Below are 144,179 nucleotides of genomic sequence, written 5' to 3' on the forward strand. Positions count from 1 at the left end.
TTGCATAGTAATATAACGTATTATACGTGTTCATTGTGACAATGGCGGCTTCGTAAGACATTGTTAATTTTTGGATTTTACTGCGTCAGGATTAGTTACACAAAGTTTTATGAATAAATTTTTTTATGTTACACTTAGCTTTCCGTTGACCTTTTATGTATTTAATGTATTCATGCAATGGTCCTTCAATATTTGATTACCATATCAAACGGTACGTCCGCTGCGGCACGCGGCATATAGATCTCCACAACGCTGTTCTACCGTTATAAGACACCCGATAATGAACAAAGTTTACAAAGTTTTATAATGTTTCTGAGCATGGTGTGATCGATTAAGTACCTAACTGAACATAGACCAGTAAAACAAATTGAAGATATATTTTACGTGAAATAACTTAATGTAGTTTTCCGGCTCGATTCGGAAAATGAATTAGATTCTACTAGACTTCAAGAAGTTACGATATGGATAATTTAAAGATATTTGTAAGATAAATATGTCAAATTTGACGTTTCCGCGATTCTGGAGGTCCTCTTGAACGATTTCGACAAGTTATGACTTAGATATCCAAGTCACAGCTTGGGACGGATGTTGGTGTGGGATGCTACCTGCGTAGACACACTGGCACCGTCCCACCTCCAACGGACTACTGTAAAAGCGGGCGGAGCGGCGGAAAGCGCCGAAATTCTAAAACGTAACAAATATAAGAGCCTCGGTAGAGAGTACCATTTTGTACCATTTGGAGTTGAAACTCTAGGTCCATGGGGTACCAGCGCGCATAAGTTGTTCGCAGAAATCGCGAAGCGTCTGGTTGACGTAACTGGTGACCGAAAAGCTGGGGGCTACCTCGCACAACGTATCAGCATTGCGATACAGCGAGGAAATGCCGCCAGCATCCTTGGTACAATGCCTCAAGGGCCTATTTTAGATTTAAGCTAGTTATTAATTTAGTTTAGTAGTACCACTGTATATATATTGTATGTAAATAAATGATTTAAAAAGTCACATCTAGTCGATATCTAATGTAGATCTAGTTGATCTCTAAATCGTCTCTAGATCTTGTGATTATCTCAAAATCCGAATAGGCCTGTTCGTCTATCCGATTAGAAGCAAAAAATATACTTAAGTATGTTGTTTCACGATAACATGAATCATCAGCATCATCAACCTTAGCCTTGAACCTGTCAGTTGTGAATGATAGTGAAGCAGTAACCTGTTAGTATGCAATAATGTTGATACATATTATTATTGTGATTATACTGACGAATATAGGTTTAAGGAGATCCGTATCCATTGAAAACTAAGATATTTTTTCTCAAACATGCGCGTAAAATTATCATTTAGTTGGAGATGAATTGATGATTGGTGATTAAGAAATGATACCACCTGTAGATGTCATACAATCATCCTACTTGTTAGATCGGCAATGTTTCACCGTGATGATCACGCCTACATTGGGGGCCTCTATCTCTGACTACAGTGGGCCACGCTTTTTAAGCTCTTTTTTCTCTTGTCTGGTTTATAGTTGCACACGCCACTTGCAATCAGGTATTTCCTGACCTTTGTAGTAATAAAATGTAGTTATAGTTATCATTAGGTACCTACAATATTTAATTACACATATAATAATTTTAGTTAACGAACAGAACCCTCGTGATTTTCATTAGTTTTTTCATCATAATTAATTATTTCTCATTATGCCTGTTATGATTAGCAACAAGGTACCATGTAATTTAATAATTTACACGTCATAACTACATACTAATCATCGATTGTCTATTACACCGTCTCGAAACCAATGTTTAATATGCAAAATCAACTCTATTTCTTACACGTTTGGTTTCAATTTCAAATAAACATTTTTATGTACGTTTCGAACTCGCACGATTATAACAATGATTATATATGTTGCTAAATGCCAGTATGTATATAATCATTGATTTGCTACAACCTGGCTACAACCCGTTCGAGCGAGCTGTCGTGCTAAACGTAAATTATTCGGTATAATGACTACCCCGGAGCGTCTACGAAGTTTTTATCGGTTTTCATACGTGAGAATAGAACATTATGATTGAAGTTATCAAGTTATGGTTCAGTTTAATAACGATGTTCAGGGGCCCATTAAGGAAGTCACTCCTGCGGCTAAAGCGCGGTTTGATGACGTGGTATTAGGAAATTTTCGTTTAATTTAAGTATGTTGTTTAGTTTTTAATGCATAGTTTCACCTCATTTCATTCCCACCTTTTTATATATATATTGTCATTTGGGGAAAGAAGAAAAAACAGAAGAAGAAATCTGTCATTAAAAGGCAAACGATCGGTGCGGACAATTTGTCGCGTAAAATTATTAATTTCGGAAGAATTGCGGAATACATTGATTGCGGAGGACCTGCACCACGACACAGGGGGGTGAGTGTAGGTTTCTTATTTATTTATCTTATATTTTGTGTTTTTTCCACCCTTCATATGAAACGGGTGTCGATTTGGCGAGGCCATTGAACCAGCGCAAGGCATAAGTTAAAATCCACGCCGAATCGGCTGGAAGGCTTAACTTACATTTTGGTCCTTCGAGCCGGATTTGTAAAAATTCGGGCTCACTTTGTCGGCGCCTCGGCAAATCTCACCCGTTTCTTTCATTTTATCATTGTGGTTTCATTTCATACCAATTTTGGGGGAAATATTTATTTTTAGGTCACATTTTTTAATATTTTATATATATTGACTGGGGATTTTGTTTTATTTCATTTCATTTTCCATACATTCCATCTTTATTCGTCGCGGGTTTTTGAAATTCAATTTGTCATAAATTTATTTTATTGGTTTGACATCTTAAATTAAAACAGTTTTGGTTGCTAAGTTACCATATCGCTAGGTTCAGATACTATAGGGTTATAGCCTAGTAGTGGTTGTAGTAGTTGCTTACTATTACTGAGGGTCGAGGGTTCGATCCTCAGCGAAGGTGGGATATTTGTATTTTTCTAAACATTTATATTTCCAGTGAAAGCGGTATAGAGCATTATTTGTCGGTATTTAATGCTATTTCGGTACACGAACAAATTTTTCAGGGGTTCTAAACATTTTCTTTCAAAGTTTGCGGAATAAATATTTCATAATATATATTGAAGTTAGCGGTAAAAACTCAATATATTACAAAGGTGCGGTTTATATTTAATGATTTATTGCGGTGCGCAATTATACATGCAATTATACATTATTTTTAATTAACGTACGTTAATTAAAAATAATGTATAATTGTTATTTGTAGTTTTCATGGTGTGGTTCTTGTTCGGATTCGGGATCCTATTGATTATATTTATTTGGATTTCGTTATCGAATACCAACGTAAACATGGCGGCAGCTAGGCGGATACAGTTGCTGCAGATGAAATATCATACAGCATGTCGTAGTATGGATGTGTTGGATGGATTTGCTCGTCATCCCGAATTGTCTTCGGAACAAGAAAGTGATTTTCTCGTGCGGTTTCAAGATTTAGAGAAAGTTTATGAGGCATTTACGGAAATGTTTTATGAACTTCAGCTCTCTGCTGCGGATATAGAGAGCTTTGATTTAGAAGGTCATCTTCAGGAGTACGAGGCGTACAACAAGAAATATTATTTTATAAAACAACGCCATTTAGGGTTGACTAATTTGAACGCTTCAGCTAACGCGGACAATAGCTGTAGCAGCGGTAACGGTAATGACAATCCTAAGAGCGCGCGGAATAGGACAGTTCTCCCTAAAGTCAAACTTCCTACCTTTGCGGGACAGGTGGAAGAGTTTGTTCCCTTTATGGAATTGTTCCAATCTTTGGTGGGCAATGATACCACTTTGTCGGATACTGAAAAAATGTATTTTTTGGCGGGGTCGCTTTTAGGTGAACCAAAGTCCTTGACCCAGCATTTGTCGGTCACAGGGGACAATTTTTCGGTTGCGATAGATTTGTTAAATGCACGGTATAACAACAAAAGATTGTTGGCGGATCGTTTGTTGCACAATTTGTTAAGTGCACCTCATGTGACCACTAAGGGGGCAAGTGGTTTAAAAATGTTTTTAAATACTTTGATTGAAAACACAAAAGCCTTGGAAAAGATGCAGTTTCCTGTTGATTCGTGGTGCTATTTGCTGTTTTATATTAATTTTCAAAAGTTAGACGGCAACTTGAAGAAACATTTTGAAGACAAGCACGCCGATAAAGAGTTACCCACATTCTCAGACCTTATAAAGTTTTTGGAAACCGAAATACGGATTTTGGAATCCAGTGCGGAGCCACAGGCCGGTACGTCAGCGGGAAGGCGTAGTGAAAGTGGACAGAGCCATGCGGTAAAGGCTCATGCGGCATTTGAGGGTGCGGGTTCGACGCCGTCGTGTCGACTGTGCGGAAAAAGCGGACACTTCATTGCTAGGTGTGATAAATTCTTGGAGATGAAACCTGCGGCTAGGAAGCGTCAGGTGGTATCTCTTAGATTGTGCTTCAAGTGTTTGAATGGTCACAACATTAACCAGTGCACTTATAACAAGAACTGTTACAAGTGTAATTTGGCTAAACACCATTATTTATTACATTTCGATCTTCCGGCAACTGGTTCAGATTGTGAACAACGTTTGACTTCAAACAATGTTGCTACAAGTGGGAAGGCTCACAGTGCTACCTTGTCCTCTCCAGGTGCTCCTATTGTGAGTGCACCTTTGGCCAGCGGCAACCCAGGAAGTGCGGTCCCTGGAGTCACTGGGCTAATGGCATCACAGGCCAACAAACCTGATAGGTATCAGCGGAAGGTGCTACTTGCAACGGCAATAATAAGAGTACTGGACAGCAGCGGAAGCTTCCACGAGGCGCGGGCCTTACTGGATGGAGGCAGCGAGAGCACATTTATATCGGAGGCTTGCGTGCAGAAGTTGGGCTTAAAACGGTTTAAGTCTGACATCCCAATCACAGGACTGAACTGTACTCCTATAAGCGGTTGTAGGGGGACAGTTAACCTAACCATGGCACCTAGGCTGACGGATCAGCCTGTGCTAGTGACCACGGCTACAGTCTTAAATGAAGTTACCTATGACTTGCCTGGATATTCGTTGCCGGCCCAATTAGCGGATAATTATCGAGGACTGTATCTTGCGGATGAACAGTTCTTTGTCAGTCGACAGATTGATATTTTAATAGGCGAAGATCTACTTGGTGATATTGTACTCAGCGGACGCATTAAAATCAAGGATCACATTCCACGGGTGACGAAAACGGTGTTCGGCTACGTGCTGTCAGGTCCAGCCACTATAACGACTTCTTTATCTGATGCCCCGGAGAATGTAAATTACCATTAGCCACGAAGCGGTTCTTGGCTATGGAAAAGCGGTTCCTCGCGAAGGGGAATCGAGTTCACCAATTGTGAATTGCGGTTTAGATAGTCTGGAGACATTTACCTTCAGAAATGAACCCTGCTGATGTCGCGAATTGCGGTTGTCGCGCATCAGTGCTCCTTGAGCACCCTTTATGTTGGGGTCTTCATTAGTTGTCAGGTGATGCGGAGACCTGGCCCAGGAATAAAATGGATAATGCGGAAGATCCATTACCTGGATTGCGGAAGATGAAGGTAAATGTTCGGGTCTTAGTCGGGATTGTTGACAAAGATAATATTTTAACGTTCACTGTTTTAACGCGGTTTAGTAGGTTGAATATGTTATAGGCGGTCGTAGCATATTGTTTCCGGTTTGTCAGCAATGCCATGAATTTGTCTGAAAGTCTGATAGGGGTATTGACAGTCTCAGAGCGACGGTTCGCTTTGCAGCGGTTAATTAAATTGGTTCAGCAGGAGGAGTTTGCGGATGACGTCCACTGCTTGACCAAGAATAAGGTTTTCTCGCGGCTTTGACGCGATTCACATCTCGACGCGGTATGCTGAGTGTGATAAGTTCAAATTGCGGAAGTAATTATTTGGGTGCAAATAAGTATTTGGATTATGTGCGGAGATATTTGGCTTCTCAGGAAGTACAGCAAGGGCTTCGCGACGGCGCGGCCAAGCTATCTCATTTCGGTGGTCTATTTGAGGCGACCGTAAAATCGGCTACCTATACCATTATTGCGGCGTGTCATAGGTCACAGGTTTTGACGTTCGACGAATTGGTAACGGTATTTACCAGGTTTAGAAGCGGTTCTTAATTTTTTTGTCGTCCCTTATGCCCGTTGTCCCAAGATCCTCATGAACTTGAGGTCTTGACGCTTGCTCATCTATTTATAGTTAGGCCTTTGCTTTCGGTTCCGGAGTACAATTTTGAGGATAATCCAAACTCGCGGTTGAGTCGTTTTAACTTAATTCAAGCTATGTCTCAACGCCTGTGGAGAAAATGGAGTGAACAATATCTACATTCTCTTCAAATGCGTAGAAAATGGACATCTCCAACTGATCCGCCTAAGCTGGGCGATCTAGTTCTTATAAAGGAGGAAAACTTACCTCCTCTTAAATGGAAGTTAGGGAGAATAGAGGAGTTGCTACCCGGCAAAGACGGCGTTGTTAGGGTAGTACGTCTAAGAACTCCAACAGGTAGCCTCACGCGGCCGGTTGTTAAAATTTGTAGGCTTCCTTTGGAAGAATAAGCGGAGGTAGCGATACCAAACTGTTTTAGTTTAGTTGTAGTTTATTAATAGAGTTGAATTTTGTTTGTTGATAAAGGCTTTAGCCTTTCTCGGGCGGGGGAATGTTTAGTTTTTAATGCATAGTTTCACCTCATTTCATTCCCACCTTTTTATATATATATTGTCATTTGGGGAAAGAAGAAAAAACAGAAGAAGAAATCTGTCATTAAAAGGCAAACGATCGGTGCGGACAATTTGTCGCGTAAAATTATTAATTTCGGAAGAACTGCGGAATACATTGATTGCGGAGGACCTGCACCACGACACAGGGGGGTGAGTGTAGGTTTCTTATTTATTTATCTTATATTTTGTGTTTTTTCCACCCTTCATATGAAACGGGTGTCGATTTGGCGAGGCCATTGAACCAGCGCAAGGCATAAGTTAAAATCCACGCCGAATCGGCTGGAAGGCTTAACTTACATATGTTCTATCAATAATTATCTGTATTTCCCTAGACTATCTAGACCTAACTGCCTTAATTGTGGCTTGATATGCCATGTAGTTTATTTTTTTTATTTTTTTTATTTTATTTATTCAAACATATTACACAGTATTACAGTGAGACACTAAGGCACTGTGGAATGCATACAATATTATTATTATCCTAAAACGTTAACATAAAGTTGTGTTATACAATAACAATAATCTTAAATACTAACTGAAGACGGGTGATCAACCATCGCCTCACATAACCTCTTACATTCGTCACATAACGTCTTCCAACCACTGGCAAAAACATCGCATTCAGGTGCTGACTTGAGAAGTGCGTTTAGGTATTGTAAGGCGCGAACTAATGGAGAGTTCCTGTACGCCACAGTGCGCGCTTTGGGAACTGCCAGTAAGTGGCGATTACGTGGCCTAAAATTAATCTTTGATTGAAACAGAGGGGGCACAAGAAGGCGTACCAGTTGCGAGACCAGCTGTGGACAGTCGGAATCCCCACGTATTATTCGGCACGCCCCGGTCACGAGAGCATAATTACGCCTCACTTCCAGGGAGTTAAAGCCCAGGGTGCCAAGCAGAAATTTCGTCGGGTAAAGGAAGGGATAGTACCCATAGGTTTTTTTGTATAAAAATCGCAAAAACGCCTTTTGGATTTTTTCTACAAGCAGGGTATAAGTGACCTCGTGGGGGTTCCACACTACAGACGCTGCCTCGAGTTTGCTCCTAACTAGGGCGGTGTAAACAAGTTTAATCACAAAGGGGTTGTCAAATTCACGAGCATTGCGGATGAATTATCTAGCTGCAGAGAAAAGTTACCCCCTCATACTACTAACACAATAAATGTATTGACTTTAATTGAATACCTATATAAACTTCTATATGTGGAAGCGCACAACGCGTATTACCATGCTGTCTATCCGTATATACATACCTATACATATGATAATTATTTCGGGATATAGTGTCATATACAATATATGATAGGTACCTACTAGTAAGACAGTACCTATAGAGAACCATTATTAACAATTATACTAGTAGCTATTATAGTCATTTAAAAGCTACAGCGCCATAAATATAATTTAATAGAAAAAGAAACAAGTCTATCGAGATGAGATTAACCAATAACCATCTAGAACTATTAGTTGCACATCAAACAGCGAGCCCGACTGCATTCAATTGGATAAAGCAGCTTGTTTGTAAAGAACTAATTCAGTCTGGACACAGTCTACACACAGAAGTAAGGTAAAGGTAACCTATATTTTTTAAGCTGGTTCATAATAATGTTTATTAAGAGATCAAGTTTTATTGAAAATTTGATTGTGCCTAAGATATAGTAACCAAATTTGCAATTCAAATGTGTAGGTATGTACGACCATTTATTAAGTTTCTTTTTTTATTAAATTGCTGAAAATGTTCAACCTTTAGGGTAGGTACATATACTAAGAGATAATATATCGAAGGTAAGAGTCGAGTAATTACATAATGTAAGTATAGTCCGTCTAGGCTAACTTTACACTGAATGAAACAGAACAAAGTGATGTCAAAAGGTATGGTTATAAACGTCATATTCTCATAGAAATTTGGCATTCATGATGACATTGCAAATGCAATGCAGAGTTAGCTTGGTCCAACTCTATGATCCCGAATTTCGTACAAATCTTAAAACGATTGCTTTGTTTTTAATGTCTTACTTGTACATTTAATAGACTGTGATCTCGGCGGCCATTAGAATGATTGCCGTCACTGGTTGATGCCGGCCCGAGTTAGCAGACCTCTTAACGGATTGAATTTTTGTAGGTACGGCTCACCGGCAACTATACGGAGCTCCATGTCTGAGTTTTTATTCGCTTTGAAAACTTTACACACGTTCCAAAATGAGCTTCAAGATTTTTGCTGTAAAATTTTCCATTCAAAATTGAGAGATGCGAGCAGTCATCCTAGCTTAACTCAATTGGTGCTACACTTTGAATTTAAGAGGATAGCGGACGACCAAAAGGCCAACATCTTCAGAACGTTTACTTAAGAGGATAAGTGACCGATGGCTTCTGCATCTGCATCAGGGAGGAGAGAATAACGAATTTCATACAATTTTAATAATATACATCAAATGGCGTTAAAATATTTTCTATAATGTTAATATCCAGAGGAAAATAGGGACTACATTTGTACGCAGAAATGGTCACGTGACTTCGTCCCCATATGTACAACGGTATAAATTAATATACCCTCTAAAAATATTTTTCATCTATTTTATATGTGCATAACATAAATAAAGAATTAAGTCATTAAATATTTATTGTCTTGTTGTAAAGTCATGTTGAAGTTTGTTTGCTATGCTACCTATTATTTCTTTTTTATCATCCATATTTTTGCCATAGACTCCATATTATGTGTGTATATTTTACTTATCAATAATTTTGGATGTCAATGTTTGTCAGTAAGCAAATACATAAAAGAGCGTTTAACGGCTCGATTCGAACTTTAAGATACGCCAATTAATAAATCTAGAAACGACACGGATTCCACATCGTTCCACCTCACCACATCTATTCATCTATTCCATATCGTTTATTCTAGATCTATTAATTCTTAAAGTTCGAATCGGGCAGTAAGACATTTCTCAGAGTATAAAAATGCATTTACACACTACACACCACTGTCGAAATAATCGGGACTTTTACAAAAAAAAAAAATTGTATAGGTATAGACAATATCAGTAATTTCAACTTGATATTCACGAATTTCATTTCAGCGATGATACCGTATAGCAACGTCTAAATTTGCGAAAGGAGCAGTCGACAACATTTGGTCCCCGAGCGCAAAAGAGGTGTTTACATGCATTTTACACCGGCGCACCCTTATCAAGTCGCTACATTTGCTCGCGGGCGTCGTCAACCTTTCCAAAATATTTACTTCGCGGACTCTTTATACTCGAGTTTAACTGCAGGTGAAAATTGAAAAAGTTTACGTTACGACCTTTTCTAACGTCACGAAACGGAATTTGGACATTTAATTTGTTCGGCGAACGGCTGTTTGAATAAAGTAGTGCCTAAAGTGAGACGTTAACATCCACATAAAATATAAGTACTTACCGAAGGGATACGGGTATTGCATTCCGTTTGTATTGTATAGACAGCTTAAATGTATAAATATAGGTAGGTACCTAACTAGCAACAAATGTAATTATTTGAGTTGTGTATTAACTTGGACACCAAATAATTTGACTTGTTATCAAGGGTATCATATGATACCCTTGATAACAATCTTTTTCAAATAGAGTACCTAACTAGAGCATACCTATCACTAAGACCAATGTAGTTGTCGAGCTATATTTATAACCAAAAAGCATTACTATTATTTTCCAAAGTAATTTGTCTCAGAAATACAATTGTTATCATATAGAAATATCATTAAATCGGCACTTAGGAGTCGAGTGCATGTGCCCGATTACGAGCGAGATGGCGAGAGATAATGTGCCATTATGGTCGGGTAGCCAAGTCTCGGCTCAAACTGAGATATTTAATTGAAAATGTTTTCATGCATTTTAATAGTTATTTACGATACAAGTGCGGAAAAGAGGAAATTCGAAACGAGTGGCAAATTACCTATTCGCACGTGTATCGTACAACGTTTTACAGTATATATGGCCCTTTAAACTTTTGATACGCACGAAAAGTGCTATTTTACGCACTAGTGCGGGAAAATAGGACCATGTGTACTGTAAAATAATTTTATTATAATAACCTTACGACAATAATAATACTTGGTGGGTCACTTTGATGGTATGGGTCGTGCAAAAATCGTCAAGCAAGCCATGGGCAACGTACCTCGTGTAAATAAACAATAGACCTTCAACTCAGCAAAGCTAGCAATTGTTCAGACTGCATTTTTGTAGGATTATTGGCAAATAAAAATTTTCACACTTATGCGTAGTGCTGCATAAGTATAATAGTACATTACTACCGGGACGAAAGGGGTTGCCGGCCGAAGACATATAGACGGCCGAGCAAAGCGAGGCCGGATAGGTCTGAGCGCGGGCAACCCCATTTCCCGCCGAGGTATGTATAGTGCTTTTCTCAAACATGCAATGAAATAAATAAAATAAAAAATCCACGAAACCCAAGTTTTATTTATAGAAAAAACTAAAAGTAAACTACACCCAAAATATAACCAACACGTACCTATATCATTATCACGCGTATGTTTTACACGAGTCGTGTATTTTTACTACCCGTATATTTCCATGTATCTTTGATTTTTTCGCCTTGTATCCGTCTGACTGTCGTTTTCGTCACATAAGTTTACATAGTCTTTCATGTTGATATCATGTTTCACATACATCGTTGCTTTATGCATGGAGTAAATAAGTATAATTTCCAGTGTTGACGAGTTTGTAGTTACATTCATTTAAAATATGCCACAAAACTGTTTCTAATAAACTGTAAGCCATTTTTCTTAGTTTCTCAAATAATAAAATTGCCATAAGCAACCATATACATACTTCGTCTTTGACTTGGCGGCAGAGGCAGCAAGTTATTAAAGTCAATTCTGCTTACGCTGCCAATTCCAACACCTACGATTACAATTAATATTAATCAAGTCAAAAAATCAACAACGCACCATAAATCCAATAAAACAGAACGAATATTTTTCAACTTTACCTCCATAACAATTTAAAAAATATAACTACGCGTGTTTGAGTAGACCTTTTTACCGCTAACGTTTAGATGAAATATTTTAAATGTTTTTATTTGTGTAGTTAAATTTATAAGTATAAAATTATTGAATGTATTATTTATTAAGTTCATGTTGATTTTATACAAATAAAACTGCAAATTACTTATAGCAAACATTGTTTTTTGTTTTTTTTTTATAGGCGTAGTAGCAGAGTGTCATTACGAACCATAAAGCAAATACTGCCTCTAGTTTTTTTTAATGGATGAATGCCACGATGCTGTGTCACAAATATCTGTGAAATGAAAATTAAAAAAGAGGACTTTGCCGGCCTAGGCCTGCAAGATGTGTATGAAATTCCATTAACGACCTTTTGTCCTAGCCGCACCTGAAACGTCATACTTCGCAGCCTATTATAAGGAACATAACATCAATATTTCATTGCATGTTTGAGAAAAGAGTTTTATATGCCACTTCATGCGGTATAATAATGATATATTTCATATACTCGTACTTATAAATTTTACCCCATATCTGATTTACTCGTATAAGTTATGATTTACTTGAATATGCACCAGTTCTTAAAAAATAAACGCTCACCTGAGGTACCAAATTGTGTCTCTCCTTTTTTCGCTTTGTCTCTCTGTCGAACTCTTTGCAGCGTTTGTGGTCATCGGGAGACTGAGGAAAAGTACATATACAGGGTGGAAAGGCACGACGATCCTTTCCGGAAATGGGAGATAGTTTAGCCTAAGCTCTATATTTTCTCCATAGAAACTATGTTAATATGGGCAACCGTTTCTAAATTATGACCTTTTAAACATCCACGCAAAAAACTACTTTGTTCTAACCCTAACAGGTGACAGGGTCAATGAACTTACTTGTAAACAATCAGTATTCGACAGGAAATTATGCTAATTTGTTGCCATCTAACCATTTTTAGGTCTGCTTACAGCACGGTAAGAATCATTGCAGGATTTTCGCTTTCTTAGTGGTTCCACTTGTTCAATACTTGAATGAAATAGTTATGTTATTCCTTAATATTAATAATACTAACCACAACATTGTTTACAACGACAGTTCAAATGGTGACATTGACAACCACTCAAAAGTACGCAATCGTCTTATAAATATCTCTGGTTTCCTTGACTGATAAAAAGGTTTTAGTTTCTTAACACGTTTCACAAAATTATTTTCGAATAATTGGAAACTATCTAAAATAATTAAAAATAACAAGTAGGTTGTGTTAGTTGCACCAAATGAACTTGCAAAAATGAAATACTAAGAATAAATCAAGAATAAATACTTCTTCAATACCAAACTAACAAACCTTCTTGCGTGGTAGGAAATAGACAAGACGTCTGATGTTTGAAATTAAATTTTCATTGAACTATACTTATTGAATGTCATATTCTTCAAATAAAAATGTTAGATGCTCGTGGCTATTTAAATTTGTGGGGCTGTGTAAAAGATATGGTGTACCAAACCAAACGGAATGTGAAACTGCGGACGAAATGAGACAAAGGCTAATTGGTGCTTTCTGCGGAGGATAAATGACGAAGAGCATACACTATATCGCATGTGCATCGACACACTCGGGTACGGGCTGCGGCGGCGTTGTAATACACGGAGGTACATTTGAACACCGTATGTGAAAAGAAGATAGTATTAAATATTGGAAAAAAGTAATTATCTAAGAAAGTAATAAAATTGTTTGTAATATTTTTGCATGCATTTGATTTATTTGACATTTATGCGTCATTCATACATCATTGCGATACTGTCAACGATCGGAAAAAAGTGTAAAGTCCCGAGCTTTCCCGACGGAGATCCTTAATCTAGCCGTCATGTGCACATGCTATAGGGTTATCACCACAGTTAAAAAGTAGTATTTTTGCAATTTTTATTTTTTACTCAATTAACGATTCTTACCATTACCAATAGTCTCTGTATCACTTAAACGACCTAATACTTCCGGGAAGGATCGTCGTGCCTTTCCACCCTGTATTTATCTCTGTCAAAATTACCATGGCAGGATTATTTTAAATTCATTGTATGCGATATACTCCGTTTAAATAGTGTTATTTCATATATATAAGGTGCTAACAAATTAGTCACGGATATTTTTACAGCTGATAGTATTCGGTTCTCGGAGTACATTTAAGTATGAAACATCATTGGTTTTGTCATGTTTTTTTTGGAGAAAACTAGGAAACAAATTTGCTACGTTAAAACACCCTGTTAATAAGATAATTAAATGAGACCTCTTTAGACATTCTAGAACCTCTTTAAACTTGACGTGACGTGACATGACAGACAGTGTTAAACATCTTGACAGGTACATAATAGGGTTGATTATTTTAAAAATAAATTATAATATTTTTTTTTGTTCGGTAAATGAAAACAAAAAAATTATATACAAAGGTTCCTTAATTACAGTTAAAAGTTAATTGTTTTAATGTAATGTATTATCTCTTAAAATATCCGTGACTAATTTGTTAGCACCTTATATAGGTATATTAGTAATTTTCATTGACCTAAACCGCAGACGGACAGACAGACGGATATGACGAAACTATAAGGGTTCCTATTGAACTACGGAACCCTAAAAACGAACTATAGTACCACCTGGACTATAGTTAGTCGGGACAGTTCTTAGTATAGTGAGTAAAGTGGTAACCCTATGCTGGTGATTCCCGGGGCGGAGTCGCAGACGCACGGGCAGACGCGCCTCGTAAAAGTGAAATATTATTACCGCGTCCGCTGAATCCCAACAATCGGCTTTGCTTCAAACCTAACGTATGCACTTTATCGGGACCTGCTGGAGATATGGTAATTTACAAACGGTCTGCAGTTTTAGAGAACGTGAACTATAGTTGTCCCCGTCTTATAAATTCGTATGATACTCATACGAGTACCTACTAGTAAGTTAATGACTAATATATACCGAACTCCACCAATTTAGGAAGGTGACTGAGCCCAGCGGATCCTGGGTTCCGCTGAGCTCAGTCACCTTCTTCTGGGACCAAAGCCAAAATGAGAGAATCTTCTCTTCTTCCTCGCGTTATCCGGGCATTACGCCACGGCTCATGGGAGCATGGGGTCCGCTTGACAACTAATCCCAAGAATTGACGTAGGCACTAGTTTTTACGAAAGCGACTGCCATCTGACCTTCCAACACAGAGGGAAAACTAGGCCTTATTGGGATTAGCCCGGTTTCCTCACGATGTTTTCCTTCACCGAAAAGCGACTGGTAATTATATCAAATGATATTTCGTACATAAGTTCCGAAAAACTCATTGGTACGAGCCGGGGTTTGAACCCGCGACCTCCGGATTGCAAGTCGCACGCTCTTACCGCTAGGCCACCAGCGCAGCCAAAATGAGAGAATAAGATATAAAAAAATCATATATGTATATGTAAGACCATTTTTATGTCTTACATATCTCTCGGATAATCTGCTGTAATGCTTATTTAAACTATTAGCTATTGATATCTCGTTCTCTATCGGTAAAAAAAATCTTCCGTATGCCAACCTCTGACTGAAATTTTGGTTGATGCGACAAAGAGCCCTTCATTGAGGCGGCGAAGAGCGCTTACACCTGTAAGAGCCGAGTTTTTTCATGAAAACACAGAGCCTCCGCGGGACAGTTTTAGAGCCTTTTAGTGAGAACAACGAAATGACGCTCACGATAGATATGTAGTTACCAACTTGTAGCTAGCTGTAGGTGTTGTGTATCTGTGGTTCAGTACACCATGCTACCTGTGATCCTATGTCAGGACTTACACGTTATTAATAAAGAGTTAGTCTTACAATAATTATAAAGTGTATTATTTAAATAAAACATGGCGCAGTCGGTAGGATTTTTGGCTTCCTAACAATACTTTTATTGAGGTTTCAGACCTCATTTCGGATCTAAGCAGAATATTATTTTCTGGGTCCTTCGTAATAAAGTTTAAGGCTAACTTTGATGATTTTAAATAGATATTTGGACTAAAAGTTTTTGATTCTCATTAACGAAGTGATGATAACTCCGTTCACTTTGTTTTGCCTAAAAATATAGTGTATATTGATACCTTTCTCCCTGTTAAATTAATTGCTTTCTTCCGCATCTAAGACGCCTATTGTGATGCGCATTTCTTTCAAGCAAATTAATTAGGAATTGCCTAACGACAAAATAAACGTAATTAAAACTTCGGGAATTAACTTTCGCCTGATTTCTTTTTTAATTTAAGCTGACTGGGCTAATTCTGTGCGCCATGGGGGTCAGACACACCCCTCCCCTTTGTCATAGCAAAGAAAAAGGATTTTAAAAGATTTACGAAAGGTTAGAGGCTAATGTAGCTTTTATTGGTATACATATTTTATTTTGAGTATTAAGTTTTTTATTCCATTTTATACTTTAAGATCTTTGTTCTGTCCTGACTGATTACGATGTTATACATATATTGTTATATATTGATGTTAAGACTGCTTCTTAAGTATTTGTAGTTTATACTTAGGTACTTGCTTAGGTATTTAGTACTTAGCATGTTTACGATAATTTTAAAAATTATACCTACTTTTTACGCAGTCGTTTTTACGTGAAGCATGTTTAACAGCAATTCATTTAGTTTCAATCACTTCTACCGTCCTCTACGATAAAGATTCTATAATTTATTAAGTAACTACCCCATCGAAAATAAGATACATTGTAAAAGTTTACAGGCAACAAAGGTCTTTCACCTGAGTCTATTTTACACTGTCCAGTGACTTTACGACTCATTACTTTCGCTGACCAGGCGACGTGACGATCAAAGTTACCGTCCGCTACAAAATACAGACGTGTCGCACATAAAAAGTATACGACGCATTTAAAGTATGGGTTCCGTGCATAAGCCTGTCGAGGCGCTAATGGGGATGGATGAGGGTTCCGCGAGACGTTTCTTATACTAATAAGACCGTAAGTTCCGAGCTTCGGTCGATCGTAAGTTTTGGGTTTCGGATACGCTGATTTATAAGTTTTATAATCCATGTACGACTAAAGAACAAATTAATAAGCATTGTTGGTTGATCAGAAAAACTTTGTTGTAATACTTCAATTAGGTACATGATATACAACAGACTGGCAAGAGTCATAAAGGATAAACTTTTTTGAACTTACATCTAAAGGATGACTCACGTTAGACCGGGCCGTGTCCGGGCCGGAGCTTCCGGAGCTTCGTTTTGTATAGAAAGCATCACGTGATCACCTGTCATAGAAAAGTAAGCGCCGGAAGCTCCGGCCCGTAGACGGCCCGGTCTAACGTGAGTCATCCTTAAGTGTTTAAGTACGGAGGACTTACCACCCCAGCTTGTAAAGGCTTTATTGTAAAAAACTGACGAGAAAGTTGTATTTTATCCGCAATAGGGACAAAGTAATTTTTGGAATAACTATTCTGCCTGCTTCTCGGGTATCAATATTAAGCACGAGGGGTTAAAAGACAACTTTGCCCCCTTGTAAAAGAAATAACTAATATTAAAGAGCAGTATCTTGTTACTAATAATAGGTTATTTTACGGAACCTTGAAATATTACAGACAAATGTAAGTATATGAGGGTTGATCAGTAGCATGCGTCAGGAGATTGCCAAACGATGGACCCCAGTTTTATTGGTTGTTACGCGTCGTAAACATAGAGGTGGTGCGGCTAGCCGATAATGTTTCTTGGGAGTTTTGATTACTTATGTAAGTACCGAAAAATTGATTTATTAAATAATCCAAAACACGTTAATTTGATAATGATGCGAGTAATATTTACCTAAATATAAATAAAGAAGAGAATTATAACATTTATAACATTCGAATTGTATCATCCTAGTCTAGAAACAAAACCATGTCCTAGACCTGGTAAGGGTTTACTTTTAATCTACTTTAGGTAGGTGTATACTGTATGTAAGCTGCAAATTTGATACCCTCCTACATTTGCAGCTGGGTGTAAATGCCAAATAGGTACCATCCTTGGATATGTCCTAAAGTAGTGATGGTTTCTAAATATGTGATGGAAGCAAAACAAGCATTTTTTGCACCTATCATACTATATATCATATAATGTCTTAGATATAATACCTAGGTACCTATTTTCATGGCACCAGGAATGCATAAACCTATTGGTATTACGCACACACATCGAACGCAATAAAATGTTTTATGTACCCTGTAAGTCCAGATAAAAACACCCCACTGATGCCCGGTGGCTAGTATATCGCCCTCATTTTACGATTGTCAAATTTTCTATAAACTATGGCGATGGATGTAATATTTCTAAGCCTGGTATAAAAGAGTATGTCACGTGGAAATGTATCCATAAAATAAGATGGGTTTTTGAGGTGTATCAATTTTTACGCAACGTCGAGCATAAGTATTGTATATGTACTTACACATAATCCTTCTTATAAAATATAACACCCTTTAGTTAGGTACCTACTTTAAGTAGGTAATCCATAATTTAAGAACTTGTTTATTTCACAAGTTACTCTTTTCGAATTAATATTTTATACAATAGTAAGCTCTATTATATTAGGTATACCACCACCTAATATAATAGAGCTCACTGTTTACTGAGTAGCCCAAGTACAGTAAGAAATTTTTGTTAAATTTATGTAAGTTTACACACACTGCATGGACGTTCATTTTAAGGAAGATATTTCTCTAATTCAAAATAGGGAATCGAGTTTTATTGATGCCCCGTCACTGCTACTTACTGCTAGTTACTGCTAATACTTATAGTTTACCTTTCCAAAGTACGTCCCCGGTTTAATTTAATCCTTCCTCATCGTTACACGCGTGTCAACCCGTGCTGTTATCTAAATTAGCAACGGAGGGATTAGTGACGGCAGGATTCTGTTAAAGTACCTTACCTACTTGTTGAGATTCGGCCGCTAATCCCGAAGAGATACGATGCGACTATATTGTGTACTCGTTACCATTTTGCTGCTATGTTCCTCGTTGTACCGGCTCTAAAAGGTTGCACGTTCAGTTTGCTGGCTGTTTGTCGGAATAATTATTACTGACGAAATATTTTCTATAATAGCTACATATTTTATTTTTTTATTTTAGTAGTTTCAGACCCCCGTTAGGTACATGAAAATCGGTTGCCGTTATTTGCAGATAAAGCAGTCTTATTGTAGGTGCAAGACTGCGAGTAGGTAGATTAGGTACAAAAAGGACCTAGGTATATATACTTATACAGGTGCTTTTTGGTACTGAGCTTACATAATACGTACTAAGGTGTTAAAATACATAACACCAACTAAATATGTAAGTATAGTTATGGTAAAAAGTAAGGTCATGAAATCATGATCAACAAAGTGTAGGAAAGTCAGGAATATTAATAATGAATTTAATGATAGCTGTTAGTATTATGCTGTATCTGAATAAGTACCTAAATATTTTAGTGTTTTTTCACGGCGATTTTAACGCAGATTTAGTTTGTATTGTTTATTAAATAAAAATTATCTGTATATAAACGTAAGATGGTAGGTACTTACAGATGCTGAGTGTAGGTATCTATTTTGATCGTTGTTGTGATTTGTCCTTCCATTGCGGTAACAATCATAATAATATAATGATTAAACAACGGGCCTTTGAACCGAGCGGTTAAAGCGCTCATGATACTTGCCCCTCTATCATTGCAGTGTAGAACATTGAACAAGTCACACTAAGGTATTTGCCACTCCGAAGGTTCAATATTTATTGACCCTTAATGCCGCTCGGCTTAGTTAATGCGTATCTACTTGCATTAAGAAGATGAACAGCTTCCGATAACCCCGCCCAGCAGAGCCATAACTATGCATCACGGTATATGAGTATCTACGAGTTTGTACGTTAGTGCGCCATGTATATGTCTACTTAGTAATCAATGTAGTACAATGTAGTGTGATCATTTACTATTATGTCATCATCATAAATTAAGAGCTTTCATGGGCTAGTCTTTTGATTTCCTCATACGACGCATTCTTTATTACTTGGCTGAGATATGTAATTCTAATGTGACCACGAAGTCCATAAAAACTTACTTACGAGTACTCACTCGTATATTGGTTAATAATCGCTTGAGGTTGTGCTCGATAAGTAACGAAATAACCGTTATAAAAAAAGCTCTGCCGGCAGCTACGTGATAGCTGCTAGCAGATCTCCTCTTTGCGCCTTAGAAGAGTCCTTTACGGCCATGCAACGAGTGTTGCTCGTACTTCGTTACTAGGAGCTTGAATTCAGTTATAGGTACTTCATGGAAAGGCGTGATGTCACTTAAATGTCCGGAGTTTTTGAACTTTTTGTCCTGCGTCCGGACAACATAGGTAATGTCAGCCCTAATTTAGCCGCTTCGCTTCCAAAAAGCCATTCTTTTAATAGGTAGGTTACCTACAGCGATATTCGGTCTGGTATAATATTTCATGACTTTGCAGACAAAATTGGCAGTAGGTATATATTCTCAAGCTCTAAAGTTTTGATTAACGTAGCTGCCATACAAGGCAAAAACACTTCGCAAGCCATATTCCCGTAGAGTGACCCCCCCCCCCCTCCCGCACACACAACAGGTAAGTAGGTACCTACCTACACTGATTAGGTACTTGATTAGACCAGAAATAAACACTTGTTATAAATACAAATAATACACCAAGATTAATAATTACGTGACCAGCTTAAGTATAGTTTTTCTCAATTCTAAAGTATGTACCTAACAAAGAACCTAAATAATACCTACTGTCAATATCAAACTAGAACTAATCGTGGTGTAGTTAGTAGTTACTTAAAATCAGCTAAACGGTAAGTAAGACTTGGACGCACTTTTTCAACCCGTCTGAGGAATAAGGTACCTAACCTCAGTTATTTTATTATGTTCAGTATACCTAATTAAGAATTTAGTTTGAACGTGGATACCCGACTGTAAAATTTGCGCAGCCATGTGCATCGTCTTGTAAACTATCGACGATGGTTCGATAAGTTTAATTTGGGATAATTTGATTAAACATTCTTGGCTAATTTTCTTAGGCCGCATGCTCCATAACGAAGTATTGCAGCGCGTCATTACTGACGCAAATATCGAAAATCCGGCAGCAACATCTATTTCGACATTAGCAGCAGTAATGCAGCGCTGCAATACTGCAGCAGTAATGCTGTTAGTCAATCCTAACGTAACCTTTAGTAGGTATACTTCCCACATAACTCGAAGTCTCTACTTAGGCGCTCTTACACTAGGTTGAAGGTCAAGCCCAAGATTCTAGCAATGCGTTTGCGCTGTCCCATGAATGCTACCGTCGACCCAATCCCAGCTTCAAAGCGACGTTAGCAATCTAAAAAGGTGTAAAAAGTAAGATATACTTACATTAAAACAGGTCAATATTTTTTGAGTTTTTTTATTGTATTTTTGAAAAGGTTTTATGGTTTATCGTAGGTATAGTGTCATTTGAATCATTAATTTTATTGCTAATAGCATTCCAATCCGAATAATGTGTAGTAGGCGAATACGTATAGCATAACTTAAAAAATATAAGGTAAAATAAAATGACTGCTAAGCATGATGAAGTGCTAGCGACAACACTGCTATTGATGCTAACGGTATCGTCTACTGCGCACAGAATAATTAGTTTACAAGACAAAAAGTAAAGTAAATGTGCTTTAACAAAAATAGGTAAATTATTACAATTTAATCTAAGTTTAAACTTAAGTTAAAAGCTGCTAAACATTACATGTATTATTTCACCTATTGCGGCACACAATTAGGTTGTATGGAAATATTAAAGATTTATTTGAACTATTAAGATTTACGTAAACTATAACATTTTGCGCCCTTAGCCAGCTATGAAGATCTGGCGACGATGCGCTCGGTGCCGGCGCCCGCAGCGCGGGCCTCGGCTGCCCCGAGCACAGCGTCCACTGACCGAGCCCCGCAAGCGGGTGTTCTCTAAAATAATTTCCATTGAATAACAGTCAAACAAAATTGGACTAAACAACAAGGAATTTGTACTTTGGGAAATGTGATATACAGAGAATCGACTAGGTCCTCATCAAATGAATATTAAATACTTAATAAACATTGTATCCATAATATATAATATAAGCAATATAAAACGTAACATAATCGGAAATACTAGACAATAATATAATTTTGCTAAATAACTGAAATAATTCAGGATGATTACCAGAGTTGTAATGGATTAAATCGACTTTGACGTCCTGTCCGTGTCCAGTAGACTATTTTGGAAACCAATGAAGTCGACTAGACACGGCATTCACGTAATTATCTGGATATCGTTAATAGGCAAACCGTCCACTACAAAACTGACAACACATAATTCTCTAACAATATTATTAATAATAGTACAAATTGAATTGAATAAAACTTCGCTAAAGTTTGTACCGAAAATGTACCTCGTCTTTTTAAAATGATATGCTTGCGAACAGCAACACTTTTGTTAGGATCACTGCAGGCGCAGGGCCTGCTCTCCGAACTTTATGACTGGTCGGTACATCACTTCATTTTGTTTACAAGTAAGAAGTTAGAGCAATATTGCTTTTTTGTTTAAATTCGGAGTCAATCCCTGTTGCCTTTCGCGAACTAAAAAGAATCGTGCGCATCCTGTCCCAGCGCGCAGACAGCGCCCACTACACAATACACATTCTGCTATGAATCAGTGTTGGCCGCTTGTTCGGTAATCGGTTATTGATATCATATTAATAATAAATGTCACAACATCAAGCCAGTATAAAACACTAAGCCTACTAAAATTACTACCTGCGAAAACTCTTTTAAAGAGTAAACTTACAAACTAGATTCGTAAAGTAACACAAAGCCCGTGGGCGCAATATCAGGATCCATATAAAATATAACATGTTTTTTTTCGCCTCCGTCAGTTTTATTACAATTTTCTGAAACAAACTTACAATCTACTCATGCTTCACCAACATTACAAAATAGACAATACAACGCTCACTATCGTTACAAATTAATAGCTTTCAGTATTTTTGAATTACAAAATGGAACTTTTCTTCTTACTTTCTGAAATTTCTTAATTCTACCTTTTTTGTGCCAATTCCTTAAGCATCGACTCCAAATGTACAAAAATAATACGTTGAGACGTATCAAAGTTTATATAAATATTTATTTCAATGGTATATTTTTATGAATATTTTAAAGCGACTCTTACAAGTAATTCAAGCACTTAAAGTTACTTAAAATTAATAAATTGGCGTTTTCCTTCTGAGCTTCTTTCTTTCCCTGATCCTTATCCATATTCCATCAAATTGTAAGTAAACAAGGAGATCTGCGTAAAACAACACATCTGACATTACCACACTCAATATTAACTAGTAATGATTAATGTGTGTAGATAACTAACTGTATCTACACAAGAAATTAAGGAGTGAGGTTATTCATTCGCGCAAACATACAATACTATAAACGACAAGAAACTTTTAGAATAATGAGATGCTTTGGCTCTATTAATACGACACCGTCTTAGCACACCTGCAGCCGTCGAATGGCAAACAGGCCCGTCGAAACGGGTGCCAGAATGCAGGACCTTTAAAAAGTCACAGGAATACTTAGTATTTCGCGATTGGCCTCCATTTGGGAGACTAATTAAATGCGATGACTCGCAGAACGGTGGACATTACTTTTACAAAGCATCTGATCAGTTATAAAACGCACAGACAGTAAAAAACTTACTTCCTAACTATAATAACGACATCGCGGTCGTTCCATAGATCAAGAAGAAGCCTTGGAACTGAGCGGCAGCCGCGGGCTGGCCGCCCGTCGCTCCAGGCTGCTTCTCCAACTGGTCTCCAACACGCGGTCGGTTTACACATTATACCATACCTATTATCGCCGTGATACACGTACTGCGAGCCCATGTCTCGCATAGTCTTACAAAAATACTACATCTACAGTTCCAGTAAAAAAACGTATATTATTTGACGCTTATTTTAAGCATTATACATATTAATAGAAAAATGTTACCACTAAATTATTCGTTACTGTTACCAAAGTACAAAAGTTTTTAGTTTTTACAAATTATGACACTCATACCCTGATGCACCCCGCGCATTACGTAGTAAAAATGTTAATCTAATTGCCACGCAATAACTTAATTATTATCTTTAGCCAATTCGTAAGATTATCACCAATTTAATCGTCATTACAAAATTCACATTTTTTGAAGATCAACCTGAAGCTTACGTGTATTTACCTCTAACATTTAGGAGTGTCTCAATTTTAGAAGACGGCTTTAAGAGCCAAAAATTTCGAAATATGTAGGAATCTACCGACGTTAATATCACTTCCTCACTCATATCGCATTTGTAAGTTCGATTAAAACTGTTGATGTTGATTGCTTCAGTCTATTATAAATCTAATTGTAAAGGTCGGCGATAAACAGTCTGTTCACTAGGCTAAACGGTATAATCACATTTTTAAATGGTCCATCGAAACTTCTAAATGCGATCGAATGTGACGTCTGACGAAACCTATCTACACTACGTAAATACGAAAGTTAAATATGAACGACTACATTAGTGTAGAAAACATCGAGTATCAAAATATAATTAACACGTTTGATTTGCATCTTTCACTAACCAATAACAGCCGTATACAAAAGTCAGCCAATGGGTAAGTGGAATTTGAGCGTCGATTGGTCGCCGGGTCTGAATGTCACATTGACGACAACCTGATGTGGGCCATACTGTAATGACCCAATCTTATGGCGCCTTCCATGGGTTAGTGTAAAAATATTACCACGATCTAAGTGAAGCGGATGGATTCTAACATCTACAATATTTGAATTTATAGTTTTATTTAGCTGATGTTATTGAAAATATTAGGATTCATTAAGTGCTTCAGTAAATTGTTTATAAACATTTGGCAATTGATATCCCAGCCGATACATATTTGATCATACGGTTTTTACGAAACAAAATGTCACCAGTTAGGCATGGATTCTCTACCAACATTCACTTGATAATATGGCTGGCCTATACCATTGATTCGTAAAACTACATTACTTATATCACGGAAAGATATTAAGTTAGTTCACATCTAAATGTTAATGCTGCGCGAACGCAGCACCTATGACCAGAACGTACACGATTTACTAACAACTCGCTTGGCACGAGGATGCATTAGCAATAAAAAGTACCTACTATGTAAGAATTATGACGATGACTAAAAATAATGTTAAATGTGACCACATACACTCATTCCATTCACACGATCTTCGTTAAAGAAAACCCTAAGATCTAAACAAGGACTACGACGAAACGAGGTTAGATTAAACCTAGGAAGCGAGAGAGTAAGTTCAACGAATATTATGCCGATGACGATTCCTACTTACAGTGCGCATCTACTTACTTATACATAATTATGTACTTGTATGATAATATTAGTGATAAAGTAATAAAAAATTAATACGTGATATAGCTTTTATAATAAGTAACAATTTTCGCTCCTAAATTTCAACCAACGAAAAACAAAATGTTTATATTAAAATGAATGTAACTGTTAGACGCTCTTGCGATGAAACAATTGCGGGTTACAGTAGGATTCACAGCAACTATTTCGTAAAGATTATCTAGTCCAGATTTATCTTTAATATGTATTTACTTTATAAAATTTGCAAAAGTAACAAATTGTTTCTTTGTACTTTTAAGCAATTCACTAAATTACACCACATTTAATTCAACATGAAGAAATGTCGTGTCTAAATAAAATTGTCATTAGATACAAAATTTAACAAATATGTGCAAATAAACTAGGAAAATATGCAACGTTGTGTAATTAAATATATTAAAACTGAACAAGTAACTAAGTGACTAAAATGTGAATAATCAAACACTTTCGATTATGTACCTCTGATTGTAAAGAGGGGTTTCTACTGCGTCCGGGTACACTACACAACCTTCAATAGTTATTTAAATCGTACGGAAAGTACTTGTGAAATAATTATAAGAATCGACAAATTATACTTAGATAATGACGAACATTTTTTTTTCAATTTAACGGAAAACAACCGTGTCCTGACAAACCAGAATATTACGAATCTTGTCAATAATGCTCGGATTGTTTTAAAATAGTAACGAATTTTTAACCTAGGATTGACCTCAATTTAATGATTGGTAAATAAATTATAACGAAGACTACTCAAATTATGATTCTACCTACTCTACGGGAAATTGTAACCCCAACCAATGGCAAAAAATACATCGACTTGTTTGGTACCTATGTAAGTACGTATCTTAGCTTTATCAAAAGGTATAGTGGTAGTTATTTGGCTTGTCAAGACGCATGTAACATTTGTAAACATTCAATTAAGAAAAATGATCATATCTTATATGATATAAAATGGATTTGAACATTCGATTACGGTTTTTTGGTGTTGTACTCTATAACTGAAAGTACAGACATATCTATATTTATTTATAATATGGGATTTTCAATACTTTATTAAAAAGGAATTTTAATTTGTGTTACGCTGATACAACTATAATTTTACTATTATAGTATCTAGAGAGGTAATGACATAGATTTTAAATATCTATTAAATAAACATCCTTGCTTACGGAGGACTATGATATATTAACGGATCTCATGACTCCAAAATAGCATATTCTGAATTTGTACCGGAAAGGGATCCAAGCCGACGGGGCCCGACGCAGGTCGGGCGCCCGCGCAGCCAGGTCTGATTATTCTTCTACGTAGATGGCTCTGTATTGACTATTAGAGAATATGATATTATACTTTGTGTCGCCTTCACTAGAGCGCGCTGTAATGACGGTTCACTTTTCTCATTTGTACATGGCCACCATCAGATGATCTGGTATCATTTTTAATATTTTTCTAAATATACCAACAACAGCTCGTTTTTTACCTTAATTTTTCAAATATTTTATGGATACGATATTATATTAACACGCATTAAGTAAATGCACATTAAACTTTTAAATATAATTCTATATACGAACGAGCAAACTTCGATAAAATTAAAATTGTATAACATATGAAACGTCATTACAGCGCCGCCGCGAATGCTAAAATAATTAGGGATCTTTGATATTGTTGAAATTATGTACTATCGATTTACGGCTATTCTAGAATTATGCAATAGTACAATGTACTTCATTAAACTTTCGATAAGCTTCTGCGAATAGTACACGAAACGGTGTTATTTACATTATTAATACACCGTGCTATGATAACGTACTGTTTCAGTTAGATAGATATAATATATATTCTTAGAGTAGATAACGATTAAGCGGAGGACACTAATCTTAAAATATTAGGAGGTACTACAACCACACAAGGCGACCTGGCAACTATGGCCCATGGATAGATGTGATTCAATATTAGGTAATTTAAGAAGTAATTTGTAGGTATTGCCAATAAAGATGGGTATGGTCGTTATGTTGAAGCGCCGGGCCGGGCCGGGCCAGCCAGCTCGGACGTAGCGGGCCTAGTTGCGCAGCTCGCCCCCACTCAAACCGTGCCGGATGAAGATGACGCTCATGAGGTGCAGTGATGCGGATGATGGCGTGACAACGCGCGTGATAATGATGACTGATTCTACTTTACTACGCAACAAGAACCTGAACTAATTACTTTAATGAACAGCGATTAGTTTAGTTAAAATGTAAATGGCAGTTACGATTATAGATGTTAATGCAAAATTTTTACCTATAAAAAGTGTCAAGTCTTTTTTAGAATTATTGCCTAACATGTAGCGAACGAGTTCGCAGATATCACGTTGACCCAGTGAGTGTGTTCCACTCCGTGTTCGGAACACAAGTCGAAGTGAGCCCGAGTCGTGCGGAGGTCCCGCCGGCGCCGCGCCGGAGCGCGGAGTGGAGCACACGGTGCGAGCCCCTACGCCTCAACTGATCCGCACCACTTGTTATCCTATATACACGCACTAGTACTACGTTTTATCACTTGTAATCAATCACTTTGCGAGTAATAAGTATCAAAGTATAAAAACCTTACCTAAAATATTAACTTTAAACAGTTACTGAGTAAATGTGCACATCACTTATACGCTTAGTAAATTTTAAAGCGCTATTCACTTATAAATTAAATAGACATTCATGATAATTATAAGAAAACCCTTAACCTAACCACGGAAATAAAATGAAAGTTTTCATATTCAACATAAAACAAATGAAAATCGTGTCTTCTTATTAATTAAAGTCTGTGGAAATAGAAAACTTAATGATTAGCGGATTGCTAACACGTCAATAATTTGGATTGTATAAAATGTAATTTATCTTGTGATATGGCACGACACAGACGTTTCACTTGGTACAACACAGAGGTATTCGTGTTCATATTGATGCTGGCACTCCACTAATCACCGAAAAAAAAAACAACTAAAACAACTGTTACGATACATAACCTTATAGGTACATACAATAATTATAATAGATATAGACAAGCTAATCATATTATTGGTGACACAGCAATGACTTATAGTTATAATCCTCTATCATATTGATTAAAGTAATGTGAAAAATGTTAGAAATTAAAAATGATTCAAGACCATAACCTAACATGGCATCTTGGTGAAGTTCTACAAAGAGCCATTCTGGTGGGAAGAAATAAAAAGATCGCGATAAACCTAGTTACAAAAATAATTATTGTATAACACTTAAGTTAGGTTTAAAATTTTGCTAAAATAAAACATAACTAATAAACTAAATTGAACTAAATAACACACCACTCGATCGCCCTATCAGATAGGGTCGGTATCACTGTCGTAGAAGGTAATCAATAATTTAAACACTCACTTTAAGTTCCTTTAAAAGGAAAGAAAACCGATTCGAGTTTTTAATTTCAACCAAAAGTAAAACAAAAAATGCAATTTCTGGTGCCGCTGCTAATTGTTTTTGTTAAAAATCAACATCTAATCAACAAAGTACACAATAAAATTAAAATAAAATCAATAGTACGATCTAAACCGACATATAATATAAATTATTTCCAATAATACCAACTTAATTTAACAGAAATTATTCCTAGCGTCTGTCACTAGACGCGTTATGAAGAGTCTGTGAGGATCACACCAAAACACGAAAAAGTTCTACAGACACGGAGGAGTTACGCGATCTGGTTTAAGTAGTCGATGAAGTCGCTGGAGAAGAGTTGGAGTTGCGAGGGGTCGGCGAGCGGCGTGCGGCGAGGGGCGCCGCAGCCGCCGAGCGACGGCCGCTCCACGGGCGCCGGCGCAGGCTTGGGGCGCAACGCGGCCAGGTAGCGGTCGGCTAGCGTCTCGCCGAAGCTCATCGCGAGCGTCTCGGGGCTGAGCCCGAGCAGGGACAGCGACTCGGTGATGCTGGCCAGCGTTGGCGCGGTGTACTTGGTGACAACGGGCTCCTCGGGCGTGCCAGTCTCGGGCGGGCGCGTGGCCATGCTCGTGTTGACGACGGGGCGCAGCGCAGGCGGCGAGGCGCGCCGCGGAGGCGACGGCGCCAGGCTCCAGCCTTCAGTGGGGGTGCCGGGTGAGTGGCCCGGCACCGCCGTCTGTTATGGCCACTGCTGGAACACCGGGTACGCCCGTTTTGTGAAGCAGTAGGTCAACGGCTTGACGAAATGCGTGTCGAGGACGCGGCAGTGCGGGCACGTCACCGGGTGAGAGTAGTCGGAGTAGTTCAGCCGTTGCTGTGGGTGCAGGAGCGGCTTGTAGCAACTGTTGCACTGTCGGACAAATAGACATGCGTTGGTTAGCGATATACTATTAGAGTTTATTTATAAACGTACTGTAATTGTGGCAAATCTACAGTTTTTTGGATAGTCAACTTTTATTTGGAAGACTTCATTAGAGTATTTAGATTCCGTTATACTTATAACAATAATTAAATTGGTTATGAATTTACCTTCAATCGGTCAGCGCAGCACGGCGTCGCCATGAAGATGTCGTAGGAGTACATGGTGCCGAGCACCAGCGACGCGCCGTCCCACTTCTGGCTGCAGAACCGGCAGCGGATGGTGCGCTCCGGCTCGCAGCGCTCCAGACACCCCATGCACACGCACGTCAGGTATTGCGTGCGCCCTTCCACTTTCACCTGGCCACAAGGAAAAAATATTTTATAACTTAATATCCGTCAATAATTATATTAAAAAGCACATATCAAAAAATATCATTTGAATCAGTGCCTTACGATATTTTTTTAAGTTAAAATAGAGTATGCTGATTGTGTTAACCCACATCAAAACAAAAAAAAAACTCTAAAAGATAAAGCTTAAGATACGCGTAGGTAATCATTACATATTATGGAGCAATCTTACACAAATCGACCTAGCCCCTCAGTAAGGCTTGTGGTGTATCTTAGTACCTGCCAAACGACGATTTATAGTTAGATAATAATTATATAGATACATACTAAAACATCCATAACTCAGGAACAAATATTTGTGATCAACAGATATAAAATGCCCTTACCAGAATTTGAACCCAGAGTGTGTTAAGCTAACTATGGTAATATATCATAATAATATCATAGTATTATATTTATAGTTCGTTTTTTTAGCATTAGAAAGAACTTCAAAGAAGGTAAGCGATCTTGACATGTCTTTTAATTGAAAAACACTTTTTAAAAATCAGTAACTATTACTTCTGAAAGCAGAAGAATATAAATGATCGTATTAGATTCATAATTGTTACATATTTGCCGTAACTTATTTTTAAAATGTGTTTTTCAATTAAAAGACACATCAAGATTGTTTACCTTATTTCTAATGCTAAAAAAACGAACTATACAATGTAATTATTATATGCAAGCTATATAAACTCGCCGACGCCGATGACAGATTCGAGTGGAGAAAACGGTGAGACACTAAAGTAGGCTAATAAAAAAAAACTAAATAAACTAAATGTTATGGCTGCGTTTCATAATAGTTTTATTTGCAGGTACAGTATTAAATTTTTAAGAGTTTATTTCAGAGTAATAAATGCAAAGTGCTCGTAGACGTAAACCGTAAGTGCACGTATGCTAATTCTGCTGTCAAACAAACATACGAGTATCCCTGGGCCCGTGTTCGTCTCTAATTCCATAAGCAAACAGCACAGTCGAGAAGTTACTCGGGCGTTCTCCGACATATGAGCTGCTACAGACGTTATGTTATTTCTATACTTAAATAAACTCTGCGGGATCTTATTTAAGTTTCTGAACTCCACCCAACAAACAATCCAGTTAGGAAAAGTTGGTATCTTCCGTGCCGTGTGACAAATAAGAATATCAAGACAAGAGACTGCTTAGAGATCCCCACGGTAAACAATGAAACGAACCTGCTATTTGTTTTATGCTTGTTGAAATCCGAGTCAACGATTAAAATTGAAACCCTCGGTGTTCAAAAGCATGAGCTTAGCAAATATCATTCTTAATTCGTTGTACTTCGCCGAGAAAACAAGTAATTTTAAAGGTATGCAATGTCACTATGGCTACAACGACATAACAACAGCTAAGTCGTTTTAATATTGTATTGGTATTGGTTGAACGTTGGCACTAAATCTCCGTTTTGCGAGTTTCGTTGAAATAAGTCACGTTCTGCATACTAATATTATTTACATTCCAAGTAAGTGGTGATTACAGATGCGTTTATATTAAGTGTTGAGATAAATTTAGTACTTACCTAAGAGCAGGTCCATAAATCTTATCATCACGCCAAGTAATTCTTATACGGTCTGCTAAGTGAAAAGCACGGATTGTACACCACTTTGACCATTTTTGTTTTTATAGCCACTTCTGTTGTACGTTACGCAATTGTAGTGATATGAGAACATAAAACCATTTAAATACCTCGACAGCGCCGCTGGTGTGCTGCTTGGGGCTGAGGAAGAAGGTGCCGTCGACGAGCGGGTAGCGGTCGAACACGTGCAGAGTGTCCTCGCAGAGCGCGCACGTCACGCGCGGCTTGTGCTGCCCGGCCAGCGTGGACAGGATGAACAGCCGCGTGTCGTCGTTGCCGTGGTTGCCCTCGTCTTCGATCTACAACAACACAAAATTACTGTTACAATTAACCCCGCACAATCCTAAGATTCCATCCGCCATGTCCTCTCTCCATTTAAATCTGATCGGCCGAAGGTACTGACGATTTTTTTTATACTACATCGGTGGCAAACAAGCATACGGCCCGCCTGATGGTAAGCAGTCACCGTAGCCTATGGACGCCTGCAACTCCAGAGGTGTTACATGCGAGTTGCCGACCTTTTAAAAACCTGACTCCTTTTTTGAAGAATCCCATACCACACCCCGGACACTGGCGATCAAATGTATGAAACAAAAGCGTTCCTACGCACACAGTCTAAGCTTGTGTAGGTGAACGCGTACCATGCTTGTGTGAGTGAGATAAGACGTGCTAGGGTTACCGCCATTTTGTTGACAAGTTCGATGACCTCAATGACCCAAAACTCATTGCGCGAATTAGGAAGAAATAAGAATCATATTATGCTGTAAGGTGGGTATCTAAGCTCGATTTATACAATAGTTTCCTATTTTGAATCAGTATAAACGAAGTAACAAAATTTTTGTAAGGAAATTCAGGCCACCAAAATATTACGTAAGTTGAAAACATGTTTTTTTGTTCATATAGATATTGTGTTGTTTTCAGTGTGATCTGATAGGTTTAGATCTAAAACTGATAGGGTAAAAGAAATACTAAACATAAGTACCTATTGTAAGTTGGTATTCTACTAAAACATAAAACGCTTTAAAAATAACTGGGTATGTACTTGCCTTGATTCATACAATGGGAATCTGTGGAACTTTCTTTTAGTTTTGTCGTTTATAGAGCTTAAACAACCGTACACAGCACAACACACGCCCATTACAAAAGGATTTGTAAATATTTATTTAATATTTTACGTGGCCTCCGCTCTGCGCACCGCGTCGTCGCGTCCTTGCCAGCCGGTAACTGAGAGGTAACCGAGAGCGGGTGGGCGGCACTTTCAACGGGAGGCAGGGAGTGTCCATACTGTACGTTAGTACTATTTATTATACTGTGCCCATACTGTAGACCCTCGGGAAACCCTCGGAAGGGAGCTCATTCCACAGCCGGAGCGTCCGCGGGAGAAAATTCCTCTTAAATCGCACAGTACGCGACCATTTAGGTTCTAGGGTGTGAGGATGAACACCCTGCCGACGACGAGCGGTGCGGTGATAGAAAGCGGCCGTTAGCATCATGTCAAATAGTTCCTCAGAGCACAGCCCATTGTACAAGCGGTAGAACACATACAAGGAGGCAAAATCTCTCCTTAGACTTAAAGGTTCAATACCGCTTGTGAGTTTGGGATCATCGACGATTCTTACAGCGCGCCTTTGGACTGAGTCGAAGGGTCCAAGCTGGCATCCAGGTGCTCCTGCCCAAAGGTGACAGCAGTACTCCATATGGGGTCTGACTGACGATAATTTTAATGTTTAATACATTTTAGCTACAAGATAAGAAACTTAGACGGGTTATCAATGTTGAAATTCTGATTCATAAATGCGATGAATACGAACGTAAACGTATTGCATAGCAAATCCGATTGAGCGTCTGAGATGTTTCAAAAATAAGATAAGACTGTAAAATAACACAAGAGAACGAGAGTATACGTGTTTCAGGTGTACGAACAAGAAAACAAGGGCCGACCCCATCGCGTCTAGCACAGACGTTATTGTAAAACCCCGTTCGCAATTTCAATATTTCATATCCCCACATTTACATATTACGATTAATGCATCCACCCACGACACTTACCGCAGCAACTCTCCCTTCGTAATAACGCAAGTAAATGACTGCATAAAGTTGAATAATGAAAGGCTGAAAGGCAATTACGCTGAATTCGGAGTCGAAGTCAAACAAAGGCTCGCGAGCGAGATCGATTGTGCGCGGATTCGTTCACGTACGACCAATTTGTGAGAGCGGATAATAATGAAAGTTTAACGAGTTGCTGCTTCAGACTACGCCAATGTATGACTTGATTAAACATATTATGAACTGCCGAAGCGTGCGCGGCACGCAACGCTCGATCAAACACGCGTTTTCATTTTCAGCGCAGCTTCTGTAAACCCTTTTGTTAACAGTTTGGAAGTCGACGGGAACAAGGCAAACATTTCAAAGTTGCATCGCGGCTAAAGCCGATCGGCGGCGATGAATGCAGAACCCATCATCCGCAGAACTTGCGCATTCTAGTCAGCATGTATTGATGTTAAACATTCCTATTATTCTATTATTAGAGAGCGACGTGACACCAGGAACACATAAACGTACCCGGCGGGAGCGTTGACCTACGCAAACAAACTCAGTATGATTTGCAGTGCAGTACAGTGCAGTTTGCCAAGAGACGAGGCGGGGCGGGCCATCCGGACACCGCCACGATATCTTACTTCCCAACTCCGACACGAACGTTCCGTTTACGACAAACATTTTAAATCATTCCGAAAATTTGTTGCGTGGTGTTAATGCGTCCTTCCATTTGTGTACTGTAATTCAGACACATGCCGTCAATTTCGAGTGATAAATAACAGGGTACGAGGACTGCTCGCTTATGATTGATTAATTCCAGCGAGCAGCTGGTGACTTGACATATGCTTTAGATATTTTGTGATTGATAATTAGTGTCCGACCGAAGGTTCGGTTTCGGTTTCGGTTTCGGCCAGTTTCGGCCAAAAAATCATGTTTCGGCTGTAGTTTCGGTTTCGGCCAAAAAACGGCCGAACCTTTCGGCCGGGCCGAAACTTACGAAATGGTACTTCGTACTATGAAACTAAACTATGTGACAAAGACCAAAAGTTGGGGAATAAGTAGGACAACAATATTAATATGTACCTACATATACTGATACATGTATAGAAATTAATTGGTTAATTATTATTATTAATTGTATAAAACACAATTCCACTAATGAGGGCGCCACTAGACGGTCGACGCAGTCTTAAGAGGCTGTTAATACCTATATCGCGCACACTGTCTAATTGTATCTGAGTAAATGAGATAGCACTGTCGCATGTTACTGGGCCTGGGCAAAGGAATAATAAGAAAACTCATCATCTTCCTCGCGTAATCCCGGAATTTTTGCCACGGCTCATGGGAGCCTGGGGTCAAATTGACAACTAATCCCAAGAATTGGCGTAGGCACTAGCACCCAGAGAGTAAACTAGGCCTTATCGGGACTAGTCCGGCTTCCTCACGATGTTTTTCCTTCACCGAAAAGAAAATAGTAAATATCAAATGATATTTCGTATATAACTTTCGAAAAACTTATTGGTACGAGCCGGGGTTTGTACCTGCGACCTTCGGATTAAAAGTCGCACGCTCTTACCGCTAGGCCACCAGCGCTCAAGGAAATATGTATCTCGCTTTTTTATACAATGGACATTGGTTGGAGTCTGTGCTCAACTACTTATCCTGAAGCCTGAAGCACGGCTTTGACTTCGCATGAAAGTTCGCCTCACTGGGGCACTTCGGACGTTTAGGCCCAGGTGAAGATCGGTAGCCGGCCTTGCGATATTGTCAACAAAAAATTCGCGCTCGCTGCGCTCGCGTTTTTCTTTGACCCTGTATCTACATGTTGGCTTGACTGGTGAATGAATAGAGTTAGACCAAGAAAATTCTGCAATCATTTTGATAGCATACGCAGTGAAACTAGTGCAAATGTTATTTATACGTCATAATTTCATAGAAGTTTTGACGTTTAAAATAAAATAATCGTTGCAGAATTATCTTGGTCTAACTCTAGTAATTTTCTTAAAAAACTGCTTAAGTAACATCAATTTCAAGGACATTGGGTGTTGACAGCCCCATAATATGTGTGTAAAAGCGGTTTTATGACATTTTTTCAACGATTTTAACAAGTCTACAAAAGGTTCGGTTTCGGTTTCGGTTTCGGCCGAAACTAGAGCCAAAGCCGAACATTCGGTTTCGGTTTCGGCAAAAAAACATGTTTCGGTCGGACACTATTGATAATACCAAACAGCAATAAAGCGATTTGGCTAAATGCACCTAAAAAGAGAGGAGTTAGTGCGGGCGCAGAGCTAATGAAATGTCTATGAATTACAGACTTAATTAAACCGGCGCAAAACGGCGCTAGAGACGTCGCCTAAGGACTAATGAGTGACAATTAAATTGTTAAGTGTCGCGCTCACGAAAGTTTAGTGAGGTTGCAGGGCGCGGCCGACGAACCCGGAGCGCTGCAAACTTACACAATTTACTTTTTGTACCGTAAGATTGATGAGCACTCAAACGCAGACTATTTATTTACTCAATCCGATCACGCTTTGTCTCGCAATCGTCGCCTTTACAACTCGCCATGAGTCGGCGAGGCAGTAAACCGATACATAAAACTTGTGACGACTTAAAGCATGTACAATGTACATTGCATTAGCGTGGTGCATCAAAGTAACGAAGTGGCAAATATAGGAGAGGTACAGAAAGCGAATCGGTGTGCCAGCTAGGAGTCGGTTAAGGAGTCGGACTTGGCTATTTAAGCGGAGTAGACGATCGTAGCTTCCTCTAATTACGCCGACTTTACGTAGTGTGGAGAAACTTGCCAGTCGGTAAGCTTACAATGGTGCCGAAACCTTCCCGCTTAGATAAAAGTCCTCATCGTACTTCCGTGTACAAGATTTTGGTTTCCACTTGAGTTAAAATTGAATTAAAGCGCTTGAATTCTAGTACTATAATATAGCGACAAGTTGATCGACTCCCAAATTAAATCGCGGTTCTGATGTTTGTTTCGGTGTTCACATAGATCGGTAACAAAAGATAAGAGTCAGTTAAACGAGGAGCCGAGAGCAATAAGTGCACTTCAAACACTCCACGTCTCGCAGCAAAATGATGTACACACATTAAAAGTTTCCGAATTGAAGGTGATGGGATTTCTTAATTAAAGAGCTGTATGGAACGCCGCTCTCGCAAGCGTATACTTGACGTAGCCGGATACGAAAACTGTTACTGTATTGTATATAATTGGATTTACCAATCTATCGTATTGTTTTAGGTAAATTTACCTATTTTGTAAAATATAACACACAAAATCTATATCAAGAACATATGTAATCGTCTGAGAGTTCCCAGACACTTGTGAGTTAATATTGGCCAGTGTGCAGCGTGATGACTCAAACAGCACATAATTCCTGGGTCTTTTGTTCGTGTTTTCTCTTATGTTAAGTTATAACAAAACAGTTGAAGTTATTTACATTATCGCCGTCGTCGTTTCTCATTGTTCTCGTTTTACTAAGTAAAATGTTTGCAAACGAGCTTTTAATAAAACCAGCAGACACCGGCGACCTAAAGGTTGAGTAACGACAATAAATCTGGATTGTTCTCAGGGGTGGCTTATTTTTAATTAGCCAAATGAAACTTTTCCTATTATATTCTGCCGTCGCCGGCACTCGGTGGTAAGTAGCTCGTACAGATAAAAATTAAATACAAAAAGCGAAACGGTGCAGGGGAGAGAGCTGGGAGGCCGAGCAAAAATGAGAAACCTCACCGCAATCCAATTAGTCGCTCTCAGATACCTTATACTAATACAATGTGTCTAGAAAACAAATTCAATTATTTAGATCAATTTATACATTTCTATACATTCTTTATTATGCTTATTCTGTCCCTTTGGTGTGTTCATTTGCATGTTTGGCAACCAGTCATCGACTTTGTATACAAATTTCAAGGAGGTAACTTGTTCGGTGTTTGAAAACTTTTCCAGGGCTTGTTATTTACTTCTTTATCTTTATAAAACATCGTATAAAATACGGATTTAATGTCACTGAATTTATCTACAAACTTTGTAGTTATCGTGCAGATCAAAGCATTAAAGAAAACAAGTAACGGATGTTTTAGCGCTCAAGACTTTCTTTATGGAGGTACTGCGAACATGCTTTTTAAGATACTTATATTATAAATTTGTGCACTTGAGCCTAATTTTACTTGGATTGCTTGTAAGATATTGTCTTATTAAAATCTTACCATTTTATGAATTTCACTCGTGCTCCAATCAGGTACCAAAATGACGAGTCGGTATTGTCACCCCGCCGATATTACCAATAACGTTAAGCAGACAGAGACACAAGCAATTTTTCAATGGCGCCTTCTCAAACAATAAGTCTACGGGCGTATTTGCGGAGCTCGATACATTTGCTCTGGCAGTGGCAGAAACATTGCGTTCCGCTCCGCCTATTATTTGCCATTGTCTAAAGTCTTGTTAATACGTAGGTACTTATACTCAAAACCTACATAACATAACAAGAAACCACGTTTTTTATTGGGAAATTTTAACGCGATCGCATTTTATAGATACAATTGTAGATACAAAAATAATAGCCCCATTTCCCCCATTTACACCCTGACATAAAATGTAACTGTCAATTCAAACCAAGTCTTCGTAAAGCAATGGCAGCCCCGGTAGACAATAATGACGGCTTATAATTATCATTATCATCCTTATTCTGCTGTAAACCTGTCTGCGTCTCATCAGCGTCTGTCTGTCAAAGGGTCTTGTCGGTTTTATGTAAATCTCGTCCATTTATTGCTCTCGCAACTTTGTAGCCGATACTCGAGGGAGCTCGGCGAATTCATAAAAGCCAACAATTTGTTAATCCTCACAAAAGCTTCATAAAATGAAAACACAAGCAATCAAATACCTAGCGTAGCGACGAACGCTTATGTATGTACAGAAAATGTGTGTCATTTCGAAATTACAGGTGCGAGTTGTTCCAAAAATTTTGCGTCTTCAGCTCTCCATAGATATTTTGGCGCGTGAAATTCCATAGGTACGCCAAATTGAACAAAACGCTGTAAGGGTTCGTCAGTGTGTTTATTTTTGTTACTCAGTAATAAGAGCAACGCATCGTTGGATTTTGCCTTTATGATTGTACCTATTGCATAAAATGTACAACGGTCGTTTGGGGTCAAGATTCGAGGCACTAACGCTCATTACTTTATCGCTTTCTGTCTCGTAGAATATGAAATGGAAAGGAGATCGTGTCTCGTCACGACGGGAATAAAGTAAAATTTAAATTCAAATGGGTGTTAAAAATGCTCGAGTGCAAACCAAGTGGGTGTGCGGACGCTTTGATGCGATTTTGATGAGGTCCCGCCCGATACCAACCGCCTGACGGGGACGATTTTTTATTAAAAATATTCCCTGACAATACCACGATGTTTTCACGATAAACGAAATGTCATAAATCCGTCAAAACAAATTGATTGCCGGCGACTCGATATCTACGAAATTCAGTTGTGCAAAGTTTGACGGAAAAGAACGTCGGCAATTCCGTTAAAAGTATTTGTAATGGAGCTGTGCAGACGAGACGAGACGGTACTGTTGGTACCTAATACGGTACATGGGAAACTACTTATCCTAACTTCGTTTTATCGTTAGCTGGATTGTTATGTCAGTTAGTGCCCATTCAACTGGCGTCATTAACGCCACCTAGATAATGCGCCGGCGTGTTCTACGAGCGGCTCTTTTACAAAAGAGTCATCACTCATGTACGTAATGGAATGGTTGTGAGTTAACTTAGCACTTTAATTCTGTTAGTTATACAATAGCATATAACCAGTATAAGTAACTACTTAGCGTAAATTAACTTCAACGTTACATATACCTATATAGCTCCTTTTTTGTACGCCTTTTGTACGCTTATTTTTTCTTCTTGTTCTGTTTTGTGGAATTGGTATTTAACTTATTATTCTTTTAGAACAAGCAATTCCAAATGAATCTTGTTATGGAAGATGTCGGAAATTAAGTAAAAGCCTCAAAATTGCTGTCGATAAACATCCTAGGTCCTTTACTGTCTCGTCCATGTCCAATTATCGAATTAAATTATTCTCTTCTCCTACTCGTATTTAACTTTTAACTGTATTAGTTTTGTATAAATAATAATTATGTTCTGTAAGGTATGAGTATTTTTGAAAGCTATAATATTAATCTGTCCTGTTGTTGCCGTTAATAATGCCGATTAAGATGAGATATTTATAATTCGAATAGGCTACCAGAAGGCCGATTTATGAATTTCGAGTGCTCGATTTCGTTACACGAAAATCTGTGGAAAACGGCGAAATCCTATCTACGAAATTGGTACGAGCGATAGAGATTGGGAATCTAATGGTAATGACTACAGGTTTTCAATTATATTACTTAGTAGAATTTTAATGCCTAGCAGTGGAAATAGTATTGAACGAAATACACGAAATCAGGGCCAGGGCTCTTATCGTGCAATTTGAACATCGGCTTAGCCTAAGTAGCTCCCATCTTGTGTGGACGAGTTAGATCCTGAATATTTTTGAGTCTATTTCGTCATTTCGCTATTACATAAGCATGATTGTTGAGTGTTGACAGTGGAGCGCGGTGCCGAGTTGATTCCCCGTCGTGGCCAGCCACGTGCGCCGTCGCAGCTGAGTCCACACTACTGATGGGTGATAAGATATTCAGATCGTCTAAAGACTGCTTGTTTGTTCCCGTTTTCTTCATGAAATTTAACGAAATTTAAATAGGAGGAATGGTTTCAAAGAAATGTATTAAACCTCATATCAATATGAAAAAGGTTTAGTGGTTTACTCGAGTATTGTTTTGCATGTCGAAAATGTTACGTAACTAATGTTACGGAATTGAGCTCATGATCCTGCTTCATATAAGATACCTAAACTATGGCGACGTATCTACCTACACTGCGCATATAGGTAATGATATTAATATTTTCCATAAATAGGATCACCGAGAAAGCAACAGCTTAGCCGTCCCGGAAACTGACCATTGACGTAGACGATAAAACCTACCTACGGTCGTAGGTTAATGAAGACAGTTAGTAGCAAATTTCTCCTCTGCGATTGCATTATCAGCGACAGAGAGTAAACCATTTGCCATCCGCCGATAACCTTGCCTACAGTGTCAGTTATCGGTGTTTTGCAAAGTTGCTATCAATGTAGCTAGCGACAGTAATGTGGTAAGATAAAACGGCAACACGATAAATAACTAATTAATTGCTATATACAGTCGTTAAACAATAGAAGATAATTGTTCAGTAAATAAACAATGCCTCATTGCTATTTTTACTGCGGATATCTAAATGGGTGTGTTAGGTTAGGTACGGATGGCATTTGTTATCTAAATTTCTTTTATTGTTGTAACGCGAACGGTAGGAAGGTGAAAATGTGAAAAACAACCATTGAACCTGGGAATGTCGAGAGTGCAAGAAGTGGATTTCGAGCGTCGAGGAGAGTAATGTCATATGCGACATGAAGTTGTTGGTGTTGTGTGCCGTTGTTCATTTGAAGGTGTGATTTATTTCAAGTCGCGGTGAAGCGAATGCATTAAAGACGCGAGCATCACGTCTACGTATGCAATTTCGCTTCCCATTCTACACTTAAAGGTTGCTGTCTTTTAGTACTTTTATATATTTTTAGTAGTTATTTATATTCTGTTTTAGGTAGGTAGTAGGTAGGTTATTTAGTAAGAATTTAAACCTAATACGATGTAGTTTCACTGAGAAAAAAAATCGTTTAAAGCAATTGAAATTGCATTAACGTTTAATGCTTTAAAAACTTCCATATGAGCCTATCGAACCAAGCAGTAAAATTCTACTATTTGTACGTTACGTACGAACGAACGTACATTAGTTGATATTGTAATAGCAGTTAATCGTAATGAAATCACTTTATTGTGAGCTCGATAGATCACATTTTTTTTCAGTGTTGTAGTATTTTTAAATGATTGTCCTCCGTTTCGTCTCGTAAAGAATTTCGATTAATTGGTTACCTAATAGCTTAAACGGTACCGATTGTTGTTAGGTATGGACCAACGAAAGCACCAGAATCCAATTTTAACGCTACCTAACAAAACTGATACCATTTAACTTTCTCAGGCAATAAGGCAGCAAATCAAGGGACTAGGGGATAAACAGAGTCAGTAAGTCAAGACCATAAATGGCTTTATAAAATTTTAAATAAAAAAAAACCCAATGCAATGTAACGGGTGAGCCGATTTTGACAAAACATGTCGAAGAACCACCGCTAGAAAACCACACGTTACGTGCCACAGATAGACACGCACACATAGCGGTTCAAACTTATAACACTATTTTGCGTCGGGAGTTAAAAACTATTAATATTATTGAACACACATACTACAGCGATCCCTATTTCGGGAACTTATAAAAGAAATGTAAGTTACATTTCTTACACGGTAAATGGTATTTATAATGTAAATGACTATTAAAACTATTCTATGCTGTTATATATTAGTTAAATAATTAATTGTCTAGCAGTTAATTCTAATATCTGTGATATGTGTGTAATGGTTGAGACCGTTACCATCGGCTCTTGGAAGTTACATTTATATCTGACATTTCAACAATACAAGTGGGTACATACAGTATATGTTCGCTGATAAATATGTCTCTAAAGCCTCGATCCAACAATTAAATTAGTTATTAATGATTCAAATTAGTAATTGCTCGAGCGACCATAGTGTGTTGGGCTGATATTCTCAACACTCGTATAGCGCATCGGGAACCTTAAGCGAACTAACAAGCAAACTAAGCGAGCCGCAAAATTACATGGACAGACTATGAATGGAATTTATTCATAAAGTGGCCATGTACTTTTGCAGCTACTTAGGTGTACATCGAGCCGCATAATTGCATGGCCACTATATGAACTGATTTAATATATAATATGACCGAGAGATCTTTAACAACTTTCGAGTTAGCCTGAGGTTAGGCGCCTTGCAATCGGTTAGCGATGTGAATAGTATACTTGTCGAGTTCTTCATTAAAACTAAACGACCATTTATATATATCAACAGCCTAGCGATTTGTGTAAAATGAGAAACCATGGAAACCTGTCAATCCTATGGTGCGGATTCAGAATGAAATATTATCATATGTATATATATAACTCGCTAGTTACCTGCTTCACAAATTGCGAGTCGCTACTTCGTTTGTTTGTAATGTAACAAACGAAATCTTGACGAATCGGAATTTATTGAGGTAGGTAGAGGAAGCCTCAAGTCTATTTTTAGCAAAATAACTATACAAAAGACGATTCCTGTATGGTCGTCAGACAGGAGAGCGGGACCAGTACGCGGATTGCGATTCAAATTGGCGGAGCTACAATACTTATCTAATGTACGGTCGCTGCGAGCAATCAGCTTTATGATAAAGATCACCATACACTATTCGAATTGCTTTGGCCTTAAACTGAGTCACTTGTTAGGCCACTGCATAGGTATGGGTATTTTATAAAAATAGAAAGAATATCACTATTCTTTCTGTTTTTATAAAATACCTATACCTATGCAGTTTGCAAAAAAACAAATACAATTAAAAAACACGAAAAGGAATTCCCGTACAAGAGATACCTACACCGAGAACCGCAAATAAACATAAAATTATTAATAAAAAGGCCTTATTTAAGAAATTTGCAAACTAGAGTTTTCTTTCAGAAGTCTTGTAAAAACTACATACTTTGGCGTAAAAGCTGAATTCGTAATGTAAAAAATAAAACGTTCTGCCTTAATAAGCAATAAATAAAACATTACCCATTGTGAGCCTGTATTTTGCTACATTGATATTTTATTTTACGTTAGAAAATAAAATAAAAAATTAGATAAAGCTGAGCGCATGCAGGTAAACAAAGTTAAGATACGGCAGGCCGCGATAAGCGAGGGTATATATGTTAGTGTTAGTACGTATACGCATGTAACTCGTATGTGTAGGCATATATGTATTTTATCGGGGTCGCAGAGGCTAACGGCCGAGCCAAGGCGAACTTATCGCTGCAACAAATAAAACATGTCATTCTACTCACGATAGTTACATAACGCGCCTAAGGGCTCCATTCCAAATGTTTGCCTGCCGCGGCTGCCGCATATACTCCAGTAAAGATACGCTTACGTTAAACATTAATTAGTAATAGGCAATTTTTTTTTTATTCCTGTTCTTTAGATCATTTTAAGATACTTTATTTTCGAATCCAAAAAACTTTCTGTCCGGAAGTAGGTAAAAAAAAATAGTTAAAAAAAAGAGCCGTTCTTGTTTGTTAAAAATAGTAATAGTATTTTTAGTTCGTAAACGTGACGAAAATAATATTTATAATGAGTCGACAATGGAATCAGTCAAAATATTAACACGGAAAATAACTAATTCAATAAATGGCGGGGCCTCACGGATATACGTCGTAACTTGATATAAAAAAAAAGTAATAATTAGGTCTTTGATTGAATTACCATAAAACTACCTCATTAAGCTATTTATCCGAGAATCCGACATCAATATGATTTGTAACACTTGTATATATATTTACGCCTTAAACATGCTAGAAAAAATGGTTATAGATATAATTTCTTGCAGACTTTGTTCTGATAACGTTCAAAGTCATATTCAATACATAATCACACAAAAATATGGTCAATGTAATAAATATGTGCATTTTATCAAATTCGCTAAATGAAACTACCAAATTTGAACTCTTTGCGCTAATGCTAAGGATTACATTTCCTTGCGGCGCGCGGGGACAGTTTCAATGCGGGCGGTGGCGGGAGTTCGTGCCAAGGACGCGTGGATAGTATGTAGGTAAGTATGTACTTACCTACAAGTTGCTACAAGTGACAGGCCAATTCGAATGTGCGCGGGCGTCTCGCTCGCACCAAATATTTGTGCGGCCAAGTCTGAGCAAAATGAACGCGCGCGTGAATGATAGCTGATTAAAAATAACTGATATCATATCCAATATTATTGGTTGATGTTCAAATTATATTCGTAATTATATACGTCAATTATGACCCACTACAAAAATAAAAATTGCGCATGACTATCTATCGTTCTTATTTAATTTCAGAATGGCATAGTGTGGAGTGGCATTATAAAAGGAATACTTATTATCGTAGTCATTTGACAGTTTTGGTGACACTTTCACATTCTGTCACAGCGAAGTGTGTAGGCCCACTCTTTAATTTGATATTAACGTCTATCCAACAACTTTGTCAGTAGAAAAAGGCGCGAAATTCAAATTTTCTATGAGACAATAACCCTTCGCGCCTAAGCGAATGTAGACTTTTTTTTTCAACAAACGTATTATATTGACTATTTCGTGCTCTTTCAATTCATAGTTTACGTTCCATAATAAGTATAACATAGTAAGTTCCATAATAAGTATAACATAGTATAATAAGAGTCGACGTGAAATATATGTTTACACTTTTGCACCTTACTCCTTTGCAATAAGGCGAAAAGTACGGCTTTAAAATGACAGCGTTTTACACAAAAATAAAACGCTAATTAAATAACTTACCATATTCGGAACCTAAGAATAAATAATATTGAGAGTGGCAACACTGTCGTAGGGGGCTATTCATAAATTTAAGTCATTTCAAATTTAGGGGGGGGGGGGGGTCTGGACATCGGATGATGGTAGCATGACGCAGGTGGAAACGGTGTCATTCGAAGCATGATTTTTAGATGATTTTATGGGGGGGGGGGGGCGACAAAAATCGTCAAAAATAGATGACGTCATGTATGGACAGCCCCTAGGTCGTATTGTCTTTTTCTAGCATATACCTCCCTCTCTACCCCACACTCCTACCACACAGGCAGGTTGCTTTGTCAATTATACAAGACAAATTTTCAAGTCATTGTCTCAATATTATACATATTTGCACCATGCAGGATTAAAAATTTAGGTTCCGAATAGAGATGCACCGGATATTCGGTTACTATCCGGTATCCTATCTCGCCCTTATTTTAATATCCGGACGGATACCGGATACTAAAATAAGGGTACTAAATAACTATGCTTGATATCGGAATATAATCGTACTCGATTATTATTTTAAAACAATTTAAACGTTCCATTCACTAGCTCGCGCACTAATTTCGTACCTAGTGATAGACCTATATACCGCGCGAAAGTTCATTACGAAACAGGCCAAAACTTTCACAATGCGCACCTGAAAAACCTGAATATTTCCGCCGGCCGAATATTCGGCGGCTGAATACTGAATATTCGGTCTATGGTCAGGCCGTACCTCCCGTATCCTGTATGCGGCCAAACAACTATCCGTTGCATCTGTAGTTCCGAATATGATAAGTTATTTAATTAGCGTTTTATTTTTGTGTAAATGCTGTCATTAAACAGCTGTACCGATATTCGGAACCTAAGAATAATATTGAAACATGTTTGTTATCGCCTGGTGGTGGGAAGACGCCAAACCAATGTGATTATACATATCCTATGATATACTTATTATGTGTATGTAATATAATTATATTATGAGTGTTTAATTAATAATGTAGTACGTACACCCTTTATTGTAACACCTGTGAGGAGAGAGATATTTAGTAAAGTATACAATTTGATAGGTACATTTTGTAAAATTAACATTTATTGTATTTATTTATTAATTCAAATAACAAATTGCACCTTACAGCTAATGCCAAAGCAGCACAATTTGGAACACATTAACAACATAAAGCATTTTTAACATTATTTATAATATAACAATACAATATACAGCTAAGACACATGTATTCATTATGGTATGCTACTCTTAGGCATCTCTCTTTCTAATATCCTCTTGCACTTTCACATCACTATTCCGGATCGTTTTTATTTGCTAGATAATTTAACGGACAACTATAGTACATTGTAGGAGAGGACGGAAAACCGCTAAAAGATGGACGAGTGAGTTTGAGGGCCGACACGTTGGTGGAGGCCCTCGAATAATACGACTCCATCTTTAGCGTTTCCGGCCGAGGCATTACATAGTGCTTTTCACGACTACTGCGAGGAAATAAGGAAACATTTGGATAACTATAAGTACTAGCCCGCGATTTCTCTGGTAGCAAATTACTAGCAACTGCCTGTGCTGTCTCTTGAATTTCGGTAGGCGTCAGCGTAAGAATATCATTTTCTTCACTAGAAGAACTCATTTTTACTAGTAACTAGCGAGCGTAGATACGTGTTTCTTATATTTTATAGTACTATCCAATTCAGTGAGAATTTTCCGATCCCGCCTTTTTTCTTTTTTATCACATTTAAGAGGCGTTTTTATGTTGTTTGCTTCAAACGGACTCTAAACTTAGAAGCGTTTTTGCTAAAAAAAACCACAAACAGCTACAAAAGTAAAAAACGCCTTAAGCGTGAATCGAATGAACTGACTGAATGAATGAATAGTTTGACATTTCGTTTTTTTTTAAACAAGAAATTGGTCCATAAATAACCTAAATTTATTTTTGAAGGAAAAAGTTGCGCCAAAAAAGACCTTTTATTGATTTTTATGTTTTAAATTATACTCATTGCTGTAGCGAACTGTCACCAATGACAGATGATGATAATAATCAAACATTGTACACTCGCGTGCAAAAGTATTGCATCACTTTGCATTTTTTCGTCCGCATCCAATATATTTGTAAACTGGTTAATTTCTCTAAATTATTTTAATGTAATCATGTTCCTTGAAGTTTTAGCTTTACGAAAAGTAAAAAAACATGGAAATCGGTCCAGTATTTTTCAAATTATCGGCATTTTCCCGATTTGTGAGCGGTTTCACGTTATCACGCGCACGAGTTGCGTTACCCTTGACCCTTATAAAACGGGGGTAGAGAAGGGGTTGTTATCAGTCACTTATCAGAAGTCGATCGTTACATATCTCCGCGTATTTTCCCGTGAAAAAGACCTGGATGGAAACCACTGAAGCTGAAGTCCGCCAAATCATCCAGCCCCTGCAAGCGGGGCGTAGCCAACGTTCAGTAGCTGCCGAGCTGAATTTAAGCCAATCTGCAGTTTGCAGAGTTTACCAGAGGTTCCAGGGGACTGGATCCTTTACTTCAAGACCAAGAAGCGGCCGCAGAGAGGGTACATCAGAGAGGGACGACCGCTTCTTTGTCACAACATCTCTCCGAGATCGACACCAGACCAGCATTGCCATCCAGCAGCGTCTGCGTGAGGTACGAGGAGTGGCTGCCAGTGAGTAGACAATAAGAAGAAGACTTAAGAAAGCGAACTTGACACCCAGGAGGCCCGCAGCGGTGCCCAGATTGCTGGCGCGACACCGTACAGCCTAAAGAGAGTTTACTGAAAATCACAAGGACTGGACCATTGAGCAATGAACCCCAGTTCTCTTCTTGAAAGACTGCAGAATGTGTTTGAATGGATGTGACCGAAAAGGAAGAGTCTACAGAAGGCCAGAAGAACAGTTCGCTCAATGTTTCTTCTCCGAAAGGGTCGCCTATGGCGGTGGATCCGTAATGTTCTGGGGCGGCATTTCCTACGACGGGCGGACAGAACTGGTTTTCGTGCCTGGCGGGGGCCGTGACAGTGGATTGACCGCTGCCAAGTACATCACTGATATCCTGGAGGAACATGTTGTTCCTTATGCCGGTATTTTTGATGAGGGGTTCATCCTAATGCAGGATAATGTCCCGTGTCATACCGCTAGGGCCACCGCAGCCTACCTTCTCGAAGTGGGCATCGACACAATGGACTGGCCAGCGATGAGCCCGGACCTTAACCCCATTGAACACGTGTGGGACTACCTAAAAAGGAGGGTTCGAAAGCGGAATCCTGCCCTGGTCAATGTTGAGGAGTTGAAGGGAGCCTTGCTGGAGGAGTGGGACGCTATTCCTCATGATCACATTAGAAAATTAATTACGTCTATGAAAAACCACTTGGTTTGTGAAAGGAGGCCTGTAGGTGGCAATACCAAGTATTAATTTAATAATAATAAACGATATTGTATTAAAAAAATGACTTTTATTCTCAAGTTTCCGGATTTATTTTTGGAGCATTATGCGACTACTTTCAGTTTTATGATTTTTTATAGTCTTCAGATTCGAAATTTCATTGAATTTACCATTTTTCTAATGCGTTACATTATAAGCTTTCAGTTGATACCAAAATTTTCAGAATCGGGTATAGAATTACAAAGATATTGGGTGCGGACGAAAAAATGCAAAGTGATGCAATACTTTTGCACGCGAGTGTAGTAGTGGTGGTTCAAGTGCTACAGCTATTGCCTACTTTCCAGCTTGGTTTTAGACCATCTATTGCCACATTTCCGAACAGTGGCGTGAAAAATTTAATTATTTATTTCACACCAGCTCGGAAAGGCTTACTTTGCACTTCAAAGACTGAGAGCAAAGTTTCATTTTATTCACAAGTGAGGCAAAGGAATCAAATGCAAATTTTGAGTTGTTTTCTTATGTTTGCTGGTAGAATTGACTTTTAAATCATAAATATTTAATAAAATTCATTTGTATTTGATTTTGTATGATATTTTTACATTTAATATTTGCTTCGGGTTGGTGTGGTGAAACATTTTGTGTTTCACTTGGGGCAAATTTTGTTTAACCCTCGTGCTTTGAAACCCTCGCAACGCTCAAGATTCCATGTTTCGAATGTTTTACTTGCTCAAGTATCAATATTAGCACGAGCGGTTAAACAACAACTTTGCCCCCTTGTAAAATAAATAACTATTTCAATATAGTCAGCTAAACTGAGGTACAAATTCAAAAACTCACCAGCAGTTTAGCTTCACGACCTTCCAGATGGAAAAACAGCATGCCAATGACTTGAAAATTTGCTTTGTATAACTGACAAAGCAACCTGCCTGTGTGGTGGGAGTGTAGGAGCGAGGGACGTATATGCTAGAAAAGGGCAATACGACCAACGATAGTGTTGCCACTCTCAATTAGAAATGCAATGGATAGTTGTTTGGTCGGATACCGGATATTCGGCCCGACCGTCGGCCAAATATTCGGTATCCGACCGCCGAATCTTCGGCCGGCGGAACAATAAAAAAAATAAAAAATCATTTATTTCAGACCTTGGTTCATACACTTACACCAAAAAACTAATTAACTACAAACTAAATTTAACAATACCTACATTTCGGTTTTTAGGTGCGCATTGTGCAGGTTTTAACCTGTTTCGTGGTGAACATTGGCGCGGACTCATTTCTATGTTCGAAATGAGTAGGTACCTACGCGTGCAAGTGAGTGGATGTTTAAATTGTTTTGAAATAATAAACGAGTAATGTACAATATGACCGTGACTGTTTCTTAAATCCAATTTGTTTACTCTGAAATCAAGCAAAGTTACTATCCGGTATCCGGCCGGGTATATTATTCTGAGGTTCCAAATATCGGTACAGTTGTTTAATTGTTGCTTAATTTGGAGATTGACCCCAATTTCATTTCTGATCAAATCGGTCGATTTGATCATCCCGTCTGGACTTCACTTAACAGCCGTAACACATTACCGCGCCGTTCAGGGTCACGGTGCGCCAAACCATAGCCTGATGTCATGTAGGTATGTATAATGTACTTAGTCCAAAATTATGTTATTTACTAATTATGTTATTTACTAATTATGTTATTTATATGCATTAAACGTTAAATCTGAACCAATTCGATTACTATTCTATAGTGAAACACATTCAGCTTGACTAGAAAAAGCGCGGCAAATTTAAAACATGTATAGCGTTAGGTTTCAATAGCGCTCAGAGACCTGACTTTTATCTCGATATCGTAATTTTCTAGCGACAAATCCATTATCTATACAAAACTGTCGCAAAAATGTTATCGCTTGTATATCGTGGTACAGGATAGGATGGAGCCATATACTTTACTACTTGCTTGCAAGTATCGTAATTAAACAGTGCTAAGTAGTAAAATACGCGCAATGTATTTTTATGTCATAAATAATGTATTTATTTAATGTTAATTTAGTATTAATTATAGTATGTATATTGTTTTATCCACAAATATGAATAATTGTAGTTAATTTACCAATAAAACATAATTTATACGGCCACAAATAAAATATTAAATGCTTCTAAAGTCTGTTTGGTTATTTCTACATGGAAACGAAGTCATTTCAAATTATAAAAACATTAACTGAACACCTTATTGCCGCCTGCAGTCACCGCTCGCCGCTCAGCTATCCGCTGTCGTTAATACCACGGCCTTACGTTTTATGACACTGAGTCGCGTCAGGGGAGCGACACGGTTCGGTGCGCTTGCGTTCAGTCGAGTTTTGGAATATTACTGCAAATTTTTGTTGTTTGTTAATTTGTTGGTTATTGTTGTTTGTTAATTTGTTGGTTGTGGTGTCGACTTTTATTGCCCTAGTCGCCAAATGATGTTACTAGTGCAAATTTTAACCGACACCACACGGTAAAAATAAGTTTAACAATAATTACTTAATTAAAAATCGAATAAAAACGGTATTTCTAATGCATAACTTATATTTTTTGCTATTCAATTAAAGAGTACTAACAAAATCCTAACTCAATTAATTAGTGCAAATATTTTAAGGTTTGCGATTCCTGCTCGGCCTTGCGTCGCAAGGTGCCCGGTACCACTGTATTGCAGCATTAACTAGAAATGCTTACTTTGGGGAACATTAGCAACTGTCGTTTTTGATAATTACATTTTAGTGGTGAGGGGTGGTACTTAAATGACCGCTATTGAAACCTAAAGTTTAAACTTATAGGCGCGAAGATTTGATTTCCCTAAGAAAATTTTAATTTCGCGTCTTTTTCTGCTATCAAATTGGGTGTGTGTCAGTATAATAGCCCTATATAATTGGCCTATTATTGTATTAAATTTAACGCGCACGCAAAGACGGAAAGCCTGCAATTACGTAAAATTTACTTTCTTATTTACAGCACTCTTGCCCAGATTAAAGCTGATAATTAGTTCGAATCGAGTCTCCCATATTTTTTACGTTCACTGGTACATATGTTTTGACCGAGTAAATAGTAAATATACTAAATACTTTTTTAAATATTCGCGCTCGGGGCGATGGAAGTTTCATCGTTCCGTCGCCCCGCTCCATGCAACGACCAATCGCGTTAGCTCGCTGGCTCGTGCGCGGCAACTTTAAAGCAACGATAACGTTTTTGATGGTTTTTTGTGTTACGAATCATATTTCAAGCCGATTTTTACAGTATTCGATGAAGGAGAACTCATAATAAAAATCTCATATGATATTGATCTATTACCATTTTTAACCAGGCAATTAATGCACAACCCCATAAAACCTCCCATACGGTATTATTTAGTGTACGATTAAATTGCAACGCTTGTACTTATTGTAATTTGGAAATAATGAGAGAAAAAATAGCCTATTACCATTTTTGAGGACGGAAATATACTGAATTTAATAATAACCGTAGGTTACTTACTTTAAATGTAGGATACAGAATTATTTTTTGTGTGATTCATGCTTAATGTCATAAAGCAAATATTTCTCTATGAGTATAAATTTAAAAAATGTTATTAATATTTTTTACAAACTTTCTGTGATTTTTTATATTTTAACATTTTTTTTTAAATACCTAAATGTAATATATTTATTTGGATTATGTGTCGACGTAATCACTAGATTTATTATCTGTCCCATACACCGAAAATTTCAGCTATTACTAATTATTTCCATTCCGCCATACTAGCCGAGCGTACCTTTCTTGGCCTAATATTAAACTTTAGAGTAGGTATTTATTTAGGTTGCTGTATTTAAAAAAAATATGGAGGCGTTAATTTAACTTCAAACTTACAAACATCTTCAAACTAAAAGACGAATGCAAAAAACAGGGGTTAGTTTTACCATGATTGTTTAAAAACTTTAAAACATATTTCACTACATATACCTAGTCGGTGTCTGTAGGTACTATGTGTAGGTATGACTAATAGTTAGTGAATCTCGATGCAGTGTTCAACTCGTTTTGAAAATGTAAGTAAAGAAAATGGTGGCGCAGAAAAGTAAATATCAAACAAAGTAGGCATGTGAATAATCACATATAAATAATAATATGTATACCAGGACGTGCCTCATAGTTATAACATTAAAATATTTCCTCAAGATAATTTTGTTACAATAAAATCCTCAGTCCCTTCCTGTATGAATATATCCTCATTTATTACTGACGACATTGGCCCGGCCAGTTCTTGGCAGCGGTCGGCGGTATTCATATCACAAACAGGAATGTTGGGGTAGGCAGTGCTCGGCGCAACATCTAACACTGTTATAGGTCATGTTTGATCACTGTAACAACATTTTTTATTACCTTTTTTAATGTTCTATAAAAATGAGCCTGTAACCAACGGATTACTGAATACTTCACACTTCTATGCAATAATACCTAAGTGCACGTTCTGACGATGCCTTTATCGTCAAGTTCGTGGTGAGCATCAAGACCAATTATTTATGGATAAATATCTATTAGGATTTAATTACATAATTATATTAGTACAATTGAATTGAATTTAACGTTTTACGATTATTTAATGTATAATGTTTGTATCTGAAGTGGATATAATTAAACAAGTTCTTGTGTTAAAGTGCCCGTTGAAATCATATTTACAAAGATACAACACTTGCAGCCTATATGTATACCTACACACACAAGGAAGCACTTGACTTGAAATGGGTACTTCATTTCTCGATTCGAAAATAAATTAAGTAACAAGATTAATTGAGTATACATGATTATTGATCTTTTCTAGAACTCCAACAATTTAGGTATCAAAAGCAGGATTTTCTCAGTAGGTGTGACTATGCAAAAGTTGAAATATACATGAAAATATTTTGCGATCTAATTTCTAATAACGGGAAAAGGGTGACCGTTAAGACGAAACAGGAGCTGAGTTTTAAATATTTTAGGTAAATATACCCGTCTCGCTAACGGAAGCGGCACCTAAAAGTAGTGCGATAAGGACAAGGCAAAAAATCCTGCGTAAAAATCTCAAAAATAGAGGTTTCGTACTCCTCTGTTTCCTCCTCCAAAACTTAACCAATCGTAACCAAATTTGGAAATCTAAATGATTATGAAATTATCTGTGTCGGACCGTTTTGCTTTTTTGGCTAATTGATATCAGTTTTGAATGCCACGCCTCTCATTGCGGCATAGTCAATTAGGCCATTTTGGCCATTTTTGAAGGGCTCTAGCGCCTTAAAAAAACAAAATTATCAAAAAAAGCAAAACAGTCCGACGCAGATATTGACAATATTAATCTGTGTTGAAAAAATCATTGCTCTAGCTTCAAAAACCACGGAGGAAAACGAGGGGTACGTTTGTATGGAGAAATGACCACTCCTGTTGGCTCTTAAGAGGAATACGATATTCACAATTATTTGATAGATAATCTTTGTTTTTTTTTTCAAACCAAGCCATGTTTGGCATGGCAGGGAATGTAAAAAAATAGGGTTGCGCATATTTAATGCCAATGCATTTAGAGTTTTAGAGATGCAGTGCAATCATTCCTGACTGATAACAATGTAAAGCAACTATTAATCATAGGTATTGATGGCTTTCAACAATCCTATCAGCCATTGCCCTACAATGCATTGTCACTATCCTACTCCTATCTAAACTAATAATAATAACTAGCCTTATCTTATCTGTAAACTAGTCGCTCCTGGGTAAAGAATATCACAGTGGTATATGTTGATCATATTTTTATTCTGAGAATTTTAGTCTCTCGGGGTTCTCAGTGCATTCAAAGGCCTAGTATATATGTAGTTTAGTTATCTCTATATCCTGAGCATTGTTTTACCGAGATGTAAGTGTCTGTGCTATGAAAATACCTGTCTGGTACTGCCGAGTTCATGTTAAATTAATGTAAAGAGATAACTTAAATACCTACCTACTTAATTTTGCCACCACAATTGATGAAAAACTTTTCACAAGATGCGCTTTGTTTTTCAACTCTACAGTTACCTACGCGACATTTGTGTTAATTACAGAATCAATAATAAATAGTCTTTACTCTATTCATTACGACGATAGGTAATACCTTATTTTTTGCGTGACTAAATTCTGTTAAACAATGAAAGCATAAACCTAAATAAGGCTGGTTAACCACCGACAGGAGTGTATTTGCACGACAAAATAAAATAGCAAATATGTTCAAGTTTAGACAGAGCAAGCGCAATAAATGTGTGAAACCGGCGAGCCTTACTCGGCCAAAATAGGTTTAGAGTAGCCGGCCTTCGAATTACGGAGCAGTTGGTCCATTCCATTCCCATAGTAATGAATCTATTATTACTTGAATATGTAAATTAATGCAACAAATTTAGCCGTAAAGGAGTTAGGATCTAGTTTTAAGGTGCGCTCAGCGGATTAGGCTAACAATTAATTTATAGTGGATGTCGTGGGATCTAAGCGTGTGCCAGGATGATGCATATCTGCGTTTCCTTCGCTCGCTCTTAATCCGGTGTATTAACCGGTGGTGCGACCTGAGATTTATCGTCCCAGCCCGCCATCGCTACATTGTTGTCCTTACAAACAACATTTATTTTACTACTGCACTAATCGAAAACGCCTCTCCTGTCCTGTTACACGAACTACAAGTAATCGATTCCAATAATCGAAACGTAGAATTAACTTTGCAGATAAACTACGTAGACTTAAGATGCTAATACCGTTTGCATTCACAATCGGTATCCTACCTAATAGGGGAGCATTACATTTTTAAAAAGAGCTCTTCAATGTAATTCAGACCTAAACGAGATCCGACTGTAATAAGATTAAAGCAAGTTTAAAATTTCATCCGCCAGTGTTGGCACAGTCGTTGAGAACTCGCAGTATTTAAGGAGGCAGTTCTCGTTTTACCCGCGGCCGACGGCTCCTGAGGGATGTTATAGGATTTGGCGCATTTGTTGGAAGAGAAAAAACGAAGAAAAACCTGACTACGTCTTGAGCTTAACCCCGGCCGAAAGAGCGGAGATATCCGGAGATCCCCCGAAGATAGCGTCGTTTCCCACTGTATTTATTTGTCTTACAACTCTTACAAGCTTTCCAGCTAAGTATGAGGTGTCGGTTGTAGACGAATTATCCGAATCATTTGTTTCTACTGCCGCAAAAACTGTCGCATTGACACGTCTTTGTTGTAACTTTGTTAGTCGTACATTCACATTGATCTTAATAATGGCTAAGGTCTATGACCTATAAGTAATTCATAGAATGGGCGAGTGCGGTATGGTGGGCAGCTCGATATGGCAGGTGCGTTATGTAACCTGCGCGAGCGCACTAAACAATTGCCGCTTTCACAACCTCGTATCTAATTATTTTGTTTAATAGCAAATGCAACTGAGATTACCACAAAATAAAGTTCAAATTACAAACAGCATCTTGTGCTATACTACAGGTTTAAGTATAGTAAACCAATCAAGTGCCGCAGCAATTGCTATGCTGCCAACATTGACTCGTTACTATTCACGATTCGAACCACTTTGCTACCAAAACGGTCCATGGCGATTTATAATTACAGAGAATCAGATAGGTAATGGCTACATCTACTTATTTGTTTTTGTAATTTACATAATCAATGTATGATTTTTATTTTTATACCAATTGATACGCCGTAATAAATAGTTGTAGCACCTACAGAGATGTCTTACGATGCAAAAACTCTGATATAGTTGCGTGTTGGTAATTTTTCCAAAAAACTAAGTACTGCATACTGACTTAAAAACCTACAGATGCAAAGCGATAAGATGATGTGTAAGTGGAAGTTTAGAAGGTGCATCCAAATTTTACTCAAAGTACAGAGATGTAATACAAGACGTACTCTCTAGTTTTGATTTGGACCGAAATATTTTTTAATAAGTTTAGCGGACACTACTAGACTGCGTTTTAGAAAGCGTTATCGTCCAGCAGGGTATCGTTGTGAAACTCAAAACCAACACCCAGTAATAGGCATTATTAACCGAATTACCAGCGAATCAAAAGGTCAGTAGCAAAGGGCGAAAATTGCAGCACATCTACAACAAGGGCCGCGCTGTCTAAACGCAAAACACCATTCTAAAGCCAGACAAATTTATAATGATATAGCCCATTACCTCGCCGGCTGTCATAACAGTAACCCTAGATATAGCCGTTACCGTTGCCCGAAGAGGAGTTCAAAAGCGCACAATTTAAAACATAAATTAGATCGTGCAGTGTCTAAATACGGGAGGACACCGGGAGGCAGCCGACTACCGGGTGGTTAGGGACGATGAATAACGAAGCGAGAAGGACGGTGTATCGGTGGCGGCGGGCCCGCGAGCGAGACGAATGGCGGGTGCAGCAAGCACTGCACACAGACATCGATCGATTAGCGGGTACCTACCCGCTACCGGGCCGCCGCCGCTAGCTGACGCAGCCAATTTATCGACCTTTGCTATTTTTAAATTTTAACTGTTAATTATTTATAGTCGAATCATTAATAGTCATCAATTACACGCAATAAGTCTTGCTTGGTGTATTGTCCTTCAAAAGACTGACAGTGCTGGCCGCCGGGCGGGCGCAGGTGGCAGCGCCTCCGAATGCTGATCACGTCGCCCCGGCCGGTGATCACTTATTTAACTTGGAGGTGCCGTGATTCCATAGAAATGCATCGCAGCAGACGTCGCGCGCATTTTTTATTTATAAAATTTCCTATCGCAATAGCCGAGGTAATGGAATAATTTCGATGGAGCTGATCAGTATTCAGTAAAAAATCCCTATATAGTCCTCAGATTTGCACGTCTGATCGGCGAAGCTATCCGTTGCACAGATTAGAGCTTGATTGAATTTATGATTAAAACATTATTTGCATTGCCATGATAGGAAAATGTAAGTGTGGTTTTACTTTTTAAGCATTATTTAAGTTGTTTTTTTTTCTTGAACGCATAGCACGTTCAAAGAGATTAGCCGTGAGTTAAACAGATTTCAGAATTAGAGACGGACCATTGACTTCATTTGAGAACAATGACGTCTGATGCAGTGAGTTTATAGGACAAAAGACATTTTCCAAACGATTGGAGTAAATTTGGCAAAATTTCTCATTCTCGCGTGGATATCATATTGGAAGTGTTAAGTTTGATTGTTTCAACAGTATCGGAAACGCTATGCAGGCATTGTGTAATGCGTGTAAAAACGTACAGTCATGTGTTATCGTACAACTTTATCGGCACCGTTGTCAGGTTTGAAAGTTGATACCAGATAGACAAGGCGGCGCACTAGCAAGGTGCAGCGCAGGAAATGCAGGTAAGTGCTGTAACTTGTCGCCGGTACAGGAAACACGTAAAAATAGAACCGAAGATAATTCTCAAGAAACACATAACTGTAACAATATTTAGGTACGGAGTTAGTTCACTTTAATGAGTTAATTTTTTTTTGCAACGGAAGGCGAAAAACAACACCTTTCGCGATAAACTGTGAGCTGTGGCCTTAAGATAAGGGATTTAATAGGACGTGTTCAATAATATACTGTTTACGCATTGAGTACATTTCTGGTGTTTTATACATAAATAAGCTATATTTACAGCTCTATAACAATTCAATGGACGTTGTTGGATGAAATAAAATTGCTGTGAGGTATTTGTATATGTAAGTTATAATAAATGAATTAACTACAGATTTTCAGGAAATAGATAAATGTCTAGAACTTGGATGAGTAGGTATTGTCCTAAGAGCGAACAAAGCTTCGGCCGAGGCGACAATGTGCTTAGTTTTCAGATTAGAGCAATCCCGACACCTAAACACGGATTTTAGATAACATTCAAACTCCGACCGCACTGCATATAAATGAGAGTTTAGACCGTCTTAGATCCCTTCTGCATAATTACTAGACTTACATACGCGGAGCGATATTAAGCGCCGATTAATTACTTTAATGGACAATCTAAAACAAGTGAACATGCCATTGCATTCAAATGCTTATTCGAAACTTGGAAAATTTAATTTAATTTAACGGCTAAGTATTTAGATATTCGCTTAAATGCCAGCGCAAGACTAGACCGATTATAACCACATTTGTATGCAGGAGATCAACTTTTTATGGAGACTGCAGTACAGGTGGGATTTTTCCTGTATAACCGACCATAATTACATTGACATTTTCTTATGTTACGAGTCATTTGCGGGTGATACGAGCCGAGGGAAAACGAGGGATTGCGTGCGGCCCGGCACGCACCCCAGCTGTTTTCCTCTATTACGATTTCAATGTCAAGAACGATCAATACAGACCCGGGGATGTAAAATTTCGGCACTTCTCGGGGCGTTCCGGGAGCTACGATCGGGGCACACTAACCTACCGTAATGTGCGTGTCTTACCGATCAATAGACGCCGCGGAAGGTGCTGGCTGAATTTATAAATAGTCTTGAACTTCACCTTGCGGCCCGGATCGGATAAGTCGGGAAAGGTCGTTAGTTTGGATTCAATCATTGTTTTTCGGGCGCCGGATTTTGTCGGCGGTATTTTCTACTTTGTATAGTCTCTTTATTGTGAGTCGAAATCCGACTCTGTGTGGTGTTACTCGGCGGGTAGGTACCTACTACCTATTTACTATACCTACCCATTTACTATTAAAATAAATGTGTAGTTGCATAGTATTTGTCACTGTCTTTATATCTATGTTTAATGTTTATGTTTAATTCTGAGCTAATGTTCTATACAATATCAACATTGGTTCATTTATAAGAGGCGTAACTATTGCAATATTTAGATAATAGGTCGCATGACATCTAATAAGAGATTGTGCATTGTGGCGTTCTAAATGAATAATCTCCACGAGTTGTGATCTTGCTCACAATGAGCGTCTATTTATTTAAATGAGATGCACAAACCCCGCCGGAGAAAGTTTGAATATCCCAATAAAACGTGACAATCGGCTGCTGATGTGCATATTTCACTAAGTTTTCATGTAAATCGCTCTCCATTGGGTACGTTGGCGCGAAGAAACTGTTTCTAAAAGTAAGAGATTGGGAAAACAACTGCGGTGAATTCCTTTACCTAGACTGTAAAAGCACTTGGAAAGCCAATATCCCCGCGCTTTATACCTCATCAGCATGGATATCGCGCTTGCACTTCAACTAGAAACATTCAATATTCAATCCCCAACTTTTTTGCAAGAAATCAGCCAACCGCTCAGTCTCTACTTTTCTCAATGTTTGTGTTCGCTGCAGAAAGGTAAGCTGCTTAGGACTCGAAGCACACGTCGTTAATGTTTTATTTTATGTAAAACTACGTTTGAGAAATACTTGCGGTTTCTTGGTTATTTACAAGTACTAAAGGGGTTGTATTTTTAAAAGAAGCAAAAGGTAAACCGTTTTTTACAAAATCAAAGAATTAATTAATGTAGTTGATGCTACAAATTGATGAGATAAGTGTAGGATGAAGCCCGTTCGCAATTAGAGTGAGTAAAGGGAGGCGAGCGGTAATATTAGAGGACGAAAACGAGCGCTTCATTACGGGGAATGATGGCAATAACAATACGGCTAATGGTCCGCTTGCGACCGTCTCTCCGGTTCACAATTCCCGCTTCTCCTCAAAAATATTCGCTGCAAACTTAAAATAAACCTGGTGCAGTGATTGGTCTATTATGTTGTTGTTATTATGTTTGCTGGTTCATTTCAAAGTATGCATTGTATTTTTTTCATAGTATTTATTTATTTTGTACGGTTGTAGAGTTGTCGTATCGTTGTTGTATAAAAAATAGGTACTGATTGATGTTGCTCTTAATTAAAAATTGCACAATCAAGTCAATTAAACAGTCTCAATTAAAAGGTTCATGGCGATAATTCTTCACAAATCACAGAAAACGTCAGAATATCAGGTTCCAGCACAATTAACATAATGTCAACAATTTTACAGAATCCAGTACCCACAGACAATTAAGATAGACTTGGTTGAGTAATGCCTTGATAACAATGCTTTTTAATAGCTTCATTAATTCTTTACCGTCATCATTAATTCTTTGCATCGCGAGTGTGACTAATAATACCTACCTGTGGCACCTTTACATTGAATAGGTAATGTAGGTATTGTAGGTATACCTTCTGTAAGTGTTATCACAAGTCGCGCAACGTGAGGATAGGTCACGTAGGCAATGTTCGTTGTTGACATTAGACTATTAGCCATAACCTGCGCCGTTATGAGCAGCGAGACGCCTTTATTTTAATTTTTTATATACTTCAAATGGTAATAAATGTGATAGTCATCACGCGCGTTTCAAGTGCAAATGTTTAATGTCACACTAATTTATATGCAGTATAGTCTACTTAATAATCGTTAGGTACATGCAGGTGAAGTCATGTTAGACTTTTGCGTTGGCAGTAAATAACTTTACTTCGTATAACATTTAACCCGTTGAAACCATATCGTAAGACATAAAAGAAAACCGAGCAGAGAAAACTTGATAAACTTAGTTATGATAACTAAGTTTTAGTTATGATTTTTAGGCAAAATAAAAAAATGGGTATCATGAAAAATACTGTACGGGCAGTTAAATTATTAATTTTCAGTTAGATAGTTTAGCATGTGTTGGTGTGTGCGTGACCAGTAGACAACCGGTGCGACCAGCCGGCTATCAGGTGGACTATTATAATCTGCTAGCGCAATAAACTCCCAGCCACACCTCGCAATCAGGCCTCGATTATGTGAATCGCCTCGTACTTACTATAATTAAAGCAACGCCAATCGAACCGCATAAGGCAACCCACGAGATAAACACATGCGATCTTATTAGTTAGTGGTTTATATTCTGGGGCGACCGCTGCTACGAGTATGGCATTCCGATTCGCGCTTAGCAGCCAGCAAGTACAATGGATGTAACAAATTGCAATACGGCGGCATTAGTCGTAGTTACGATTCTGTGCGCCGGAGATTTGCAAGCGATCGCTGCAGCGACGCGCATTGTAAGTGGGTTAGGCGCGGGCGCCGACCCCTCGCCCGACTTCAGGGTTAACGCCGGCCTAGGGTTACCACATTTCAGGAATTCTATCTGTGTCAGAAATCTTTATTGAGGGGATGTCTTCTATTGAGAGGGCTTCAGTGTTGCGTTCGCTTATAAGACAACTGCTTGAAATAGTACTCAGCAAAGCATACTCACAAGAATCGAAAGGATTTCAAAGTTTTATAAGATTTTACTGACTATGAAACAAATTATAAACTGTGAATGTATGAATACTTGAATAGTTACAGTGTCGTATAAAAGCCTTTTTAGGGCTCCGTAGTCAACTAGGAAAAGAAAGAAAAAAACTTTTTTGGGTACGTAAAGTGGGGATGAATTCAACTTATGGTATGGAATGGAGTATCGTTGGATAGGTCTTTTAAAACGAATATGGGCTTTCAAAAATAATATTATGGTTATGTAAATAATTTCTGAAATAATAGCTCTGTAATAAAAAACCGAGCCTATTACGAACGAGCCAATTGCGACGGACGGGCACCTAACTTAAACTACGGAACCCCATACTGAGCATTACACGATATGCTCTTGGCCGGTTATTTTTTAATTTTGGAAGTTTTCATTAGTTCCTATTTATGTAGATTTCACAAATAGGTAGGCAACTGCGTGTATTAAAAATCACACGTCGCGGTAATAACATGTCAGGATTTAACTAGTAACTTTACGCCGGGCATGTTGTGCTTGTCTGTTATATATTTACATTTATTATAATAGCTCTTATAAATTTATCTAGCCACCCACCACCTACTTTAGCTTTATATCAATGTTCTCTCAAAATTGCATCTATATCGATTAGTATACTCGCGAAGAGTTCATTGACCGCTCTAGTTCTAGTTATCCTATGCATTAACTACGAAGTAGTAAATATACCTGCCCGCTGCATATTTATCTGAAATCGTATTGTTATTGGAAGTGTAATAATCTTAATTCAATTGACAACAATATCAGTATCGGTATTTGGTTTTCAAATAACTTTGCTAGGATGCAAATTTAATAATACTTACATACTGTAATTTGTACAGGACGAGAATCTTAATTCGAAGTTACATCAGTGAATGTCATGTTAGTTTACATTAACTTTTAAGTATTTCCGTTTATTTCCGTCACATTGTTATAGATTAAAACAAAAGTTTTCGGTCCCGTAATTGTTGGTCGGTGTATGTATGGTCTTTTTACATTTTACAGTTAATGTGGTCTGAAAGATTCTGATTTGTCTGTCATACAAGGAGTTTACTGCACCAGATTTTGTAATATCAAAATATATCAGGGTTTATTTTAGTAAATTTTACATTTAGATAAGGCAGGTACAGTGCCAACAAATAAATCTGATATTTTATTTGCTGGCACTGTACTACGTGTCTTTTCTGCAAATATAGTTTTCTCGTGAAGAGGTGTATTAGAGATTGAATCAAAGCGTCGCTGCGAGCAGTGCTAGTATTTCATACTTAATTCAATCTGGTTGCGCTGGCGCACAACAGGGCGTGGGCGAGACGCGACGCGCGTGGGCCGAACACCTCGCATTATGCGGTGCATCCATACAATAATAAACCTACATCATAATTAAGTTTCCGTAATAACATAAGCAAGTTTATACATTTTGTTCATAAGTAGCTACTAAAGTTCCGGCAAACTCTCGACTTTCTCAAGTCGTAATAGTTGCAAATTTCGGTCGTAACTATCGAGCCAGGAGTTTTACGATAGTTTACCCATAAAAGTTTCTCGTCGTACTGAGAGAGCTCTGTAATCCGAAATAAACGACGAAACTGAGACCATGTGATACGCAAACAAGCGTTTATCAAGATCGAATTGAACGCGCTTACTATACGGCTGCGCAAAAACCAGCTCCCGAATCACTTCCTTATAAGGCTATACTGTCTTGCAAGTGGATACTTGCGATAACATTATAAAAAGTTGATCGGAGGCACACGAAATGGTTTTGCAAGTTTGCTGGATAAAGTTCGCACGGCGGTTTGCCTTTATATGGACGATGTGGCTACCTGAACAGTGTTGAAAGCTAGACATAAGCCGAAGAAAATACGCAAGTCCGAGCTGTCGTGTCGTCACACTACTACGTTCGTAAATTCCATGTGATTTAAGGGCTCCATTTCGAGAAGCAATTATTTATCATACATCTTCGTAATGGAGTAATTACCTCCATCGGCTGGTTACGAAACGTACGCGTCTGGTCTCGCGGTAAGAAGTTATGCGTAGCAGTATCATTCTGCAACTTTTTGCGGGGAAGGAAAGTTGCAATGTAACCTATCAGCCATCCAGCCCTATTGTATCTATTAAACGGCTACTTTCTCGTTCCATGCCGTTTATGGTCCGTTGAGAAAACTCAGATGTTGCAGTAAAGATGCATTTTGATCTGACCGAACAACATCATTGTTTTTAGAGCATATATTTTGACGATGTTTAGTGGGACAAAAATAACAGTACGAGTAGTATTGTCAAGTGCAAGACTGACAGCCGCGTATTCGAACAATGATATATACGTCAAATACTAGATATTGAAGCGATATGGATCGGATATGTCAGTGTCAAACAAGTGTCAAAATTGACGTTTCTTCAAACAAAAACGTCACTTGAGACTTGTTTGATGATGATGGTGATGAACGTTTTATTTATAACATTTGACAATCAGTAGAGTATAGCCAGCCAATCAAAAGGGTGCCCTTACTCTGAAAGACGATTTAAAAAGAACGACAGAGCTAATCCACATGGGGAAACCTTGAGCACGGTGTCGGGTGGCACGCTGTGGGATTCAGTTACCCACTGTAGGTACGTTGCGTCGCCCGCGAGTTGTACGCTCTCCGACTTCTCCGAGTGACGCAGTGGACTATAGTCTCTACCTTTTTATGCAGACGAAATTAATGGCAGACAATGGAGGCTAGGCAGGAGTTTGTCTACCACTTGTCTGCCTGTCAAAAGTTTACTGTGAGGATTATGAGAAAAACAGATGCTTAGTTGCCCTGGTAGCTTCCTTTCCCTCCGGTTACTTGATATAATTTTTAAATTTATTGTGCTTACATTGTTCTTAAAGTGGTGTAGATATGAGCGCCGATAGGCACTTAGCCGGCGGCGGCGCGCCGGTCAAATTCGCTCGGCGGCGGCGGCGAATCGGCGGCGTGGCCTTGAAACATCTTTGATTAATGAAAAAAGAATTCAAACCAAAAATTTTACCGTAAAACATGTTTTTGCTGTAAGGAAGTTATAAAATAAGTGCATTTTTCAATTTTAAGGATAATTTATTGAATAAAGGTACGGTAAAAAAATTATATAGTATAAACGGTATCGTGCGGCATCAGAGGCGGTCTTAATCTTGGCGGGAAAATCTTTGTGAGACCCTTATCTTTTGTGCTAAGTAAAAAGTAGTGGATTCACTGTATCAGGGAAACGTCTTGACGACAGTCCAAAGAGCCGAAGTGAGGAAAATCAAGCTCCGTCATTAACCAATATCAACCCAACAAAACCGATTTATGTCAAAAAGTGAGGCCCAAGGTCGAGCTCCACCTAGTGAGAGTAGTGAGCTGCCGGTAAACATACAGCTTATAATCGAACGCCAAGTGTGAGCTTGGCAGACGGCCGAATGCCTGGAGTGCCGATTGCGGCGCGCTTCTGTGCCAGCTGCAAGCAAGCAGATCGAGCTTGGAATTGAATTAGTGGTCCAGTGTAAGCAAGTCCGAAGACCGATAAAGACCGAGGCCACAGTGTTAAAGACCTTGAGCTTTCCTGTAGGCGCATTCGTGCGAGGCCAAGGGCCGTGCTGCAGTGGAGCTAAGATTGGACAAGAACCAATGGCCAAGCATTTTAAAAGCGAGGCCGATAGTTGAGCTTTGAATAGGGCTAAAGACTTGGAGATTAATATAGCGGCTTACTTTCATGCGAGTGATGCGATACCAAAGATTGAGCTGCGAGAGAGCAAACCTTGAAATTTGAACAATAGCAAAGTTTAAATGAGACCCGATTCCGTTTCCGACGCCCTTCCGTACGAAGCCAACGGCCGGACCTTTGGACGTGAAAACGCTTAATATCTTGAAAAAAAAACCCTTTTTACACCTAAGATTCAACCATGCTTGCAATGGTTAAACTCGCGGTGAATGACGGATGAGCTAACCAGCTGACAAAATTAGTAATTTTGTTGCCGTGGTCTACCAGACAGAAAAGTTTGAATTTACCATCGATATTTTTGAATTATATGGACCTAAAATACCTTTTAAATGTCTATAAGCTATTTCGGAGTGGCGCCGTTAAAGATCTAAACTAGATAAAATATATATAATCTGATTCTGAAAGTAGTAGTATCTAACAAGGTCACGCCGATGCCACGCCGATAGCGCAGCGGCGGCGGCGGCGGCGCGAAAATTTAGTCGGCGGCGGCGGCGCGCCGGCGCGGCGCTCATATCTAAAGTGGTGGTACTAGTGCTCGACATGCTAATGCAAAATAGATGACACCCTGCTGTCACCTCTATTGACAATGACTTAAGTTTCAAGATTACATGTACTGGGAGCGCGTCAAGCACCAGTGCCACCACCTTATATGTCTTCACTCTTTAACTCTTAACTTTAACGGGCAGGCCTGGAAATTGGTTGAATTGGACTTCCAGCACAATTGTGAGTAATTATGGGATGATAATAAAAGATTTATCTAAATCTACGGTACAATATAAGTATCTAAATCTACTAAATGACACCCATTTGTTGATTACAACCGAAATAATCGAAAGACAAAACTTATTTTTAAAGTTTGCGAATATGTATTATACGCGTCAATCAGATTGATACTAAGACAGTCCTTCGTTGTAAAAACTGTAGTTTCGGGTTGCGACGAGCTGCGAAGTAACCTTCAAACATTTTACGAGGCGGGCGGGCCTGTTTCTGATCCGAGATACCTGCATGCTGCTTGTGTGCGATGTGAAAATTGCAAACCTGATAAATTCATAAACCCGGCTTAAGGTTTTACGGGCTGCGGCACCGACCGGTCCTCGCAATCAATATGCTGGTAGACAGCAGGCCACCATAAATAGAAGGAGTGGTCCCAGTTTAATGATGCTGCTCCGCGGACGCTGCGCTGTTATCAATCAAGCAAACGGCTCGCTATCGTTTCACTAGTTATTAGAACCCAGTATATCAGAACCAATGCACGAAGACGTCGAGAGATATTTACTTCGGAGCGTAACTGTAACTATCGAGATTTGATTACTCCTTAGAGCGACCAGTACGGCCACATATTAGTTTCTAGAAATCGTAACATCTCGCAGACTTGTTCGACCGCTCCGAGATAGTCCATTTAAAAGGTTGAAACATATTGGAGTAATGTATGTGGATCTAGGAATTATGAAGTTTCCCCCAGTGTAGTGGAAACGGGGTGTAGTCACGCGACGCGGAGCGAAACGAGACGGCTACAAGACAATACTGCTGGTGTTATTTACGCGGTAGATAAGTGAAGAAAATGTTTGAAATTATCTCGCGTGCACGATCGGATCCACCAGTACAATGGCGGCGTGCGCGACACGAATCACTGCCGCTGGAAGTCGTTAAAATGCAACCTAAATTAAAGCAAAATACCAGAACGTACAATAAATTAAGGTAGACAAGCCCAGAACGACTAGTTTACTGCCGATCATAATCGCAATATGGAGGAGCATAGACATGTAATTAATGGAAATTGGCCTGATATAATCGTATATATATTTAATGCAATTATGAGTTTGATGCAGAGTTTGTTTTAATATACATTTATCATTGAATCTCGAAAAAAATTACGTATTGCAGTTAAAAATAACTTGCATTTTCAAACTGTCCAATTCGTCTTGAATTTATTACGTTCCGTAGGTGTACAAGTACCAGAAAATCTAATGTAATACCTACCAAATTACTAGTTATCGCTGATCTCGTGCAAGATATCGCTCCACTTGAAGCTCCGAGCGAGCTCAGCTCATCTATTACAATTTGTACCTCCTAGAGGGCAAGTGAAGCGTTGTACAATACATCTACCGAACAAATTGTAAGCTGGGAACAATTATTCAATCGTCGCCACGGTAAAAATAAGTACTTCAACAAGCGTTGGGCTGCAATAAATAACAAATAAACGCTCGGTATTTATAGAAGCGGCTCGCCGGGCGGGGGAATGACCGTCGCTTGACACACAACTAGCTCAAGGCCTGTGGAGATTAGATACCAGCACTGCATAACAAATACAACCATATGACGATTGTCGGCAAAATGCACATTACGGTTAAAAAACTACTCTGTCATGTCTAAACTACGTGTCGGCGACAATATTACAGAGAAACTGCATTTATTCGGCGGGAACCGCCTCCCCTCGCGGCTCCCTGACAACGCTTTATCGCGAAAAGTGTCAGCCTCTGTTTTTATGGCGGCGACAACAAAAGCAAACTTTCACCTCTGCAAACCTTTTCAGCGATGAAAATATTTTATTCTCGTACACGTCTGACCAGAACGACTGGGAAAGGGACATTTTACCAATCTACATTTACTAAAGCTCCATTTAATGCCTCATTTTTCAAGGTAAGCCATATTTTTATAGAGGTTAAGTTACTATCTGTACAATCATAAATTGCGCCATATAGCAAAATAAATATAAAATACACATTGTTAGATAACATCGGTATTTTTGCGGAATGCAATGACGCCACTGTAAATTCGTGACCAGTGCATTTATTTGTTAAAAACAGTAATAGGTATTATTTGATCTTACCTTTATCTGATATGAGTTGACTTTGTGCTTCGGCAGAAGGTTGAAGGTAGAGAAGTCGAGCCTCCTGGAGAAAATCCCGTTCGCACCAGCGCCGGCTCTGAAATAATAATCGATCCATTATAACTTAAATATTTCAGTCGTTACCAGACTAGACTATTTCGGGGTGGGGTTGGCCCGACATCAGCTAGGCGGGTCAAAGCTTCTCTTCGGGGATATATAACGTTTTGGGGGTGTCAGCGTTGGCGTGAACAATTAATTTTATCCGTCAAAAGTGCCCCTTTAACGTAGGTAGCGTAAAGTGTCATGAAAATGCATCGCTTTTGTTCAACAACCACTAAATGTAGAATTAGAGTTACAAAAAACTTAAAACTAGAGAGCAAAGTCGATATTTCTTCGCTTATTTTGAGTCCCGTGCAAGCGAAAGATTCTAAAATAAATCTTCATCACTTTTCACTCATGTTTTATTAACAATAGAGTGTAATTATCGAAAACACAAAAACAATACGAAATACATAGCTACCTATCAGTGAAATAATAATCATCAACTGACAGTTCATCGAGAACTTGTTTTTAAATATAAAATTACGGAATTACGGATGTATGTATATGTACTATTTTACTACTTATCAATTTTACAATAAAATACGTAAAATACAGTGTATAAAAAATTACATTGTTTTTCTTATCATTCATTAATTATTACGAATTCATACTCATACGTGTTTTTGAACGATGCGTTCTGTTCTGGCGTTTTTCGGGGTACCTATATTATAAACTGTCAATATATCGTTGAATGACGTTTGATCGTTTTTAGGGTTCCGTACCCAAAGGGTAAAACGGGACCCTATTACTAAGACTCCGCTGTCCGTCCGTCCGTCCGTCTGTCACCAGGCTGTATCACACGAACCGTGATAGACAGTTGAAATTTTCACAAATGATGTATTTCTGTTGCCGCTATAACAACAAATACTAAAAACAGAATAAAATAAAGATTTAAGTGGGGCTCCCTTACAACAAACGTGATTTTTGACCGAAGTTAAGCAACGTCGGGCGGGGTCAGTACTTGGATGGGTGACCGTTTTTTTTTTGGCATTTTTTGCATTATGGTACGGAACCCTTCGTGCACGAGTCCGACTCGCACTTGCCCGGTTTTTCTTCCTCTTTCTTTTTGTTAACGACGTGTAAGGAACAGAGCAAGTAGAATCCAAGTATTTCGAACTTGTATTAGGCCCCCGCACGTTGAAGACATTCGAACGTATAGGTCAATTTAATGCCATTTTACCTTCACAGCGAAGTAGGTACCTTTATTGGATCTGCTGAGGTGAAAAATAACAATCAGAAGACGATACATTAATTGAAAACACAAAAAGTCCAAATTAAATACAATATCAATCCGCAGCACAGGCTTCGTCATAGTTGCTACACACAAAAATAGTATCCACAACATGCTTCGTTGAAAAAAAAACAAACAAACAACAAAAGACTATCAGAAGTAGGTATATCAGCGATCCAGACTGGTAAAACTAATAACGCAGCTTTGAAACAGCTCTTAATCACTTAATCAAATTACTAAGATTTGCAGCCGACACGCAGGCTTGCTGAGTTTACGTCTAGCGTGACAGTTTAGCTTTATAATCAGTTGTAGTACGACGACCATAACTACTTTAGTTAGTGTAGTATAAGTACAACTTTAAAGAGTTACCTAATCGATATACAAGTAATGTTGTTATAGTGTCAAGACGATTTGATAGGTATTAGGTATTTCAATTCAATAAATAAACAGCTCAGGTCAGTTTAACGTAATGAGTATAATTATTCATTACCGTTTTATGAATCGAGGTAACATAATTGTAAAATAAAAACTAGAAAACTGAATGGAAATATAAAAATCGGCCTGGATATACCTCGCCTGAAAGATGTCGCCGCACGATTAAATATTATAGTTCGTTTTTTAGGGTTCCGTACCCAAAGGGTAAAACGGGACCCTATTACTAAGACTTCGCTGTCCGTCCGTCCGTCCGTCCGTCCGTCCGTCCGTCCGTCCGTCCGTCCGACCGTCCGACCGTCCGACCGTCCGACCGTCCGTCCGTCCGTCCGTCCGTCCGTGTTTGTCACCAGGCTGTATCTCACGAACCGTGATAGCTAGACAGTTGAAATTTTCACAGATGATGTATTTCTGTTGCCGCTATAACAACAAATACTAAAAACAGAATAAAATAAAGATTTAAATGGGGCTCCCATACTACAAACGTGATTTTTGACCAAAGTTAAGCAACGTCGGGCGTGGTCAGTACTTGGATGGGTGACCGTTTTTTTTTTTGCATTTTTTTTCAGTTTTTTTTTTTGCATTATGGTACGGAACCCTTGGTGCGCGAGTCCGACTCGCACTTGCCCGGGTTTATTTAGTATTAGAACAAGACTACGCGATCTTAACGTGTCTTTTAATTAAAAAATACCTTACTTTTACTTTATAAAAAATCAGTACCTATTTTGCTATTACTTATGAAAGCAAAAGAATGTAAATAATCGTGTATGATATATGATTCATAATTGTTACATATTTGCCGTGACTTATTTTTCAAGTGTTTTTTAATAAAAAGACACGGCAAGATTGTTTACCTTTTTACTAATGCTAAAAAAACGAACTATAGGCAAAACAAAAACCATACAAGTCACTGCTTCCACTGCATGTGCATACGTCGGTAAGGGGCTATTCATAAATTACGTCATTTCAAATTAGGGGGAAACGGGGTCATTCGAAGCATGATTTTTGGATGATTTTAGGGGGAGGGGGGTCAAATATCGTCAAAAATCGATGACGTAATTTATGGACAGCCCCTAAGTAAGTTCCGGTGTTCATTAATGTCTTAATAATTTTATTTTAATTACATTGTGTACAAGTGTGCAAACGAAGTAATTATTGCCTCTGCAGTGCGATAATGCAACACGATTAACCGGTTAATGCAACTGAACTACTGGGTTACAACGATTACCGGTTAACCTTAAGGTTACATAAAGTTTCACATTCAAATTGTATATGCCATATTGAGAATAAATTAAATTAATGTTATTGAAAGTTGCATAATATTATTGTAAGAAAATAATTTAACTTTTTTATTTACTATATAATATTTGAATAACTGAGGCGAGTAACGAAAGCGGCTTAGGTACCTATCTACATGATCAATTGATCAGGTCGACATAGGACTAACAACACTCCTTGAAGTATTAGTCACTTAGCATGATCTATGTTCTAGTTCTAGGCAGAAATTAAATAAAAAACTATAAAGGTCACATTTCAATTGCGACAGCATTGCAGAAATTGAAATTTACATTTCCTTCACCATTACATCGCAGCATTGCTGCCGACAGTGCCGACTGTATGTTGTATGTAATAATACTAATAATACCCTGTATAGATAGATGCGATATCACCCGAGGATATCACACATTATCATGTAAATCGTGAGATGGAAACATTATTTTTGTACAGTCACCTGCAATATTATGTTACTCTTCGAAGGCCGCAAAAATATGTGACACGCTCTTATGGCTCTACAAATAAGATCGTGTCAGATATTTTTGCGGCCTTCGTTGTGTAACAAATTATTGCAGGTGACTGTACTATGTAAGATGTAGGTAGGTGTCAAATTCGATAGTTTAAAATTCGAACCAGAATCGCTTTAGTTTAATTGACAATATAATTTAATTAAATAGGTGTATAAAAGTATTCTGGAATCCTACCTCATACGTAACAATACACTTCGCATAACTTGTTATTGTAAGTTGCAAAAATAAAACCTAATCAGAGTAAACAGAAATCTAAATCACCAGTTTTTTTCCGCAGTGCAAAACATAAATAAAACTGCACGGCCCAAGGTCTTAAAAAAAAGGAGTTGTTTTTCATTGCCAAGGCCACAGATAGCCGGTATCTGGCGGGACGTGTCAACATCGCATTGTGTTTACATGCAGGCGGGCCAAGTGCGAGTTGCACGAGCGGTCGAGTGATCCGTGCCATACTGCGTGCAGTACCTACATAATTGGTACTTTGACTATGTTGTACTGCATTTTACTTCATTTCATTGTAGGTACTGTACCACAGTAAAACAGTGACCCATCTCAGTACATTAAGGAATTCACGTTCAATGTTGAATTGTCAGAGGCTACGGAAGTATGGACTGCTTGTCCAGTCATTCTAGTTGTAGACGCCATAACGTACCTATTGTACATCGTCAACTTGTTTTTTGTGCGATTCGGCGTGTAGGTATGTCCTTTATATTTGAAATATGTATTTGATTTCTGTAATATAAATCATCGATATTACTTATATTACTTACCTACGTAGCGATAGTAGAGACTTGTAAAAGTGCCCTATGAGGCCTAGCATGTGGGCATTTAGTACAATAATTATATATGTATCGTTTTATATTTTAGCAAATAGGTAAGTAAATTAATAAATATATTCAATTACTACCTAATTATTACTACTTAAACCTAAGCAAGCTACAACTAGATTAAAACTAAAACATAACTAAATGTAAAAAACCTCCCCTAACTCACACGCTTCCTACCTAGCCTAGTCCTAGGTTACTACCTAGCTAGACACTTTTCTTCCGAGTAAGTTTGCAAACTCTCCATTAGCGACATGTGCCAATTTTGGAATACCAATATACAATAAAAGCGAGACATTGCGTGTCGCGTAACCGTCAGTGCCTCCACTCCACTTACTTATGGCGGCGGAAATGCGTCGTTCTACCAGACAGGTGACCTTGGGGCTTTGTTTACGTAAAAAACGATGACTAACGTAGTCGCCCTAGTTACCTACTCGTAACGCGATCTTAATCGTTGTTATTTAATCGTTTCGTTTGTTTGTTAGTCATGTGTTGGTACGGTCTAGTTTCGGTACGTTCAGTTTTTAGGGAGGCACCTAGGCAAAAACAAAATAATTAACCGTACACCTTTTTATTTTAATTTCGTCTTGATTGAAGTATAGTTGCATCGTCGGTTGTGTTGTGTTGTACTTAACACTCGCCAACGCAACAATAACTATTTTTGACAGCTATTAATATTTTTGTGGTAAATACCTAAATAGAATAAGTAGATACATTTTTTCTTTAAATTCTTATAATCGATGATTCTAATGTAGGTATTTTAAAATCATCCGTATTTGTGAGACGATGTACTTACCTACTCATCTCATTAATTCTAGTAGACAATAATAAGCCAACATAATACCTAGTATACCTACCTACCTTGTTTACATCGAAATTTGACAAACCGATAGCTACGTTTTAGACACGGGTGAGTTACATTTGTTTGCAAAGCGAATGCAAAATGCTATCGCGGCCTTGAATAAAAATAACGATGTTTTTGTCGACACGGTTTTATATTATGAAGTGCCTTGCGCGCCTCGTTCATAGCACAGCAGTGGAAGGAGATCAGTACGACTCCCTTGATTGGTGATAATTATAAATATGTAGGTATAAAGAAATTTTTATGCACCAAGGTTAGACTTAGACATTATGTAGTATAAACATCAGGTATTTTTAAGTATATTAGATATTATGGAGTAAATAATTTACTAGAGTATGTACGGAAAGAGAAGAGTCGCGGAATGTATTTGGACTCCACCCCATACATTCCACGACTCTTCTCTTTCCGCACAGACTCTATACAGACTTTATTCAGTTTAAGAGTTTTTTTTTATTTACGTAACAAATAATTCCAATTAAAGTTTAAATAGGAACCGTACAAAATAAATCAGTTTTCAATTGTTTTTCAATAGTTTTTAATAGGTATATTGCATCCTATGTTAGTTTTTTATATTGTAGATATAGATGGGACCTCTGACTTGGTTGCGAATGCGATATGGTTCGGGTCTTTCTATTGCCGAGTGCGCGGCTAAAGTGGCGATAAACGACATGCGCGGGCGCGCCTCGCCTGTATTTACTTAGGTCTGTAACCATAACTACGTTGGTACATACTCATACAAGGCGCGCGCAACTATATAGCCCCTGCTACACGGCAGCCGACAAGCCCCCAAACCGCGTGGCCTTGGTCTGTCCCGGACCGTGTAGACAGTTGTTACCAACAAAATTTCGTTTGACCTCCGGACGCCCTTGGCATGCGAGCGCGCGCCAGCGACCGCGGTCTGAGCGGTCGGTCCGGAACCGTGTAGCCGCCCGACGCCGACCGCACTAGGCCATTTCGCTTGAAGGACGCGCCGTGTGCGCTCGTGTGGTTAATAGCCATGCCATGGGTACTCAGTAGCATTTCTAATAATTCATCAAATACTTTCCTCTTCATTCTCAGAAAGTTATGTATGTCCCCGTAGCGTAGTCCAGCGAATTCATTAAGTTGAAATGACTCAACAAATGCCGTGTTTTGAGCCAGCGTTTCATTCATATACCCTTTTCCTTTTTTACAAACTTTTTTTTTATTAACTTGCAATATACCTAATGTAAGTATGTAAATATGTTTTTATGGGCCAAATCTTGCAAGTTAAATTAGACCCACTTTCTAGTTTCCGATGGAGCTGAAAATTTGCATACATATATAAGTCGGGTGACAATGCATTATTATGGTACCATAGAGCTGATCTGATGATGGAGACAGGAGGTGGCCATAGGAACCCTGTGATAGAACAACGCGACCTAATTGTGTTTGGGGTTTTAGAATTGTCTCGACGAGTATTAGATGCCTCTGGAAAGAAAAGTACAGTCAGCGATAAAAGCTTGTACCAAATATTATTTTTTTGCCAAAAACTTATTTTTTTGTCATTGCACTAGTATGAGTAGGTAGGTTATGAAATTTGGCGCCCCGGCCAATAAGTTTTGCCGCCCCAGAAGTGAAGGAAGAAAAACAAAATGCAATCCGCCAGGGGTGGCATACGCCGCCCTTAGGGCCGTACGCCACTGAGTAGGTACTAATGCCACGCCAACTTTCTGAAAGGTTAGGGGCCATTTTGTGCGCTTGCAATACGTGTTGTCTGTCCGCGAGTTCTGAACACACTGTGGTTTGCCACCGTCTAGCCAGACAACTCAGACGGACCCACACACCAAGGACAGACCTAGGTCAGACGGTTAGTAGGCTTGTCGGCTGCCGTGTAGCAGGGGCTTATTACTCAATTTTATTACGGCCGTTTTTCCAGTGCTAAAAGCTGCATACATCAGTTTACACGATTAGTCCAAGATTGTTTGGAGATCCATAACATTTACATTCAGCAAACATGTTTAACGATACACGAGGACGCCCGGTTCAGTCCGTACCTAGGTATTACGAAATTAAAACCTTCAAATAACAAAAAAAATCTCGGTCAAGACGAGGAAGTTAAATAACATTAACTTATATAATTGCGTTTGGCCGCAACGACGTCGTCCGCAATTTAATTAATTAATTCGCCATATGAAACTACATAAAATTGCTGTCATAAACACTGTAATAATTCTACGAATCATTCTATCTGTTTACGATGAGTTTCACAGAAAGCAAGCTGCAGCGTCGCTATAAAATCGCCAAGTACTAAAAATAATGCACACGTCTATTGTGATTTGAAAGTAGACACCTCAGTGGGAGTTAGCAACCGGTTCCAGACTTTCTCATTCATGAGCCGACCCACGCCACGCAACCGGGCCGCATGGCGAACCCGATCTATTGAAACTAATTTCACCCTTTAACGTAAGTACAGGCTGCGCTTTGATTTGCCCCTACCGCACGTGATAGCAAAAGATGGGTTGTAGTGGTTGTAATCGTTTTGATAGAAATGTTTTAGTGGAAGTGTCTGAGTAGGTATGATCACCTTCACCACGTGTGCTGTTTGTGGTAGGAGATGCTTAAGTAATATTTTTACCTTGTTTTCAAAGTTAGGTATTTCAGTTTAACTAGATACTAGTATTTAATTACACAAACGGGTCTACCGCGATATAATTTCATTGTTTTTACCTTAAATTCCGGCGTTTCAGATGAGTTGCACCAGCTATGGTCACGGAAACCCCGACCCGTTTGTGTAATTAAATAGGCATGTGTTCAAAACGCGAGAGTTTAAAGTGTTGTATTGCAAACTAGGTAAGTGACCGAGGTTGCGGACAGACTCTAGTCATACATAATATATATATATTCACATATAGTAGAACTATCCGATAAATATTTTTTCATACACTGGCTGACGACTCGGTGCAGTGTTGTGACGTTATTACATGTTCTGTGTATTTGAATAATATAACCTGTTTTAAATAAAACCCATTACTTCTTATGCTGCGAGCTATATTTTAGAACGTGGGCGTTACTCGCTTTTGTCCATATTGTCAAATCATTTACAAACATCGCATGTTAAATAACATAATGGTATGTTAACATACATACATAGTGCCTTTAATTATCACCAGGTCGCAATAACATTGTACTAAAATGTAAATTGTAAAAAAAGATCGTAATCGCGTTTCACAGCTGTTGGACGTTCAGTGTAATGAGTTTTATGGACGTTTTAATACAATTGATACGATAGCATTACCAGGGTCAAAGCAAACGGTGTAAATAAAACATTTTTGGCGCTCCGAATGATGTTAGTTCATCATTACCTTCGCATTGATCCTTAATTACTGTTAAAATATTTTACTGTAGCATTTGAAACAAACAAGTGATTTTATTATCGAGGTTTATTTTTAAACTTTTATCGCGGTTTATGCAGTCAACAAAATAATTCTTAATAGTACGTGCATATTAGCTGCATGAATCCATTTAATAGTGATAATAATAATAAGCAAAAGAGCTTGTAAACAAAGCTGGCCTTGGCCGCGCACTCGCACAATGGGCCTCACTAAATTCGATTACACAACATCGCTCGGTTATTTCGCTCACGATTTTGCCCAAAAAAGCGCACCGCACGCGATAAGCCTTCGGAATAACGTATCATTTTTAGGAAAACAAAAACCAGATCAGCATATATATTTGTTGCTATTCGTACGCACTTTTATAAGTAGCTACCTAGTAGAATCATTGTTTTATTTCCTTCAAAATCTATATAATATGTAGTTATTAATTATCAACCTTTTTTGTGTATCTAGTTCGCTTCTGAAGTATTCTTATTTATTGGCGTATTATAACATTCACTTTAAGGAATTTTATCGTAATCCTCATTAAAAACTTAATAATAAACTGGTATAATTCGACAAGGAAAAAATTAACGAATTCTACTGGGATGTTATGTAAGTAGATAACCCTTCAACAATAAACTATGTTTGGAATACATTCCCCAGCTGCCGCTAAATAAATTCCTTGGGCTTAATTAATCGAGTCGGTCAGGATTGATCTCGGTCCGCTTTGTATTTATCATAAATTCGTTTCCCAAATAAATATATTCGTAGGTATAGAATTGAGCCGGAGTACCTACTTAAATAATGTATGTTTGTAGCGACTAATGGTGAACAAAAACAAAATTCTTTTATGTGTGGTGTAGCCGAGTGGCATGATAAGTGGCACATTTATAATGGGAATTGGACTGACTTACGTTCTTTAAATGAATAAATTAGATTACAAAAATACTCATAGAACACAGTACTATACTCAAAATGGTACAAAAAGGATGACGTCTGAAACGACGGGTAATAAAAATAATTAGGCAATTAGTTGAATTGAGCGGGGGCGCGGCGATCGGACCTCATTGTATGTAAAGCCAGACTCGATCAACCGTGACTACTTACTATTTATTCCTGGGCTATTATTTTCATAGCTTTCAGACCATTCGCCTCAGGCGAACCTATACATAAGTAACCTATATTTCTTTCTCATATTTAGGTACCTACTTTGAAACTGTCCATAGATAAAAACGTAGGTATTCAAGAACCAAAATGCCTTTAAAAGTTGCCAACATGAATCTTCATAAATTTGTCGTTATCATAGGTATTGAAGGTTACGAAAAACTAACATTTAAATTATTAAACTACATGTAACCTAATACAATTGTTTACCTGTACCTATGCATTTTTAAAACTAATTACGGGACTTAATTGCGTAAATTTATGTTTATTAAATATACATTATGGTCATATAAGAAACGTAAATTTACGCGATTAAGACGAAACAGGAGCTGAGTTTTAAATATTTTAGGTAAATATACCCGTCTCGCTAACGGAAGCGGCACCTAAAAGTAGTGCGATAAGTACGGTTACCATCAGTTTGTCCCTGACGTAAACGCCGTCGAGAACGTAATTTACTTTCTATACATCCCGCTCGCACTCGCATATTAGTGCAAACGGGATGTATAGAAAGTAAATTACGTTCTCGACGGCGTTTATGTCAGTGAGAAACTGATGGTAACCGTAAAGGACAAGGCGAAAAATCCTGCGTAAAAATCTCAAAAATCGAGGTTTCGTACTCCTCTGTTTCCTCCTCCAAAACTTAACCAATCGTAACCAAATTTGGAAATCTAAATGATTATGAAATTATCTGTGTCGGACCGTTTTGCTTTTTTGGCTAATTGATATCAGTTTTGAATGCCACGCCTCTCATTGCGGCATAGTCAATTAGGCCATTTTTGAAGGGCTCTAGCGCCTTAAAAAACTAAAATATCCAAAATAGCAAAACGGGCCGACACAGATATTGACAATATTAATCTGTGTTGAAAAAATCATTGCTCTAGCTTCAAAAACCACGGAGGAAAACGAGGAGTACGTTTGCATGGAGAAATGACCACTCCCGTTGGCTCTTAAGTCCCGTATTAGTTTTAAAATTATGAGTGAAAATCGTGTACATATATGCAAATGAAGAAAAAACTACATGAACTACAACATAGTAAAACAGTAATGTTCATACTGTTGATCAGAACAGTAACATTTGCATGTGCGGAATATAGGTATTATAGGTACTAGTACTCTCAAAATTATCTTACTCATTAGTAACGAAGTTCCAGCCAACGTTAACTTTATAGAACGAGTTAGAATTATCTTGGTAGGCGGTCTGTTTATTGGCTACTCTTGTGCGTCCATTTATGTAATGCAGCATACAATTTAAAATTCTATCGCGATATCCTCGCGCCGATGAGAAAACCGGTTTGCTATATATAACGGATAAATAGTACAGGCACACATCCTTACAGATAACCGGAAAGACCGCGAAATATGATAATAATTGTAATACCTATCTAATAATAATAAAATTAGTGTTCGACCGAAGTTTCAGTTACGGGTTCGGCATAAATATCCTGTTTGGGTCGGACAATAATAATAATGAACTAATTCGTCGACACAATATAAGCTTTTTTGTGCATATCATAAAGTACTTTGTAAATTATTACAATACAGAAAACTTTTTTATCTAATGAAAATTGAAGTATTTTAATTCTTTCTAACGAAGAAACGAAAAAGTTCTTACTTTTAATCCTTCAAACACATTTCGTCCACTGCGCTCATGTTGTAGATGTAGATGTGATAGAACACAAGACATAGATGTACAATGCGATACATCACATTCCGTGTTATGGTAATAAAATAAATGTATTATTAAAAAGATCTTTGAACAAACAATTAATAAGTAGTGACACGCACGACATGCATCACTGATCACTATCATTTGCCACCCACTGTTGCCCATTTATAGCCAATCGCATCTTATAACGCCACTATATCTCACATGTAGGTAATCGGCGCAATCGCTCTCATTACGAGTATATACCAGCAACTCGATCAAATGGAAAATGTTTTACTATAAAAAGAACACTTCTAAAAAATGTCACACTTTGAATCTACCGATGGTAATATGTACTAATTCGTTTTTCTATTCCAGTACTTACTTAAATTAAATTAAATTTATTCAAGATGGATCAATTTCGTTACTGACACAACCAAAATCTAAAATTAAATCTAAATCTGCCAATTAAATGACTGACAGTGCTATCTAAACTGTTGTATGGTGCTAAAGTCTACATATATGCTCTAGGATTATAACTGTTGTGTTTTAAGGCTAATTTCTAGGCAATATGCTCGAAAAATTTGTTGCTGTTTTAAATATTAATCACCTTTTCAAAATTAAGATATGCTTGGGTACATTTACTCAAAACTGAAAAAAAAAAATCTACATACTTTGCAAATTTTAATTATATTAATATTTACACAAAACGTAAAACCAATATTTAATTAATATAATTTTTAATTGAACATTTAGGTCTCCTGGAGGCAGCCTTACTTTTTTATAATTGAGAGCTGGCAGATTGCCTATTGTCTATGCAAATTAAAGTTTTGCGTAAAGGTTTAACAAAATATGTAGGTCTGCATTATGTATAAATTAGTAAAACTTTACATTAAAATACCTAATGAATGTAAGTGACAGAGAATTCATAGTTTACGTCGAAGCTTCAGAAAAACACTTCTGGTTTAAATCTGTGCAGATTTGAAAACAAATTGCATAAAAAAAGTTTATTATACTTGTAACTTAATTAAAAAAATCACACACAGGTATTACATAAAATTAGGTAGGTAAATTAATGTAAAAAAAAAAACAAATTAAACTTAAAACAAATTTTTACTAATTAACTCCACAACCCCCCAGAAACTATTTAATATTACATTAATATATTACAAACTCCAAAGCTATAGAGATCGTAATATAGTTTCTAGTACATCTTATCCGACTAAATGTCACGGGGAGAAATGCGTCGAGCCGGGTCAGCTCGTGATCGTAACATTATTGGAATCAATTACAGTCTCGGCTTCTGTCGTTAGACTTCATAAGGATATACTGAATTTAATGTCATTAAAAGTTCATTTTTACGCTCGTGACCGTTCAATAAAGCTACAGACATATGTCGATTTTATTACTACGTGATTTAAAACTGGTACAAGATATCTATTTAAAAAATCTGAAAATGGTTAGTTCCGTTTTTGTCGAGCTTAATAATTATATTGTCGGGTTAGAAAGACAGAAAATAGCTTCGGAATACGCCAATGAGATGACGTTTCGGTACCTGTTAGTTTATTAATGTACTTATACTTTTAAGTATCGCAAGTCGGATATAAATAAGAGCATATAAGCTTACGTGAAATAGAGGTAGTAAGTGCTACTTCATGTTATCTACTGAATAAAATAAACCTTTTTTATAAATAATGTATTCGAAGCGATAAATGTCAGTAGTTCGACCACTCAGAAATTGATAACGACACGAATTAAACATAATTCATTGATAGTGAACTATTTATTAATTTTTAATGTTATTACAAAAGATTATATTGATACCTACATATAAAAATGCTCATTAAAACAAACAATACATCCATTATTGTTGTTGCATAATTTATTATCAATTATGTAACATACTTTTTAATATTAGATTAATGAATATGCCTTCATAGCAATAATCTAAATAGTTCTAAGAATTTCCGGCAGCAAAGTGGCCGAAAATATTCCAAACAACGAACAATAGTAGGTACTGTTTGCTTATCAGAATGAGTAATGTTAGACGTGTAACGTATGAGCACTTGTACGTGCATGTGTGTAAAGTGTTATGTAACCTAATAGACAAACATAAGCTTTATTTTCAGACTCGTCTAGATGTAATCGGTAATATCCTATGATTGAATGTTGCTAGATAAACAACTCGTTGAGTAATGCAACTATTAATAGACGCGACAATCCTGTTTTTTAGGGTTCCGTACCCAAAGGGTAAAACGGGACCCTATTACTAAGACTTCGCTGTCCGTCCGTCCGTCCGTCCGTCCGTCCGTCCGTCCGTCCGTCCGTCTGTCACCAGGCTGTATCTCACGAACCGTGATAGCTAGACAGTTGAAATTTTCACAGATGATGTATTTCTGTTGCCGCTATAACAACAAATACTAAAAACAGAATAAAATAAAGATTTAAATGGGGCTCCCATACAACAAACGTGATTTTTGACCAAAGTTAAGCAACGTCGGGAGTGGTCAGTATTTGGATGGGTGACCGTTTTTTTTTTTTGCTTTTTTTTTGTTTTTTTTTTGCATTATGGTACGGAACCCTTCGTGCGCGAGTCCGACTCGCACTTGCCCGGTTTTTATACGCACACATTTGTATGCATAAGAATAAATCCAAATGACAATGGGTTACATGCATGAAACATATGTTATAATATTTGTGCATAACCGCGCTCAACACGAAATTAACCGAAAAATGTGAAATCCGCAATTGTTTGTTAAATTTTTGTAAAGATTTTCTAAGATATATAGTAGGTACATATAAGATATTAGAGTTACTCATAATTTCATAGAAGTTTGACGTTTAAAATAACACTTGCACCGTCTGGGCTATCAAACTCGCTGCCAATTTAGCTTGGTCTAGCTATAGCAGTTTTTTTACAAACATTTTAATCTCAAGGGAAGTAGAATCGATAGACATCTTCAACAAAAAAAATCATGCACGTAGCTAATTACATTAGGCAGATGATAAGTCCGACACTTGACATTGTAATGCCATAATACATGCACCAAACTGTTTGCAGTGCACTATTGTGTATCGAATAGAAGTTTATTTCTTATCAAGCGAAGCATACAAATACAGCTATTTAATAAATGGAACCAATCTAATCTTTCATAGTTTTCAGGATGCAGCCATGAAACGTTTTATGTGGTATTGCGTCGTTGCCTGCGCGTGAGTGCATCCGCTGGTCACGTAACGCATTGTTCACAAGTTTGTATTTATTGAGTATGGTTAGTGCCACTGTTTATTACGTTTTAGTTACATTGTTAAGATTATTTACGTGTTTACGACATATCGAAGGTCAAAATTTTCCTCGTTTTCAGTACTTGAAAATAACGTATAAGCATACTAGCAATTTATTCGTACTTTTAACTCTAATAGTTAATATCCGACTAGCTGGGCGGTAAAATATTTTAGTCGTTTTGATTAGCTTTATTTCATTTTTAGCAAACTAGGAGTCGTAGTGGTCGCCATAGCCGAAATCGAGTGGAAGAATCATTTCATTTTCAGTTTAATGTAAGTATGGATGTACCTAAGACCATACTTGTAATACTGCAAGTGGTGCTAGTATCAGTTGCAGTCAACACGACAATAAATTCGTGGCAACGTCACGGACAGCTATTGCGATAAGTCAATGGCAGCGTCGCACGACTAACTACAAATATCCTTAATTGTAAGTGTAATTGGCTCATTCAAATAGATACAATACAAACAACCACGTTACGTAATTACCTAATTCCTGCGCGTATTTAAGAAAGCTATATAAAGTGTATTTATCATATAATTTAGCCTACATTATTATATATTATTTTTAAACTACATTACGATAAATATTTCTGAATAGTATTAGGTATTCTGTCTGCGATTATCGTCATGAATTTGTAGCTGCCGTATGACGCGGAGTTTAATTTAAAGGTTTTATTACGATGAAACATTTCCCTCAAGTCAAAAGTCAGACGGAGCTCGTAAAGCAAGCTCCTGTTGATGAAATATTGCCCGCCATACAAGCCCCCCGAGCGTTGTGCGAGCCTCGTACACTGCGCGATTTAAACTGCGGTTTATTAACGAAAACTGAGATAATTGAAATTTATTTCACAGACACTTTAGTCCTGTTTCTTTGCAGTTAGTGTAACAATCGGTTTGACCTTTATTACAGGGACAATGAACGCGATAGGTGCTGTAGCTCGTTGAACTACTGAACTTTGCTTACCGTTGCCACACTGTTGGCATTACGGCCGTAATGGCATTCATCGTAAGCTATCAATTATCATATGCATTCGGTGCAAATTTTACATATGACTCAAGCTTGCATATAAGGAATACGTAATAACAGGAAATGCATTACCGATCAGTTCGATCACGATCAGTTATCGAAGCGTTTAGATCCTTAATTTTTAGTTTTTTTTTTGCAACGGAAGCAATCAGATGGCATTTCTAGCCTGCAATATGGCGGCGCGGTAGCGTCGCGCATTTTAAATTTAGCTCGGACGAACATAAAGCTTCGTTTACAAATTTAATTGCATCGGCGATCGCCCGCCGCGGACGCAAATAGACTCGCAACGCGCCCCTGAACCTACCCGAACTTTCTCCCGCCATCTCAGCGCGCGGACGACGAGAAAATATTTGTAAGTTTGTTTTTAAACGGGTTGTTAAGCTAAGAGTCGGCTGTATCGGACGGAGTGCATTTCAGCGTGAGTAACGCGGCGAGATCGAGAGAGCAGTTTTAAAGGCCAGGCTACTTTCTCACTCTTGCGATTCGCATAGGCGGAATTTAATAGAAACGGTCGCAATAAAGAGTTATTAAATTGCTAGTAAAATTGATAAATATCTGTTTATTGGTCTAGTAGACTTCAAACTGCATTCAAAACTGACACATACATTATTATAACGATGGCCTGCCCCGTCTGGCGAACGCTGAACGCAGAACTTCCAAGAGTCATTTTGAGAATTAATGGCTAAATTATGCATAGTCCGGTCGGAATTGTCGCCGGTCCGCCGCTCGACTGCTTAATGAACTTAACTGAATCGCCAGCCAAGTACGTACGTGGTCAGACGTTAAAATACAATCCAATAATATGTTTATTAGGGACCAGTGGAAACCGACCTATGCCTATATGTATTAACACAAATTGAAACGAATAAAAACTCGATAATAATCGTGTACTTTAGTTCGGATTGCATTTAAAAAGGCATATACGAATACATTTGAGCGTCGAACGTGCTCAGTCTTTAAACGATATGTTATGGTAGGCGCATTGTTTGCGATTGATCATTTGAGTCATTTGACGAACGCGCAAAAGCAGACATCGCGTGAAAATGCACCGAGGGGAGCGTCGTGCGGCTGTATGCGGCGAGGGGCCTGCGTGCCCACACGCGTAACCGTGCACAATGCACACGTAAATACATCTTCGGCCAACTCCACTATGCATAATCACACAGATTTGCAAGTAAAATGACGCGACACGGCACTTTTTAAGCTTTGCAAATGTAAAAACACTGCATTGTCTCGGCGAGCGAAGGTGGTCGACGCCGCGACGACGGGTCCCTTATTGTGGTCCAAAAAATTAATACAAGGTCGCTTTACAATGACTACGTGACAAGACAGTTTATTAGTAGGGTTTTAGTGAACGTGTTGTGTGGAGGGTAAAGATGAATATTCGGGTGCAATTTATGCAGACATGCGCCGTTGCACCGATCACGCCCTAAAAACGTAGCTAACGAGCCATGGCAATTTGCCGACAACCACCGCCATGGGAAAGGAAGCCAACGTCTCAGGTCTCAGTCTCGACCACACTCCAGACAATCAAGAAAATCAACCTACCATTTGAAATACAACTATTACAACCAGACATCCTTAATAATATGTGCAGAATTAGTTTGCCGCGAAGACTCCAAGTCTAAAACATTATATTATGGATTTAAATCGTACTTGCATTGCGAAATCGGTACTGAAATATTCGCGCTCCAAGCAATTTTGCACGTCGTCTTCGAGCTTTGTTGAGAAGATAAACGTCGAAAATGATTGGATATAGAACAAATAAAACTAAGACGGGGCTAGTCGTACTGTACAATATAATGATTTGTCGACACAGGTTCTAATTAATGTAAGCATAAGAGGTTAAGAGCCAACGGGAGTGGTCATTTCTCCATACAAACGTACTCCTCGTTTTCCTCCGTGGTTTTTGAAGCTAGAACAATGATTTTTTCAACACAGATTAATATTGTCAATATCTGTGTCGGACCGTTTTGCTTTTTTTGATATTTTTGTTTTTTAAGGCGCTAGAGCCCTTCAAAAATGGCCTAATTGACTATGCCGCAATAAGAGGCGTGGCATTTAAAACTGATATCAATTAGCCAAAAAAGCAAAACGGTCCGACACAGATAATTTCATAATCATTTAGATTTCCAAATTTGGTTACGATTGGTTAAGTTTTGGAGGAGGAAACAGAGGAGTACGAAACCTCGATTTTTGAGATTTTTACGCAGGATTTTTCGCCTTGTCCTTATCGCACTACTTTTAGGTGCCGCTTCCGTTAGCGAGACGGGTATATTTACCTAAAATATTTAAAACTCAGCTCCTGTTTCGTCTTAATGTATCACAATTGATCCCGTAATATTTTTAATTGTAACTGATAAAGTCAAGACTGGTTATTCATATTAAGAAATCAGTTGTATGGGACCGTTTTTAGTTAGAATTAGAACGCATTCGAGAGGCAAATGATGCGGTGGATGGATAACCTTTACAGGTGATCGAAATAACATTAACACTGACGTAATCTTTCCAAGTTCCCAGACGTTACTGAAGAAGTTAATTGGACTTCCAGTTATGATACCCTTTAGAGGCCTCCCCTAGTTACATGTCGGCCTAGCTGGTCGCGCTTCACCGCCCGCCGCCGGCTGACTCAGTCGGAATCGCGCCTCGGTCTTAAGGAGAGGCTACATTCTATATATCATAACATCGTCATTTTTTAGTTCCTCTTCAAACCGATTTTTTTCCTTTAGATACCATAAATAGAAACCTTTTAAATTGATCTGTGCACTATTTTTGTAGTGTAGGTATCAGTAGGTATTTATTTGTAAGAGTTAAATGGAAACGCTGATTGCTAATATTGTTTCAATTCCGAGATACGAAAAGCGGTCAGCAGGAAGTTGATAAGCATGGAACTTGATATAAATAGCAGTTTTAAAATACTAGAACTTAACATACGTCGTTAATAGGTACTTAATAAACTTCAAGATCAGACGTCTGTAGCAGTTTCTTAAACCGTAATGAAAGGGATGAAATTAAGTAAAACTTTATGTGAAAAGATTCTTTCATTTAGCAAAAGGAAAGCTTTGAATGAGTTTAATTAAGACTTAAGAGTGGAATACAAGTGTAAGATAGCGTTGTATTATAATTGGGAGAAACTTAAATTAACAGAAGTGCAATAAAGACAGCCCGTAGCACCACTAGCACCAGTATTCGAGGCATCATTCTGAATCAATGGCAGACAGCAAGTAATAGCACTACCTACATGTAGAATGGATATCGATTTGCGTCAAATGCAGCAAAATGATTATTCCAATAGATGTGGGCGGTGTTATTGATGTAGATTAAGTAAATATGAGATGATGATACTACATTGTTAATTCGTCGCATTGAACCTATACACACATCACACACACAAAAGCACGATGACATAAGTGTTTTGACATCTCCCAGTTAATTATGTGTATCTCGGTATATACGGATTGTTATCACTTAACACATTCGCCTTAAGAGAACATAATACCTCCTTGTGCCGTGGGCTCGTCTCAAGGCCGATTCGAACGTGATCTGACAGCTTTTTGTCTTTGAAAAACTAGCGAACCGCCTAACAGTTTCCTACAATAACCATTATTATACGTATATAACATAAAGTTTATTTTTCTTTTTATTCATTGTGAAGAAACTCATAAAGATGGTTCGACTGATACTCGTATCTACGAGACACGCCCTCCTATTACGCCTAGACGTTTTTTACTTAATTGATGGTTTTACAAATGGATTGCACGTTTTCCTAATTTTGTTATAGACAGTAAAACGTAATAAGTTTATTCGTAAGTGTTTAATTACCTAGACAAGTGGCATCAGTAGACAAATATCTGATGACTCAAACGTACTTTCAATTAATTTGTAATCAGTTGTTAAAACAATCAAGATCGTTTGGCGTAGGCAGAAACAAAATACTTTGATGACTATACTAACGAAACGGCAAGTGATTTAATTTTTCGCAGACAGCCATCAAGCATGCATCGGGTTACCATGTGATTTGTGTCTGTGTGCATTTTTAAAGTTGCCTATTGACATTGGAGACATCCTGTGGCGGTCATTAGCAGGCGAATAAAGCTGTTTTGCAGGTTCTTTTGTAAATTCATACAGGATCGCCTAATGTGTCTGAGTACACACGGCGTAAGGCGCGGTAGCGAGCGTGGAATGCAAATAGCCTTATTTCCAAATTGTAATTTCCTTCGCTACGTTTTTAGAAAATAATATAGCGATGAACTTTTATTAAAACGAAATTATAACTTTCTTTTCATGCGGAGGGTTATTTTACTGTGACTTTTATAGTTGCAAGTTCTGCGTTTAATACGGAATTTAGAAAAAGATTATACATAGGTAATGCGACTAGCTAGTCTAGCTATCTTCATGTAATTTAATAATTAATGCCGCATCATCTGATATCTGAACGACAGCTCGTTTAAACTAGCTTATTACCTTTTATCGTTTAATAATATTACGTGGAACAGGTTTACATTCGATTTAAAAAACTTGTTTTTGAATATTGCTGTTCTGTACGTCTACCATCAGTTTTTACATTGACATATACGCTCACGTCTACGTAAATTACTTTCTATGCATCTCGCTCGTACTCGCATATTAGTGCAAGCGAGATGTACAGAAAGTAAATTACGTAGACGTGAGCGTTATGTCAATGTCAAAACTGATGGTAGAGGCTCTGAACAATACACGTTTTACCGCTTTCGTATTCGGACACAAGGAATTATTGTTTTTTTTTTGTTGCTCGTTTACAATGAGGCGGTTAAAATGTCGAGTAGGTATTTTTTAATTACGCAAACATATATCTTTGCATAAATATTGCGATACGTTTTGTTAACGATAATTATATAAATTCAATGTAGGAGTAAGGATTAATGAAGCTTGCTATATACAATGATTACGGACCATATCAAGTGAAATCCTTGAGGTTATTTTTCGAGGCATCTTTATAGGTCAAGTTAACGAGTGAATAAATTCGAACGTCACGTCGCCCACGCGGTTCAATCAAGACTTGTTCCTACTGTAAAATTCCTAATCTACGACACCTACGCTACGGCGTTATTATTACGATAACGCATATTGTTTAGAATAGGTAAGGGCAGCAGCGTATATAACTTTTTAATGTAGCACTTGCTCATTTGGTGAGACTTTTATAAGTGTGGAGTGATAAGGAATCATCGCCCAACCCGAGCGTTTCTTGCAGGTATTTTGTAAATTTAATAAAAAAATACCGAGCCCATAGAGTTAAAACATATCAAATAAGATGATAGGAAAATAAATATAATAATTATATTAATTTGCTTCAAGTTACATAATAATAAATACTTTAATCCAAAAATACAAAGTTGTTAGAGTTAACTTTGTAACAATTTACATTATAATTTGTGACGTCCCAGTCGTCCCACAGGTAAAGGTACCTTATGACGGTTGGCGCTTGCGCTATTATTAACGCCGCTCCAATATTATTGCGGCGCTATGCGACATAAGCGCCAGCCGCCGTAAGGTACCTTTTACCGTGGAACGTCACATTTATTTAAATGTACTGTATGTAGTATGTACCTAGACCAAGTCCCAGAGCACTATAAAATATCGACAAGTAACAGAAAAATTATAATCACATTTTTTGTAGATTTTCTGAGATGAAGTTAATACACATTTCTAAGCCTTATTTTACCTCTTAATTAACACAAAAATAAAATGAAGAATAAAACTAATGTTCCAAGAACACGATTATGATGTCTTTGTAGGCCCGGTCATTGTGGGAATCATTATCAAAGGATTAATAAATAATAAATAAATATAAATATTATAAATAAATAATAAATATTATAGGGACATTCTTACACAAATTGACTAAGTCTCACGGTAAGCTCAAGAAAGCTTGTGTTGTGGGTACTCAGACAACGATATATATAATATGTGACGTCCCACGGTCAAAGGTACCTTATGGCGGGTATGGAGGTATACATACCCCAGTAATCTACAATAAATAAGCTATCGATAACATAAAAGATCAACCTTCTAGGTTGCGTAGTTACAGAGATATGATTTTTTGAAAATAATGTTGTGAAATGAGCAACTTTACGATAGAGAAGTTTTAAGTTTAGCCGCCTAAAAAACTATGTTCCTGAAGTAAGTTACATAGTTGACTACAAATAATAATACCTTATATATCTGAGATTAAAAAAATATTGCGACTTGTTCTGTAATGCAAATAGAAACTTTTGATATCGACTGATTTATGTGTATACTAACCAATCTCTTGAAAATAAAGTTTTATTTCATTTTCACGAGTGATTGCAATGAGCTCGCAAGATTTCAATTTTATCTATTAGAAAACGACACTGACAGACAGTTTAAGCAAAAAACAATACCGATTTAGAGGTGAAAATGTATTTTCTGACTTTTTCATATAAAATCACAAAATTGAATATTTTTACATTTAATGTGACACACAATCAATTTTTCTGAGCACATATGAAAGAAATTCTGTCATTCAAATGAAATAAATCCTAAAACCCCAACTAAATACTATATTTAACCCCTTATGCCACTTTAAACTTACATAACAATAACAGTATTTGCTCCATACATTTACGAAAAGGTACCTTATGGAAATAAATCTAATAATACATCACTACAAAATATCAATCATATTACAGTTTATCTTTTATGAATAGAAAATATTAATTTACATTAAACTGCCCCAAATTTTATTAGTTCTTCGTCATAATAATCTTAAAAAAGACCAATAATTTGTATGTAATGAAAAGGTACCTTGTGGTCAAGTTACATGATGAGGCATGATGATGATGGAACAGTTAGGATAAACTAAATATATATTGGTAATGGTATAAATCGTCTATTTCTTATCAATAATATATTTCGGTTGCTATTGAAGATGAGCGGCATTGAGGTTCAATGACCTCAGATATTCCATAAGGTAATGCGTCGGGTATTGGCATTTTTCAGCAAACCAATGGCTGATTTACTGCATGCGACCAAACCAAATGAAGATCATTCTAGTTAAGAAAGACTTGACGAGAGTAACTTTGGTATAATAGCAGTCTACTTGGATTTGTGATGTCGGTCAATGTACGGTTATAATATTTGCGAGGCGCCCCAACCAGAACTGAAATTATCAAATTAGTTTTGCAGAATGCTAATACAGTTCTCTACCAAACTTCTTTTCCCGTATTGACTAGTTTTTTTGGGAATTTTCAATCTTTTTTCCATAAGGTACCTTTTCTACTAAACTCTGAGACGACATTACTAGGCTTATAACTAACTTATAACAAAAATAAAACCAGGTAAACAAACGTTACGCATTAAGGTTTCAGATCACACAATAAAAAAAAATTTAGCATTTTTTCACCTCTTTACAAAACATTTAATATCTCCGAAACTAGAAACCCTCATAAGGTACCTTTTCCCGTGGAACGTCACATATATAAATACTTAAATACATAGAAAACAACCATGACTCAGGAACAAATATCTGTATCATCATACAAATAAATGCCCTTACCAGGATTCGAACCCGGGACCATCGGCTTCATAGGCAGGGTCACTACCCACTAGGCCAGACCGGTCGTCGCGTCCTTAATTGAGTGTAAGTGCAATACTAGGTAGACATTTATTTACTGTGGCAAAAAATACAAGACAAATAGGTATACGGACCGACGCATAGTTAAATGATAAGACTTTTTAAACTAAATTGCAGTAATTGCACTGGCATGATAATATTTATCTAAATCCGTCTTATCATTGCTTGTTTTTTTGGCAACGTCTCAAAGCATAATTAGTGATTGATTAATAAAATTATCTTGTGCATACACGTGTAAATATACGATAGTGGTGAGTTATGTAACGAATATTCTTGTTATGTAAACAGTGCCTTTTTATGAATTTTCATAAAGACGACAGCTTTATCTTTTCTCTCGATAGGAAATAAGTATCGAGGAATAAACGTAAGCGAGGTCTGCCATACATACATACAAAACCGTTTTAAGCGAGCTTTGTTAAAATTTATGTTTAAAAAGATTTATGCTCGATAGCTATGCAGTTGAAATAATTTTAATAACAAAAAGTTTTGACCTTTCGTATAATTTATAATAATTAATGTATGATACCTATAGGTAGCCTAGCCATGAAACTATAGGGGGCATTCTATAGTTATGTACAGAAGATTAGCAGGTAGGTACGTACGTAGGAAACTTAAGTTGTATGTCAGCTTTTCACATGATACCTAGGTACCTATATAAAGAAACCGCAGCAATTTGGCCAGTGTGGGGCAGCTGCAATTTCGGGAACTGACGGGAAACGGAAACCAGCTGTGCACTCGGGCGTGGTTAATGCACCAAATTGCATTTTTACGGCTCCGCCAATTTCGGTGTCTGTTTCCATGTTACCACTGTTGCCAGGCGGTGGTCATTGCATTCGCCATTATTTTAGGTCAATACTTAGGTACAGGTACATGATACATGGCCAGATGAAAGAAATAAAATAAATTATGTGTTATTTTAAAAACATAAATCGAAAACGATTAAGTAAATCCATATTTTAATCGGCCGGCAATAGGTAATAAGTACCTACCTTGCATAACAAACTGCAAAAACATTGGTTTAATAAAATATGATTATACCTAACTTAGAAATTGGCATAGTACGTACTTACATCTGTTTTTTTTCATATGCGATCGGTAAACACTTGTCTTGTCAAAAACAACGTTTGTTTGATAAAAACAATTTTCCTTGTTTTAAATAAAAAATAATAAGGTATTTATAGTAAGATCTGACATGGACATATAAATAGGTACCTATTAAGTACTTGTGTTCGTTATTCGTTATAATAACATAACGTTGACCCATCAGGCACATACCACAACCAATAATATCGATCAACTAGGTATTTATAAATAAGTATAGTATTGTATGTATTATACCTAGTTATTTGTCCAAAAAGTTTTACAATTTACAAGTAGGTATCTATTTATAAACCCTACTACAAGTACATAGGTACTTTAGTTTTAGGTAGATATGAAAAAAAAAATAGAAATAGTAAAAAAGTAGTAATAAGTAAGTACAGTGAACATCAGTAGTAGCGTATGAAACACCGCGCCAATAGTAGATTGTTAACCAAGGGTTGAAAGGCACCCATTTCTGTCGAACGCAGTGAGAGCGCCAATAGTCCGAGACGGAAATGGTGCCTTTCACCCGAGTTAAACACTCTACTTTTCATATCGAATGCGAGGAAACCAAACAAGACAAGGCAATTTCGCAAAATCAGTAATTGAAGTACCTAATAGACCTACGGCCATGATTTTTTTCCTTAGGACTTACTTGCAATCGGAGACTTTACATGTGTGAAGATTAATAACCCCAGATTGCAATATTTACGAAAACACACATTTTTAACAAACTGCAGTAATTTTAAAATGATTTGTTCATTATAGTATGAAAATCAGCGGGATTGCCTCTTACTTTTTAAATTTATACTTTTTCGTTCTAAAAGCCGCAACAGACTACCAGACCGCACCGCGACCTTGATGCGCCGCACCATGTAATAACATAATGAAAGTATTTTAAATATTAAATAACAATGTAATTAATAATATAAGAAATTTTTATCTTGTATTTTATTTTATTTTTATGAATAACTTTAAAAACCAATTTAATATCGTACAAACGTTTAACTGTGGCTGTATAAGATTCTGCCTTTACTCATTTACGCAAGTGTAAGGTTTAAAAAAATATTTTTGGTGTATTCCTTTTGGTTCCCGCCTTATGAAATCGAGTAAATAGAATTCAACGAAAGAAATCAAGAATAATTTGTTTTTAACGATTTACTTACATCATTTATCTTTTTTTATAAAAAAAGGATCAACGTGGGATTAGTAAAATTAAACAATTACCAATTGTTCCAGGCGAGGAAATAAAGACACTATTTTTCCATTTTGTTTCCACCCAGTTGTTCGTAGGACGGGGACGCAGAGGAGTACACCACTTTTCTGCGCTAGAGCATAAACGTATCACTTTCTGCGCACCTTTTAGAACAACAACGACCCACTTTCAGAGCAAGTATTGTCACCATCACCCTCGATTACTTTTCCAAATAGAGATAGGTACCTATAATTATCTCGACAGTTCGCGTTCAAAAGTGTCAATCAGTTTAATTGTTCTGTATTTAAGACATAGGTACTTACCTCCTTTGGTAAAGGTATCAGACCTTATCAGAGAATAGATAGGTAGGTACCTAACAAAGGTTGTGCACAAATCACGCGAGGTGTTTTCGGCTACTTTTTTTACCTTGGCTTAGTTTCGTTCACTGTAGACACACTGTAGAAAAATAACCGTGAGGTCTCCATATACCCCCCTTCCCCAACGTGATCTGTCGTGATTTTTTCGTGACCCTCTATTGACCCCTCACGTGATTTGTGCACAAGCCCTTTGACGCATAGTCTGATGCGCTACTTTTGATGCTGACTGTACAGAGGTTAGTTAGTAAATGAATAAGCATTGACCACTTACCTGCTACATCGACGTAGGTTAGTAAATGAATAAGCATTGACCACTTACCTGCTACATCGACGAGACAGACGAAATTGTATATCCTTTAGTTGCATCCGTAGAATTTAATTCCTAACAGGAGGCAACAATTCAGTTCCTACCGGCTAGCTAGATGATGGGGCATTTAACCTACAAAGGACCCTAGCCAAGATGAAGTTTCCTCTTCGTTTAGCGTATCTCGATATAGGTATGATTGTCATCTTGGCTAGGCTCAAATAGGTACCTAGTTGTCCAACGGGGTAAAACTACTAAGTCTAACAGTTGGAAATATATAAAGTAGATAGGTACTTATACTTAATATACCTACATATAGGACCCATCCACAGATACTTTTATGTAATGTAGGTAACAAGCGGTTGAGCACTTGCTGTAGTTAATCCTTGGACATAATCTGTGGCTTTATTCGCGTTTTATATTATGCTGATTAAGATTTTACTGTAGCAAAGCTAGATGAGACGACATAAAACTGTAAAAAGTGTTGCACAAAATCAACCCTTATCTTGATGACGACTTGCAGGCTTGTCTTGATATGACAGAGTTAACAACTATTTACTGCCTATAGGTAGGTATCATTATCAACAAACTCCTGCTTCTCCATCATCGGAGATAGAGATATTGTGTTTGACACACCCCACTTGCTTAATATAAACTTGTTTAACCCAAGCAAAACATTTCTTGACATCGCCTGCGTAGTTACTTAAATCTACTTCTACCTCTAGCAAAAAGGGCAATTATTATTTGATAGGTAAATGTTGTAAGTGCCTTGATTGAATCTTATTGGAATTTGCCAATACCAATATTCAATATTATATTACAAACGGGTCACTCAAGTATTTTAAGTCGGAAAACCTTGTGTCAACAATACCTACAACAAAAACAAGACTAACCGTACCGGGCCGGGCCGATGACAAGTTTGTTTTGTTTGCCGGCAACATGCCGGTAGGGCGAAAAAAACCGGTACCTAAATAAAAATTTCTAACGCCGAATCTATTTTTTTAGAAACTAGATATAACACCGAAAAACGAAGACCACTAATTTAAGATTTTTTTAGGTAATTTTTTTATATATTTTACAAATTATTTTAAGTAGGTATAGGTATGAATTGATTGCTGACCTGATTCTATCGGAAACGATTTCCACCTTCGAGTTCCTCTTGGCCGTAGTCAGCGCGAGCTGCGGCTGATGCGTCGGGCTGGTGGAGGGCTCGGAAGGCGCCGAGGGTGGCGAGCAGGAGCCCGAACTGGACAGGCTGAAGGCCCGCGGGCGGCCGTCGCCTGCTGCCGGCGTACGCCCCGGCCGCGTGCGTCGTCGACGCTTCTTCTCCTCGTCAGCCCGCGCCACCGATCCTGGAGGCGCCCAGTCCAAGTCCTTCTTCAGATGCCCTCGTCCGCAGCGGCACCCGCAAGCTTTAAATGCCAAATCGTAACCCTTCTTCGTCCATAAGTTCTGGTGCCGCTGTCTCTCAGACCATGATCGGGCCCGCCCGCAAGACTTCAAGTAAGCCAGCACCCCGACTTCCCACTGCTCAAAGCAGGCTCTGTGCATATACCGGCCGGCGGCGCACGTGTCATTGTTGCATAGCACGCGTACCGCGTCCTCAAAACGCACGGGTTCTCTGGGACGTAAGCATTCGCTGGGGACGCAGCACCCTCGAGTGTCGCTATCTTCGAGCGCGCCGGCGGCGCCCTGCCGCCGCGGAGCCATACCGAACGAAATCGAACGTGCGGAGCGCGTCAAAAACACATGCTTGCCGGAGCGCGCGCGGCCGACTAATAGTCGCGAGTGAACGAAAGCGAAATTTCAAGAGCGCAGCGCGTCGCCGCGCCGCCGCGTTCTCTGCACAGGGCTGACCTTGCGGCGCGCGGGGCGCGGGGCGCGGGCGGGTGCAGCGGGGCGGGGCGTCGCTGCCGGGGTGGGGAAAGTGCTGCACATTTCACTTTCGCGCGAACACGGCGGGGTAGGCGAGGCGGCCGTTGCAACCACCAACGGAGATGCTGGGGTGGACGCTCACTTTACTTAACTAGTCTTAAAATGTAGGTATAAAGTGAGTAAACCAAATGCATCCACATGTATAAAAATATAGGTACTCTTCTCTTCTTATCTTATATAATAAAAAGTTACAACTTCATTACTTTAATTATAACCTATTTAATTTTATCAATGAGCGACAGCAGCAGGTACCTACCTACCTCCTTAGTCCTTATACCACTATTAGATATAGGTATAGGTACACAATATCACTCGATACGTAAAATATTTTTAAAACCAAGATGATTGAAACAAATAAAGTGTAGGTAATTAATTAAGTACTTAAATAGGTAATGAAATAACATAACAGGCAGAAGGTTAACATTATCTTCTGTCCACCTGCCGCTGTTGGTGCAAATATATGCCTAAATCCATCCTAAATCTACATAAAGCTGCCCTAGTAGCACGGTCGCATTTTTATCATTTGTCACCATGCCTGTCACGTTCTAACAAGTATGTAAGTGCGAAAGTGACGGGCATAGTGATAGTCGATAAAAATGGAACCATGCTGAGCCCGCTGGTCAAGCAAATCTTGTCAGTAAAAAAAGGCGCGAAATTCAAATTTTCTATGGGACGATATCCCTTCCAGCCTACATTTTTCAAATTTGCCGCCTTTTTCTACTGACTAGACCTGCTTGACCAGCTATATTTATTATGAGCAAATTTAAAAAGAAAGTAAATAACTGTAGATGGTCAAGCAAATCTTGTAAGTAGAAATAGGCGCGAAATTCAAATTTTCTATGAGACGATATCCACTTCGCGCCTACATTTTTCAAATTTTCCGCCTTTTTCTACTGACAAGATCTGCTTGAACAACTTTATATTCCCGCCTAACATGTCTATGGAAATATAGTTTTTAAAAGTAGGTTAGGTATACTATACCTATAGTTATGTGATGTGCAGCCACCTCTTTGTTTCATATTTGTCTAGACTAGACAACCACCATACCATAAAACAATTAAAGTTGGTCAAGCAGATCATGTCAATAGAAAAAGACGGCAAATTTGAAAAATATAGGCGCGAAGGGATATCGTCTCATAGAAAATTTGACTTTCGCGCCTTTTTCTACTGACAAGATTTGCTTGACCAATATAATCTACAATGTTTTAACAGTTATTTGTTTGACAAGAAAACAAAGTTGTTGTTTATCAGCTCGTGCTAATATTGATACCCGAGCAAGCGAAAGATTCCAAAAATGGAATCTTGAGCGTTGCGAGGGTTTCAAAGCACGAGTGTTAAACAAAATTTGCACCCGAGTGAAACACAAGTTTTTCACCACACCAACCCGAAGCAAATATTAAAATGTAAAATATCAAACAAAATCAAATTCAAATGAATGTCATTCAATATTTATCATCCAAAATCATCATTTAAAAGTCAATTCTACCAACAAACATATAATAAGAAAACAACTCAAAATTTGCATTTGATTACTTTGCCTCACATGTGAATTACTGATAGCAAAGTGCAACTTTGCTATTAGCCTAAGCAAATTAGAAAAATCTGCGGAAATAATTCGTGTAGTTTTGAAAATTGGTACAGGTATACCTTGTGGTGTACAGATAAACATACTAAAAGTCCTCGAGGGTAGGGGGTGTGCTGGGGGTGTAGAGGGGAGTTGAAGGTACCTTTTTTCATATTTTTGCTCATATCTCGAAAATCTGTACGAATAGCATTATAATTACTTTGGACAAAAGTTTTAACATAAAATTTACTACAAATTTGGTTATGTTCATTTTTACTCTGCGATCAATAGTTTAGGAGCTACAGGCTGTTAAAGTTAAATAAGTGATAAAAAATAGACGGTTTAAGAAAACGTCGTTTTTTTGTAATTGTTCATCATAAAGAAAAAAATTAGCTTAGAGTAAGCAAGCGAAGCGACCTGCTGATAAAATATAAAAAAATAGGCCATGAGCATGTTGGGGCATGCTCAGTGTAGGGTTCCGTATTTACCCGTCTGTCAAAATAGACTATTTGCCAAAACTCAAAAACAGCTGTACCGATTAGGTTCGCTATATTTTTTCTTGAAAGTCTTTACTAAGCTATGTTTTCACGATTTTTTTCATATTTTTTGAACTCTTGGTTCAAAAATTACGGGAACTAAAGTGTAAAACACAACTTTTTTTCTTTCAGATCGAGTATTTCCGAAAATATTAAGTTGATCAAAAAATGGTTCTTGAAGACCCGTATTAGTTTTAAAAGACCTATCCAACGACACCCCATACTATGGGATATAAGTGAAAAAAAATTTCATCCCCTCTTTAATGTAGGGCAGCCACCCTAAAAAACATATTTTACGACTTTGTCAGCTTAACTGATTTATATATTCGTGTCAAATTTAAACATGAAAACTAGAAAAAATATTTTTTCATGGTGGCTGCCCTACATTAAAGTGTGGATGAATTTTTTTTCACTTCTATCCTATAGTGTGGGGTGTCGTTGGATAGGTCTTTTAAAACGAATAGGGGTCTTCAAGAACCATTTTTTGATCAACTTAATATTTTTGAACCATGGGTCAAAAAAATATGAAAAAAATCGTGAAAACATAGCTTAGTAAAGACTTTCAAGAAAAAATATAGGGAACCTAATCGGTACAGCTGTTTTTGAGTTTTGGCAAATAGTCTATTTTGACAGACGGGTAACTATGGAACCCTACACTGAGCATGCCCCAACATGCTCATGGCCTATTTTTAGGGTTCCGTACCCAAAGGGTAAAACGGGACCCTATTACTAAGACTTCGCTGTCCGTCCGTCCGTCCGTCCGTCCGTCCGTCCGTCCGTCCGTACGTCCGTCTGTCACCAGGCTGTATCTCACGAACCGTGATAGCTAGACAGTTGAAATTTTCACAGATGATGTATTTCTGTTGCCGCTATAACAACAAATACTAAAAACAGAATAAAATAAAGATTTAAATGGGGCTCCCATACAACAAACGTGATTTTTGACCAAAGTTAAGCAACGTCGGGAGTGGTCAGTACTTGGATGGGTGACCGTTTTTTTTGTTTTTTTTTTGCATTATGGTACGGAACCCTTCGTGCGCGAGTCCGACTCGCACTTGCCCGGTTTTTTTTATATTTTATCAGCAGGTCGCTTAGCTTGCTTACTCTAAGCTAATTTTTTTATTTATGATGAACAATTACAAAAAAACGACGTTTTCTTAAACCGTCTATTTTTTATCACTTATTTAACTTTAACAGCCTGTAGCTCCTAAAGTATTGATCGCAGAGTAAAAATAAACATAACCAAATTTGTAGTAAATTTTATGTTAAAACTTTTCTCCGAAGTAATTATAATGCTATTCGTACAGATATTCGAGATATGAGCAAAAATATGAAAAAAGGTACCTTCAACCCCCTCTACACCCCCAGCACACCCCCTACCCTCGAGGACTTTTAGTATGTTTATCTGGACACCACAAGGTGTGCCTGTACCAATTTTCAAAACTACACGAATTATTTCCGCAGCTTGCCCAAATTCGGCTTAATTTGACGTGGCTATATCCGTTTTTGAAGTGCAAAGTAAGCCTATCCGAGCTGGTGTGGTGAAAATGTTTTAATGATTTCCATAAAACAGACTCGTCACGCTTGAGTTAGGTGTGCCTACCTACGTGACGGTGTTTAATTGTTTAAGTATTTGTATTTTGTTTTGGACTTGCTAGTAGGTATTACGTACTAAGTAGGTACGTATTTTAATTTAAGTTATTCACTAGTTTAACTGAATAGGTAGGTACTACGACTACGACGCACTTCTTACATTCATTCAAACATGCACTTACGCATTCACCTTGAACACGAATACTTTAAATAGGTATTAGGACGTTGTTCTTTTGTGATCATTATGCGCACCCCTCGTAGTAATCAGATGCTTTGTGATCATGAATCGGGTTTAGGCGATTCTTTGCGCACGTGTGTTCATGGGAATTCCGAGCATATGAGGGGTGTACAGTCCGAATTAATATTTAAGTACTTAGTGCGTATAAGCCGAAGGCGCTAACAAATTAAATTAGTTACCAATATTTTTACAGCTGATATAGGTACTCTATACCTACGAGTTTAACACAATTTTGTTTTGATGCGTTTTTTGCGGTCGACAATCACGTAGGTATGAGAAATATTTACATTTATATTCATATGAAATAAATATTATTTTATTTAATACATCTTACCTTACAGCTAATTTTACAGTCTCCCAATGCGATAGTAGGTATACACTAATAATTAAATATACACGCGGTAAAATACAATGATAGGAGGTCCACGCCGTGCACGGATAATAAGTACAAAAATTAAAAGGTCATTTTTATGACTTTTAATGTAAATATCATATTAAAGATCCATAGTACATTAACATTATTTACTTAGTAGCTAATAAATACAAACAGAGGCGAGCCGTCAAACGTGTCACAAAGGGAGACTTCCAATGATGACCACGACCGCTCTGTCAAGAGTGTCCCGATCAAGAAGAAGAAGAAGAAGAAGAATAAGTAGTCATAGTCATAGTCATAGTATTTTATTCATAAACAATACAGGATTGTGTTTGAAAACACATTTTACACATACACTTATAACTAAACAAAAACAAGTAAATCAACACTTTGAGACTAAACAATATCGAACACTTCATCTATAGTATAAAAACACCCTCTCAATAAAAACAGTTTTAATTTGTGTTTAAAGATATTACTTTCTGATATTGTTTTAAGTTCTACAGGAAGTTTGTTAAACAATTTCACGGCCTGGTGTCTTACACAGTGTTCCTCTATTTTTGATGATGGACGGAAATTAACTTTTATATTTTTGGTGCGCGACACTTTACGCAACTCCTGTTCCTCATCAGTTTCAAATTTTGAGCTATGTTTAACGAGATCCGTGAGTAATAAGAGCACATACAGACTAGGCACCGTAAGGATGCCAAGTTTTTCAAAATACTGCCTGCAAGACGTCCTTTGTGGGATGCGAAACATGATTCTAATCCCTCTTTTTTGAGCGATTAGAGCTCTATTGATGTTGTATTGGAAGCTGTTTCCCCATAACATAATACTGTACCTCAACTTGGACTCAATCAGAGCATGATAAACTATTTTAAGATGTTCTATATTAATTTCATCTCTGAGCGTTCTCAGGGCATAGCATGCTGAACTAACTGCGTTCTCAATACCATCCAGCTCTTGTGTCCAGTTTAATTTAGAATCGAGACGTATACCCAGAAATTTTACAGCATCAACTATTGCTACAGATGTTCCATTCATAACGATTTGAAGCTCGTCATTTTTCTTAGAGTTTTGTTTGAACAGAATTATTTGGGTTTTATCGGTATTTAGGCATAAATTATTAAAAGTAAACCATTCATAAAAGGAAGATATTGCAAGATTGATTAGTTCATTGAGCTCTACTAAGTTTTTAGCGTGTACAACAGCATTAGTATCATCAGCATACATTATTAAATTACAGTTTGGTACTACATTAGATATAAATTTAACAAGATCATTTGTAAATATAATAAAAAGTACAGGGCCTAAAATGGACCCCTGCGGGACTCCTCGTTTTACTTCCACTGGTGCAGACTTAATGGATCTTACGCAACCATGACTTGTATCTTTTATTTCTACGTATTGGTTACGGTTTTCGAGATAGTTACGTAAGAGACCGTAAGTTTTGCCCCTTACACCATAAAACTCCAGTTTCTTCATAAGCAATTCATGGTCCACTGTGTCAAAGGCAGAACTGAGGTCTAGAAATAAGCCTACTACTCTATTTTTACTGTGGATCTTTGAGATGACATCATCAATCAAAAGATTTATTGCATCTATAGTGCCTACATTCTTTTGGAAGCCAAATTGTCTTGGGTTAATTATATGATTGTTTTGAAGGTGTTGCAAAAGACGGGTTTTAATAAGCTTTTCGAAAATCTTTGACAGTACTGGAAGAAGTGATATGGGTCTATAATTATTCGGGTCTGTTTTTTGGCCTTTTTTGTACACAGGCACAACTTTGGCTACCTTTAACTGATCAGGGAAGATCGATTCATCATAACATTGGTTAAAGAATTGTGCAAGAGGTTCTGAGAGAATATCTATAGATTGTTTAAATACAAAAATTGGTATTTCGTCAAAGCCGTCTTTTTCTTATTTTCCATGGCTTGCACGGTCTTTGTAACTTCAGAAGATGTTATCGGCCACCAAATTATATCATTATAGCACATTTCATCGTGATGTTTTAAGCAGTGGATTGCAGAGGACAAATTACCTGTACTCGTCATTTTACTGTAATCAAAACGATTAGATAATAATTCGGCAACGTCTTGTGGTTTGTATATAGTATCGCTATTGACTTTCATTACTAGTTTATTCTGTTTAAGGCCAGTTGATTTATTTCTATGTCTATTAATAACGTTCCAAATACCTTTAATTGATCCTCCGGTTTTATAAATTTCCCTTTGTACGGCTATTTTTTTTGCATATCTAATAACTTTTCTGAATAAATTTATGTATTTATCACGGTAAATTAAAATAGAAGGGTCACAGATTGATTTATTGATATTTGTTATTATTCTCTTCATTTTACTAGATACCTTTACACCTTTTGTGATCCATTTCAATTTCACTTGATCTTTACATCTAAATCTCTTCTTCTTTTTAATAAAATTTAGATGGAATTCTTCAGATATTTTACTAAGAAACCCGTTAACATCCAAATTTGCCCAACATACGTCAGCTAACCTCTTTCTAAATGACTCTACAGATTTTTCATTTAGATATCTTTTCTCTATAACAATCATATTGTCATTGCTGGCTTCGTTAGTATCTAAGGTCAGACTACAGAATATTGCAGCGTGTCCGTCTGCTAACCCATTATGATCAACATCCGTTGTTATATCTTGGTTAAAGGGTAAATTGGTTAAAAAGTTATCAACACATGACTGTGAATGGTTACGTTTGAAGGTTATGTCGTTAATAAGGTGCTTAAAATTGTAACATTTTAGAAGATTAAGGAAGTCAGATGGTTGCTTTGTATCTATTAACAAATTCACATTAAAATCGCCACAAATAACTGCTTGCTTAAGTAATCGATACAAATAAAATTCCAACAATAGATGTCACTATTATGATTTCAACTTATATTTAAAAATATGATCAAATTTCTAGTTAGGATATCCACAACGCAGGCTTCGTCAGGTGGCCACAAATGCAAATCCGCAACATGCTTCGTCCAAAACAAACCAATGATGATATCCGCAAAAGGCTTCGTCATTTTTAAACAATAATGCAAAGTTAAACAAAACAATGGGGTTGGCCGGTGGAAGTTTTTAGCAGATGGCGCCATCATAGCTTGCCCCGTCAATCCCTAGAATTGTGTCAAATTTTTGTTTTTTTAATACCCTGGATGCCAGCTCTTTAAGCCAAATCTCATAGAAAAAGGGGCAAGCTATGATGGCGCCATCTAGGCAAACCTTTGACAGTTGCCAACCCCATTGTCACGAATCGTACCTGGCTCAAAAGTCCCCATCACACTGGCAGCGTTACCACGTTGAATGGCCAATGAGATTTGTTGAACCGGGTACCATCCGGACCGAGGGTCACACCCCCTGTCCCTCAGCCGCCGGCCCAAACCCCCTACGAATTCCTTGGCCTCCAAAGCCCAAGGTCCCGCAGTCTCGACTGCAACTGGCATAAAGTCGTATATTGGCTCCAGGGCAGAGTAAGGTCACTGTGGGCAAGTCCGTCAACACGTTATAACTTTTGAATTTGAAGGCGTATGCGACTTTGGAGTCCAGTCGATTAACCAGTTTTTCGCGCTAGTTCCGTCACTGTAAACAGATGGCGCTGTGACAATCAACTTCAGAGCAATCCGCCTCAACAAGTCATTTCGTGTTTTGAACTCGAAGTCATAGTGCGACAGCCGTTCGAAAAAAAAAATATTAAAAATAGTTTTTGAAAAGATTGTGCATCAGAAAGTAACTACGTAGGTAGCATAAGAACCAGTTGTCTTTATTATATTTTTAAAATATCAGAAATTAGCTTAGTTTTGTAATTATACGTTCCACAATTTAGCCGGACTTTCGTTAAATCAGAGATTACCAACTGTTTTTGCGACTTTAATATTATAACGATTTGATAAGGTATCAAAAAATCCTCCTGGCTTTGCGCATAATGTTACTTTATTAAATTTTAAGTAAATTAAAAGAAACGATAAAAATTCAGTTTAAAATTACTATTGATCTTTTATTTGGGATATCAAAAAAATAATTATGTTTAATTATTTGCCAAAAAAGGTTTACCACCCCCATTTTGGTAGTAGCGACTTGCCTTTGTTTTAGAAAAATGGTGTTTATTTCGAATCTGAACCGTATATTAACAAGTTTAAAGTACACATTTCATTGTCTTGATCCGTTCTTTTTAGGAATTTGACTACGAACATATACGCACCCATAGATTGGCTGATATCATAACTAGACGGACTTCCCTTAAACTGCACGGGAAGTCCGTCTACTCGCCGAGTTTTAATAAATGCCATTGTTTTTGCTTAATTTGTGCTTGAAATGATCTGTCACTAAGGCTAAACTATTAATTATTAAATTCTTCATCGTATGCGATTACAAGCAGTAACATTGGTGAATAATTAACGGAACTAGATCACTCCAAAGTAAAAAAAAAATAAAGTATGCAGGACTTCGCCACAGTGACCTTACTTAAACATGCACTTCAAAAACTTGCTATCAAGCAAAGTTGCATTTTATTCACATGTGAGGCAAAATAATCAAATGCAAATTTTGAGTTGTTTTCTTATGTTTGCTAGTAGAATTGACTTTTAAATGATGATTTTGGATGATAAATATTTAATAACATTCGTTTGGATTTGATTTGGTATGATTTTGTTTGATATTTTACATTTCATATTTGTTTCGGGTTGGTGTGGTGAAAAATGTTGTGTTTCACTCGGGGGCAAATTTTGTTTAACCCTCGTGCTTTGAAACCCTCGCAACGCTCAAGATTCCATTTTTCAATTTTCGAATATTTCGCTTGCTCGGGTATCAATATTAGCACGAGCGGTTAAACAACAACTTTGCCCCCTTATAAAACAAATAACTATTACTTCTCGTGTGTTGGTTGAAACACTCGCTACGCTCAGGATTCTATTTTAGAACCACTCGCTTCGCTCGGGGTTTGTTTTGTGTTACACACGGGTGCAACCGTGTGTAACACAAAACTTTTCACCTCACTAAAGCGAGGAAAGTGCAAGTTCCACAGGCGTTAGATCATCTCCACACCAACCAGAAAAAGGTGCAAGGCAAGGCCAAGACTAAATTTAGCGACTGGGCTACACCGGATATTCACGAGAAAAGACGCCGGCTCTACGACTGATTTAAAGGCAACTGATAAAAGACCGGAATTTCTGGAGTACGTCAAGAATTATTCTAAATCTTTTAAGATGTTGTGTGTCGCCGCGAAAGCCGATTATTTTTCGAAAAAGATCCTAAATACCAGCGATAAAGTCAAAACTGTATGGCAAGTTATCAGCAATGAAACTGGAAAACGTAAACTGAAGGATCCGCACTACAACCTACGAATTGCTGACACTTTAGTAAGTTCCGACCGTGAAGTAGCAGATCATTTTGAGCGGTTTTTCTCGAATATCCCGGTAGAAACAACAAGATCCCTTAATTCATCGCCAGACGTCGCTGAAGAAATTTTGAAGACAAATGTGGCAGAATGTACAGAAATCTTCAAATTTTCGTATCTCTCCGAATATAGTTCTTAAGACTTTTAGGTCTTTAAATTTAAAGAAAACAGAAGACCTTTGGGGCCTGTCTGTCAAAGTATTAGATTCCATTATTGAGTCAATTACACCATACTTAGCTGAGATTTTCAACAGATGCATTGATGCTGGAATTTTTCCAGATATTATGAAACATAGCAAAATTATCCCTCTGTTTAAATCAGGAACGAGAACAGATCCCACGAACTTTAGACCGATTTCAATACTACCGGCATTAAGCAAAGTGTTCGAGAAACTTATTCTGAATCAACTATTGTCACATTTCAACAGAAACAAACTGCTTGATAGCAATCAATTTGGTTTCACCAAAGGTCGATCAACTACTGACGCCGGTGCGGTACTTCTAAAACACATCTTTGATGCCTGGGAAAAAGCTCAAGACGCTGTTGGAATTTTCTGTGATCTGTCAAAGGCATTTGATTGCGTTGATCACGAAAATTTAAAGAGAAAATTAAGCCGCTATGGGATAAAAGCTAGTGCCCTTGACCTGGTCTCATCGTACCTTTCGGATAGAACTCAGCGAGTAGTTATTAATGGAACTCAATCGGCGGGGTCCCCGGTAGCCCTCGGAGTGCCTCAAGGTTCAATTCTTGGTCCCTTCCTGTTTTTGGTATACATTAATGACTTACCAAAAGTTGTGCAAGATAGACGTGATATAGTGTTATTTGCAGATGACACTTCCCTTATATTTAAAGTGGACAGAAAGGAAAATAGCTTCGAGAGCATTAATGACGCGCTATCTACCATAGTAAACTGGTTTACGGCAAACAATTTGCTTTTGAACGCCAAGAAAACCAAATGCATTAAGTTTACGCTACCTAACGTCAAGCAGGTAAATAACAGCAAGATTGAAATAAAAGGTGATACGCTGGAATTTGAGGATCGAACTGTTTTCCTGGGAGTCACTCTAGACTCCAAACTGCAATGGCATGCACATATAGGCACACTAGCCGGAAAACTTAGTTCAGCAGCCTATGCAGTGAGGAGAATCAAACAGCTAACAAACGTAGAGACGGCCAGGCTGGTATACTTTAGATACTTCCATAGTGTTATGTCTTATGGAATTCTGTTGTGGGGAAAAGCGGCAGATATTCAGACAATATTTGTGCTGCAAAAACGAGCTGTACGTTCCATCTATGGACTGGGCGCTCGAGTATCCCTAAGAGAGAAATTCAAAGAAGTTAACATTCTTACCGTTGCATCTCAATACATACTAGAGAATATTATGTATGTTCGGAAAAACATCCACGAATTCAAGGATAACAGTGATATCCATAAGTATAACACTAGAAACAAACATAAACTTGCTGTGCCCGCCCACCGCCTCCGTAAGGTTAGTACGTCTTTCGTCGGGAACTGTACACGTTTTTATAACAAAGTCCCCACTGATGTAGTGAATTTACCACTTCACAAAGGGTCTAACAGGCTAAGCGAACAAGAAGTGCCCCCAACGACGGATTTTGGTCATTCATTCAGGTGGTGTACTGGCAGGTCCTAAGAACTCTCTATGCTTAATATCAGTCCTCGATCTTCTTTTGTTTTCGAGTTATTCAGGATAATGTAAAATCATCAGTGTATCATTGAAAGTGTCATATGTTGTAAACCGTTCAAGTCAGATTAACGAAACAAAATTATATTTGACAACAATAAAATAGACTACAAAATGAATATGTTTAACCTGCATCATGTCCTTATACTTCATTATAAAAAAAAACATTTTATTTTTCTTCTCATTATTTTTTATACTAATCGCGGAGGTACACCTACAAAAAAAATGCATTAGTAGCCACTAATACCCACTATATACACATATAAAAATATTTGCATAAATCTTCGTGCACACAAAAAAACATTATCGAACAAGGATCTCGGAAACGGCTCTAACGATTTCGATGAAATTTGCTATATGGGTGTTTTCGGGGGCGATAAATTGATTTAGCTAGGTCTTATCTCTGGGAAAACGCGCATTTTTGAGATTTTTTATGTTTAGAGCCGTTTCCGAGATCCTTGTTCGATAATGTTTTTTTTTTGACATGACGCAAACATGGGTTAAACAAAATTTTTCACCACACCAACCCGAAGCAAATATTTAATGTAAAATATCAAACAAAATCAAACCAAATAAATCCAAATAAATGTTTTTAAATATTTATCATAAAAGTCAATTCTACCAGCAAACATAAGAAAACAACTCAATATTTGCATTTGATTACTTTGCCTCACATGTGAATAAAATGCAACTTTGCTATCAGTTTTTGAAGTGCAAAGTAAGCCTTTCCGAGCTGGTGTGGTGAAAAGTAATTTTTTTGTTGACAATGTTGACATTTCTGACGATGTGACGATGCGTTCAGAATTATATTCAACATAAAAAAAAAACAAATGCTTCTTATGGAATTTTAAGGTTTATGACTTAAAATCATTAAATAAAGCGAAATTTGGTATTTTTTATTAAATTCTCAAACTATTTATTTAATGATAATTAATATCGTACGAACCATTATTATGAGCGTTTTACGTTTTGTTATCTGTCAAAAGCTTCTTAAACACGTTCCAAGGTCAAATTACTTTCCCCACTAGTGTATAAAATGCGTTTTTACCCGCTTGTTTTAAAGGATAAAAGACGGCTTTCCGAGCTAGTGAGGGGAAAATAATATTTTTAACTCGAGTATGCTAGTTAGTAGGTAAATTTTGATAAGTAATAATAATCATGGTGTACTTATGCTTTAAAGGAATTCTAGGTAATTGTAATTACCTATATAAGATACTTACCTATACGTCTTATTTATTACCTAATAATAATAATGATTTAGAAGTATCAGGCTATATTGTTAGTATTTGTACATTATGCTAGAAAAAATCACTATAAACTATAGATGGTCAAGCAAATCTTGCCAGTAGAAAAAGGCGCGAAATTCAAATTTTCTACGAGACGATATAGCTTCGCGCCTACATTTTTCAAATTTGCCGCCTTTTTCTACTAACAAGATCTGCTGCTGCTGATTCTAGGTAATTGTAATTACCTATATAAGATACTTACCTATACGTCTTATTTATTACCTAATAATAATAATGATTTACGAGTATGAGGCTTTATTGTTAGTATTTGTACATTATGCTAGAAAAAATTAACTATAAACTATAGATGGTCAAGCAAATCTTGTCAGTAGAAAAAGGCGCGAAATTAAAATTTTCTACGAGACGATATAGCTTCGCGCCTACATTTTTCAAATTTGCCGCCTTTTTCTACTAAAAAGATCTGCTTGACCAACTATATATTCAATTAAAACTAAATTAAACAAAGTACAAAAAAAACTACACGCATTTCTTTGTCCGACAGTACTCTTTAATCGCCACACCAGAACAAAGCCAGAAACCGGTCCAAGGGCCTCAGGGAAGAGGGAACGTATGACCCACTTTCCTCAGCGGACCTCAGCCAGGTGACTGCAAGGGGAGCCCTATAACACGCACGTGCAAACAAGCCGAATTACGTCTCCACCCGACCTGCCATAAAAGGACATAAGTGTAACCGACATCCCCGTATAACAAGACTTTATCAACTTGGAGAACAGACTGTACCAACTTATAATAAGCGGCGGTGAAACAACCTATACAAATTTACGGAACGTAATCCCTAAAGCCATAAAGATCAAAATAAAAACGGTTCCCGTCAATTAGGTGAACTGATAACTTTGCGAAGGAACTGCGTTTCAGTCAAACGAATATCAAAAGCAATAATATCTTTTGTAAGTTTCTGAAGTCCACACATCTGTTTGACCTACATGAATAGCCATAGAATTATGGACGGATGGTATGGGTATGGTATAATGAATATAATGATATACGTAAAATTAATTAGATGAGGTTATTTTGTGTGAAAAATATAAGCCGGTAAACAAAGGGAATGTGTCACGACTTGCGGTATGAATTAAAGTTGATACCTACTATTGATATTACTATTGTGTTGATTTCGAATACAACCTGTTTAAAAAACCGAACTACGAATCTGACTCGCCCACCGAGGGTTCGGTACAATTTTAACTTTTTTAGTAAGTACTTGTAGTATAAGGGGCTATTCATAAATTACGTCATTTCAAATTAGGGGGGGGGGGGTCTGGACATCGGATGACGGTAGCATGAAGTAGGAGGAAATGGGGTCATTTGATGCATGATTTTTGGATGATTATAGGGGGGGGGGGGTCCAAAATCGTCAAAAATCGATGACGTAATTTATGGACAGCCCCTAAGACGAAAGGACCCTATAAATTTTGATTCCCTTGAGTGTCCAAATCTATTTTTTTACGTTAACTTAGAAGTTTGGTTTTTTTTGACAGCTTTAAGGGACTGTAGATCTGAGTATATTGTTTTAATTTCAACTCGATCGATACCTCTACGCGTTCCCGAGATAAAGGGTCTTGACAGACATACGAACGGACGAGCAACAAAGTGATCGTATACTTAAGAGTTCCGTTTTTCCTTTTGAGGCACGGAACTCTAAAAAGACCAACAAAGAGTACCTTTCGAAGTATTTTTTTTTATTTATTATGCATAACACACACTAGGTACTAGGTAACTACTATAATATACAACGTCTACCTATACTTGGTCAAGCAGATCTTGTCAGTAAAAAAAGGCGGCAAATTTGAAAAATGTAGGCGTGAAGGGATATTGTCTCATAGAAAATTTGAATTTGGCGCCTTTTTCTACTGACAAGATTTGCTTGACCATCTATACATCATATTGTAACTTCATTGTAGGTCCGTCGTAGGTATATCTGTTTACATTCAACCAAATTAGGATGTTGTCTTAGGGTGGTATTCCACCTGTCCAATTTCTTTGTCCAATGTCAGTGCGTCTCATTCTCTCATTAAGCAGAATGTGAGACGCAATACACATTGGACCAATATATTGGACAGATGGAATACCACCGTAACGGAATCGTATTAATATTAACTATATAGATTAGGCATATTTCCAGCAGTGGACGCCAGTGGCTGACAGGTATATAAAATAGGAATTCAATGCCAAAAGCTATAGGCGGAGAGCTAACCCTGGAAAATGTTAATAGCTACATGATAATAGCCGACGATGCTTAATGTGTAGTTACTCGAGCGTCGTACAGACCTATTGGAATCGAAATATTAGATGATAAGAAGAAAAATAGTTACATAAAGTATTTTATCCAGCGAGCAGGAAAGCGTCTATAATTTTTTTTTAAATTTCGGGAGATTGGTGGAGGGTATAAAATCGTTAAGCAGTTTGTGGATTTGGTCGTTTTTGTCCAAGTTAATGCTATATTTTTTCTATAACTTAATATAACACTTATTTGTAGACATTTTCTTAATCTGAAGAACACAAGTTTGACGCCTAATTTTTACATTGTAACCGTCAGATTAAGGAAATGCGTACAAATAATTATCAGATTTAGTAATGGCACAATTATAGCGTTAATTTGTACTAATATGACGAAATCCACAATTTGTTGAACCCCCACCAACCTCCCACCAACCAATGGCTCAACATAGACGGCTAAAAGGTAGACTACACAAGGTAATAAGATATCACTCATATCTTAATCAGACACGCTCGAGTAACTACAAAAATCCCCTCTTGGGCTCCCCTACTACAGCAATGAAACTTTACAATAAGTTTGCTATACTTACCTACTTAGTGTTAGATGCTTCTCTATTTATATTATATGAGATTTAAAAAAGTACACAGTTTTATAGTAGAATTGAACAAATTAAACTTTAAAAAAGTGTTTTTACTAGAAATATACGAGTAAAGCTTAGGCTTAGCCAAAGTTTAGCGAAAGCCTCTTACGTGTAATGGTAACTTGGACCCCTCCTCTCAAGCGTAGCGAAGCGAGCAGGATTGTAGCCAAGACCCTGGTGTTCGCAGGCTGTCTTAAGGATGACTCACGTTAGACCGGGCCGTGTCCGGGCCGGAGCTTCCGGGGCTTACTTTTCTATGACATGACAGATAATCACGTGATGCTTTCCTTAGCGACGACCGGTCTGGCCTAGTGGGTAGTGACCCTGCCTATGAAGCCGATGGTCCCGGGTTCGAATCCTGGTAAGGGCATTTATTTGTATGATGATACAGATATTTGTTCCTGAGTCATGGTTGTTTTCTATGTATTTAAGTATTCATATCTTTTATATATCGTTGTCTGAGTACCCACAACACAAGCCTTCTTGAGCTTACCGTGGGGCTTAGTCAATTTGCGTAAAAATGTCCTATAATATTTATTATTATTTATTATTTCCATTGAAAACGATGCGCCGGAAGCTCCGGCCCCGACACGGACCGGTCTAATGTGATTATGTGAGTCATACTTTAGTTAGTGATAGCTACGATTCGGTTCAGTTTATCGTGTCACATACGCATTATAACCTACCTACGTATTATTTTACAACTGGAATATTTTTTATTTATTTATTTAATATCTATGTTTTAATGTTTATTTGGGCACAAACGGTACAATAATTCTTACAGATAGTAAAATAATTCAGTACATGGAGCAATGAAATTGAATGTGAAATGATTATTGCATAAAAGAAAACAAATCGTAGGTACATTATTTACCAGTCAACCCTCAGTCAAAGCCTTCAGTTTAAACATATCTTGTTTTGTATAAATTAAAGTAAAAAGTTAGTTTTCAAGACAGTGCTACGCTCTTGCACTGACCATGTACCAAACCTTTATGTCTATCCACCCAACATGGGTTTTCGCATGAAATAAATGAAATGAAATGAAAGCATCAGAAACTTTAAAATAATTATGTATTACCTAACCTCCCGTTGTGTAACTTAAATATCCCCTACACCGGGTATTACAATGTATGTATTATGATTAGTATATTGTATTGTATATTTCCGATAGGAAACGTGTATTAAAAACAAAGAGAGGTGCAAAATTTTGGCCGGATTGTACCACGAGCAGGACACATTATGAATGGAACTCATTCGTAAAGTGGGATTCAATTTCTCTCAGAAAGCACTCGTTGAATGAACTATCATATAATTAATTCTCTTAAAGTCACATACTACAGTGCATGTATGCAGTAGGTATATGTTGTTATTATGATCCATGATATGTCAAATACAAATAAACCATGGAAAACTATTTTTATAAATATATTAGTATGTATTGTGCCCCGTAGAGCAGACAAAGGTGCCACAATAATTACCTACAAACGACGAGTCCACATCATTGTACTGTTGGTGTAACGAGGGCTTGTGAAACTTCACATACATACATTACATATATTCATACATACATACAGCCCCCATTTCCTTTACGCCGAGCGGATGCAATGTGTCGTACAAAAAACATTTTGGTCAAGTACAACATGACTCGCGCTTTGAGTTCTGCAGAATCGATACAATGAAACCATTTTTTTATAAGTACAATGAACGTGTTAAACAATTAGCTAACGAAAACCTTACCTGCTGAAAAAATGTTACCGCAGACTTCTTCATAGACTATAATTCAGATGCTGGCTAAGACGGTGCTTATAGGTAATTCAGATGTGCTTCAAACGCATTGGACGCACGAAAGCTCTTTTAAAAATGCAAATGTATCTAAATAACTTGACAGGTTAAGCACAACTACTAAATCTGTGCATCCCTAAAAGATAATCTCACCACGAAATTAAAACTACATATATATGTAAGGATATGTTCAGTATTATTTACTTAAGCGTTTCAATATTCAGTGATGAAAATGATTTTCGTTTCAAGCTTTTCCCATCTATTAGGTACATATTTACATTATAGTCACGTGACAAACATGACCATCTTAAACCCGCAGAACATTATACTTACCATAGAATAAACTAACTACTAACTGGAAATAAACCGGAATAAGTATCTTTCTGGTTCGAACAAAAGCTCTCTGTACCCTAAAAGTTTTTATTTGACCCACATCTAAGGCATAATTGTCGAGTTATAAATTACTTAATTATCACTTTTATAGGTCAGTGCATACAAGCAGGTGCATCCATGCGCACCTGCTAACGGAGGGGTTGTTCAAGGTCTGCGTATGCGCAAATACCTCGTTTTTGCTGCGCAGGAGAGCTTTTGTATTGCGTCGAACTTGTGTTGCTTGAAATGAGGAAGAGGGGTATTGTGAAGCTATTTGTATACCTTCAACGTTAACTTTTACGATGGTTTTTTGATAAAAAAGTGTTTAACACAACAAGTAAAATATAGTTAGTTTTATAAGGTGTACGAATGTTAGTTTTATCGGCAATCGGCTTGTACGGTCTAAATGATCTTGTCAGGACTTTATTGTTAAGGGAATAAGAGCGTGTCTGTCTGTCATTCTGATCATTTCGAAGACTTCGTTCGCTTAGCTACGTTTGCTGTTGGCTGGACCTTCAATAATATCTTACAGGAAATCCCTCACTTACTTAGTTTTAGGTAGGTACCTACAAACGACTAGCAATGAAATTGGTAAAATATGTGGAGTTACGAATTTACGAACGAAGATGTTAAGGCTATCTGTAAATATTTATCCTTCAAAAAAGGTCACTAAAGGAAGGTTATTGTTTAAAATTGATATAGCACGCTATCCTACGCAAAATCATTTATTTGATCGATGCCCGCGCGGACGCTGCGCAGCGCATTGTTCGAGACGAAAACACGCCGTGGTGCCTACAGGCATCCTGTGGAACCGGTGGACCTTGATCTCACAAAGGGACCCTCTCCGATATGCCGGCGGGCTAACCTTGAGTTATTTTTAAACCACGCTTGCATTCGAACCAGCCAAACAGCTCTTCCGAGTATTACATAATGCGAAATTATAGTGCGCCTTTTTGCTCCCCGTCTCGTGAAAAGCGTGTGGCCCTGTCATTTTGGTTTTATGGCCTTTGTTTTGGCTCTCACATATTTTATTCCTTCTCTGAATCGTAAAAGGAAGAGGCAATGAAGGGTTAGCCGTTTTTGTATAGTTTGAGTACGTTATTTATGATGCGGAATAATGACGGTTCGCGCATTACGCGGCACAGCTGCGAAAATGCTCGAACTTCCAGGTTGTGTTTTTCTCATGTTTGGTCACTCGTAGTGCGTCATATGACGACACTCTACTATTGAATCTCCATGGAAGCTACATGTAGGTTTGCCCCTACAAACTACACAGGATAATCTCTGTTCCAGCCGAGTAACACTATACCTTTGTTTGTTACGAGAACTCGACGCTATTATCACGCTAGCTCGCCTGCACCCCCTCTTTTATTATGTTGTTTGTTCAGTGAAAGAAATTGGAAACCTTAATAAAAAGATACTTTACAAATACCTCGAGACCTGTTTAACTCGTTTCGTTCCATTTGACGCCTCATCTTGTTCTTATTATAAGTTTATTTGTAATTCAGTTAATTTTTTCATTTCATTTTATAAATTTAAATTATGGCTTACAGAAACAAAAACAGAAACGTCACTTTTGACACTTGTTTGACAGTGACATATCCAATCCATATCGTTTCAATATCTAGTATTTGACGTATCTCATTGTTCGAATACGGCTGTTACTCATCTAATCTTGCCTACGACAAAAAATATGTTTGATGTCATTTTTTACTTAGATAACGTATACGTATATGCCATAAAACAATAAGTAATGAAAATATGTGATTTATAATTTGTTATGGGTAGGTATATAAAGCCATCAATTGGATTGGGTTTTTTCATAATCTCCATTCATTCCATTTGATGAAGCTCGGATATATAAGTACATAACGTCGGGTGACAAGCAAAAGTCACTAACTAACACCATTGAAATTATTGGACAATAAACCGTGTTACAAGTGTAATAAAGTGCATTGTTACTTTAATTTTTTGATAGTACTTAGTGACTTTTGCTTGTCACCCGACGATAATATAAGTACGCTAGTTAGTATAATATAGTTACCATGCTACATGTCTATAATAAATATAAGTAGCCAGGCTTGCTCTAATCATGCCTTCGACATAAATTAGTTGTTGATGTCATTGTTTACTTAACTAACATACGTGACATAAAACTATGATGATTGACGTGACATAAAACTAACTATATGAACTATATGATTTGTTATGGATACGGTGCAGTTATTAATTGGAATGGCTACAGAAAGTTTGAAAAAAAGAATTGTTGCCTTAAATTTAGAAAAAACATTTTGGACAACGGGATGTTTTGGAACCGAATTATTAGTACGTAAATATCTAAATATCTTCCATATTAACTAACAAAATCCTGATTGAAGGAATAAAAGCTTCCACGTAGTGCAAAAAATCGTATTTCCGACTTATTTTTCTCATATCATCACCATTTTCGATATGCATATCGAAAATGGTACTCGTTAAAAACCAGTTGTGCAGGGCAAGGCGTATACCGAGTTTAGTCAAGTGCTCTTTAAAACTGTGGCAACAAAGCACAAAACAGAGGATCCTGGTTATGCCATTGTCAAATCGTAGCACTGATAACGGCAGCTCTGGCAAGAGAACTTGCGTAGATATGTAGGTACAGTAAAATTTCATATTTGAAATTCTACCGGACTCGCATATTGTATCATCCCTCGCACAATCAATTAGAAAATAGAAAGATCGTATTTGTTTACTGATTCAATACTTATCGTTTATTACAGTAGTAACTTTACAAAAAGAAAATCCTTGAGTTTGCAAATTTCTTGCAAAAACCGCAGGGCACCTTTTCAGTCGAAGAATTTTAGATCCATTCCGAATCGCCAATTAAGCCAGCCTTATTCAACCGAAGAGAGTTATGCTTTGAATCCCGACTATGTTTCCATATCGTGTTTGAATCGATAAATACACGAATGTTTTTCTACTGGGCACGTTTCTCGGAACGGTGGGCTTCTAAAGTTTCAACGCCCTCAGCTTACGCAACGACGAACACAATGTAGCAGACTGTTGACCTGACCTTAATCAGTTTCGTGGAAACTGTCAAGACAGTTGTCTTGGGTTATCTCTTATTAATAAGCTTTATGTTTTGTATTTGTAAACAAGCCATACACAAAAGGACATACATAGTATATCTTGGAGCGATCAATTAAAAGGGGCTCCATCCTCAACCAACTTTTGCTCGGTTGTCAGAGACGCGATGAACAGGCACCGTTGGAGGCAGATCATAAAGACCAGGTGCGGAGCATCCACATCCACCGATGACCACGATCCTCAGTCATGAGGGAGCGACCACAGAGAGAGAGAGAGTATATCTTGGACTTCTCTTTGGGACGTTGCTACAGAAAATCCAATGGAACGCGAAATATAAATTGTAAACACTATCAGAAAATTGCTTACAAATATCAAGATACGCCAGGATATGTCACTAAACTGAACGTTGGTGCATCTATTAGTAAGATTATGGGTTGGACAATATGAAAACGCGCTCTGCTTATGTCGCCATGACCGCGAAGCAGAGCGCGTTTTGATATTGTCCAATTGGATATCGGATCGGAAAGAAAATACATTTATTTAACAAAACATGCATTAATTTACCATGCTGGTTTAATTTAATTGATTACTGAATGTTAAAAACAGGACATTCACATAGCAACTGCTTATCTAAATATCAACTAATTCGTAATTAAGGCCTTCCCAAGCCGTCCAGTGTCCACAGTGAGCAACTATTCAAAATATGAATTTTGTTGTTGCCACAGTTGTACTTACAAATGACAATTTTGTCACCACCCTTTACTGGCATAATAGGTGCCTACAAAATTCAAAAATAAGTTACCTACTAATTCATTACATTTGCTCATTAAGGGTGATATTTCACGCACGTTTAGCATAGGAGAAATAGCAAAAATAATCCCGAGGTAGGAAAAAAAGTACTTAATGATGTTACTAATTGTAAGTCATATGGACTATAAGGAGGACTACACGTCAAACATTACACGACAAACAAAATGGTGGACGATTACTGTAATTTTACCGCATTTAAACCTAATTTTATTTCTTCGCAAGTGTGATGAAAAACATTGTGTGTAATAGGGTAGGTGTGAAAATTGTAAACTCGAGTCATTAAAACATACATAGGTAATTAGGTAGGTGCACTATTAGCTCTCCTTAACATTATTGTCCATACCTCCCTTATTGCACAATGTAGGTACCTACCTACTATAATTTACATTTGGTTAAAACAAAAAATAACAAGATATCCTTTTTAGTCATATAACTTACAAAAATTCTGTTGCGCAGTACCTACATAAGATATTTACATACCTTATATAATACATATTATAGCATAACAGTACACAGACGACCTATTTTTTTATAACCGTGACAGACACCTAAAGTAAATATTTATCACCGTATGATTCACGTACCTACTAGACGTATTAAAAATTTATTGATATCAAAAATAAAATGAATACCGATATTTAAATGGGATTATAATGTGTTTACTGTTTATATATGAGTACATTGTAAATGTGAATAATATTATAAGATGAGAATCAAAAGAATCTTTGTCTCTTTATTATGGATACGCTTTTATGTTCTCACGCCGTATGGGCCACATGTTTTTCATTGCGTATTTTTTTTTCTTAATGAGATCTTACGACATCAGATGTCTATAAATTAGAGCAATTTTTGAGTCAACTCGTGTTGGCAATAAAACAGGATTTGTTTACTTTTTGTACATTATCATTAGAGTTTTATGTTACACTGGTGCTCTTATAATGTAAATGATGGGCGTAAAGAGGATGTCATACATTATACAAATAGTGACTTGTGTATAATTTATAAATTAAATTGTCCCTGTACTTGTTTTTAAAGCAAACACAACTGTTTCACCACATTTATTAATATGTATTAGGTAGGATGTACCTTCAGTTATGTTACTCAAGTGCAACTTACTCAAAGCCAAGTGGTTATAAGTACCTACAAAGCATAAAAAAAGTTAAATGAATAGAGGCAGGAACAATAAAATGCTGTAATTTGGAATTAGCTATATAAAAATACAAATAAACATTTCTACTCCCCGACCCCGCGAAATTGAAAAGCCCGGCACTAAATTCACGTTGACGCAATAAAAAGGGAAGTGATTAAAAAGGAATAACGTTTTTTTATTGAAATACTTTTGATGCACCGCTCATAATCACGGCTCGGAGAAAAATATGACGGCGGTAAAGTTATAATGTGTAACGTCGTAAAGTTCGCATTTGAATAGAAACGTTACATATCAAAAATTGTCGGTGATCCGTGTTTTACGAGGACGTCGTAAACGTGTACTTATCGCGGGGATGAAGGGCCCCTCCATCCTGTGCTTAAAAACCTACGCGTAGGGGCCACACGACACGCACAGGTCTACAGCTGGTCAAAGGACAAACGGGTGTAAAATGTAGTGATCGGTAGGTACCTATACCTACCTAAGAGCTTTCAAAAACATTCAGTATCGTAAGATAAAAATAAGTGCATTTAACGTGAGTTAAGTACACGGGGACATATACTTTCAGGCTTTTATAGGTAAAGGGTGCGAAAATCAAACCCCCCTGGACGCATCAAGTCAGTCTGCTGTCTTTCTGTATGTACTCACAAACCATACCAAAAGGTTAAAAAAATATACAGTTATTTTAAACAGTTCTGTCCCGGACACTTCTATAAGGTAATCCAATTTTTAGAAAATTTAATGTCGATGTGGAGTATTTAGTGTGATACTGGCAACAATTAACTTTTACAGCCAAGTAAAATAACACTTATTATTGTTTTCAAAGTAGTGACGAAATGTATAAGAGATAAATAAATATGTCTATTGATATGTATATAAATATGATATATTTTTTCATATTTGATCGATGTAAGTACTTATGAATATATCGTAAGCTTAAAATGGGTTTCCTTAGAACATCCCTATTTTAGGATTTGATAGAGTGCCGGCGCTTCTGGCTTTGGATGACTACAACTTTAACAAGATGTAGATGCCTGCCTAATTATGTACGTAGTATTAATGAGTAGCTAGGAATTTATATCAAACTCCTTATATGAATGTATAATGAAAGAAGGTTTTGGTTCAGCAGCTGGAGATACAAGGGCTGGTTACGAGGTAGGTATTGTAACTTTGACCAACCAAGTACACGAGGTACCTATCCGAGTATCTTAGTGAAAAATCTTATTCTGAACTCAAAAATAATTTATCTAAAGAGTCATAAATATTAAATGAACCATTCCCTCAAGTCACCCGATGCCTATTGACGTACATAATAAGGTTTACTTATGTTGAACTTAACTAAAGAAAATACAGGTGGAGTAACAATACGAGTACGATCCCCTGAGTGTTCCCTCTTTTCGCTGTTATAATAAGAAAAAAAATCCCATCGCCTATTTCTTTGGTGAATTACTTTGAAACGAATAAATAAATGAAGGATCAGAGGATTGAATTAGACGAGTCGTAGTCTAATAAAGAAATCTGTTCTTTCATAAAAGTTGTAAGGGTGAACTAGGAGGAAGTCGCTTGGAAATGCCACACAGATAAGTGACACGCAGATGGACCGTTGTCCGCAGAGTTTCAGAGCAACGATATTGTTTAAAAGTCATTGCAATCGCCTAACAGTAACCTTAAATTATCTTCCGGATTATCACTGCTGATCGAAAAGATTAGGTGGTAAGTATTTTATTTACTTACTAATAGTAGCGATACAAGCAAGATTTCAATTTTCAGATTCTGAAAGTGAGCTTCGTGTTTAAAGCTTGGCCACTTCATAAATTCTTCTTAAATTTAAAATAAAAATACTTAAAATCTGGTACTTATACATTATGCTTTATTAACCCAAGTGGATTCAAATTGTCAGTCAGGACACGAAAAATTACGTAATATTTTAAAGTGAAAGTGTCTGAATTGGTGGTTTCTCTGTACATAAAATGAATCATCTGTGGTTTTACTTATCTGTGTCATCAACGACAATGGCGGCAGGTATTGGCGGGAAAAAGATCGGATTTCTTTTTGATGTGATGTCGAATTATTTGATATAAAAGTATTTCCTTGATAGCTTTAAAACATGTCATTTTTTGCGTTCGTGTGTCTAAAATTATGTTATATTTTTTTTACTATTGGCAAATAATGTAGATAGCTTTGATTGATTTTATCTAAAGACTACTTAATTCTTTCTGATTGTGAACTTCACAGTGATGTAGCCTCATGTTCGCAAATACCTATATACCTACAACTTTCAAATGTATTTGGTAGATTGCTGGGTCTTATTTTCTTTGATATCCCAAAATATATTTTCTCCATTTTCAGTTTTATATTTTTACGACTTTGTTTAATTAAGCACCGTACTAGCTAAGTAAGACTAAAACTATAACCCTAAAATTCTCAGCCACACAGTCTTAAAATTGTGTATTTTATGTAACTTTACGCTTTGAGGAGCGCCGCAAGAATTATGTTTTCGCCTCACCACTCACCCTTGTTTTACTTTTACAGTTTTTTCATTGCATCCACTTTATGAGTATCGGTGATGGGTCTCAGAGACGTGCTCCCTTGGGAGAGAAAGGACTTATGTCAATCTAACGTCCATAGTCGCTTATGCTAGAATAACATAAAAATTACAAATTGACACCACAGCAGTTGAAACGTAGTAATCAGTGGGGCTAATATGGTCGGCTCTTTGTCATTTGTCACCACGTTCTAACAAATATGTAAGTGCGAAAGTGACGCATGGAATGACAGGTGATAAAAATGCGACCATGATACCGCTGCAATACGCTATTATCTGTGTCAGTACTTTGACATTTTCAAGTAGGAGGTAATTTAATTTTGTGTAAAAAAATATGGTTGTCTGTAAAGTCGGTTTACGGACGATAATTTTGCGTGATAACGTCATAAGAAAACATTACCATTACATTACGTAACGTTACCATGGAGATCCGTCCACAACGTTACGATGGAGATTTGTCCACAACGTGACACTTTTTCGTGCATGCTACCGGTGTTCATCGATTTATATACGTTATCACGTCAAAAACTGTGAAAGCTCGTGTTGCAATGTTGGTGCGAATATTTAATAACGTTGATTTGATGAGATGAGTAAGTGTGAAGTCAGAGTACTGATTGTATTACGTCTATTGCGGTGCCTGTGGGCAAGAGCGTCGCGTGTTAGACAGCAATTAAAATGGCGTGATTGGCCCTCCGAACGTGTGTCATGTGTCACGTGACGGGAAACTGTATGTAGAGTTTTCCAGGATATGCAAGATTTACCTCGCTCTACCATCTCATAAAGGTCAAATTAATACTGAGACGAGAACACATAGCTATATGCAACTTTTTATTAGTTTGCCAGCACTAGACTTGATGTGAATGTTTATGACTGAAACTTTGGCAGTGTACGTCAGCATCAAAATAAGCGTATCAGACTATGCGTCAAAAGTATCTACCATTTTTTGATAGCTTAACAAAAAAAGATAGCTCTATATACAATTAAACTATTGCAGGTATTCACCTTTGAATGCCAACTGTCGAGATATATCTCTAATTGGAAAAGTTGTCGAGGATAACAAATACTTTTAGTGCGCTGTTTCATACGCTACCTATATACTATTGATAACCTATGAAAAATTAGGCTAGCTGTAAGGTGCTTAAGTTGTAATACAAGATTACGTAGGCTAAATTAACACTAGGTATCTCTTCTATCTAGAATGCCGAAATAAAACTTCCGCCCCAAGGGACAAAAGATAAGTAACAAACTTATCCAGGTAAAAAAAACCAATCGAACCTACAGGTTGTAATTTTTTTTTAATACTTTACCCAGCTTTATTGACATTATTTACAATGACTGTTTCACTCCTGTCTTTCAAATAGAGGGAAAAAGGCCTAGGGGTGGAAGTCCCAAACGATGGTCGGACCAAATAGCGGAGGAACTAAAAATACCTGTCAGCGACGCACTCCACCAAGCTACAGAACGGGACCGATGGAGACAACTAGTTGACGGAATCAAACGGAGTCACGATCCTCAGCAATGAGAATGAGGGACCGATTGAAGAGAGAGAGTTTTACTCCATTTCCCGGTATTCAATAGAATGGTTAGCTATTGGGGCTGTTCAATCAATGCCTGCATCATACACTTTCTTCTTGTCATTTTATATATTATAAGTACATATGTTAAGTATACTACACATAACTTTGGCTTAAATTGTCACCACTCCATAACATTATGCATTATTCCGCACCAAATTGTACGTGCACATGTGCGCCAAATCTGCATTCACGAGTAATTTTAAGTCGTCTTATTGCCCAAGTTTATTCCTGAAAGCACTTCATTTAACCTTGCAGTTGAGCATGATTGAATGCTGTGCATTGTACATAATATATGCAATGTTATTTTATAAGGATAGAAACCGACTGGGTTTTCTTGGGAAACCTGTGTCATCGCTATGTGGTTAATAAATTGTGGTTTACGTACCTACTTAGAAGAATAGAGTAATCAAGCCCAAATACGGTTTCTTTAGACTATTGTGCGAAAATGGGACACAACTTCCATTAATAGCGTTAGGTACGTGCTAAAATAATATTAATTTTACTTGATGTAAAGTTATGGTTGAATCAGTGGCTAAAATGTGTCTTAGTCAGTTATTATTCCTTACTTGGAGACATGGTTCCTTGGGAAGTTTTTTTTACTTTGGAGGCCTATTCAAATCTACTGTCACTAAAATGTCTTATAATTTGGTTTGTACAATGACTACGCGAAACGTTGTTTGCTAATTTCAAACCTCCGAGGCTAAAGTATTTAGATACTAACATTTCAACTCAGCACTTAACGCAGAACCACAGAAATAAACTCAAATCCACTGGATATGTGATGATTGATGTACCTAAGTACCTACTATACCAGTATTAAAACTGAGAAGAGGCGCGTAGAAGTAGAAAATCGTATGAACGACATTTGAATGCCAACCACACCATTCATAGGAGCTTATATTTAATATGACAAGTGCTAACCCAACACCTCCATACCTCCATATTATATGTGCATACTGTGCATGCTTGTTAATTGTGTCAACACAGCACACTCGCAGGCCCTAAGTGCCTTGACATTTGTGCAATAAAAAGAAATTAAGATTCGTTTACTCTCGCAGAAGCTGTCTTGCAAAATCAATTGGCCTGGAAAAAATGAATTATTGTTTACTCGAAACTGGTTTTGTCAATACATACTGTATTGATTCCTTATAAAAACTGACTGATTGATCCAAAGGATACATTATTTGACAACGAAGGACAAAGCGTTTAATAATCTTCTAGCTTTCGGGAGAAAAGTCCTGAGGTATCAAGGTATTTTCCCGTTTTCCTTGCTACCGTGTGTAATATAGTAGATCTTTGAAAAATATTATGGAATTGGTAGAGGAGAATTGGTCGCTATTTCGTGTAGCAGGCCAATTCAAAATTACGATGTCTTTTTGATGTCAAAATGATGTCTTTTTTTTGTTATCGTTCGTGCGTGTGTAATCGGATATCATACGCACCATAGCGAAATCCATGCGCGTATGATAACAAAATGACATAATTTTGATATCAAAATATATGTACGGATTTGTCTCCAGGTCAAAATAAAAAGGAATTCATTGTTTTGTATTGTACACTCGTAACGTTCTTTTCTATTTTGGGGAGTTTAGACAAAGGACTGAAAAAATGTAGTAACTAGGTATAACACATGGCATGAATCATCAGCAATTCGCAAATGTAAACAATATACCATACATATTTACACTTCTTTATTTTTGATAATTTACTCTTACGATTTCGGAACTGTCACAAAAACGTTGGATGTGTCATTTGTCGCCGGCTACTTACATAAATGAGTTTTTACAAATATAGCGCCTTATGTCACCGGGTCGTTCTAAATTAATACAAATTGTAAATCTTGTCGCGCTACAGACGACGCGCAATTGGTACCATCTTTTTCACAGTACACAGAAAATTGCGGTATTCATCAGACTGTCGTCGCCGTGAAATAGGTGTCGTCTGTTAAAAATCTACATAAGTAATGGTATCTAAAAACGTATTTCAATTTTAGGAGCAATTATGTTTATTTTGACTACTGTCGGGGCTTCTAACCTCCGTGGCGACCTGGCGACCTGACATACAAATAAATAAAATATTTAATGCAACCAAGAGAAGTAAGATTGTAGACTTTTCTTTAAAAAAAATGTTATTCCCTTATTACGACCACGACCGAATGATGATTGCACCCAGATATTGTCTGCCGTTTCGCCAACAGGAATGCTGGGGTACTCCCAGCTCCCAGCATTTACATAAATATTCGTAAATAATTATGCTGGTTACATTAACTCTTAATTCAGAAAAGTACATTCTTAATTTACGGATGTGCAGTGCAAAGCTGAAATTCTGTAGACTGCGCCCCCGACGGGGCATATTCCTGCGCCTGACACCGCTCTAAGGCACATCTTTGTTAAGGACATCACATCTTGCAATTACGCTCAAAATATAAATCCCGCACCCCGCCGCCATCAATTAACATTGGACTTGTTAAGTCGATTGTCAACGGACTAAAATAGACTGTGTGATGATTATATCCTAAATTTTGATTGAAAATATCAGAGTACCTGGTAAAATTTACGACAGCTTCTATACTTCTAAGGGGTGATATGAAAAAAAAACGGAACCCTTTAAGATGTTGACACAATTCCTCGACAGTTTGCCTGTGACCACATAAAAACATGTTAATGTTAGTGGTTTAAGAGTTACGTTACTAGACGACGCTAACAACGCTGCCATTGTGTTCCTTATTGCAGTTACTTATTGCTTAACTATACAAATGAAAAAAAAAATTACACACCCTGACGCTAACTTTAGACAGGTTTCTGGTGATCTTTTTTATAGTTAATAATGCTGAAGAAAGTAAGTTTTACGTTAGTAAATAGTGTTAATTTTTTGGTAGCAATGCTACTGCACAAATAAATATGTCATGTTGATTTTTACTTGTGAGCTAATCTATTACGTATTTTAAGTAGGTACATGCGTTTTAAAAAGCTTATTGTCATTTCTTTTAACGAAGCCGACTCTTGTTTGTCTCTCACGAAAGGATATTTATCAGGCACTATAAACAAACAAACGCAGTCGTGAATCCATTTCGTCATTCAACACATCGTATCGCCGACATTCGAACGAATCGAGCTCTGACGCAACAGCTCCTGGCGGACAAAGAAACGACCGAAAAATAATATTTTCTCAGTTTGGGATTACACGACACGCTTGTCATGATCCGAGATTTACACCGTATCTGTCAGCCCGGAGACAAAGGGGCCTTGTGCCAGGGCGCTGATGTCATACCCCAGGAGTGAACTGCTTCTCTAATTAATAGACCGACTTTTATGACCCTCCGCGGTAATTTCTGGGATCAGTTTTCAAAGAAAAATAAGAAATACGACAGCAAAGTTTATGGCCCGTTCTTTATGTGAAACCGAAGTATAAATTACGGCAAGCTGTAACCTTTGTTAGCGTCAAAATAAACTCTAGGCGAAAATTTAGTTCAAAGGCACTCAAAGAGAATTAGATCGCCTTTCTATTGTAGCTTCGTTGTTTTTTTCTGTTCTCGTCATGTCCGAGTCCAAATTAGCGATCCTATGTTTGTGTAAGTGTAATAAATTGAGTTTCGCTTCAAAATTTAGCGCGCGAAATTCTACTTATTCCTACAGAAAATATAGCGACATGGGCGTCTGTAAAGGTTATATTATAAACAGTAATATATCATCGGACTAGACAACCGGTCGCGAGTTCAGTATCTCCGGGATCTACAAGTCGAGATCGTGCTCGAAAATCCTGTCACAGATTTGCCTCATATCTGATGGCGCTGACAAAATCGTGGCTAACGGATTACGTGTTACTGCGACAAGCTATTTTATTCACTAAATTGAAAATAAGATTATAATCATGGCATTCCTGTGCTAAACATATTAACAGCCAACCAGAATTTGGTCAGTGATCGTAAAAGTTACCTAAAGTGTCATTCTTTGGAACTTGCTAACTATGTAAACAAACCGCCTTATTGAAATTGTCAAAGAATGATGAATTTACTAGTGACTTTTGTTTACTTAGGCCCACTTGCACCATCCCAATAACCCGGGGTTAAGCGGTTAAACCGCTAACCCAGTGTCAAATTGTACTGGTAACCATGGTAACTCCAGGTTTAACCGGTTAACCCCAGGTTAGTGGAATGATGCAAGTGGGCCTTACATTGTTAGCAAGTTCCATTGACTGACACTTTACATAAATAGGCACAGTCACCACACGGGATTGTTATGCCATTTAGGGTTCTTGCTAAATTGGAAACTCTATAGCGTAAGTATTGAACAACCAATTTAGCTAGGACCCTAAATGGTGCAATAATCGCGGAGCGTGATGGTACATCGGGCGCTATAATTTACGTATTATACTTTTCCAACACAGCGCCACTTAGAAGTTTTGCTCGATCTCATTAAAGGCATAGCTCTTACAATCTGATTAAGAATTTACGTAGCGATGTTAAGTCTAGCACTTTTCAATGTCTTCATTATGAAGGGAGAACTACAGATTTTCTTATAAATTTAGCGTAGGTAAATTTTTTATGCACATAAACATATAAAACATTGTGAGGAACATATTTTTTTCAATTTTATACATAGATAGGTACCAAAGTTATCGAATAACAATTAATAAAGGTGAAGTTATGAAACATCTTAATTATTATATTGATCAGTGGATTTTTTGGTCAAACGCTTCCCCGCCCTACCATGTATTACCGCGCATAAATAAATGGTAGGATATCTCTGGTTTCAGAAACTGATGTACTTACAGTCAGCTTCAGAGATAATTGACCCTCCCTGCATAGAAATTTGTTTGCACACATTACAGCGTTTACATTACATGCATTGCATGTGCATTTCTTTACAGCGTGAACAACACATCTCATGTGGTATGAGCGCCACCATAATACGCCTGCTGCGGTCGTACATTCGTACAATTAGTAATAAGGATTGCAAGAAAACTTTTGCGATTAGTGATACAGCGAATACGAAAGCTGGTGGCCTAGCGGTAAGAGCGTGCGACTTTCAATCCGGATGTTGCGGGTTCGAACCCCGGCTCGTACCAATGAGTTTTTCGGAACTTAATATGTACGAAATATCATTTGATATTTACCAGTCGCTTTTCGGTGAAGGAAAACATCGTGAGGACACCGGACTAATCCCCATATGGCCTAGTTTACCCTCTGGGTTGAAAGGTCAGATGGCAGTCGCTTTCGTAAAAACTAGTGCCTACGCCAATTCTCGGGATTAGTTGCCAAGCGGACCCAGGCTCCCATGAGCCGTGGCAAAATGCCGGGATAACGCGAGGAAGATGATGCAGCGAACACGAATAAAAATAGTGTTCTTACCCATCACGGAACAATGGTGTTCCAGACCTTTGGGAGGCATGCGCGGAGCCGAAGCCAATACGTAGAGACACGTAATGAAATGTAATATTCGGCGAATACGAATATTTAAAAGTTATTCGTATTTGTTGCATCACTAATTGCAATTATTAAATCTCAGATGTCAAGTCATATTTTATTCCCAGTCTTACGCCTCGACCTGAACTCCAGAAAGTTAACGGTCCTATATTAAGGAACTAAAATCCATTTAAGGGTTGTTGAGGGAAAATAAATCAGAGACGCCGCCCGTCCGTTCGTCGAACTCTGGAGTTGGGAACAATCGGAGCGAAGATGTAAATTAAATCGAGTGGCTGGAGGCCGGGCGCGGCGGGAATCGCCCGGGACTAGACTAACCAGGACAGAGGTACCAGTACCACGCCTAGCCTTGAATTAGATAACATTATATATTAAACAACACATTCGGTGAAGGAAAACATCGTAAGGAAACCTGCATACATCCGCGAAGAAATTCAAAGGTGTATGTGAAGTCTCCCAACCCGCATTGGGCCAACGTGGGGACTATAGCCCAAACCCTCTCGCGCACGTGAGGAGACCTGTGCCCAGCAGTAGGACGTATATGGGCTGAATTATTATTATAATTATTATAAGCAACGCAAAGAAATCACTAACTATCTGAGTATTATTGTTCAGAAAATTGCTGAACCTCTCAAGACGTTGTCGTTGTCGCTAAGCCAGATAAGCAACTCAGGCGTGACCGAGTCCAATTCTTTAGCTGGTCCAGAATATGAGTTTATCGTACTCATAAATTGTTCATATAGTTACATGATGGCTTCTTTTTTGCACACTTCAATTGTCTTTAAGCGTAAGCGTTATTCTGGATCTGTGAATACAACGCTGCAACAGCAACTCTGCTGCATTTGAAATAGGAATGAAACCTTAACGTTAAAAATTTACTTACAGCTTAATGCCGAAGAAAATGCATCTAGGTGCATATGATTTATATGTTTATTGTGATTCAGGGATAAGTAGTCATTCGTTATCTCATTAGTCATAACATTAAGCATAGGTAAAAAAACGAAAAAAAGTAAGTGAAACGTCTGTCCCTCGTAGTCAGTTTTATCTGTAGAGGGGCTCTCTTAACATCTTCCAACGAGTTCTTTTTACTTTTCTAACAAGTTTTGTAGTCTCGAACGTTTGTCACCCCGAGTGGACTGAAAATCTCCAGTTACCAACTCTAAGCTTCGTGTTCGTCGTGTGCGTGGAAATCTGCACTTTACTGTGAAGTATTTTAAAAGAAAGTTACTCAGTAATGGAGCTAATAAATTACAAATGAACTTCGTGTGTAGGGATTTTAACATTTACGTTATGAAGCAATCGTTAATATCTAATGAGTTGCTACAAATCATAGAACTATATTTTAAAAATAATAAATATTTTTTTTTTACAATAGCACACATTGACCACATACTGTCATTACTGTATTTTAACGTACTTACAAGCACAGACGTACTGTCTATTTACAGAACTGTAAAACTATAATTAAACGGTAGTATTTTGTTAGATTAATTACCTGATATAAAGTCACGGGAAAAACACCATGTTAGACGTCCAGAAAGTTGGATAATCTAGCCTTTACGAGTATAGTTACCGAACAAAAGTTGGATAATCTAGCCTTTACGAATATAGATACCTAACAAAGGAAATAATACAAGTATATCTACTTTTAATTTTGTATATCTTTCCTTTAGCCAACTTTTTCATTATCTACTCCTATCGATCCTTATCAATTGCTATAGAAAAGCAACGATACGCAATAATAGCCCATTATTTAATTGTTACTAAAGGTATTAATCTGAGTATTTATCTTCCCCATGGTCAATTTTGCAACGTAAATGAAACTGTGTACTTAATGCAATTTGTCTTTGCAATTACACAAATACAATTTAAGTTTCTGTGTTGTTAAATGCACAGTGCTTTGTTTGAACGTGTGTCAATGTCAGCGTAATTAAATTAAACTTTGACGACCCGTCAAACTATGTAAAGTTGGAAATTGCTTGCCACTAGAGAATATTTGGAGATGAAGTCTAGATATGGAGATGAAGTCTACAACAAGCAATATTCTGGCTTACTAACGGGCTCGGTTGAGTTATGAACTGCATTCAAAAGTACCTAGTTTATTTCACTGGTAGAAAAGGTTCCATTAATAATTTAAAACGGGTCACTCACATCACGTATCCATAACGGGGTCCCTTTGTTTGACATAAAGTTTCAAGTCATAATGTATTTTTGTCATATTATCATTAGTCCTAAATCTAAAACCGATAACTTTCCAGGATTTTCGTAAGGTTACCCTATAGATAGGTTAGGTTAGGTTGGGTTAGATTTGTTTTAAGGTAATCCTGAAAAGTTACGCGACTAACGAAAATGCGGACATACAATACATTTTGACCTGAATCTTTATAAATGGGAAACAATAGAGACCCATCCATAACATATTTTCCTAACTAAAGCTTCTAGGTTATTTACCATAAAAATCTCCTTTATCCAGCCTCTTATACCGCCCAGCACTATAACTCGGGATTTGAGAATTTACTTCCCAAGCATAAAATGTGCCGTACCCGTACCAAACACGCGATCGGCGGGGCAAGATGCGCGAACCCATTTGGGAAAATTGGCTGCCAACTACAACGTTACCTAGGGCATGCTGGGAAATGGTCTAGAGAGATCTGTAAAGGTCTGCATCCACTGCGTTTTTTCAAACTGAGAACGTCCAACCTACCTACATTTGGTGCATAAGTATTCTGAGATTAAGCGCTGCGTTTTATAGGTACTTATTTAAACATTCCCGACCTCAAGGGTTACATGAAAGAGCCGATCTACGAATAGGTAGCCTATGCCGTGAGTTGACTTGCCTGATTTTCTTAAAGGAATTGAAAGTTACCAGGTATGCGAACAAATAAACCACGTTATATTTGAATTCTACAGTTGAATGGTAAACACTTAACCTTTTGTTAAAATGCCGTGCATGCCCTGAATCTGACATTTTAAATTGAACTAAATTCGATTGTTCGGTGGCCATTCTAATTCTTTGACTTTTACCACAGAACAATAATAATATCATTTGCAATGGCAGTTGTAATAAACCAAATACAACAAGACAATCAACTCGTTCGAATGCTCCTCGGTCCATGATTATAGTTATAAATGTACAATTTATTGAGTATCGTGTTACTGATTTATGTTCTCTGTCAGATGTAATTACCTGGTTCATATCATTCGTATTTTCATCATTAATATCATTGATTGAATGCCTAGGTGTGTAGTTGTGTACTATATTCGCTAATGCAGAAATTCCGATCTGTATGGAGCTGTCAACAACACGGTATCCTGCTGTCATAGTAATTCCTGCTGTTTTGTAGATAGTACTGCTAGGACAGCTTACAGACTTGTAAATAGAAACTACAAGAATAGCCTTTTTGCCTGATGTTTTTCGAGTGAATGATTGTAGGAAGTTATGATTACCTTCGTCTAATTTATTGGAACGCTCTGTAGCCTAAATTGCTTGACTGCATGTGGACCATGTGGTGTCGTTTTACGTAAATTTGTCAATCATATCACGTATCTATACTCTTTATTTTACACCTCACTTAAACAGCTTAACTTTATTACTAAAGTACTTAAAAAGCTATTTCTTTTAGATCAAAGTAGAATATATTCCACATACTCCACCGTAGCCAAGTTGTGCCCCCAGCCTTAGCTCGGTGTCTAGAGAAAGTTTATACATGGGAAACATTACTGAAATTAGAGGCGTATTACATCGAAGCGCTGTTTGCTTAGGATATTATGCTCGTTTAGTCGAATTTGCGTGTTTAGTACCCGTATTGATGATATTCGTGATACTCGCGATACGGGTACCTACCTACGAGAGGTACTCCTTGTTTTTTATCTTAGTTATAATTCATCTAGGGGTATAATACCTACTAATTATTTAATCTGTAGGTACCTACGCGTATAAATAATATTTAATTTCAGTATTTTAGACGCCTCCTTTAGTGTCCTAATATGAGGAGGTTTATTTTATAATATATGCATTATAAATAATGTGTACTTACACAATAAAATTTAAAAAGTGGCAGTTTAATGAGAATCAGTCACCTACCATTTCACTGAGGCGCTTGAAAAAAAGTTATAATGGTTAGGAGCATCACAAGGGCAAAGTTGGATAACTAGCTTAAGGGATGACTCAGGTATCAAACAGAGAAGTCGAACAAAAGTTTTACAAATAGCCACAAAATACTATAAAACTCTATACTCTGACCTTTTTCGGACTCGCGAGCAACCAACCAGAGATGAAAGCTTTAACGCCATCCCAGCCATCACTGAACACGAAGTACACCTAGCACTTAAGAAAATGAAGTACAGCAAGAGCGCAGGTGAGGATGGCGTCACTACAGAAGCTTTGAGAGTTGGAGAGCAATCACTCATCCCCTATATACATACACTTTTTAATAATATTATAAAAACCTACACATTTCCTAAACAAATGTGCCATTCAAATATAATACTGCTTCATAAAAAAGGAGACAAGGCTAATATAGGCAACTACCGCTCTATCAGCCTTGTATCCCATCTCTACAAAATTTTCAGTAAAATCATAGAGAACCGCATCTCAGGACAGCTTGACCTCCACCAGCCCCCCGAGCAAGCTGGATTCCGCCCCGGCTTGTCTACCACTGACCATCTGCATGCACTAAATCAAGTAATCGAAAAATGCACAGAGCACAATCTCCCTCTTTACCTCGCCTTCGTCGATTACTCGAAGGCATTCGATAGTATATCACACCATTCCATACTCGAAGCTCTACAACACCAAGAAATAGCACCGAACTATATAAAACTCCTACAAACCATTTATTCCAACAGCACAGCCGCCATAAAACTTCAATCTTCTGGCCCGTCCTTCGATGTACAAAGAGGAGTTAAACAGGGAAATCCGCTATCGCCGAAGCTCTTCACCAGCACTTTAGAGCGCGTGTTCCAAAAACTTGCACCGCGCTGGGGAGAGAAGGGCTTGGTTGTCGGGGAGAGGAGGCTGACCAACCTTCGCTTCGCCGACGATATAGTCTTGTTTTCCTCAACTTCCTCCGAGTTACGTCATATGCTAGAAGACCTTAGCAACGCAAGCCTCGAGGTTGGACTGAAGATGAATATGTCAAAGACCAAGGTCATGACAAACAGCACAAAACGTAGGATTGAGATAAACGGAGCACACATCGCATATGTCCAAGAATACCTTTATCTTGGCCAAATAGTCTCTTTCCAGGCGCGACAGGAGAAAGAAGTCCAAAGACGCACCGAAAACGCCTGGAAGAGCTATTGGTCAATGAAACACCTGATGAAGGGAGACCTACCTCTATCACTCAAGCGTAGGCTCATGGACATGTGCGTACTTCCAGTTCTCACCTACGGTGCTCAGACCTGGTCATTGACGGAAGCTCAGAAGTCCAAACTCGGGGTTTGCCAGAGAGCTATGGAGCGCAGCATATTAGGTGTAAAATTAAGGGATCGAGTGCGAAAACCACGCTGCGCTCTAAGACTCGAATAATGGACGTAGCTCGGAAAGCGGCCAAGTTAAAATGGGACTGGGCTGGTCATGTCTGCCGAATGCCGGACTACTTGTGGGCCAAGTTAACCACAGAGTGGGAGCCCCACGAGTCTAACCGAGGAGCCGGCAGGCCTCGTCGGCGATGGCGGGATAACTTGGACTCCTTCTTGAGAGGCTGGCCAGATATTGCACTAAATAGAGACGAGTGGAGGAAGAGGGGGGAGGCCTTTGCCCAGCAGTGGGACACAGTGGGCTCTGAATAATAATAATAATAACCCCGCGGGGGCAGCTTGTGGCGAGCTGACGGTGAGTGGCGACACCGCGGACCCCTATTCCAGAGGGCCCTGTCATCTGGCCCTCGCCTCTGTGCTTGCCTTGATTGGCCGGCCAGAGTGGAGTCGCAAGAACGACTAGGTCCCGACCTATGCTCCAGGTTGGAAGTGTAAAATGTCATAACGCCGGCGGCCTGCTGAACGGATCACCGGAATCTGGCTACCGCAGACTCACCTCTCGACAACCTTACAGCCGCTCCGAAGTGTTGCCCTATTGTCGCACTGTGCGTGCGGCCGTTGTAGGGCCCACTAAATGAGTAGGCGAGTCACCACCTGTCTTACACAATTTTGAGACTGATTGTCACGGCAGGTGTCCGCTAGTCTCCTCCCATAACCCATTATCCAGTCCATCCAACTTGCATATCAATAGCCCATGACCTTAGTTCCCATCGCAGCACAAAAGTGCTGCACTGCAATAGTTTTTGCACCTGGCGGAGACCATCTCCGGATGTATCATATTGTGCGCTCGGGGATGGTATCCGCCATGTGTATCCCTTGCTTTTAGAGTAAACTGTCTTAAAGGGCCTCTGCGCTGTTGGCTTCGGCCCCACGCATGCCTCCCAAAGGTCCGGGACCCCATGGTCCCAAGATATGGAAAGGACAAATAATAATAATAATAATGGTTAGGTAAGGATTGGTTGAACGCTTAGGTGCATGAAGCTGATTTGCATTATTTTAAGTACTTATTTAATGTAATTAATACTCGTATATATCTAAACTAGTTTTAGTCTCAAAACTCAGCTTCATTCTATTAGAAAATCTCTGCGCAACTTCTTTACAGCCCGCCTAAGATAAGTACTTACCATCAAGTATCATACATAATACAAGTAATAGTCATAGATAGAAACCTCTTTTGTTGTCTGTCAAACGTCCGTGCGGTAAACTTAATTTAACGAGGCTTGAATAATGTATAGTTTATTGTGATTACCATATAATAGATAATAACGATTACCTAGCTAAATTATAAAACGAGGTCTGTATAAGCAAGTCGCAAAAGCATCCAGCTCAAGTACAAGTAAGGTGCGAATTGCAAAACTGCAGTCTAAAATAGACGGTGGTTGGCACTCGAATGCATTTAAAACTCATTTGGCCACGTACAGTCAGCAGCAAAACATGATAACAGGCGACGTATTTACCCCCGTATTCATAAAACTTTACGGGCCTGATTTAGTTAAATTAGGTTTTACCCCTTTCTTATAAATACATAAGTCTAAATGGCAGTTAAAGACAAACGATTGTTAGCTAATTGCAATAATTGAGATTTGTAGCGCGTTGATGAATAAGGGTTAATGTTTAGCATACGTTCCAATCCGCGAACGACCGCTGAACTGATTTAGACAACATTTTGTATAGAGTTAGTTTGGGCTCCGAGAAAGGACATAGGGTAGTTTTTATCAATCATCATCATCATCATTCCACGCAGACGAAGTGGCGGGCAGAAGCTAGTCTTATATAACAATAAAGCTGTCTAGATTATTTCGACATGTACCTAACATGTGTCGCACAGATAGGTACTTTATTAAAGGAAGTCGGTATTTTTTTTAGAGAATCTCACACAGATCGTTCTAGTTCAGAACTGACCCAAGCTTACTTTTATCATGGAAAAGTAATTAACAAATTAAAAAAAAGAGATATGTTCATATATAGAAAACATCCGTGACTCTAGGTAAAACATCCCATTGATCCCGGGAGCTTCGTAGGCAATCGTCTACGCTAAACATTAAACTCATTTTATCTCACCTTAATATTTTTTATTTGCACGGCATTCCAACTTAAAATACGAACTAGTGGCGTGTTACATCTGAGGGTTGATTGTATCAAACCGTCACTATCGCAACATGTTTAAATTAGCAATTTGTTGGTGCAACAGGCTCAATCGATATAAAACACGTATTATGAGACTACATCTAATAATTACCATTAACTAAAATAAATCATGATGCCATTAAAATGATAGAAAATTCCATACTCTCACCGCATATTGGCTTCCGTTCCGATGAATGCTGGTTATCAGCCACACTGAAAGAACCTTTAATCTACGTAATTGCACTCGGCAGGACCGAGCAATATGCAGTTGTTAAAACTCAATATATTTCTTGTCCCAAGGTCTTATGAACTAATTTCAATTGATTATTATCTTACTGGCTTCTAATAGGTTACAAGTTTTTCTTTTCTAAGCTATAACGACGCCTGTGGTTTGCTCATAGCAGAGTGTAGCGAAACACCGATATCGCTAAGTGATATTGACGATGGTTAGACCATGATATTGACCGCTTTTAAGAGCCAACAGGAGTGGTCATTCCTCCATACAAACGTAGTCCTCGTTTTCCTCCGTGGGTTTTGAAGCTAGAGCAATGATTTTTTCAACACAGATTAATATTGTCAATATCTGTGTCGGACCGTTTTGCTTTTTTTGATATTTTTGTTTTTTAAGGCGCTAGAGCCCTTCAAAAACGGCCAAAATGGCCTAATAGACTATGCCGCAATGAGAGGCGTGGTATTCAAAACTGATATCAATTAGCCAAAAAAGCAAAACGGTCCGACACAGATAATTTCATAATCATTTAGATTTCCAAATTTGGTTACGATTGGTTAAGTTTTGGGGGAGGAAAAAGAGGACTACGAAACCTCGATTTTTGTCATTTTTACGCAGGATTTTTCGCCTCAGCTGCAGTTGTCCCTATCGCACTAATTTTAGGGGCGGAGTCAAGTTTCTAAATACGTACACAGCCAGAAAAGTGATGGGCAATAGTCGACATTTAATGTCGATAATCTAGTGATGTAAGAAGTTATCGATAAACCGTCTTGTGTGAAAATATCTAGATCCTAAGATACAAGGGGTTTTGGGTTGAGAGTAGGGAACACATTTTTGTAGTTATGATATACAATCTATTATGAACTTTTTGATTCTAATATTTCAAATTAGAAATCAAAATCAAAAATATTTTATTGCATGGTTAAAATGGGTTAACAAAATTTTTAGGTACCTACAGGCACGCTTCGTAATTGTCGAGCAATTTAGGGTCCTAGCTGAATTGGTTGTTCCATACTTACTCGTGCTCTATGAATGGCCGAAATGAATGAATTGGAGGAATGTCCAATTTAGCTAGAACCCTAAATGGCTCAACAATCACAGAGCGTGACAGTACTAATGATTCATGTTCTGTATATCCTGCCCTACAATGGCGTTAATATTTGGTTGTCATGTCTATACTTCGTTTTTAAGCATTATTGAAAAAAAAAATAGTAAATACTAATATTAACCACTAAGTACATAACTATTACAAAAAAAGCTAAATAATTATACGATTGCATGCTTAAAAAAGACACGTCACCTTCACTCTAATGCTAAACAAACGAAGAATAAGAACTAACAGCGATAAGACCGCCTGTTGCTACCTTTATCTACATTGTAAATCGGTTTTAGGGTTCCGTACCCAAAGGGTAAAACACGGGACCCTATTACTAAGATTCCGCTGTCCGTCCGTCCGTCTGTCACCAGGCTGTATCTCACGAACCGTGATAGCTAGACAGTTGAAATTTTCACAGATGATTTATTTCTGTTGCCGCTATAACAACAAATACTAAAAACAGGATAAAATAAAAATTTTAGTGGGGCCTCCCATACAACAAACGTGATTTTTGACCGAAGTTAAGCAACGTCGGGCGGGGTCAGTACTTGGATGGGTGACCGTTTTTATAAATAATGGTACGGAACCCTTCGTGTGCGAGTCCGACTTGCACTTCGCCGGTTTTTTTTAAATTTGTTTTTATGTTTGTGGTGTAATAAAGAATATTTTAGAGTCAGACCAAGAAAAGTCTACAGCAATTTTGATAGCACACGCAGTGCAAGTGTTATTTATATGTCATAATTTCATAGAAGCGACGTTTGAAATAATACTTGCACTGCGTGTTCTATCAAAATCGCTATAGATTTTTCTTGGCCTAACTCTACTTTAAATTACAAAGTAAGGCCTAAATTATAAAATAAGGCCCATCAATGTTTTTTTTTGTGTTTATTAAACTTGATATTTTGTCTATAGTATTAGCGGACATGGCCTCAAAATTTAAACCCGCTTAAGAATCGGGCCTTATTTCGTGCATTATATACAATACTACCCATTTTTGTGTAGTCATTATTTATACTATAGAAGCATTGTTTGAGTAGCCAATTATTTAAACAGTATTTTTTTAAAGGGCAACGGTGGCAATATTTTAAGGTCTGGATAATAAGATACAGATCTTAATAAGGATATCAATGTAAGTGAATGTTACCATGACTACCAAACAAATAAATGTGATAGAATTTGCCAGCTGGCATTGTAACATTCAGACAGTTACCTATGTACCTAATCTGAAATATGAATAAATTAGTAATATTTTAAACAGGAAAGTAAACCGAATTTTGACCTTTTGCTGGACACAATCACAATAGTAATTTGTTTTACAAGAGGGCAAAGTTTATCGCCACCGGTTGATGCATTTGCAGCACCAATGGTAGAAAATGCAAGCTCATCATCAACTGCATAATCGACGTTTGATATGACTATTGAATCCGAGCTTTTTGATCATGAATCATGATAAAACAAAATTTTAGGAGGTCGCAGAATAGTGGATTTAAAATATTTATTTTCTGTGATCTCAAATATCAGGCACGATCATACAAATTGTACATTCGCTGATCTTGCCTTTGTCATTGAAAGACGTAAGGGTTTACACAGAGAATATATATTTAAGTGTAATATGTGCAAAAAAAAGGAAACGATACACTCTGAAGACCCAAAAAGAAAATGTTAGTAAATACTGCTCCTCCCCATGGTTACTTGGTTCCTTATTCAACCTACCTGAAATTAAACGAGTAGGTTAGTAAATTATATCATTTTACATTATAAAGTTAAATGTTTAGGTATCTCAATCACTTACTCACTGGTGGACATGGACGCAAAATTTTTGCCCATCTACTTATACTATCTTATAAAAAATGAAATTTTGAAAGTTAGCACGCTTAAAGTTCGTTTTTAGGGTTCCGTACCTCAAAAGGAAAAAACGGAACCCTTATAGGATCACTCGTGCGTCTGTCTGTCTGTCCGTCTGTCACAGCCTATTTTCTCGGAAACTACTGGACCAATTAAGTTGAAATTTGGTACACATATGTAAATTAGTGACCTAAAGATGGAAATGTTTTTTTTATAATTTTAAAATACATAGGTTCGAAGTTATTTAAGAAAACAGCCAAAAAATGACCATTCACCCCCTTTTATCTCCGAAACTACTGGGTCTAAAATATTGAAAAATACACAAAATAGTTCTTTACCTATAGATGACAGGAAAACCTATTAGAAATGTGCAGTCAAGCGTGAGTCGGACTTATGTACGGAACCCTAGTTTTTGCATTAAGGTAACAGATTTTGACATGTCTTATTAAAAATTACCATTGAAAAATAAGTCATAGCAAATATGTTAGAATTATAAATCATATTAATCATATTAATGAGCAAGAGCACCCTAAACCGGCGAGCGTGTATGAGGAATGTTATGAATGTGAAGGAAGCGAAAGTGGTATGTCAGGATCGTAGCAAGTGGAAATCCGTGGTCTCTGCCTACCCCTCCGGGAAATAGGCGTGATTGTATGTATGTATGTATGTATGTATTAATCATATACTTTTTATTATATTCTTTTGCTTTCATAAGTAATATAAACTAATTTTTGAAAGCGTTTTTCAATAATTATTAATAAAAAGACACGTCATGATTGTTTACCTTCTTTCTAATGCTAAAAAATAACGAACTATAATAACCGGGCCTTATTTGGTACAGAACCTTGATTTGATAGGTACATCGGATATTCTGGGCCCCTGAGTTTGTTACGTAAAGGACAAAATGGTGACATGTGGTTAGAGCTGATACTGTTAAACTAGTGGTTCTGTGCGCTAAGTATAAAAAATAAGCTTCAGCGAACTCATTAAGCCTAGAAAAAACCCTACACCCTACTGCCACTTAAGTCAGTCTTGAGTCTTTGAATCAATTTCCGTAGTAGTACTAGTACTACTAAGGTACTAGGAGGTAATAAGGCCTATAGTAGGTATAATAAGGCCTACCTGAAAAATAATGTTCTTACAACAGTGTAACCGTGTTAGTTATTTGAGTAACATATATGTAAAGTGATACAATTAAAAGCTAACAGCAAACCAGTACATAAATTATATCTTATGTACTTCTTATGAATTACACTCTTATAAAGGTTTCGGCTAATTACGCTTAATTACTTGAATAAAGGTAGATGAATTGCGTGCGGTCCAATAGGTAACCACAACTCACGGAGTCCAAAACAATAAGCTGATCAGCAAAGTCAAGTAAACAAAGCCAAGTCACAGTAGTAGAAAGATTATCGAGTTCCGTAAACGTAAGCCGGGTCAAAAAATTCAATCGCAACACAGTAAGTAATAAGTGAACGCCTCGTGGCAGTAACGCACGAAAAATAACATTGCAAATTGTCGGCAATGAGGCGCGCGCGGGTGCAAGCGTACGCATCTGTGTGCGTGCATTACACACACAAATACAGTCTCTCACGCCCCGTCAGAGCGACGGGTATATTCAGCTTGAAATCTCAAAATTGACTTTTAGCTCAGCTCCCGTTTCGTCTTCATTTCTGTTACTAATTTAATTGACTTTTTAAGAGTTATTTTTAATCCTTAAATATACGAAATTATTCATTTCTTTAATGTGGATCTTGTCCTGGTGCTCCAATGTGTATTGTATATGGTATATGTACCTACCTAGTATACCTATCTAATGTTTATGCCGTTTATGGTAACGACGCCGTATGTACGAGTATGGTGTATTTAAAAAGTGTTATATGTATGTTCAGTAGGTACATGTTTATGTTTATAGGCATATGTTTCTAATGTTACACTTTTAATTTTAGGTATCTGTTTTTTTTCTAAAACAGATACCTAAAATAATAGGTAAATAACATTTGGAAAAACAATGTGATCTAACTTAAATCTGACAATTGTAACACCAAAACATCATAACAAAACAAATGAAATCCTAATCTGTTTATATGTAGGGCGTGACCCGTTGACTCACATCTTAGGGGAGACGATGACGTCACGCGGGATGACATCACCGCAGCTTCGGGATGTGTTTGCTACGACGCACAACGTAGGCGCAGTACTGTAGTCGGGTACCTTATTATTTAGCAGAGTGAATATTCACATTTTACTTATAGGACTCTTGAAGTCTGAAGACATTCAAGATAAGAGAGTCTTGAAGTGAAGTCTATTTTACTTCATTCATTAGTGGGTCTAAATAAATTTATAGAAACATTTTGAAACAAAATTTTCATAGTACCTAATCATCAAATCGTATTTGTTCATTATTTTAGATACATTTTGACTCCCTTGTGGCGCAAATAATAGTTTCACTCGAATAACCCCAGGATTTTAAAATCACATAACAATATCATAAATGTTTACAGCCAACAAGCTCGAAACTGTTCAAACTGAACATTAATATCTTGTCCTGATCCTGGCTTCAGTTAAGCGGAATTAAATTAACTATTATTGTAACTGTTACGACTCAAGTCCATAATACATTTGGTGTGTTTATTATTACTCGTTGTAAAGCAATTTTGAGATGTAGTTACACGATTGCGGGCGATTAGTCTGTTTCATATTGCGGGGGTAGCATTTATAACTCTTAACCATAAAGGGTTAAATAATTGTTATAAATATCAAAGAATAAATATAAAAACCGGACAAGTGCGAGTCGGACTCGCCCACCGAGGGTTCCGTACTTTTTAGTATTTGTTGTTATAACAACAACAGAAATACATCATCTGTGAAAATTTCAACTGTCTAGCTATCACGGTTCGTGAGATACAGCCTGGTGACAGATGGACGGACGCACGGACGGACAGCGGAGTCTTAGGAATAGGGTCCCGTTTTACCCTTTGGGTACGGAACCTTAAAAATTATACGTAACGCAAATCTGACCTGGAATTGATAAATACTTACTTAGCGAAAATTTTAAGATTTTTTATGTTCTTGCATATGTATGTTGAATTTTAATGTAGCTTTGTGTTTTTTATTTTGTTAGTGGATAGTAGTAGTGGGCGTTCACAATCTATCTGCTTTGCCTTAAGGTTGACCGGAAAAAATGCTTTTTGGCATTAAGTCCGCTTTTTATACTATAAGTTTTTCTTTTGTGAATTCAATATTAAATAGATAAATAAAATTAACTACTGCTCAAATTACATTCAGTGAAAAATTGTTCTTTATGTAACACATACTTCCTTATAACAATTAATATATATGGCATACGATGTTTTTTTGACAGCTAGATGAAGATAAACTATGGTTATTGTATTGTATACTTAACCCTAAACATGTACTTTTCCTCAAACGAGGCTCCGGCGTAATGCTTTAATTTTATGGTTAGCAATACAATGGCAATGAAGCATAAAGTAAACCGACATCACAATAACAACCTGTATAAACGAATTGTTCTAAATGCGAATGCGGCATAATAATGCGTATTTTAACTCGTTATTTAGTTACGTTATTACTGTTAATGTATAACACGGTATTTTCACTGATCTTGGATACACACTTGGACTTTAAAATTAAGTTACGACCAATTAACTAAAATTAGGGAATTCATCATAATTAAACAGGAAATGTTACCACTGCGATTATGAAAAACCACACTATTATGAAAAATATTTAAATCAGAATTCAAAATTAAAAGTCCTACGTGTAAAATAAAAAAGCGCAAATCATAAAACTACACATTATTTATAAACAATAACTTAGCTCGACTTAAACCATTCTAATTATGACTTTTAAATCAGTAGTTACTCGTAATTGTGTATTTTAACTTTCCGATTATTCAAAATATATCATTAGCTAAGCGCACCTTCAGTTGTAACTCAGCATTAATGCGCGTTAGATCTTCAGCAGCGATAAACGACATCAATTCAGAGGAAAGTAAAATAAACCCACCCCTTCCCGAACCAATTCTCTTATGGATCCCGCCCGAGTATATAAAATGTGTATTTTTAAAATGGATTTTTGAGTGCCCGAAACTTTGATGGGCAAATCAAAGTGTTCGAATTTACTGGCGCGTCAAGGGAAGGGTGGGTTTTACATTCTTTTTACTTTTATAGTTAGTGCAGATAAAATGGCATCTGAATTCGTGTTTATACCGGCGGCTAAGTACGTCGCTCGGGATGTGGAAGTCGTAAAACGCCTTACGGTTGTGAGGTGGCAACGAGCCGCTTTGTTTGCTTTTGCGTCTTTCCAATCACTCTTTACAAAATGCTCGAGAGCTGTTGTTAGCCGCAGATCATTTACGACAGGAATTCATTCTTAATTATTCGATTTTATAAAACTTTACACGTACTTACACAAATTATATATGTATTTACATTGTAACATTTTATATTCTCGCTGATAAAGCTCTGGAAAATACAAAATATTTACAGCTAACTTTCAATGTTCAGATTCCAGACTGAATCTTTACAATCGTTTCCAATAAAACTCGTACTAAATTGGATTTTATATCGATACAGGTTAGGATCAATAAGTTTCAATATCTAAGCATATATC

The 144,179-nt window shown here is 37.6% G+C and overlaps 2 protein-coding genes across 2 annotated transcripts; both read right to left on the reverse strand.

The window, feature by feature from the left end:
- Positions 1-28,695: 28,695 nt before the first annotated feature.
- LOC134797903 (uncharacterized) lies at positions 28,696-29,158 on the reverse strand. Its single transcript, XM_063770252.1, has one exon. The coding sequence runs from the start codon at positions 29,156-29,158 to the stop codon at positions 28,847-28,849; it is 312 nt and encodes a 103-aa protein (XP_063626322.1). The 3' UTR covers positions 28,696-28,846.
- Positions 29,159-29,272: 114 nt separating this feature from the next.
- Positions 29,273-96,242, reverse strand: LOC134797526 (headcase protein). The gene is made up of 5 exons (XM_063769801.1): positions 95,584-96,242; positions 68,163-68,259; positions 31,546-31,734; positions 29,623-29,811; positions 29,273-29,443 (listed from the first exon to the last, which is right to left on the reverse strand). The coding sequence occupies exons 1-5, from the start codon at positions 96,171-96,173 to the stop codon at positions 29,273-29,275; spliced, it is 1,236 nt and encodes a 411-aa protein (XP_063625871.1). The 5' UTR covers positions 96,174-96,242.
- Between the last annotated feature and the right edge of the window lie 47,937 nt (positions 96,243-144,179).

Source organism: Cydia splendana, chromosome 1, assembly GCF_910591565.1.
Source record: "Cydia splendana chromosome 1, ilCydSple1.2, whole genome shotgun sequence".
NCBI lineage: Eukaryota > Metazoa > Arthropoda > Insecta > Lepidoptera > Tortricidae > Cydia > Cydia splendana.

What these genes read in the sequence shown, in the direction of transcription:
- LOC134797903 (XM_063770252.1), bottom strand. Translation starts at nt 29,158, where the DNA reads ATGGCCACGCGCCCGCCCGAGACTGGCACGCCCGAGGAGCCCGTTGTC.
- LOC134797526 (XM_063769801.1), bottom strand. Translation starts at nt 96,173, where the DNA reads ATGGCTCCGCGGCGGCAGGGCGCCGCCGGCGCGCTCGAAGATAGCGAC. An exon ending in ATCGTTTCCGATAGAATCAG is followed by an intron (nt 68,260 to 95,583) that starts GTCAGCAATCAA and finishes TTATTATTTCAG; the next exon opens with AGCCGGCGCTGGTGCGAACG. An exon ending in GCTGCGCTGACCGATTGAAG is followed by an intron (nt 29,444 to 29,622) that starts GTAAATTCATAA and finishes TTTGTCCGACAG; the next exon opens with TGCAACAGTTGCTACAAGCC.